The sequence below is a fragment of the Bufo bufo genome, chromosome 6 (assembly GCF_905171765.1).
Source record: "Bufo bufo chromosome 6, aBufBuf1.1, whole genome shotgun sequence".
NCBI classification, from domain to species: Eukaryota; Metazoa; Chordata; class Amphibia; order Anura; family Bufonidae; genus Bufo; species Bufo bufo.
The window spans coordinates 348,920,849-349,065,027 of NC_053394.1; the positions used below are offsets into that span (position 1 = coordinate 348,920,849).

The 144,179-nt window shown below is 46.2% G+C and overlaps 1 protein-coding gene across 2 annotated transcripts; it reads left to right on the forward strand.

Annotated features, from left to right (window-relative positions):
• Positions 1-4,365: 4,365 nt before the first annotated feature.
• Positions 4,366-115,980, forward strand: PCIF1 (phosphorylated CTD interacting factor 1). 2 transcript variants are annotated; one of them, XM_040435057.1, is made up of 16 exons: positions 4,366-4,603; positions 15,199-15,321; positions 15,396-15,520; positions 27,843-27,983; positions 28,063-28,169; positions 31,205-31,380; positions 42,560-42,707; positions 43,242-43,325; positions 65,354-65,453; positions 68,866-69,028; positions 89,352-89,527; positions 89,607-89,693; positions 100,889-101,073; positions 110,585-110,678; positions 110,756-110,931; positions 114,824-115,980. In XM_040435057.1, the coding sequence occupies exons 1-16, from the start codon at positions 4,483-4,485 to the stop codon at positions 115,035-115,037; spliced, it is 2,220 nt and encodes a 739-aa protein (XP_040290991.1). In that variant the 5' UTR covers positions 4,366-4,482; the 3' UTR covers positions 115,038-115,980. The 2 variants fall into 2 exon arrangements, 1 of the variants encoding a protein (XP_040290991.1); XR_005779460.1 differs by lacking the exon at positions 110,585-110,678 and having other exon boundaries at positions 42,560-42,709; positions 43,244-43,325; positions 114,824-114,960.
• The last annotated feature ends 28,199 nt before the right edge of the window (positions 115,981-144,179 follow it).

The following is a 144,179-nucleotide window of genomic DNA, read 5'->3' on the forward strand; positions in this document are numbered from 1 at the left end:
TCCCTGTATAAGAGGACTGATTCAAAGACTTATTGACACAGTTACTAAAACTATGTATCAAGAAATTAAAGTTGAAGATACATACGAGATTCTAAAATATGAAAGGACTGGTGAAAACTCAAGGAGAGAACCTGTCCTCGAGATCTTACAGAAAATTTTAATAAAAAATTTATAAAAGGGGGGAATGTTGGAATTATTTAAATTTTATTATGTGTTTTCTGGAATATATCTACTATAATACTACTTATAACCAAATAACGGAACAGCACCTCCAGAGACAATCGCAGGTGCAAGCTACCCGGCAATAATACAGCAAACAAAATACAGTAGCAGCACACCACTAAATGCACTAAGACTGAGTGAACAGGTGAATGTGTGAACAGGGTCAAATACATGACGCCAATACTAATAAGCAGTGAAGACGCTCTTAGCGCATATTATTGATCAAAAATATGTCGGGCCCATCTACCAGACGACAAGGTAGCTTCTTATCAGATGGGACCTACTCTAACACGGAATGTCCAGCTCCATTGTTACTATTGATTAAAAGCCCCAAGGGATGGGGGGATGGGCGGGGAGTGCTAAGTTCCAAAGAGGATGCCTAGTCCTCTATAATATACATATAACCAAATAACCCCTATCATCAGATATTATTCCTCATTTTATTTCTGATTCAGATGTTTTTTCCACCACTAAGACAGATACTCTCCCTCCCATAGGTATTATGACTGTGTTATCGACTTGGTACCCGAATCCAAATTTCCTAAAGGACGGATTTATAATCTTTCCGGTCTTGAGCGCAGGGCCATAAAAGACTATATCCAGGAGAGTCTCAAGAAGGGACATATTAGGCCCTCCACCTCTCCCCTGGGAGCATGATTCTTTTTCGTTAAAAAGAAAGACGGTGGTCTCAGGCCCTGCATTAACTATAGAAATTTGAATAAAATCACTATTAGTATTCCATCCCGTTGATTCCCGATTTGTTTAACCAGATTTTGGGTGCTTCGCGGTTTTCTAAATTTGATTTGAGAGGAGCGTATAACCTACTTCGTATTAAGGAGGGAGATGAGTGGAAAACTGCTTTTAATACTCCAGAGGGAAACTTTGAGTATCTTGTTATGCCATTCGGTCTTTGCAATGCCCCAGCTGTGTTTCAGAATTTCATGAACAACATTTTTTAGAGAACTCATCGGCAAAGTTATGATTGTTTATCTCAATGATATTCTTGTCTTTTCACCTGACTGGGATTCTCATGTGTCTCACATCAGATTGGTTCTTAAAATCCTCAGGGAGAATCATCTGTCCGTTAAATTAGAGAAATGTTTGTTTGGAGTTCAAGAGATTCCTTATCTCGGCTATATTCTTACTCCTCATTCATTTAAAATGGATCCCAGTAAGGTTCAGGCTATCCAAGACTGGGTAAGACCATCCTCCTTAAAGGCACTCCAACGCTTTTTAGGATTCCCCAATTTTTACTGTAAATTCATTAAAAAAAATTCTGTTATTGCCAAGCCCCTTACTGACTTAACTGAAAAAGGTTCTGATCTGGTTAACTGGTCGTTGGAGGCCTGTCGGGCCTTTGATACCCTTAAAAATTGTTTTCAGATGGCTCCAGTCTTGGTTCAGCCCGATACCGAGGAACCTTTTGTGGTGGAGGTTGATGCCTCAGAGAATGGTGTGGGGGCCATTCCTTTCTCAAAGGGTCTTCTAACCTCACTAATTTAAGGCCATGCGCCTTTTTCTCTCGTAAGTTCTCTCCTTCGGAGAGAAATTACGATATTGGAAACCGCGAATTACTGGCCATAAAATGGGCATTTGAGGAATGGAGGCATTTTTTAGAAGGGGCTAGACACCGTATTACTGTCCTCACCAATCATAAGAACTTAGTGTTTCTTGAGGCGGCCAAACGCCTTAATCCTAGACAAGCCAGATGGGCCCTGTTTTTTTACTCGTTTTAATTTTTCTGTTACATTCAGACCAGGTAGTAAAAATATTAAGGCAGATGCCTTATCTCTGAGTTTTAATGCCATCCAACCTCCTGACACCCCCTCGGAACCCATCTTGCCGGCAAGCATCTTTGTGGCAGCAATTTCTGCGGATCTTTTCTCTGAGATTCAACGGCTCAGCAACTTGCTCCTCCACAAACACCGGCAGATAAGTTATTTGTTCCTGAGTGCTTTCGTTTTTAATTATTGGGTGAATGTCATGACTCCGTGCTCTCTGGTCATCAAGGTATTGCTGCCACTAAGGAATTGCTGCTGAGGTCTTTCTGGTGGCCCACTTTGTCTAAGGATGTACGGTCTTATGTTTTGGCTTGCGATGTTTGTGCCAGGTCTAAGACCCCGAGAACACTTCCCGCTGGTGAACTACAACAACTACCCATTCCCTGCAAGCCATGGTCTCACATTTCCATGGAAATTTCTGATCTGCCCCCTTCTGAGGGGAAATCAGTGGTGTGGGTAGTGGTTGACCGTTTTAGCAAGATGGTGCACTTTGTTCCTTTAAGTAAGGTCCCTGATGCGAAGACCTTAGCATCCTTGTTCATTGAACATGTGGTACGTCTGCATGGTGTCCCTGAGAATATCGTCTCTGATAGAGGCGTTTAGTTTGTTTCTGGAGGGCTTTTTATCGAAGATGTGACATCTCTTTATCCTTTTCGTCTGCTTTCCATCCACAGACCAATGGGCAGACGGAACGGTTAAATCAGGCAGTGGAGCTTTTTCTAAGGTGCTATGTATCACATAACCAACTCTTATGGGTGAGATACCTCCCGTTGGAGGATTCGCTATTAACAATCGAGTTAATTCTTCCACGGGGGTGTGTCCGCAATCTGGAAGGTTGGTACAGAACCACTACAGAGTGCTTCCGTGGAGTTTCTGTCCGTGCCTTTGTGCCGCAAAAAAAAGTAGTGCATTCAAGTTAAAGGGTTTCTACCACCAGAAATAACGTTATGTAGCTGACATTAGCACATCGCTAATGTCAGCACTACATAACAGTGTTTTTGACATTTCTCCCTGCAGCCGTTGGTAAAATAAGCACTTATATAATATGCTAATGAGCCTCTAGGTGCTATGTGGTCGTAAAATCAGCACCTAGAGGCTCAGTCCACTCACCCTTTATCCCGCCCCATGTCCCCTGTTCTGCCCGCCCCGCTCCTCTTGATTGATGTGACGGTTCGCAGCATCGTTGACGAAATCCTGCGCCGTTCACTTCTGTACTCGGCGCAGTGAGTGAATGATGCGCTCCTGGTGCCGGATTCCTCACTGCGCCGACTACATCACAGTGAGGAAGCTGGCACTAGGAGAGCGGCCTTCACTCACTGCGCCTGCGTGAACAGAGCAGGCGCGGGATTTCGTCAACGATGCTGCGAACCGTCACATCAGTCAAGAGGAGCGGGGCGGGCAGAACAGGGGACCTGGGCAGGATAAAGGGTGAGTGGACGGAGCCTCTAGGTGCTGATTTTATGCTCACATAGCACCTAGAGGCTCATTAGCATATTATAAAAGTGCTTATTTTACCAAAACGGCTGCAGGGAGAAATGTCAAAAACATACTGTTATATAGTGCTGACATTAGCGATGTGCTAATGTCAGTCAGCTACCTAACGTTATTTCTGGTGGTAGAAATCCTTTAATGGGTCTGTGACCCACATGCTGCGGCCCCATGGTCGGTGGCTGTGCATTGCAGACCGCAGCACGGGCCCAGCCGGCAAACGGTCGTGGGAATGAGCCCTTAATATAAAAATTCTATATAGCCGAACGAGGTGCCTCAAAAACAGGCGCGATTTCATAAATGTGACAAAAAAAATAAAACGGTCTGAAACAGCATTTTATTAGACTAAAAAGAGTTACAAACACGTTAGTAAATGTGTCCCTCTGTTCACACAGCGGCACATTTACAAAGACAGGCATTTTCACGCTGGTCTGTTTCCACCTCACGCTGCCGGAGGATTCGCCTATGACGAGGAGTGCGCCCCCAGGCTGGTGTAGGTTTTCGAGAACACATACGACTGTTCCCAGACATATATGTTAAGAGATTTGCTGGTGCTGGAGTACCGGCCCAGGCACGGCCACCGACGCTCCCCTACGAATCCACCGTCTCGGCCACTGACAAAAACTTTTCAGCGTCAAAAAGGGACTAAAATAGTCACAAGTTCCTTGATAAAAGACCCCCAGCATGATGAGAAATTTTGTGAGGTAAAATCCTGTGCTTCCTGAAAAAAAAACGTGAACCAATGACGAATGGTTGGGATCCATTGTTTTCCTATAATGAGACAGAAAATCCAATATTAATGAATCTCCTCTATAGTGCTAGTCGTGCATACACTTCACCCATACTCTCAGACATATATATATTCTTTTCACACGATTTTATTCCGTTTTTCCTCACAAAACTTCCACTCCGCGCACACCAGCGCCCGAGCGGCCGTCTGCCACCTCTAACATGGCGTCACAAGCCGACTGTTTAGTCCCGCGGGCAGAGCATGCGCACTCGGCAGGGCCGGGGCTGGAATACAAGATGGCGGCCCCGGCGGGGAGGGAGAGGCGGAGGCGGGATAACAGTGAACGGACAGGAGTCAGTGACGGAGATTGCCTCGGCCCCAGGTGAGGCTCCCGGGGCGTCCCACGCTCTGACACCCGAACCGTCTGGCGTCGTAAAACCCCGAGCTGCCGCTGAGCTCAGACTGCGCTCCCAACGCGCCCCGATAACCGCGCAAAATAACTGCAAAGCCCAGAGCCGCCAGCGCAGCTTCCAGCGCCATCTTGTCACCGCCCGGGGAGCGCGCTGCAGAAGGCGCGAGCACGAGGGGGAGAAAGACTAGGCTTGTAACGAGCGCGCCAAAATGAGAGCGAAGCGACTAATAATAAGAATAGGAAATGTGAATAAATAAAGTGGATGGCGGTGGCAGGGGCGGGGAGTGCCGCTCTGGAGGATGGATGTGTGCCCTGAACAACACGGAGACAGCGAGCTGTAGACATGGCTGCACCCGCCACCATTTACTAGGCGTATTCTCTTGGTGGTCCCCTCACCCGTGTAAGGGGGGCTTCTGTGTAATATGGGGTGCGCTGCGTGTATGTATCAATGTGTCTGACTGGAAAATGGTGGAAAAACCCGGACAAACTGTGTTCACTTCAAGGGTTTGTCCACTTGTGGGCATCAAAGACGGGGACCAGTGGTGACCGCTGCGAACTCTGAGATGAACCAGTATCACGCACTGGTCCATTCTGGTTGCCGTGTAGCGAGACGTAGTTTTCGCAGAATTTTGAAACCCCACAAGCTTCCCCCGACTCCCGTGTTCAGCGATCCACCTCCTGTAACGTCACAAAGTCAACAAATTCACATAACCATCAATAGCAAAAAACCGCACAAGAGATGCGACACGTGAACACGTGTGTGCGATTTTCTAGAATATTTTCATGGTAAAAAGTTGGAATTTTTTGTTCAAATTGGGGCTTGATTGATTTATTTTTCCCTTTTTTAAGGCAGCCCGCCATGCTTACTATAAGTTACTGACGTCTCCGACAGCCTAGCGCATGACGGCCCGAGATGTGCCACGGTTCTGATGGTGGTGGTACATCTGACCGACGTGGAACACTGTCTCCCCGTAGTCCTTTTGACAGTTTTTGTGTATTCTGAAATTCTCTACAAAGTGGGGCACGTTTACTTTTCTGCCCCCCTCCCCATCCCGTGCACACATTTAGGGTTTGATTTATTTGGCGCACGGCTGTTCTTACTTGATCCGTGTTTTTCCTGTTTTACGCTGGATAATACTTAGTGATTGTGATGCCTGGCTATTGCTCCTAATGTATTATTGTGGCGAGTGTCTATGTGGTCTGGGTGATTTTTGGCGCATCCGTTACCCGTATAACGGACTCCTCTGTGTGGGACAAATATCGTGTCCCGTCTTTTCTGTAACGTATATCATTTTGGTTTAGCATCTTTGGTCACGGCTTCAGTTGCTCCTCCATCTTTACAGGGACATTTCACCCCCTAGTTTTCCCTAAATAAAGAATATTAGAAAAATGTTCCCTGTCCCTGCACATTAGAAAAAAACAATATGACAGTAAAGTTTATTAGAACACATCTGAAAAAGTGCGCCCAAAAAATCATACACATGTAGACAAAAAATACGCCACCCCCAGAGTGTCGTTTTAAAGGGGTTAGCCAACCCCTGTAATGCCCCCCAAAATGCCCGGGACCCGTGTACTGGTCATACTTACTCCGGCACCGGTGTCACTTCAAAACATTAGGAGGGGGGGGGGGGGGCTGGGCTGCAACGGGAATGAGCCTCCCTAGCATCGCAAGTGACGCTAGGAAGGCTCGTTCCCATCACATCCTGCTATTGGCTGCCCCTCTCTCTCTCTCTCTCTCTCTCTCTCTCTCTCTCTCTCTCGTCGCCAGATATTTTGAACCATGCAACGGTGGTCATCAGAAGCGACACGGGTGCTGGGGAGCTGGGTAAGTATGAGGAGGGCATTATAAGGGTTGAATAACCCATGTAAAACTATGACACTCTGGGGGTGCCATATTTTTTTGTCCACGTGTATGATTTTGTGGCGCACTTTCTTTAGATGTGTTCTACAATGTAATATTTGACCTTTTGCAAACAGCTTTTTGTCTAATAAACCTAAAGGGGTTGTCTCATCACAGACAATGGGGGCATATTGCTATAATATGCCCCCATTGTCTTACAGTTGAGCGTCCCAGCGCCTATATCGGAAACGAAGCCTGCAAGGTGGTGGCTGGAGGACTTCAGTCCGGCCACCACTAAGGGCGCTTCCCATAGAAGTGGATGGGAGCGTACCGCACATGACCGGCCACCGCTCCTATTCACTTCTATGGGCCCGATGGAAATAGCCAAGCCAGCGCTCAGCTATTTTCAGCGGCCCCTTAGAAAATAAATGGAGGACGGCTGTGCATGCGCAGTGCGCCCTCCCAACGCTTTTGGCGCTCCATTCTCAATATAGGTGTGGGTCCCAGCAGTGGGTCCTGCACCTATAAGACAATGGGGGCATATCCTAAAGATATTCCCCATTGTCTTTGATGAGACAACCCCTTTAAAGTTTTATTTATAATTACATGTTAAACACGAACGTGTGAAGCCCGTGCTGGGGACCGCAAATTGGGGCTTGCGCATGGGGATCGTGGACCCATTCACTAATTATTCTATAGATATGTAAATCAGCCTGGTGAGGAGCCTAAGGGGCTGTACTAACCGTTGTGGAGCCCAGCCACGCCCCCTGTGAAGGAGCCCAGCACCGCCTATGTCGTTAGATTGCCGTAATCAGCGCTATGGGACAAGTATATTGCGGACATGCTAGCGGCGATCTAGCCGTGCATATCCGGAGCTCTATAGGGTAAAAAGAGATGACAGAATCCCTTTAATAAATTGTGCAAAAAAAACAAGGGTATTAAGGAGAGAATATGACAAAAAAGTGGCGCAGACACTTTAGTAAATATGCTCCAGTGTCTTTTTTTGGTTTTTCACTGTTTGCTTTTTTGTCAGTATGCAGCATACTGTAGACATGGCGGGTTCCCCCAATACGGATGACGTCCGTGTTCCTTCATTTTTTTCCATGGACCCATTGTAGCAATGCCTATCCTTCTGGTCATGTTGTACGTTTTTTCTGGACTGCAGAACAGACATACGCATGTGGACATCACACAGTGTGCTGTTCGCATTTTTTGCAGCCCAATTTATAAGAATTGGCCCGTAACCAATGTATACAAAATACCTAGCGGAGCAAATATACAGTTATAGGGCCTTAGGGGACCTTCCCACGCTGCAGCTCCATTCACCTGACTAGGGCTTGCGGAAATCCACGTGCTTGTTGCCTTATTCAAACGAATGGAGCAGCAAAATCTGCAGCGTGTGAAGACGCCTTAATACATTACCAGCAAAGACAAATCTCAAGTAGAGTTTTCTTCTTTTTTTTTTTTCAGTGTTGAAATTGACCTGCCATCCATATCAGTTGTTTGTGTGATATATATTTTTTATTGCAATACAAAAGGTGAGATCTTCGGCAAATCCGCACCAAAAACTGCAAGTAACAAATGCGGCTTTTGGTGCAGAAACTCCATGCGGAATTTCTGTTTGTCTAACCGCACCCGTGTGCAGGTACCCTAAGACTAAATGCACACGATCAGGATTGCGTGCGGAAAACCTGCACTGTAGGTCGTGTACATTTTATTCTATGAGAATTTAAAATTCTCAGTGCACACGATGCAGATTTTTTTTCCGTGCGGATTTTGACCTGCGGTACGGATTTTAATATCCGCAGCATGTCAATTTATTTTATTTTTCCTGACCGGATTTTCTTCATTCACTTAGTAAAATCCGCACCAAATCCGCATGCAAATCTGCACCAATTGATGCGGATTGACCGCACAGATTTGCCTGCGAACACCTGCGGATTTCAGTGTGGATGCTCCGCACATGAATCCTGAACGTGTGCATCTACCCTTAGGCCTCTTTCACACGGGCGTTGCGGGAACACCCGCGATTTTTCCGCGCGAGTGCAAAACATTGTAATGCGTTTTGCACTCGCGTGAGAAAAATCACGCATGTTTGGTACCCAAACCCGAACTTCTTCACAGAAGTTCGGGCTTGGGTTAGGTGTTGTGTAGATTTTATTATTTTCCCTTATAACATGGTTATAAGGGAAAATAATAGCATTCTGAATACAGAATGCCTAGTAGGTGATCAATTGAGGGTTAATTTTTTTTTTTTTTAATTAACTCACCTTCTCCTCTTGTTCGCGTAGTTCCCGGTCTCTTCTTTACTTCTCAAAAGATGAACTATCGGCTAGGACCTGTGGTGACGTCAGATCACAAAAAGCATGTGATCTGACGTCACCAAAGGTCCTTTAGCCGATAGTTCATCTTTTGAGAAGTAAAGAAGAGACCGGGAACTACGCGAACAAGAGGAGAAGGTGAGTTAATTTTGTTATTTTTTTTTTTAACCCTCAATTGATCACCTACTAGGCATTCTGTATTCAGAATGCTATTATTTTCCCTTTATAACCATGTTATAATAGAAAATAATACAGTTTATAGACTGTCTTCTAGCAACCATGCGTGAAAATCGCACCGCATCCGCACTTTCTTGCGGATGCTTGCGATTTTCACGCAACCCTATTCACTTCTATGGGGCCTGCGTTGTGTGAAAAACGCACAAAGAGGAGCATGCTGCGATTTTCACACAACGCACAAGTGATGCGTGAAAATCACTGCTCGTGTGCACAGCCCCATAGAAATGAATGGGTCAGTATTCAGTGCGGGTGCAATGCGTTCACCTCCCGCATCGCATCTGTGCGGAATACTCGCTCGTGTGAAAGGGGCCTAAGTCTCGAATCTCATTGGTGGGATCCTTCCTAGGAACAATCTGATGGACAAATGGTCACCGCCTTCTGGCCCATCATAATCCTATGTGTAGGGCTAGGTCTGGGCTTCCTACACGTCAGTGTAAGGCCTCTTTCACACGATCTTTTTTTTTTTTCCCCATTTACGGGATTTTTTTTGCGTTCCGTATACGGTACCATTCATTTCAGTGGTTCCGAAACAAAAACAGAATGTTCTCCATATGCATTCCGTTTCCGTATTTCTGTTTTTCTGTTCCGTTGAAAGATAGAACATGTCCTATTATTGCCCCCAAATCACGGTACGTGGCTCCATTCAAGTCAATTGGTCAAGGGGCCTAAGGGCTCATGCAGATGGCTGTTGTTCCGTGCATCGGGAACCGCAATTTGCACGGGCATAATCAGTGCAGCTGTTGCAGACGGATGCAGGACAATTCAACTTGAATGGGTCTGTGATCTGTCCGCATCTGTGATATGGTGTACAAATGGCCTGCGGGCCTCAATACAGGCCACGGCTGTCTCTATGAGCCCTAATACGATGGGTTCTGTAAAAAGAACAGCTCCAGATCAAGCTCTATGGGAAATAGGAATTGCAGGACACACTTCTTTTTTTCAGCTACTTTTTGTTGATTAGGTGGCGTTTGGCGACTAGTACCTCGAAACCAAAGTTTACAAAATCAGCTATCAAAGTTATTCAACGAAGTCTCGCGCGACTTTGTAAATAACTTACTTTGGCTTATCGGAGCCCATACATTCTAATACTGTACGGAGACAGATCTCAGTACAGTATTATTCCAAAGTTTTGACCGAAGCGACTTCGGATGAAGCATCCGCAGCTCGCGCCGCTCAACACTTATAATGACATATGATGCAGTGAGTTTCTACCTCACTCGTGGTCTATCGTACTGTACTCAATGCATTATCTGAACATGGTCCTGGAAATGCAGCCCCTCGCACAGAGTGGGTCAGACCCATTGACTTGAACAAACGAGCCTAGCGGGAAAAACGGACTAGAACAGAGCATGCTGCGGTCTTGATCGTATGAATTGGAGCTCAGACAGCACATCACTCATCGGAATAAAGACGTTATTGTGCCCACCCATGTGCAGGAGGCCAGGTTGTAATGAATTTAGCTTACAAGTGCTTGCATCGTATGACAGTGCTCACTAATTAGAAAAAGAGACGTCCCTCCCTGGAAAGAGGCTTGGGGCAGTAGTAAATGAGCCTGTCTTGATTGCATTTCAACAAGTACAAGTCATAACGTGGCCAATTAATGTTTAATGGGGAGGCCTGTCTGTAGATTGTAAGCTCATATGGGCAGGGCTGTCACCTAGTGTATCTGGTTACCCTGTGTGTGGACTGAACATGTGTAGCTTACATAAATGTCACATCTCCGTCAAGGAGATCCGGCAGGCTGTTCCGGCACAAAGCAGCCGAATCTCACAGGATTCGGCGTTACCAGATTTTCTACTTCACCCCGGATCCCCATTGACCGTAATGAGACAAAAGCTGTTGCATGCAACGTTTTTATGTCTGGCCGACTGCCGGATCTTCTTGACGGAGGTGTGAACAAGGCCTTACTGTGTCGAGTGCCACAAAAGCTGATGGTGCTGTGTGAGCAGATAGTGCGAGTTTCATATACCATTACTGTCAACTGTATTGATTGGAGCATTGAGTAAAACTGACTGGAAATGGTTACAGAATGCAGCGTAGGGTCATGGAGTGATTGTGCTGAGTGCGTGCACCCCTTTCTTCTTTAGGGTAGAGTTTGGTTTTTTAAGTGCCACTGTAGTTTTAATGTTTTGTTTTTTTGTTTTTTAAATCCAAAGTGGATTCAACAGGTAGAAAGGAAGGGTTTCAAAGGGGGTTTCCCAGATTTTTTTAACTGATGACCTATCCTCAGGATAGGTCGTCAGTATCTGAACGGTGCAGGTCCTACACCTGGGACCCAAGCCAGTCAGCTGTTTGAGAAGGCATTGATGCTTGCAGTAGCACCATGGACTTTTCACAGCTTTGCCTAGGCCATGTGAAGTCACATTCATCTGTCACATGGTCTAAGCGGAGCTGTGACCCATTGAAGTGAAAGGGGCTGAGCTGCGATACCAAGCATATCTGCTTTCCAATGTACAGCGCTGTGCTTGGTAAGCTGGGAGAAGGCTGCGGCGATACTGCAATCGTCAGAGGTCCCAGGTCTTGGACCCCCACCAATCAGATATTGATGACCGATCCAAAGGATCCAATGCGCAGCTGCCATGGCTAGAAACACAAAGAAAAAAAAAACACACAATGCAACAGCACTCTGCAAACCAAATAAAGTACAATAATGCCATAGTAATAGAAAATATTCTGGTGCTAATGCTATGCTTATTTTGTAAAATTGAGATTCTTGGCAAATATATTTTGTACAAAATTATTTGGGCCGGTCTGCCACACTCGAGGACTAAATGCTAACTGCTACTGCAGTTTGTACTGGAGGTGTGGCTGACTCCATTTAGTCTTGCACCCCTGACCAGCCTAGCCTGTCTGTCCCATAGGCTGATTTTAATTAGTTTAAGTATAAAGATGTAGCCTGCATTCACTAGAAGCCATTTGGCACCATGTTGGTACCTGCATCTCCTGAATTTAATAGAGGCCATTTTGGCACCAAAAATAATAAAAAGCAGAGTGAACCCAGCATGCATGTGGAACCTGCACTCCCTGAATTTTATGGTGGTCGTTATGGCACATAACAGGTAGAAATGTATTTGCCAAGAATCTCAATTATAAAAAGAGTAGCATTAGCACCAGAATATTTTCTATTACTATGGCATTATTGTACTTTATTTGGTTTGCAAAGTGCTGTTGCATTGTGTTTTATTTTATTTTTTTCTTTGCGATCCAAAGGATCATTAGTAAAAAAAAAAAAAAAGTCTCAGAAAAAAACCTTTAAAAGGGACTCTGGGGGCAATTTTTATTATTGCATTTTTCATTATTCATGCATTGTACTTTAGTTTTGAGCTAAAAATCTTTTTTCAATTTGTCTTTATTAAAAATGTCGAGCCTCTCTCTGTGCAGCCTTGAGATTCTCTAGTAGCAGGCTCTGACTTTTCACTCTGTTCATTATCTCTGACCTCCTAAACACTCATTATAGGTCAGTTTTTTCTCTTACTGATAAGAATGCGTCTTAAATAAGTGTTTATGACCAACACAAAGTGAAAAATTATTTTTAGTTCAAAATTAGTAAAATGCAATCGTAAAACAATTGCCCCCAAAGGTGTACATAGCCTTTAAACCTTTGCTGAAACCATGACGGTGCATCAATGCTCCTGAATGATCGGCACATTCAGGTTTTCATCGGCATCGCTCACCAGAGCTTCAGTGAGCATAGTGACCAGCGGGAATGCCGGGACTTGGATCCCCGCTGATGATCCTATCCTGAGGAAAAGTAATCATTATCTTTTCCAGGATAACCCCTTTAATTAGCAGATGCTATATATATATATATTTACACATACATACACTCACCTAAAGAACTATTAGGAACACCTGTTCTATTTCTCATTAATGCAATTATCTAGTCAACCAATCACATGGCAGTTGCTTCAATGCATTTAGGGGGGGTGGTCCTGGTCAAGACAATCTCCTGAACTCCAAACTGAATGTCAGAATGGGAAAGAAAGGTAATTTAAGCAATTTTGAGCGTGGCATGGTTGTTGGTGCCAGACGGGCCGGTCTGATATTTCACAATCTGCTCAGTTACTGGGATTTTCACGCACAACCATTTCTAGGGTTTACAAAGAATGGTGTGAAAAGGGAAAAACATCCAGTATGCGGCAGTCCTGTGGGCAAAAATGCCTTGTGGATGCTAGAGGTCAGAGGAGAATGGGCCGACTGATTCAAGCTGATAGAAGAGCGACGTTGACTGAAATAACCACTCGTTACAACCGAGGTATGCAGCAAAGCATTTGTGAAGCCACAACATGCGCAACCTTGAGGCGGATGGGCTACAACAGCAGAAGACCCCACCGGGTACCACTCATCGCCACTACAAATAGGAAAAAGAGGCTACAATTTGAACGAGCTCACCAAAATTGGACTGTTGAAGACTGGAAAAATGGTTTCTTGAAGATGACAATGAGTTCACTGTACTAAAATGGTCCCCACAGTCACCAGATCTCAACCCAATAGAGCATCTTTGGGATGTGGTGGAACGGGAGCTTCGTGCCCTGGATGTGCATCCCTCAAATCTCCATCAACTGCAAGATGCTATCCTATTAATATGGGGCAACATTTCTAAAGAATGCTATCAGCACCTTGTTGAATCAATGCCACGTAGAATTAAGGCAGTTCTATTCCGACAGTGTTTGAACGACTTTGTAAACTTTCCACTACCACTAGGGGTCTTATATCAGATATTTATGTTCTTCTTTCAACCCCGGAACCTCCACAAGTCATGCGTCATACATATATGTCTAAATGGGAAAGATATCTAGAGAAGGAAATATCGCCGAGCAATTGGCAACTTATATGGCGTAGAGCAGCAATGTCATCTACTTGTGTGACCTACAGAGAAAATGCTTATAAGCTTTTAATGTTTTGGTATCATACGCCCCAGATGCTTAAACACTTGAATCCTACTATCTCTGATGCCTGCTGGCGGTGTGACTCAGGCCGAGGGTCTTTATTACATATCTTTTGGGATTGCCATGTTATCTTTCCTTTTATGGAGGGAGACCCAACAACTTCTTTTACAACTTACCAATATAAAATTCTCACTGGATCCGTTCATGTTCCTACTAAACATGCCCCCAGTAACACTAAAGAAACACATGCTTTGCTTGGTTCTACATGTATTGTCGGCTACTAGGCGCCTTATAGCTAAATATTGGAAGAGGCGTGACATACCGACTAAGTCTGATCTGTTCTCTAGTGTTATGGAGGTTCGGCGTATGGAATATTTATCTGCGCTTATCAATAACTCTATGGATAAATTTCATAAGGTATGGCAGTCTTGGGACATCCTCACAGAGACTGATGACTAGTTTCCTCTATATCGCTCTTACCCAACCTTTTGTCTACCCTTTTGTGTCTTGTCTTGTCCTGTGTTTATGATATCTTGAATTTGTTCTTTTTATATTGTGACTGCTCAGTAAAAGGGAGTCTTTGCTTAGATATACCACTATTTGAATTATAATAGGTGATACTTGAAATGCTTGTTCTACATTTATATGGCCTATTCAAATTGTCTAAATATGTTATCTACTGTTTGCCTGATGACAGGCAGATTTTGTATGAAGCTATGTATGTTTCTTATACTTTTATAAACACTTTAATAAAAATACAATTATTAAAAAAAAGAATTGAGGCAGTTCTGAAGGCAAAAGGGGGTCCAACACTGTATTAGTATGGTGTTCCTAATAATAATAATTCTTTAGGGGTGTGTTTGTGTGTGTGTGTATATATATATATATGTATGTATGTGTGTGTGTGTGTATATGTGTATGTATGTGTATATATATATATATATATATATATATATATATTATTTAAATTATTTTTCTGATATCCATTGATTTTTTTTTTTAACCCCTCAAATAAGTGAAACCATAAGGCAATGAACCAGAGTATTCTCGTTTTTACAGTATATCAGTAAATCCCACTACTGGGCCCACATAGCATTGTTTTCTCAGATATGATGATGATGATTATCACTATTGTGTCTCTGCAGAAGTAACACCTATGTCGTCCTGCGCTCACTTGTACAGTAATTTGCCAGCATGATATATCTAGCCATCATACATGTGTCAACACCAGTGATTACTTATTTTTTTCATATACGTGTGTCTTTTTTTCATTGCTAGTTTGGTCACACAAAATGGCCCGGGATAACCATGGAAGTCCTCAGGAGGATGCCGCCTTGATCAGCCTGTCCCCTAGTACATCAAGCTCACCTCAGCCTCAGTCCGTCTTCTCTGACTTGCCAGGTAACTTACAGCCTTCATGGTGATTTTGCTTTGAGGTATAATATGTGATACTCATATCTGCCATATTTCTGCAGATGAGCTGCTGCAGGCTGGATGGGAGAAGTGCTGGAGTAAGAGGGAGAATCGACCGTATTATTTTAACCGTTTCACCAATCAGTCCCTGTGGGAGATGCCTGTGCTGGGCCAGCATGACGTCATTGTGAGTACCAGTAATCTTTTCATTGCACAGAATATCACAACTGTAGATCATCGCCGTGACATCCGCTTAAAGGGAACCTGTCATCGGGATTTTGTGTACAGCGCTGAGGACATGGGTTGCTAGATGGCCACTAGCACATCCACAATACCCAGTCCCTATAGCTCTGTGTGCTTTTATTGTGTAAAAACTTGTCTTGTCCCTGACTCATCTCATGTACAGGACTCATCTCAGGTTAATTTGCATATGCATCAAATCGGTTTTTATACACAATAAAAGCACACAGAGCTATGGGGACTGGGTATTGTGGATGTGCTAGTTGCCATCTAGCAACCCATGTCCTCAGCTTTATACCCCAAATTCCGGTGACAGGTTCCCTTTAACTTATTGATCGCCGAGATATTATGTTGGATTATAGGCATGGTGGATTTGATTTAATCCAATTCAAGTTTTAGGGCATAGAGTTCCGTCGTCGGGGCTCTATGCCGGAAGAATCCTGATCAGGATTATCCCAATGCATTCTGAATGGAGAGAAATCCGTTCAGGATGCATCAGGAGGTCTTCAGTTCAGGACCGGAACGTTTTTTGGCCGGAGAAAATACTGCAGCATGCTGCGCTTTTTGCTCCAGTCAAAAATCCTGAACACTTGCCGCAAGGCCGGATCCGGAATTAATGCCCATTGAAAGGCATTAATCCGGATCCGGCCTTAAGCTATACGTCGTTTCGGCGCATTACCGGATCTGACGTTTAGCTTTTTCTGAATGGTTACCATGGCTGCCAGGACACTAAAGTCCTGTTTGCCATGGTAAAGTGTAGTGGGGAGTGGGGGAGCAGTATACTTACCGTCCGTGCGGCTCCCGGGGCGCTTCAGAGTGACGTCAGGGCGCCCCACGCGCATGGATGACGTGATCGCATGGATCACGTCATCCATGCGCATGGGGCGCCCTGACGTCATTCTGGAGCGCCCCAGGAGCCGCACGGATGGTAAGTATACTGCTCCCCCGCTCCCCACTACTACTATGGCAGCCAGGACTTTAATAGCGTCCTGGCTGCCATAGTAACACTGAACGCATTTTGAAGACGGATCCGTCTTCAAATGCTTTCAGTTCACTTGCGGTGTTAAGGATTCGGCGGGCACCTCCAGCAAATGGAGTGCACGACGGATCCGGACAACGCAAGTGTGAAAGAGGCCTAAAATCCCTAGTCAGTAAGGCTTGATTTAAATCATAGTTTTTTACATAAAGACTAATTCTTGCTGGTATAACTTATAATATGCAAGTAGATGAAGATTTTTAGAATAACAACTTTTCATATTAGTTTGATTAGGTTGATTCTGCATTCATAGGTTTGTAGAAGCTAAACTGCCCAATAATCTTACAAAAACCTCTGGAAGAGCATGACATTGTGAATGGATTAATGGAATTTATTTACCAAAAAAATTAAACATATACAGCCTTATTCTACATAATTAAAAAACAAATCTTTATTTTATTAAGGAATAACCTTTGGATGGTAATATATTTTCCTTTTAAAAAGCATTTTAAATAAAAAAAAATTCGATTTTAATCCCCCCAAAAAAATGTTTATTTAAAAAAAAAAAAAATCATTGATTTTTATCCACCCTGATTATAGGTTTGTCTGTCTGTACATTGTCATATCATTTCTTTTCACACTGTTAAAAATGGTTTTCAGTCAGTTTAGTTTTTTTAAGGACTCTTCATGGTGTAAAATAATAAAATATGTCAAGACTAACCTTACCGGTCCCCCACAGACTGCATACATTAATAAATGTGTGTTTCTATATCAGTCATTCATGGCTAACGCTGAAATGCCAGTCATATACGTCAACCAAAGGTGGCTTAGGGTATGAAATCTGTCGAGTGGGCTGTGCTGTTTTCTTAACTCCCCATAGAAGTGAATGAGAGCTATGAAAACAATGTAGCACAGCCTTCCCAGCTGTTTCTGTAACCCCAGTCACCTCTGACATTTGACGAGTATGCCAATCATCCAGATCGGCGGGGGTCCGACACCCCTGCCGTTCAGCTGTATGAAGAGAAGACACACTGCCGATCTTATATTGATGACCTATCCTGAGGCCTGGAAAACCCCTTTAACCACTTTTGGACCGCCTGTCGACTATATACCTTGGGGAGGTTCATAGTTCTGGACGTTTCTGAACATCCTTGCAGAGTTAGAAGCAGCACAGTGATCAGACAGCTGCAGGAGAGGTAGATCGACTGTCAGTGACAGCTGGGCTTCTCATAGAGAAGGCAGCGATGGTTATTACCGTCCCTGTCTTCTCCATTGCTGTATACACAGTGCTCAATGACTGCCATATATACAGATCAGAAATTGACAATGCCGCTTCCTGTTTCAGCACTAGTAATCATGTGATTGCTGGCGGACAGGTATCTGGATGAGATGTTGGATGTTATCACTCAGATCAGCTCTGCAGGAGGGCTCAACCTCCCTTGTAAATGGAACTGTATCACCCTGTAACTGGGGCTAATATGTCAGAGAAATCATAATAATGTAATGTTAAATGCCCCAAAAACTCTTTTATGGACGATGGGGGCACAAAGTGTCAAATAAATAAAAAATAAAAAAATACCACCACAAGCATTTATTTTATGCACTTATATAGCTCTACTATATTCCGCAGCGCTTTACAGACATTAGCAACCAACTGTCCCCAATGGGGCTCACAATCTAAGGTCCCTATCAGTATGTCTTTGCGTGTGGGAGGAAACCCACGCAAACACGGGGAGAACATGCAGATGATGTCCTTGGTCGGATTCGAACCTAGGACCCCAGCGCTGCAAGGCACCAATGCTAAACACTGAGCCACCGTGCTGCCCATATCAAGCTATGTCAGAATGATTGTTATGGAAAGGGGCCATAACTTAAAAAAATATATTTCCACCTCATCACCTCGACGGCTACAAGGAGATTGACCCCTGACCTCTGTAGGGGCAGGAACAGAGAGAGGGTTTAAATCCCCCCCCCCCCCCTCCCACCACCAACACCAGTGTTTCCTGTCCCTACAGAGGACAGGGGCAGAGAGAGTCTCTTGTGGGGAGATGAAGATGGTAACTTCCTGACACCTTACCTGGTGTTCCCCCTGCCCTCCTGCGATCCTTGTACTAACGCTGGGCAGGGGTGAAGGAGGGAGGCCTCGCTCCATTACGATATGTGAGCCTGCTCCCGGGTCGTGATCTCCCACCGGGCCTCCTTGGCTATCGCTGGGTGCGCGCCCAAGCGCTTCAAAAAAGCGGCAGACGTCACTTCCGGTGGACAGGGGAAGTGACGTCATCCAGGAAGCGTCTCCTGTTCAAATTTCAGGGCCAGCAAGTGCCGAATGTCTCTCCGTACCGGCGTACATCGGAGTCAGCATGCAGTCATGTCGACTGAACCCCGCTCCCCTGGAGACCCTTCTGTGCCGCCTGCCGTAAGTTCCCCTATGGGGAAGCGCTTTTTGCCCTGTTACTTGTTCCTAGACACTGTACCAGGTTGCTTGTTCCTCCTCCTCCACATCTCTGGCTTGGGGCTTCTGGCTGTTTTAGCTCCATGTATACTTAACATGGCTGATGGGGGTTATTCTTCCCAGGTCCCTAAGGAGGCTCAGAAAAAAATCAGAAAACAGGCTAAGTGTGTGTCCTGCCTCAAACGGCTTCCGGACGACTACCGCAAAAGACTTTGCAAGGACTGCATCTCTAGCGTTATCGCTGAAGAACAGCCTTCCTTTGATGAATTGAGGTCCATGATTCATGAGGAAGTAAAAACCTCCTTATCCCAAATTTCCCCCTTACCCAGGGACCCACCTCCACCTAAAAAGCGAAGGGGACCATCTCCTTCTTTATCAGACCCGGAGATGATAGAGGAAGATGCTTCATCATCTAGAGCCTAGGAGGACGAGGAGGCTTCCTCCGATATTGATACTACAGAATTAGGTAGGAAATTTTGCTTTTCGTTGGGTGAGATGCCAGACCTTCTAAGGGCTGTCCGGGCCACTATGGGGGTAGAGGAAACCCCAAGAGCCCACTCAGTCCAGGACGAAATGTTTGGGAGACTCCGGGTTAAAAAGACCCGGGTGTTTCCAATCAATGAGAACATACGAGATATGGTGTTTGACGAGTGGTCCAACCCAGAGAAGCGGTTGGGGGTGTCCAGGTCCTTTTAAGAACCGGCTGTTGTTTGACACTAGTGAAGTGAAAATTTTAAGCGAAACACCAAAGGTTTACATTCAATTCGTAAAGTCAATAAAAAAAGACTGCCTTGCCCTTTGAAGACACCTCTCAGTTGCGTGACCCCATGGATAGGAAGGCAGATAGCCTTTTTAAAAAATTGTGGGAAGCGGCCATGTTTAATTTTAAAAGCAAATATCGCAGCCACCTCGGTAGCAAGGTCCATGAGGTTGTGGCTAGATGAGCTGGAATCTCGCATCAGAGATAATACTCCCAGGGAGGAGATCCTAAGGTCCCTCCCCTTATTGAAGTCCGCCACAGCATTTATGGCAGATGCCTCGGCAGAATCTGTCAGATTTGCTGCGAAGGACGCCGGGCTTTCCAATGCGGCCCACTGCGCCTTGTGGATAAAGAGCTGGTCAGGCGACAACATATCAAAGATGAAATTATGCTCCATCCTGTTCTCAGGGGAATACGTCTTTGGTCCTGTCTTAGACCGTATCTTGGAAAAAGCTGCGGACAAGAAAAAGGGCTTCCCAGAGGAGAGACCCTATAAAAGGAAATATCCCTTCCGGGCCCCCACTAGCCAGAATAGATCCTTTAGGGATAAAGGAAAGTCAGGACGCTGGAGCTATCCGAAAGGGGGCAGAGGTAGAAATATCCCCTCTTCCTCCCAAAATAAGTCCTCGGATAAACAATGACGCCAGAGTCGGGGGGAGATTGAAGAATTTTCTGACTCCTTGGCAGTCCATTACCCCGAATCCTTGGGTCCGGGACATCATAAAATTCGGATACCGAATCGAACTTTCTTCATCTCCCCCAAACCGCTTCATTGTTACCAACCCAAACTCCTCCAACGTACGCAAAAAGATTCTGCAAGGAATTCAAAGCCTTCTTGCAATGGACGTGATAGTACAAGTCCCATCAACACAGCAAGGACAAGGGTTCTATTCGAACCTTTTTCTGGTAGAGAAAAAAGAAGGCTCATTCCGTACGATTAAAAACTTGAAAGCCCTGAACAAATTTATAATTTATCGGAAATTCAGGATGGAATCCCTAAAGTCCCTGATTCCGTTAATAGGGAGGAATGCCCTGATGTGTTCAGTAGATCTTCAGGAGGCTTACTACCACGTCCCAATTCATCCAGAGTCCCAAAGGTTCTTGAGATTTGCCATTCAGGACCACAGGGGGTAACCCGTCACTTCCAGTTTACGGCCCTTCCCTTTGGGATATCATCTGCTCCCAGAGTCTTCACGAAACTGGTAGTCGAGATGGTGGCCTTCCTGAGACACAAGGGATTGGTGATTATACCATACCTGGACGATTTCCTCCTGATTGGGAATTCAGAGAACAAACTCAGAACAGACTTACTAACCTTCCTGTCTCTCACCCAAGATCTAGGGTGGTTGGTGAACCAGAAAAAAATCAAATCTTGTACCCTCCAGCACTATCCAGTTTTTGGGTGTCATCCTGGATTCCCGGGCTCAACATACCTTTCTTCCACCAGACAAGGTCAAAAACCTCCAATTGAAGGTTCGACGGTTCCAGAACAGGAGGTCTTGTCCCATAAGGGAAGCTATGAGTCTCCTGGGTCTTCTCTCGTCCTGCATTCCGTCCGTCCCATGGAGCCAGTCCCACTTCCGATCCCTCCAGTCATGGATTCTCAGAACTTGGAACAAACAACAGTCCTCCTTGGATCACAAAGTTCTGATCCCTCTAGTGGTGAAGACCTCCCTAGACTGGTGGAAAAGCACAGGCAATCTGTCCTTGGGAGTTGCCTGGGAGAAGACTCCCTACATTCAAGTGCTTACAGATGCAAGCGTAAAAAAAAAAGAATGGGGAGCGAAAGTGGGAGATCACTTGTTTCAGGGTTCCTGGATTCCAACAACCCGCTCTCAATCTTCCAACTTCAGAGAGCTGGAAGCAGTCTGGAAAGCTCTGAAAGCTGCAGAGATCCTTCTCGTGGGTCAACACGTAAAAATTATTTCGGACAATACGACAACGGTGGCTTACCTCTCTCACCAGGGAGGCACGAGATCGGAGAAACTGATGTCCATTGCAAGAAAAATCTTCAATTGGGCAGAGTCCCACGTGAGATCCATCTCTGCACTTCATTTAAAAGGGATACTGAATGTGGAAGCAGACTATCTCAGTCGCCAGTTAATAGACCATACCGAATGGTCTCTAAATCAGGATGTGTTTCAGGTTCTGGCAGAAAGATGGGGCACTCCACAAGTGGACTTGTTCGCCTCCAAGAAGAACGCAAAGGTACCAACGTTCTGTTCATTGAACCCACTGGACAATCCCCGGGCGCTGGATGCGCTCACGATTCATTGGGACTGGGATCTCTGTTATGCGTTTCCACCCTTGCCTCTACTTCCCAGGATAATTCAAAAACTCTACCTAGAAGACACGACGCTAATTCTAATTGCTCCCTATTGCCTGAAAAGGAGCTGGTTCCCTTCCTTAAAAAAACTATCAATAGAGGACCCATGGCCTCTTCCTTCCAGGAGGGACCTGCTTCATCAAGGGCCAATTCTACACCCAAACCCGAGCTTTCTCGAGTTGTCAGCTTGGATCCTGAGGTCCAGAGGTTGAAGTCACAAGGGCTTTATGACCAAGTGATATCTACCCTAAAAGCGAGTAGGAAGAAGGTTACCTTCTCGATCTATCTAAAGATTTGGAAGAGATTCTGTTCCTGGATTGGTAACCCTGCCTCAAACTTAAAGCCGCCCAATTTTCAGAAAATCTTGGACTTCCTCCAGCAGGGACTTGAATTAGGTCTTAGACCCTCCACCTTGAAGGTACAGGTCTCGGCCCTAGCTTGCTTTTTTGATCAAGATCTAGCCAGTCATCGCTGGATCAAAAGATTTATGAAAGCTGCTTCTCGACTACGCCCCTCTCTAAAATCCAGGATCCCCAACTGGGACCTCAATACGGTGCTCACAGGCTTAACACTTGCCCCGTTTGAGCCCCTATCTAGTTGTTCCACCAAACATCTATCGTTTAAGACCGCATTCTTGGTGGCCATCACGTCCGCAAGAAGGCTAGGCGAGATTCAAGCACTATCGATACAAGAACCCTATCTCCGTATCACCGATGATAGAATTATTCTTAAATTAGATCCAGGTTTTTTGCCTAAAGTAGTATCGGATTTCCACCGTAACCAGGAGATAGTCTTACCTTCCTTTTGCAGTAATCCCTCTAATGATAGGGAATCTAACTTCCACTCACTAGATGTAAGACGCTCAGTCTTACGGTATCTCGAAGTATCAAAAGGTTTCCGTAGATCCAACAACCTATTTGTCTTATTCTCAGGTAAGAATAAGGGTCTAAAAGCCTCCAGGTCCTCCTTAGCACGGTGGATTAAGGATTCCATTTCCATTTCCTATGAGTCCCAAGGCCTTCCTTGCCCCTCAAATTTGAGAGCTCACTCTACCCGAGCTATGTCCTCCTCCCAGGACGAGCGGGCCGGAGCTTCTCTTGAGGATATCTGTAAAGCTGCTACTTGGTCTAACATTCACACCTTTACAAAACACTATAGGTTAGACCTATCTAGTTCAGACTTGTCTTTTGGACGTAAGGTCCTTCAGGCGGTCGTCGTCCCATTAAGCTATAATTTTTTAGATCTCCTTGTAGCCGTCGTGGTGATGAGGTGGAAAGCCGGAATTAGACTTACCGGTAATTCAGTTTCCATGAGATCACCACGACGGCACATATATTCCCTACCCTTTCTTTAGTCTTACCTGGGAGGTTATGAAGTAATATCCTCTCGACTTATTATTTTGTGTTCTCACCACTTATTTCTGTCTCTGTAATTTTGGACACACTGGTGTTGGTGGTGGGAGGGGGGGATTTAAACCCTCTCTCTGTTCCTGCCCCTACAGAGGTCAGGGGTCAATCTCCTTGTAGCCGTCGTGGTGATCTCGTGGAAACTGAATTCCCGGTAAGTCTAATTCCGGCTTTTAGTTGTACTTTTTTGCTGTTAAAAAAAAGATAACAGATTTGAAAAACTATAAAAATCCCCATATATCATCAAAAAAGGTGCAAAAATTATTTACATATTTTCTGAAAGGAAAAAAGTTATGGCTCTCAATGACTTGTGTGCGAAAAAGAAAATACAGAAACGTGCCTGGTCAGTTAGGGGGTAAATGGATCTCTTGGAACTAATGAAGCTTACTATGAAAATTCATGTTGGAATGGCTGTGCACTATTTTTTTCATATTAAAGTGCTTGTTTTGTAAAATTTTGTATTATTTGAATGTAGCAATTAACCCCTTAAGGACACAGCCATATTTTGGAAATCTGACACTTGTCACTTTGTGGTAATAACTTAGGAATGTTTTTACTTATGCCTCATGCACACGAACATGTGTGCCGGCCGTGCCGGTATTGTGGCCCACAATATACAGGCATCGGCCGTGTGCGCACAGTATCATGGATGTAGACCAATTCACTTGATGCGGACCCATTCACTTGAGTGGATCCGCAATCCGGAAGATACGGTTTGAAGGCAAGGGGCGGTAGGTCACTGAAGCATTAGAGTGCTGCAATGGCATTTCAGTCCGTGCCTCCGCACCATAGCACATGCTCTATTTGTTTTTCGGTGTGGACGAATCGCTGTCCTATTGAAGTTGAATGGGTCTGCATCCATCAGCGCAGGCCACACGGACGGTGCCCGTGCATTGGGGACCACAATTTGCAGTCTCCAATGCACGACATAGGCAGCATCCATTTGTGTGCATGAGCCCTTATCCAAGTGATTCTGAGATTGTTTTATCGGGACAGATTGTACTTCATGTTAGTGGTAAATTTGAGTCAGTGTTTCACCTTTTATTTATATAAAAAAGTTTGAGAATTTGGAAAAATCTGCTATTTTCTAAATTTTTATTTCTCTGCTTTTAAGACAGATAGTGGTACCTCATAAAATAGTATCTAATTAACATTCCTCATATGTCTATTTATGTTGCCATTATTTTGTAAATTTCTTTTGAATTTAAAAGAAGGCTTATAATTTTAGAAGCACTTCTTAAAATTTTCAAGAAAATTTCCAAAACCCACTTTTTTAATGCCAGTTCTGAAGTCACTCTGTGTAGAAACACTTGAATAGCATTCGACCCACTAACACGTGTTGAGACCTGACAAACTAATTATTTACAATTGGTCACTGGCTAAAATGTATATCACTCTCTGCCCCCCGACATGTTTCGCCAAACACTTGGCGTCTTCAGGGGTTTGGGCAGTGAACTGTGAAAGGGGCGGGACCAGGCTTTTAAAACCTCCCTGCACGCGTCACGATTCCATCGACTAATCTGTATCTCTTTTGTTACTGAGTCTGACATACGGCCTATCTGTGTCCACTGCTTAGAAGACACTTAACTCGTGGTACCTACCACTCGTCTGTTAACCAATGTACATCAGCTGCGCCATTGCTATTGCGCTCCGTCTTGGTACAAGTCGGGACTATTACTTATTAGTTCGGGACCGTCGCCGCCCGCAGTGGACACAGATAGGCCGTATGTCTGACTCTGTAACAAAAGAGATACACATTAGTCGATGGAATCGTGACGCGTGCAGAGAGGTTTTAAAAGCCTGGTCCCGCCCCTTTCACAGTTCCCTGCCCAAACCCCTGAAGATGCCAAGTGTTTGGCGAAACATGTCGGGGGGCAGAGAGTGATATACATTTTAGCCAGTTAGTGTTCTGCCAAGCTATAGCTCTGATACACCCTTGAATGAACAGTAAGAGCTAGGAAGGCATTCACAATCCGTGGGTAGCGTACTGTGATACAAACAGTGTGCACCAAACAGAGCACGGTAGTTTCAGTGTGAAAATAGAGGAGTGAGCCAGGCAGCCTACAGTGAAGTTCTGTCCTCCAGTAGCCTCACAGCTATACTCAGACTATTACTAGCGGGAGTGCAGACAGGACTGATTAGTTTTAATTGTGTTAGTTCTGGTAAACAATAAATGTTGATTTTTAGATACTTCAATAGCACGTGTCAACCCAGAGACAATCACTGGTCCTAGTGACCAATTGTAAATATTTAGTTTGTATAATAGAAACCACTTATAAATGACCCCATTTTAGAAATTACTGTACATCCCTCAAATCGTTCAAAACTGATTTTACAAACATTTACATGTTTCACAAGTTAAATGAAAATGGAGGTGAAATTACAAAAATGTCACTTTTTTGCAGATTTTCCATTGTTTCTGAAAGTCAGCAAGGGTTAACAGCAAAACAAAACTTAATATTTATTACCCTGATTCTGCGGTTTACAGAAACACCCCATATGTGATCGTAAACTGATGTGTGGGCACACTGCAGGGCTCAGAAGGGAAGGAGCGCCAGGAGGGCAGATTTAGCTGGAATGGTTTTTGGGCACCGTGTCACATTTGAAGAGACCCTAAGTTACCCATAGAGTGGAAACCCCCAAAAAGTGAAACCGAAACCCCTAAAGGAATGTGCTATATCCTGTGAACAGGAGATAACGTAAAAACTTGACAACTTTTTTAATAAGTTGTGTCCATACTTGGAGTGTATGTGTGTATAGAAATTAAGATGTTTATTTGATAGTCTGAACGCAGCCCCTTATGCAGCGATATTGGATGCTTTTCTGGAAACGCGTTACTGTTAGCAGTAGATCATTTTATGCACAGTGGTTATTATGGCCTTTTACACATGCCGATTGGGAATGAATGTTGGTATGCAAGATGACTGTAAACATGTCACTGTCAAACACTTGGGTGATGACCTCTTTTATGCTCCATTAAAAATGCTAATTTGTCAGCAGCACACCTCCCCATGTAAAGAGGGAATGTCCTCAATATCTCTCCTTCTCCCCGGCTGTGATACGCTCACCTGTGATTGGACAGCTCACAGCAAGGGAGAAGGAGACGCCCGTGAGAAACACAGCTATCTCCTCCTCCCTGTACCAATGGTATGTATTTACATACCAAGTTCATTTCTGGGGACAGTGAAAGGTCCTGTTTAAAGAGGTCTCATCACAGACAACGGGGTGTATTGCTAGGATATGCCCCCCATGTCTTATAGGTGTGGGCCCCCCATGTCTGGGACCCGCACCTATATCGAGAACGGAGCCTGCAAGGTGGTGGCTGGAGGACTCCGATCTGGCCACCACCAAGTGCGCTCCCCATAGACGTTAATGGGAGCACACTGCGCATGACCGGCCACCGCTCCCATTCACTTCTAGGGGCCCGACCAAAATAGCCAAGCCAGTGCTCGGCTATTTTCAGCGGCCCCATAGAAAATTAATAGAGGGAGGCTGCGTATGCACAGTGCGCCCTCCAACACTTTGGGGGCTCTGTTCTCGATATAGGTGCGGATCCCGGCGGCGGGACCCACACCTATAAGACAGTGGGGGCATATCCTAAAGATATTCCTCCATTGTCTGTCATGAGACAACCCCTTTAAGGATTGAACTGCTTGAGGGCCATGTGAACGATAGTTGTGACGTCACAGGCTGAAAAAAAGGCCGCAGCGCTCACTCGAACGCTGTGGTCTGTTAAAACAGTTGATTGCTGGGAGTCAAACCCCCACCCATCAGATATTGATGACCTAGTTAGTCAGTATTTAACCCTTTTACGACTGCCATACAGCTGTATACATGCTGTTTATGCCCTGTGCAGGTATGATTCTTATCAATGCTAGCCACATGACTAAATTTTTGCAGTTTTCTCCCAAATTAAACCTAAAAAATGGAAAAATAAAATTTATATAAAAGCTTTAGGTGTCACATAAAAAAATGTTGCAAAAGATTTTAGCCCAACAAGTAAAACAAGTTAGGGTTGTCAATCCACTAAGTGTGCAAAATCACAAAAAACTGTCTGGTCATTAAAGAGGTTGTCCAGCTTCCTACATTGATGACCTATTCTCCGCATAGGTCATCAGTATCCGATCGGCAGGGTGACAACTCCCGACTGTTTGACCTTTACTGTTAACTTGATGAAATGCTGTCCAGTGATGCATTTAAAAAAAACTCCATTCAATTAAACTAAGATTCATCTGGAGTACAGTCTATGAAAAGGCAGCCTTGCAACAGTGAGATGTATGTCATGAATGTTATACTAGATATTACTGAAGAGATTTCAGAAAAAAACAATGTTGTGTCTTTTCTGTTAGTCGGATCCTCTTGGCCTTAATGCAGCACCGGTGCCTGCAGAAGGAGGAATGCCCTTGCCCACAACACCCAAGGAGACAAAACCAGCAAAGAGAAGATTGTCTGAGGAGTTGGCAACTACTGATGTCCCAAAAAAGCCGAAAGTTAGTAATTTTCTGTTTGTCAGTTCTGAGAAGTTTCCCTTTTAGGTTGATTGATCTTAACCTCATCTTTAACTTCTAGATTGAGTCTACTCCTACAACCACACCAGCTGCTGTGCCATGTTCGCCAGCTGTCCCTGGGGTATCTTTGGAAGAAAAGCAATTTGCAAACCTGATAAAAGCTACGGAGTGAGTTATGAGACTTATGAGGAAAGAATGTACAGGGAGAATTAGTGATTATAAAGTATAAACCATAGTGGTTTTTAGTACACTATTGTATGCAGAGGACAACTCTGCCTGAACAATCAGCTCATTGCCCAGGAATGTGTTTCCAAAACCCTGGCTATAAACTGATATCACCAGTTGTGGCCAGCAATAGAAAATGTAGTTTTACATGGTGCACTTTAAAATAAATGGCAACCAAGTCTACGAGCCTTTCTTGGTAAATAGAAGGGCCAATACATGACTTGTATTTGGCTTTCTTTACCACCAGTTTTCCCCTCTGCAGACTCTATCTGTAATTCTTACTGACTGATTCACACGCATAACAAAACACAAGGTGCATATCAAAATATATAACACTATAGAACGACTATATAAACTGATTATGGTCTCTGCTGCACTGTACCATATTTTTCGCCCTATAAGATGCACCTAGGTTTTAGAGGAGAACAATAAGAAAAAAATATTTTTCATTACACCTCAGGTCAGACCAGCAATCAGACCCCCAATGTTAATCAGACCTCAGATCAGACCCCCAATGGCTCAGATCAACCCCCAAACCTTTAGCCATCTATCAGCCCCCCCATGTCAGCCGTAAGCCCCCCCATGTCAGCCAGAAGCCCCCCCCCATGTCAGCCAGAAGCCCCCCCCATGTCAGCCAGAAGCCCCCCCCATGTCAGCCAGAAGCCCCCCCCATGTCAGCCAGAAGCCCCCCCATGTCAGCCAGAAGCCCCCCCATGTCAGCCAGAAGCCCCCCCATGTCAGCCAGAAGCCCCCTTCCCATGTCAGCCAGAAGCCCCCTTCCCATGTCAGCCAGAAGCCCCCTTCCCATGTCAGCCAGAAGCCCCCTTCCCATGTCAGCCAGAAGCCCCCTTCCCATGTCAGCCAGAAGCCCCCTTCCCATGTCAGCCAGAAGCCCCCTTCCCATGTCAGCCAGAAGCCCCCTTCCCATGTCAGCCAGAAGCCCCCTTCCCATGTCAGCCAGAAGCCCCCTTCCCATGTCAGCCAGAAGCCCCCAGTGCAAATAAAATAAAACACTTACCTCTCCTGGTCACCATCGCGATCCTCTTCATTCTGCTGTCGGCTGGCTGTGTATAGCGGCGCACAGTGTGAGGTCACAGAGCGACCTCACGCTGTGCACAGCCCTGCACAGCCGATAGCCGAGCCGTGGACCAGGAAGTGGTGAGTACAGATCATTCACCGCTTCCTGGTCCTTCTGTACTAATGAAGCGCTTCCATAATGGAAGCGCTTCCTTAGTACAGAGTTAAAGACTGCCCTGATCGCTGCGGCCCGGCAAACCATCTTCCAGGGCCCGGGCCTGGGCCGTGGACCGGCGGTTGGGGACCGCTGTCATAGATCATGTCCTATTCTTGTTCATTTTGTTTACCGGAATAGGTATTTTGACAATGATGCCTGCCAAAAGTGCAAAATGCACATTGCAGGTGTCAGCATGTTGCAGACTGCAAAACTGATAAAGTGTGAATGTAGCCTTAGCTGCATCAGCATGTCTGTGTGAGATTATCAGACTGTTAAGGGCACCTTTAGAATACCGCAGATAATAGCTAATGAGCATTAAAAAAAAAAAAGTAAATCTACCACCGATTACCTGATGAACGAGTGAAATGGGTAATAAATAGATCGTTTGCACAGTCACAAAAATGATCGTTTGCCCACAGTAGATCATGCTAAACAGCATCTGCTACCTGCAAGCAATTAGTCCGTATGGGGACATGCGATGGCATTAGCGATCGACCCTCCACATACTGTGGAGGAGATAGCTGCATGTAAATGCAGCGGTCTTCTCCACCAGCGAGCAGGCCATTCCTTCCCGACAATCTTCTGCTGTATCGTCCTTGTAAAGGGACCTTTACTTACGTGGCGATACCAATTATGTTACTTTTTTATTGTTGTTTAACTTTTTTACATAGTAAATGTAAAAGTTTTTTTTTTTTTTTTTTTACTCTCGGCCTTCCAAGAGCCATCACCTTTTTACTTTCCCATTTACATAAGGGAAAAAATAGTTTCCCTGCCCATGCCAACTTTTTTATATTAAAGAATGGAGTACCGCGCACTGTTTCGCTCTTCCTGGTGCCAGAAAAGACCCGACGGTCATCCAACCATAGTATAAATATGCGGCACACAGAATATTCTTTGCAATTCAAAGGTAATTTTATTTACTGACTTTCGCAATAAGAGGTTCATGATCCAGTTTATAGGAAATTAAATGCTGCGTTACCACTCTCCATATATGAGCCGGACGTTTCGGTCCATAGGGACCTTTTTCAGCGGATTGGGGTTTCTGTGGTCAGGGATGAAGGCATAGCATTTAATTGAACCTCTTGCTGTGAAAGTCACTAAAATTACCTTTAAATTGCAAAGAATATTCTGTGTGCCGCATATTCATACTAATGCCCACTTTTTTAGACCTGGCGTGAACGGGGAAAAAAGGTGTATTTCTGGATAATAATCTATAGAGAATCCACTCCAGCGCCACTGCTTCGATCTTCCTGGCCAATGCAGCCATGACGTCCTGTAGATCGTTTGTGAGCGCTTCAGGCAATCGCTGGTCTCAGCAGTATATGTCCACTGAGGCCAATGATTGACTGCAGTCATATGCGGTATAGATGGCATGTCACCACTGAAGTTATATATACTAAGCCATGGTCACTATTGACGGGCGGATGTCAGCTGTATAACACAGCTTCACCTGCTGTGGATGAAACCCGCTCCATACTTCCCATGTACGCAATATTTCAAGGAAAAATTAGAAGAATAGTAAACCTAGAACAGAGTGACAAGTAATCGGATAGAGTTCACCCCCTTGGTTTGTCAGTCTGCAGATTTGTAGAAATCCTGCAGAACACACAGTTAATCTGCTGATCTCTTCAACTTTTTACTGCTAAATGGTTGAGTAGTTGGGGTTAACACTGCAGACAGGGGAGAGTGGGAGGCTTCTGCTGCAGAAATAATGATCTTTTTCAAACTTTTTTTGTGTCATTAGTGTATTTTGGGATTTGGACATACAGAGTAATGTAGTGGTCAAGCCACCTTCAGCTTCACACCTTCTGCCACCTCCATCAGAGTCGCTACCACCACATCCTGAAGTGGAACTTCTCCGTTCACAACTTATCCTTAAACTACGGCAACATTATCGGGAGCTTTGTCAGCAGAGAGAGGGTATGTACCCTAGAGTAATCTACATGCTTTCTGTGTTTGTTTACAGTCCCTAGCTTCTTGTGTCGGACATAGCATATTTTAAAAACATTAGGTGCACTTTTTTTGCAAAAAAATAGATAATAAAAAAAGTCACAAGTTGGTTCATTTAATCATCCAGATATAGACCGCTGCAGGGGAAGGCCTCGCTGAGGAGCACTAATCTGTCTGTGTATTACAGCTCCATCCGGAAGCCTGTGTATCTTCCAGCACAAGTAATTTACTGTCAGCATTAGGGGAGTAATCTTGTTATCTTGAACAGGCATGTCATGTCTCCCCTCTCCATTTTTGGTCTGTTTTTAAAAGATTTGGGCAAGGCCTTATGTCTAGCTACACCATGCATTTTTTAGACAATTGTCACTTTTAACTTTGTGGCAACAAAGGCCCTTTCTGGTGCGGTATAGCTTTGCCCCTTTGCTCAAAATGAGGCCCATAAAGACAACGATTGATTAACGAGTTTATTTGTGAAGAGACTCAAGTGGCTCCACAGAGCCCTGACCTCCACCATATCGTGCACTTTTGAGATAAATTAGAACACTGATTGTGAGCTCGATCTTCTCATCCAACATCGGTGTCTGACCTCACATATACGTTTTGAATGGGGACAAATTCCCACACTCGCTCTGAAATCTTGTGGAAAGCCTCCCCAGGTGAAAAGAAGATTGCTATAGCTGGTTTTTGATGTTGAAGAAGCTTATATAGGTGTGTGGGTCAGGTGTCCACACATATAATGTATGTACATTCATTAATTCATGTATAAACCTACAGGTATAGTGCATCTCAAAGACATTGCATTTGTCTATTTCTGTCATTCCCAAGGCATTTCCCGAATACACAGATTCTGTGAGGTCTTTGTGGTTAGTCACAGTCCATGGCCTACAGTGGTCACATACAGATCCCAGTGACACTTGTAGAACTGCTGACTTTTTTATGTCACTTGCTTTCTCTTCCCTTTATTTCTCCATATGATATGTATTCTGCAATGTAAACATGTAACATATTTGGGCAAAGAAAGTGACAGATTTTAAGGAGTCCTTTCTCCTTCCTGATAAGTTGTATTGTAGGATAAACCTGTTCATAGATTGCACTGGAAGGAGAGTAACTCATAGGAGCAAGTCTTATACTGTCCATCACATCAGCGTCACGCAGAGCAGCTATGTCAGATTTAAAGGGGTTATTTAAAAATGAAAATCAGACATCATATAGTACATGACATCAATTTTTTAGTATTGCATTATACTAATTTTGTGCTAAAAAACAACAACATTTTTTTAATTGGTCTTTATTAAAAAAATGTGGAGCCCTTTTTCTGTACAGGGCTGAGATGCTCTAATAGCACCCTCTGTCAGTTGGGGAGCTGATGGACTCCTTATCTCTGCGCTCTGACATTATAAACACTCATTAAAACTCAGCTTTTATCTTACTGATAAGAATGTGGCTTAAATAAGTGTTTAGGACCTCATAGTACTTTAGAGTTGAGGTTTATTAGATGATCGGTACAAAGTGAAAGTAGCGTTTTTTTGCGTATCCGTCATGGATCTGCAAAAACGCTTCCGTTACAATAATACAACCGCATGGATCCGTCATGAACGGATCTGGTTGTATTATGTTTTCTATAGCCCTGACGGATCCGTCATGAACACCATTGAAAGTCAATGGGGGACGGATCCATTTTCTATTGTGTCAGAGCAAACGGATCCGTCCCCATTGACTTACATTGTGTGTCAGGATGGATCAGTTTGCCTCCGCTTCGTCTGACAGACAGCAAAACGCTGCAAGCAGCCTCCACAGCGGAATGGGGACTGAACGGAGGTAAACTGATGCATTCTGAGCGGAAGTTGTATTGTAGTGCATTCAGAATGCATTAGGGCAAAACTGATCCGTTTTGGACCGCTTGTGAGAGCCCTGAACGGATCTCACAAAGGGAAAGCGAAAACTCGAGTGTGAAAGTAGCCTAAAAGTACCAGTCACACAGTTAGAAAAACTGTTAACCCTTTGTGATAGAATGGCTCTATTTTTAATAAAGGCCAATTGAAAATATGACTTTTAGCCAAAAATTTGTAAGATGCAATCGTAAATAAAAATTGCCTCCGAAGGTGTACATAGCCTTTAAGTCCAACATTCTTTGTGATCTTATATTTTATAGCAGTCAGAGCTCCACTATCTGATATAGAGCTCCAAATCCCCCACATAAACATAGATTATAACATTTTTTTTGTCTGCCTCTGACACATGAGAAAAGTGTCAGAGGCAGCCTTGGCAGCAACTTATCTCCCCGAGAACAGAAGGAGTTGGGCATTGAAATGCAACATGCTCGATCCTAATTCCCCCCTACGTCAGCTATCGGGGAAGCTCCATACTTATTAGATGGTTGGTTGAACCTGCCAGGTTCAGACGACATAGATCTAATGTATATAACAAACTTTAGGAGCTTACTGCATAGTGCTTTTATCATTTCGTTCTTTTTTTGGGGGTACTATCTCTCCTTGGGGAGAGAGCGCTTTAATCAGCGTGAGGAGACTTGTTGGCCATACATGGTCCTCTGGAATTCTGGAAAGAAAGGGATGCAAATGAGCTCTGCCTCTAATGCCACTGATGAGGGGCAATCACCCTGAAACAGCTGTCTGCAGATGAGATGCTGGTTTATTTAATATCCAAGTCATGTCTTAAGGCCTATTTAAAGGGTTGAACATTGACTTACAGGATAGCTGCCTTACATCTGGTGGCATCAGAGGCAGAGCTTGATAGAGCTCATTTGCATCCCTTTCTTACCATTTAATTCAACACATAAAGGCTACATGCACACAACTGTATGTGTTTTGCGGTCCGCAAAAAAAAACGGATGACGTTCCGTATGGCATCCGTTTTTTTTGCGGATCCATTGTAATAATGCCTATCCCTGTCCGCAAACTAGAAAAAAATAGGACATGCACAATTTTTTTTGCGGAGCAACGGAACGGACATACTGATGCGGACAGCACACGGTGTGCTGTCCGCGTTTTTTGCGGACCCATTCATTTCAACACGGAAACTAAATACGGTCGTGTGCATGAGGCCAAACAGTAAGCACCTAAGCTGCTTTTAATGGTAGCTGAAATCAGCTAGATTTGTATAATTTTGTAGAGGAAAGTTGGACCCATCTGTGCCAGCAAAACAAATCTTAAAAAATAAATCCGTACATAATTTTGGATGAGTGAAGTCCACCAAAAACCACTGTTAGACATTGTGGATTTTGGTATGGATACGCTGCAGAAACGTACAGAAATTTGTGCGGATCTTATGTGCGTTCACCCGCACCCATGTGCTGGTGGCCTAAAGGGGGTTGGCCAGTTTATATTACTAGCTGCATGCTTGCACTGCGCTGGGTACTTATAGCTGCTGATGGAGAGTTCAGTCCATCAGTGGCCACAATTCACTTATACTGGGGACTGCGTATCCTCTAGTTCCTCTGACCGTATCCATTATAAGTGAATGGAGGCCGCCGATTGAACTGTTCATCAGCAGCCATGTTCCCAGCACTGGCACTCAGGTCTGGGGACCTACATGTAAACCTGAATTATTTATAATCAGTGCCAATACTTTTGTAATGCTTATTACTAGCTGCATGCATGTGCTGTTACCAGGATATGTGCAGCATAAGATAACCCATTAAAGGGGTTATCCAACCCCCTATAATGCCCAGGCCCATCACGCTGGTTTTACTTAGCCCTCTCCCCGTCACCCGTGCCGCTTCTAATGCCCGCACGCCCGCCGTTGCACCTCCCTTTGCGCGGATCAAAACATTCGTCGACAGAGGGGCAGCCAATAGCTAGCCACACTGGGAACAAGCTGCCCTAGCGACACCTGTGTGCAACAGGGAAATGTGGCGGCCATGCAGGGATCAGGAGCGACATAGGTGCTGGGGAGCGGGGTAAGTATAACCAGTGTGAGGGTCCTGGGCATTTTGGGGGCTTTATAGGGGTTGAATAACAGTCACATATGTGTACTGTAAGTCATTATGCTTAAGGTACAGTGTGGAGCGAGCTCACACGTTTGGCTTGTTACATAAAGTTCATAGCAGGTGCTGGCTGTATAATACAGCAAGCATCTGGCCGCAATGAATGGAATCAGCAATGATGCCATGGACAATAGCGATTGCGGCATCTTTGGGGATCGAAAGAGGGAATGAAATCATGTTGCATTGCATTAAAGGGAGTCTTTCACCTAAAATCACCATTATAGAACACTAACATCAGGATCTCCATTACATTCCCCATATTAGAATGCTACCTTCCATATTGTTGTCCATCGCCGATTTTCTCAGAAAAACACTTTTTCTCGCCCATATTCCTTGGGGGACACAGGAAACCATGGGTATAGCTCTGCTCCCTAGGAGGCGTGACACTAAGTGAAAGCTGTAAGCCCCTCCTCCATCAGCTATACCCTTCAGCCTGGAGAAGAGACTGCCAGTTTTTGCTTAGTGTCCAAGGAGGCAAGACACCCCCTGCTTATGCAGGGTTGTTTTCCTATGATTTTTTATTTTTGCGTTATTTGTTGTTTTTAATTCGGTTTTTTTCTACTTACAGGGACAACAGAGGCGCATTAGACCCCTCTGTTTCTCCCGGGGTTGAGTTGCGCCAGTGCCGGTAATTCCGCACTGCCGCCTCCCCCACAGAAGACAAGGTGGACCAGGGCAGCCTCGCTCCCCTGCGTCCCGCCAGCTCAGGGTCGCCCGCACGCCAAGTCCCTCCCCCGGCTTCCTGCCACTGCGGTGCCAGGAGCTGAAGGGGCGACCCCGCTGGATGGATTGAGGGTGAAGACAGCGTATGGTGAGACAGGCTGCTCCAGCCTCCCCTTCCTCCCTCCCACCGCTGCTACAGGCCTCCTGGGCTCCCATGGCCACTGTTACTACATGGCCACTGCTACATCGTGCGCCCACCCCTCCCCCCCCCCCCCGGGCATATATCGGACCGTTACCGGGCAGGGGAGTTTATCTGGGCAAGTCCTTGGCAGGGACGCTGCCTTCTGCCACATCCAGGCGCGGAGGGGGCCGCTTTCTTGGCGTGAACGGCGCCATTTCAGGCCGGCACTTCATCATCCTTGGGGGTTAAGATCATTTTGCCGCGCGCGCGCGGCTCTGCTTCAGAGCGGCAGGGAGGGGGCGGAGCTTCCTACATGCGCTCCGCTACTTCCGGGTTCATCGCACAGTGCTGCGTGGAATCCTCTCTGCAGTGCGATCCGAAGCCGGTGCTGCTGCCTCTCCTCCACAGCCTCCTCAGTCTGTTCCCCTTACCGCTGCCGCTTGCATCATCCGGGTCTGGTAGGACTTTTAACCCCCTCCGTGCCACAGTACTGTCGCTTGGGTGTTATCCCCGTTTCTTTCCTTGGGGTCTCCCACTTTAAGTGCAACATCTTTGTTCCACCATGTCAGACCCTTCTGCAGCCGCCAAGCCTTGGTACCATGCCTGTACTGCTTGTAGGGAACCCTTTCCCCGGGGGCAGTCTGATCCGCACTGTACTGCATGTCGGGCTCCACCGCAGCCTCAGTCGCCCGCTGTGTCGCTCCCTGCTGCCTCTGACCCGCCTGACTGGGCTAGATCCCTGTCCCAGGCCGTGGAAAGCCTCACTCATGTCATGGGCCGCCTAATAGACAGGCCGCCTACCCCGCAGGACGCCACTCTTACTGTCGCGCCCTCCGGGTCCACCGCTTCTGCCGCTGCAGCGGGTTCACTCTCCTTTAGTGACCCCTCCCGAGCTAGGCACTCTCAGAAGCGTATTAGAATAGAGCGAGCCTCCTCCTCGGATGCCTCCCTCTCCCCGCCACGCGTGCGCACCCAGACGAGCCTCTCCTCTCCAAAGGATTCGCTCTCTGAAGGTGAATTGGCGGTTTCAGATTTGGAAATGGACTCGGCCCTGCCGTCCAAGCTAGCCTCAGCGATGGGTCAACTCATCTCTGATATTCGTGACACCTTTAAGGTGCAGGATGATCCCCCTAGCTCGGACGCAGCTAGCGTCTCATTTATCAGACCCAGGCAGGTCTCAAAAGTCTTTCCAATCCACTCTGATTTCTCCTCTGTGGTGTCTAAGGCTTGGGCTCGACCGGACGCCCGTTTTGTCAACCCCAAGAAGCTGGACATTTGCTATCCTTTTCCAGCAGATGTCGTGGCCACATGGTCTTCCCCACCCAAGGTGGACCCCCCTGTGGCCCGGCTGTCGAAGAACACGGCCATCCCTGTTCCCGACGGGTCCTCTCTTCAGTCAGCGGAGGACCGTCGCATGGAGACCCTTTCTAAGGGCATTTTTGCTGCCTCCGGTTCTGCTCTCAGACCGGTTTTTGCCTCTGCTTGGGCAGGGAAAGCAATCTCTGCTTGGGGTGCGCAGCTGGAACAGGAGTTGGACTCGGACGTCCCTATCCAGGACCTGCGTTCCTTGGCCCAGCTTATTGTTCGGGCCGGGAATTTTGTTTGTGAGGCCTCCCTTGATGCGGGAGCCCTTATTGCACGCTCCTCCGCCCTGGCAGTTTCCGTCAGGAGGGAGCTCTGGCTGAAGGTTTGGAAAGCGGACGCTGCCTCCAAACGTTCCTTGGCGGGGCTACCGTTTGCGGGTTCCCGCCTTTTCGGGGTCCGCCTAGACGAACTTATTTCGGAGGCCACGGGTGGTAAAAGCACCCATCTTCCTCAACCCCAAGCCAGGGGCGCCCCCCGCGGACGCCCTGGTGCGTCTCGTTTTCGGTCCTCCCGCAGGGCCTCTGGGGCTCCCACCACAGCTGCCGCTTCGGCTCCTCCCCAGGATAAGCATAGGAAGCCGTTTTTTCGGGCGCAGCCCTCCTGGCGCAAGCCGCAGGCTGCCCGCACACCCGCAGCAAAGCAATCCTCTGCCTGAAGGCGCGCCCCCACCCACCCGGGTGGGGGGCCGGCTCCTCCTTTTCAGGGACGTCTGGTTGGCTCACGTCTCCGACGCCTGGGCCCTCGAAATTGTGTGCTCCGGATACAAAATCGAATTTGCATCCTTCCCTCCAGATCGGTTCTTTCGCTCCCGCCTGCCACGGGACCCGAAACGCGCGGTTGCGTTCTCCGCGGCCGTTCAAGCCTTACTGGACAGGGGGGTGATTACCCCCGTTCCTCTAGAGGAAAGGTTCCAAGGGTTCTACTCGAACCTCTTTGTAGTTCCCAAGAAGGGAGGTTCCATGCGGCCCATTTTGGACCTCAAAAAGCTCAACCGTTTTCTCCTCCTTCGACGGTTTCGGATGGAGTCCCTCCGTTCCGCGGTGGCTTCCCTGGAGCAGGGAGATTTCATGTCTTCCATCGATATACAGGATGCCTACCTCCATGTTCCGGTAGCCCGGTGTCACCATCGCTTCCTCCGGTTCGCCGTGGGGGACCTCCACTTCCAGTTTGTCGCCCTTCCCTTTGGGCTGGCAACAGCCCCCCGGGTGTTCACCAAGGTCCTGGCCCCGGTTTTGGCCTTACTCCGTTCCAGGGGTGTTTTTCTGCTACCGTACTTGGACGATATCCTCATCAAGGCTCCGTCCCTTTCTCAAGCGGTTGCCAGCGTGGATCTCACTCTAGAGACTCTGACGAGGTTCGGTTGGGTCATCAACTTCCCCAAGTCCTCCCTTCCCCCCTCCAGACAACTGGTCTTCCTGGGAATGCTTTTAGACACGGGAGCGGCGGAAGTACGTCTTCCCTCGGAAAAACGTCTGATCCTCCGTGGGGCGGTTCGGGGTCTCCTTCTCCACCGTCGACCGTCCTTCCGCTTCTGCATGCGGGTCTTGGGGCAGATGGTTGCCTGCTTCGAGGCGATCCCGTTTGCGCAGTTTCACTCCCGCCCTCTCCAACGGGCGATCCTCTCCTCCTGGGACAAATCGCCGCAGTCTCTGGATCATCCCTTCCATCTATCGCCTCCGGTGAGGTCATCTCTCCGCTGGTGGTTACAGTCCCCTCTTCTGGGCAGGTCTTTTCTGCCACTCAACTGGTTGGTGGTTACAACCGATGCCAGTCTCTTGGGCTGGGGAGGCGTGTTTCCTCCCCGATCCGTCCAGGGCATTTGGTCTCCATTGGAGTCCAAACTCTCGATCAATGTCCTGGAGCTGAGAGCGGCCCTTTTGTCTCTACGACACTGGACTCATCTGTTGAAGGGTCATCCAGTTCGTGTACAATCGGACAACGCCACGGCTGTGGCGTACATAAACCACCAGGGGGGCACTCGCAGCGCTGCTGCAATGAGGGAGGTCTCCAGCATTCTCCGTTGGGCGGAAGCCCACGTCCCGGCCCTATCGGCAATTTTTATTCCAGGGGTGGACAATTGGGCGGCGGACTTCCTCAGTCGCACCACTGTCGACCCCGGCGAGTGGTCTCTTCACCCGGAGGTATTCGAGGCCATTTGCCTTCGTTGGGGCATACCGGACGTGGACCTCATGGCCTCCAAGTTCAATCACAAGGTCCCCGCCTATCTGTCCAGGGCCAGGGATCCGGGAGCTTGCGGAGCCGACGCCCTCGTTCTTCCTTGGCGAGGCTTCGCGCGTCCATACATATTCCCTCCCATCCCACTCCTGCCCAAGGTCCTTCGGAAGATCGCGGCGGAAGGCGTCTCGGTGATTCTGGTCGCTCCGGACTGGCCCCGCCGGTCTTGGTATGCCGACCTCATGCTGCTCCTGGCAGACGCGCCCTGGCCGCTGCCCGCCAGGGAAGATCTTCTCTCTCAGGGACCGATCTTCCACCCGCGTTTAAGGTCCCTACGTTTGACGGCGTGGTTGTTGAGACCACCGTCCTGACACGTAGGGGTTTTTCTGCGGACGTCGTCCGCACCATGATCCGCGCCCGTAAGCCGTCCTCTTCTAGGATCTATTATAGGACCTGGAGGACCTATTTGGGGTTCTGTGCCGATCTAGGGATTCCTCCGCTCCGCTTTTCTCTCCCCACCGTTTTGTCCTTCCTGCAGAGCGGACTTGCCCAAGGTCTGGGTCTTAGTTCTTTGAAGGGTCAGGTGTCTGCGCTGTCCATTTTGTTTCAGCGCCCACTGGCCCCCCTTGGTCCTGTCAAGACCTTCCTTCAGGGCGTGGCTCACGCGGTTCCCCCGTACCGGCCTCCGGTACCGCCCTGGGACCTGAACCTGGTTCTCTCAGCGCTCCAGGCTTCTCCTTTCGAGCCTCTGCGGACGGTTTCCTTGCGACTTCTGTCCTGCAAGGTTATTTTCCTTGTAGCCGTCACCTCTCTTCGGAGGGTGTCCGAATTGGCTGCACTCTCCTGTCTGGAACCTTTCCTAGTGTTCCACCAGGACAAGGTAGTTCTTCGTCCGGTCCCTTCCTTCCTTCCTAAGGTGGTCTCCGCCTTTCATCTGAACGAGGACATCGTTCTCCCCTCTTTGTGTCCTTCCCCTTCCCACCCTAGGGAGAGGGAACTTCATCGCCTGGACGTTGTCAGGGCGCTCAAGGTTTACCTGGAGGTAACCAGCTCTTTCAGGCGTACTGACTCGCTCTTTGTGGTTCCGGAGGGGTCGCGCAGAGGGTTGGCGGCATCCAAAGTTGCTATCGCCCGTTTTGTCAAGATGGCTGTTACTGAGGCTTATCTCGCCAAGGGCAAGGTTCCGCCCCTCGGTGTTACCGCTCATTCCACTAGAGCGGTCGGGGCTTCCTGGGCTCAGAGAAATCGGGCTTCTACGGAGCAGATTTGCAAGGCGGCCACTTGGTCCTCCTTGCACACCTTCACCAAGTTCTACAGGGTGCATACTCATGCGTCGGCTGACGCTGCTTTAGGCCGTCTGGTGTTGCAGGCGGCAGTTGATTGATGCCTCCGGTGTTGGTCTAGTTTGTTCTGGTCCCTCCCTTCTGGGACTGCTCTGGAACGTCCCATGGTTTCCTGTGTCCCCCAAGGAATATGGGCGAGAAAAGGAGACTTTTGTATTACTTACCAGTAAAGTCTCTTTCTCGCTCTTCCTTGGGGGACACAGCACCCGCCCTTCATTTGGGTTTACAGTTGTGGTTCCGGCTTGGTTGCCCCCGTTGGGGCTTGACGGTTCTTTTTCCGGTTGGTGGTTATCTTTCACTACTTGGACACGCAACTGGCAGTCTTTTCTCCAGGCTGAAGGGTATAGCTGATGGAGGAGGGGCTTACAGCTTTCACTTAGTGTCACGCCTCCTAGGGAGCAGAGCTATACCCATGGTTTCCTGTGTCCCCCAAGGAAGAGCGAGAAAGAGACTTTACTGGTAAGTAATACAAAAGTCTCCTTTTTTCAATATGTTAATTAGCTTCTGAAGGTGCCCAGGGGCGGCGTTCATGCAGCTGTTGCCCAGGCCCCTCCTCGCTTTTCATACGATTGATCCTGACATCAGGTAATAATCCTTCGAAGCTTGATTGGATTACCATCTGTAATGGGGATGGCCTGAACCGAATACTGGAATCAGTCAAGTAGGTTGTGCATTGGAGGTGTTATACCAGTACTCTGCAACCAGTGGCTCTCCAGCTATTGACACTACAACCCTCAGTATGTTCTGATCACCATCAGAGCCGCAGCTTGGAAATCCTAGCAGGTTTACAGTATATTATTCCTTAAGTGTGTAAACTGGAGGAAATCAATTAAAATCCAAGAGAATGACGGCATTGCAGTAAACTAATCAGGATCGTTGTTTTAATTGAAATCAAGTTTACTGAGAACCGGACAGCCATTAATAACCTAATTGAGTAAGTGCGTGTGTTTCTGCAAGTGGTGCTCATACTCACTAGTGAATAAAATCAAAATGTTTTGAATACTGTTTCCATTTATTTAACATTTGCATATCATTACCATGTCCATCCATCCTGTGATTTCCATAATTCCATAGATTTTCTCTCTTGGTGTTGTGATTTCAGTGTTGGAGTGTAGTTTTATGTATGACTGATCAGAGTAGGGCCGCCCACTGGACTCCTAAGTATAGAAAAGCAGGTATTTAAATTAATAAATGGCAAGTTATACTGAATAAGACTATAGTCTGCTCAGCTCCTCCTCTGTAACATGCTGCCTACAGTTTGGACTGCAGCTACAATGTGACAGGTTCCCTGTAAAAGAGTATTTTTCTGTATAAGAAACACAAATTGATTATGCTGTGGTGTTCTCTTGCAAACCAATCTAAACATGAATGTGTTTTAATGTAAAATAATGCTAAAAGCATTTCATTTTTCTCTTTAAGGCATTGAACCACCGCGGGAGTCATTTAACCGTTGGCTGTTGGAGAGGAAGGTCCTAGATCGTGGACCAGACCCCCTTCTCCCAAGTGACTGTGATCCAGCAGTGTCTCCATCCATGTTCAGAGAGATTATGAATGATGTTCCAATAAGGTGATAATCAGCCTCGCGGTCATGTACAGACAGAACACATAGGGCCAGATTTATCATTACTCTGACCGCTCACTCCACTTTCACATATGGCTAAAGTCCGTTTTAGCCAAGTCAGATTTATGATCGGCCCTTTAAGACTGTAATAAATGTGGTTTGACGGTAGCAGTTTATCCGTCAGTAAGCAGCTTTACAAAAGTCGCACGTCTTTATGAAAAAGTCGCATGTTCTATTAAAAAGTCTCATAAGATAAGCATGGTCCTCACTGCAGTGAAATTGCGAATTTTTTTGCGACTTTTTAAATAGTCGCAATAGTAAATCTGTCTAGAGATTCATTTACATAAGAAAACACGCCCACTTTCAGAAAACTGCCGAGCATAGTGCAGAGCAGAAAAAAGTCGCAAATTTTTGCGCCGTTTTAGCGATTGCTCCAAAATTTGCGTCTTTTTCACTCCATTATTCTGACTTGAGCTAATGATAAATCTGGCCCATAGACTTTTTTTCTATTTCGCAAATTCGACTTCTTAATTCTTCCAGACTATCACGTATCAAACATCGAGAGGAAGCAAAACGATTGCTATTTAAATATGCAGAGGCCGCCAAGAGACTTATTGAATCCAGGTGAGACCCTCAACCATTTAAGTACCAAGTCTATTTTGGCATTGAGGCCCACTGGGTATTTAGTTTTTGTGCTGCTGCATTCAGCCTTAACTTTTTTTAAATTTTCCTTTGACATAACCATTTGCGGACTTGCTTTTTCGCAGCATGAGTTGTATTTTTCATTGGCACCATCTTGGTGTATGTATAACTTTTGCACTTATGGTGCAGCATAACTACCATTTTGATTTTATTGGATGGGTATGATTGCCGCAGTACCAAATATGCATGGGCCGCATGAATGAGTATTTTTGTATTTTTTTAATTGCGCCGTTTTAGCGTACATGTAACTTACAGATTTAATTTTTTTAACCCCTTAGTGACCACTAATACACCTTTTTACTGACGTAAACAAAGTTTTTTTTTTTTTTTTTAGCTAAACAGCTGGCTTTAATCAATCATTACATGTACTTAAAATGGTTCATTAAAAACTATAACTTGTCCTGCAGAAAGTAAGACCTCATACAAGTACATTGATGAAAAACAAAAGTTATAGCTCTTGGAATGCGATAGTTTGCGCTGTCACTATTTAGGGTAGAACTGGAAAAAAAAGCAATGTTATTATTGGTTTTGCATTTTAAATTTACTGTGTGGCATAAACTAACATTTCAATTTGTACTATTACTTAACAGTAGCACATATTATGCAAAAAAAAAAAGGATTTTTTTTGTCGTCATCGTGGGCTACATAGGTACTATTTTGGAGTACATGAGTGATTATTCAGCTTTTTTTTTGGAGGGGAGAGGAATGGGAAACAATTCCAATGTATTTATTTTTGTTGCTCACCGGGTTTAATTAGCAATTAACCTTATTATATAGGTCGTGGTGATTGAGGGGAAACCGTGTGTATGTTTTTACCTGTTGTACAAAATAAAACCACTTTTTATGGAAATGTATTATTATTTAAACTTAACATATATGTAATATTTTTTAAGTTCCACTAGGGGACTTCACAATGCAATCAGGCGATCGCTTATATAATGCTTTGGTATGCTCTGTGTACTGGTACATTATAACCTGTCAGTGTAAAATTGACAGGATCTCTATTAGGCTGTTCCACATGCACAGCATAAAACACAAAGTCATGGGGGGTCTTTGCTAGGCCCCCAGATGCCATGACACCCCATCGACACCCCAAAATTGCATAGAGGGGCATAAGTATAAAAAGACAGATTTTAAAGTGTCAAAACTGTAAGCCTACACCATAAAGGGTAAGCACCAGTGGTGAAGACCCAGATTAGCTGTCCATGACAGTCATACAAAAACGCCAATGAGAGGGAAAAATAAATATAAGCTTCATTGTAGTTCAAGGTGACAGTATATAAATCCACGTACACAAAATAGTTAAATACACATAATACTGAGAACGGAACAAGGGGGACACCTGGTGGACAAAAAAAACAGCATCCACAAAGGGACTTGTATGTGAAATCCAGTCACAAGGCCGTGTATCAACAACAATCCACAAAGAGTAAATGGCTCATAGCGAGGGCATGAGAATAAATAGACAATTGAACCTGAAAATGTGCAAATTTGCTGGAAGCCTTGCTTGCTGGAGTGGGGGGGCATCCTGTGAAACGCATTGGGAGTGGTGGGTCACTGTCGGTGGCCTGCATCCATTGTCCCTTAATTTTCCGTTTTTTTTATTTTTTTTTATTTTTCAGGTTCAGTTGTCTGTATTTATTCTCATGCACTCGCTGTGAGCCCCTTACTCTTTGAATTGCTGTGTATACTCAGTCTTGTGACTATATTTCACATACTAGTCGCTTTGTGGATGCTGCTCCACCAGGTGTCCTCCCTTGTTTTGTTCCCTGTTCTGTGTGGATTGTTTATGGATTTATATATACTTTTACCTCGGACTACAATGAAGTTTATATATTTTTTTAGTGTTCTGTGTATCTGTTTATAGTGCAGCGACGCGTCCTGGAGGTGGTTGATTCCTCCTGGACGCACCGGCGCGTCCTCTCGCGAGACGCGAGATTGCCTGTGAACGCGCGCGCGTTCACAGGAACGGAAGGTAAGCGAGTGGATCTCCAGCCCGCCAGCGGCGATCGTTCGCTGGCAGGCTGGAGATGTGATTTTTTTAACCCCTAACAGGTATATTAGACGCTGTTTTGATAACAGCGTCTAATATACCTGCTACCTGGTCCTCTGGTGGTCCCCTTTGTTTGGATCGACCACCAGAGGACACAGGTAGCTCAGTAATATGTAGCACCAAGCACCACACTACACTACCCCCCCCCCCCGTCACTTATTAACCCCTTATTCACCCCTGATCACCCCAGATCACCCCATATAGACTCCCTGATCACCCCCCTGTCATTGATCACCCCCCTGTCATTGATCACCCCCCTGTCATTGATCACCCCCCTGTCATTGATCACCCCCTGTAAGGCTCCATTCAGACATCCGTATGATTTTTACGGATCCACTGATAGATGGATCGGATCCGCAAAACACATACGGACGTCTGAATGGAGCCTTACAGGGGAGTGATCAATGACGGAGGTGATCACCCCATATAGACTCCCTGATCACCCCCCTGTCATTGATCACTCCCCTGTAAGGCTCCATTCAGACGTCCGTATGATTTTTACGGATCCACTGATACATGGATCGGATCCGCAAAACACATACAGACGTCTGAATGGAGCCTTACAGGTGGGTGATCACCCCATATAGACTCCCTGATCACCCCCCTGTCATTGATCACCCCCCTGTAAGGCTGCATTCAGATGTCCGTATGTTTTTTACGGATCCACTGATACATGGATCGAATCCGCAAAACACATACGGACATCTGAATGGAGCCTTATAGGGGGGTGATCAATGACAGCGGGTGATCACCCCATATAGACTCCCTGGTCACCCCCCTGTCATTGATCACCCCCCTGTCATTGATCACCCCCCTGTAAGGCTGCATTCAGATGTCCGTATGTTTTTTACGGATCCACGGATACATGGATCGGATCCGCAAAACACATACGGACATCTGAATGGAGCCTTATAGGGGGGTGATCAATGACAAAGGGGTGATCACCCCATATAGACTCCCTGGTCACCCCCCTGTCATTGATCACCCCCCTGTAAGGCTGCATTCAGATGGCCGTATGTTTTTTACGGATCCACGGATACATGGATCGGATCCGCAAAACACATACGGACATCTGAATGGAGCCTTATAGGGGGGTGATCAATGACAGGGGGGTGATCACCCCATATAGACTCCATGGTCACCCCCCTGTCATTGATCACCCCCCTGTCATTGATCACCCCCCTGTAAGGCTCCATTCAGACATTTTTTTGGCCCAAGTTAGCGGAATTTATTTTTTTTTTCTTACAAAGTCTCATATTCCACTAACTTGTGTCAAAAAATAAATTCACATGAAGTCACTATACCCCTCATGGAATCCAAATGCGTAAATTTTTTTTAGACATTTATATTCCAGACTTCTTCTCACGCTGTAGGGCCCCTAGAATGCCAGGGCAGTATAAATACCCCACATGTGACCCCATTTCGGAAAGAAGACACCCCAAGGTATTCCGAGAGGAGCATATTGAGTCCATGAAAGATTGAAATTTTTGTCCCAAGTTAGCGGAAAGGGAGACTTTGTGACAAAAAAAAAAATAAAAATCAATTTCCGCTAACTTGCCAAAAAAAAAAAAAAATTCTATGAACTCGCCATGCCCCTCATTGAATACCTTGGGGTGTCTTCTTTCCAAAATGTGGTCACATGTGGGGTATTTATACTGCCCTGGCATTTTAGGGGCCCTAAAGCGTGAGAAGAAGTCTGGGATCCAAATGTCTAAAAATGCCCTCATAAAAGGAATGTGGGCCCCTTTGCGCATCTAGGCTGCAAAAAAGTGTCACACATCTGGTATTGTCGTACTCAGGAGAAGTTGGGCAATGTGTTTTGGGGTGTCATTTTACATATACCCATGCTGGGTGAGATAAATATCTTGGTCAAATGCAAACTTTGTATAAAAAATGGGAAAAGTTGTCTTTTGCCGAGATATTTCTCTCACCCAGCATGAGTATATGTAAAAAGACAGCTGTAAAACACGTTGCCCAACTTCTCCTGAATACGGCGATACCACATGTGTGACACTTTTTTGCAGCCTAGGTGGGCAAAGGGGCCCACATTCCAAAGAGCACCTTTAGGATTTCACAGGTCATTTACCTACTTACCACACATTAGGGCCCCTAGGTATTCCGTGAGGGGCATGGCGAGTTCCTAGAATTTTTTTTTTTTTGTCACAAGTTAGTGGAAAATTATGATTTTTTTCTTTTTTTTTTTTCTTACAAAGTCTCATATTCCACTAAGGCTACTTTCACACTAGCGTTCTGCTGTCCGCTCGTGAGCTCCGTTTGAAGGGGCTCACGAGCGGAGCAGAACGCTTCCGTCCAGCCCTGATGCAGTCTGAATGGATGCGGATCCGCTCAGACTGCATCAGTCTGGCGGCGTTCAGCCTCCGCTCCGCTCGCCTCCGCACGGCCAGGCGGACAGCTGAACGCTGCTTGCAGCGTTCGGGTGTCCGCCTGGCCGTGCGGAGGCGAGCGGATCCGTCCACACTTACAATGTAAGTCAATGGGGACGGATCCGCTTGAAGATGACACAATGTGGCTCAATCTTCAAGCGGATCCGTTCCCCATTGACTTTCAATGTAAAGTCTGAACGGATCCGCTCAGGCTACTTTCACACTTAGAAAATTTTCTAAGTTTTAATGCAGACGGATCCGTTCTGAACGGATGCGAACGTCTGCATTATCGGAGCGGATCCGTCTGATGAAACATCAGACGGATCCGCTCCGAACGCTAGTGTGAAAGTAGCCTAACTTGTGACAAAAAATAAAAACTTCCATGAACTCACTATGTCCATCACGAAATACCGAAATACCTTGGGGTGTCTTCTTTCCAAAATGGGGTCACTTGTGGGGTAGTTATACTGCCCTGGCATTTTAGGGGCCTGAATGCGTGCGAAGTAGTTTGAAATCAAAATCTGTAAAAAATGGCCGGTGAAATCCGAAAGGTGCTCTTTGGAATGTGGTCCCTTTTGCCCACCTAGGCTGCAAAAAAGTGTCACACATCTGGTATCACCGTACTCAGGAGAAGTTGGGCAATGTGTTTTGGGGTGTCATTTTACATATACCCATGCTGGGTGAGAGAAATATCTTGGTAAAATGCCAACTTTGTATAAAAAAATGGGAAAAGTTGTCTTTTGCCAAGATATTTCTCTCACCCAGACTGAGTGCCCAAACTGCAACCCAAAACCCACTTATTTATTGTAAAGTGCCAAAAAAGCTATTTAACCTGAATACTATAGTCCAATATAGTATATCCTCTATGTACTTTATTATTTAGCTATAATATCCTGCCTACATTCAGTGCACTGCCTTTGCCGTTCATAGTGCGCCTGCTCTGATGAATGGCAGGAAAAGTCTAAGGCATATTGTACACCATAGACTTTTTCCAGAGTGCGGGTGCCCACAGAGAGGGCTCTGAGTGCCGTCTCTGGCACCCGTGCCATAGGTTCGCCATCACTGCCTTAGGGTGTCTACTTTCCGAAATGGGGTCATTTGTGGGGTGTTTGTACTGTCTGTCCATTGTAGAACCTCAGGAAACATGACAGGTGCTCAGAAAGTCAGAGCTGCTTCAAAAAGCGGAAATTCACATTTTTGTACCATAGTTTGTAAACGCTATATTTTTTACCCAAACATTTTTTTTTTTATCAAAGACATGTAGAACAATAAATTTTGAGAAAAATGTATATATGGATGTCTTTTTTTTTGCAAAATTTTACAACTGAAAGTGAAAAATGTCTTTTTTTTGCAAAAAAATCGTTAAATTTCGATTAATAACAAAAAAAGTAAAAATGTCAGCAGCAATGAAATACCACCAAATGAAAGCTCTATTAGTGAGAAGAAAAGGAGGTAAAATTCATTTGGGTGGTAAGTTGCATGACCGAGCAATAAATGGTGAAAGTAGTGTAGGTCAGAAGTGTAAAAAGTGGCCTGGTCATTAAGGGTGTTAAAGCTAAGGGGGCTGAGGTGGTTAAAGAGGACCTTTCACCACTCCTGACATTCCTGTTTTAATAGCTCCATGCATTCCCCATGTAATAACAATTCTGGAACATCTATTTTTATGTCTGTATGATGTGCCATTCCTTTATTTCTACTAGAAGTTATGAATGAATTGCTATTAGCCTTTAGTAAGGGTACAGAGGGGAGGTAACCAGTTGGGGGCGTGTACCTGCACAGTCTGAAAATGGCAGCACTGATTGGATAGAGTGAGTCTGTGTAGGTACACACCCCCAACTGGTTACCTCCCCCCTTGTACCCTTACTGAAGGCTAATAGCAATTCATTCATAACTTAAAGGGCTTCTGTCACCCCACTAAAGTGATTTTTTTTTTTGGGGCTAGTTAAATTAGTTATATAGCGATATATGAAAATATAATTGTGTTCCTTACTTTGATCCAGCAGTTTATTCAAAAAACGAAGTTTTATCATATGCAAATTCGGTCTCTACCAGCAAGTAGGGCGGCTACTTGCTGGTAGCTGCTGCAGAAATCCGCCCCCTCCTCTTGTTGATTGACAGGGCCAGCCGGGATCTCCTCCTCCGGTCAGCCCTGTCTGCGTTTCAAAAATCGTCTCCTCAGAACTCCCTCAGTGCGCCTGCGCCGATGACATCACCGAAATAGAAGACGTCATCGGCGCAGGCGCACTGAGGGAGTTCTGAGGAGACGAGCCTCCTCATCTCAGAGCGCCTGCACCGATTCAACACAGGCGCGCGATTTTTGAAACTCCGACAGGGCTGGCCGGAGGAGGAGATCCCGGCTGGCCCTGTCGATCAACAAGAGGAGGGGGCGGATTTCTGCAGCAGCTACCTTCGTTTTTTGAATAAACTGCTGGATCAAAGTAAGGAACACAATTATATTTTCATATATCGCTATATAACTAATTTAACTAGCCCCAAAAAAATAAAAATCACTTTAGTGGGGTGACAGAAGCCCTTTAACCTCTTAAGGACATAGGGCGTACAGGTACGTCCTATGTATTTCCGATCACTGCCGTGCGGCTGGCAGTGATCGGAACCCGGTGCCTGCTCAAATCATTGAGCAGGCACCTAGGCTAAATGCGTGGGGGGGGGGGGGGGTCAGAAACTTTATATGCCTAAAATAACGTTTTATTAACCCCCCCTGCACCCCCGAATGATTTTATGGTGGCGGGAGGTGCAGGGGGAGGGTTGCGGGCTGTGTGGGCGGTGCGGGAGGCGGGCCGTGCGGCAGGCGGGATCGCGATCCCCCGCCCGCCTCCCCTTGTATAATCGTTGGTTTCTAGTGGGTATACCAGGGTGCCAGCACATTGCTGGCACCCTGGTATAAACGGCTGACATCTGCGATGCGATGTCAGCCGTTTAACCCTTTCCATACAGCGGTCAGTACGGACCGCTGTATGGAAAAGGTTAACAGCGCAGGGAGCTCCCTCCCTCTCCCATCGGGGGGCTGCTGTGCCTTTGCAGCCCCCCGATGGGAGAGGGAGAGAGCTCCCAGACAGCCCCCCGACAGATCCCCTCCTTACCCTTCCCCGTCTGCGCAGTTCTGACCAGTACTGAGCAGACGGGGAAGGTTCCCATGGCAACAGGACGCCTCTCAGGCATCCTGCTGTCCATGGTGCTGAACAGATCTGTGCTAAAAGGCATAGATCTGTTCAGACAAGTGTAAAATACAGTGCAGTACAATATATATTGTACTGTATTATACAGACATCAGACCCACTGGATCTTCAAGAACCAAGTGGGTCTGGGTCAAAATAAAAGTGAATAAAAGTGAAAAAAAAGTAAAAATCAAAAAACACATTTATCACTGATTAAAAATGAAAAAAATAAAATTCCCTACACATGTTTGGTATCGCCGCGTCCGTAACGACCTGATCTATAAAACGGTTATGTTACTTTACCCGAACGGTGAACGCCATAAAAATAAAAAATAAAAAACTTTGATGAAATTGAAATTTTGCCCACCTTACTTCCCAAAAAAGGTAATAAAAGTGATCAAAAAAGTCGCATGTACGCCAAAATTGTAACAATCAAACCGTCATCTCATCCCTCAAAAATCATACCCTACCCAAGATAATTGCCCAAAAACTGAAAAAACTATGGCTCTTTGACTATGGAAACACTAAAACATGATTTTTTTGTTTCAAAAACGAAATCATTGTGTAAAACTTACATAAAAAAAAAAAAAAGTATACATATTAGGTATCGCCGCGTCCGTATCGACCGGCTCTATAAAAATATCACATGATCTAACCCCTTAGATGACCACCGTAAAAAAATAAAAATAAAAACGGTGTAAAAAAAGCCATGTTTTGTCATCTTACGTCACAAAAAGTGTAATAGCAAGCAATCAAAAAGTCATATGCACCCCAAAATAGATGCCAATCAAACCGTCATCTCATCCCGCAAAAAATGAGACCCTACTTAAGATAATCGCCCAAAAACTGAAAAAACTATGGCTCTTAGACTATGGAGACACTAAAACATTTTTTTTGTTTTAAAAATGAAATCATTGTGTAAAACTTACATAAATAAAAAAAATTGTATACATATTAGGTATCGCCGCGTCCGTGACAACCTGCTCTATAAAATTACCACATGATCTAACCTGTCAGATGAATGTTGTAAATAACAAAAAAAAAAAACGGTGCCAAAAAAGCTATTTCTTGTTACCTTGCCGCAAAAAAAGTGTAATATAGAGCAACCAAAAATCATATGTACCCTAAACTAGTACCAACAAAACTGCCACCCTATCCCGTAGTTTCTAAAATGGGGTCACTTTTTTGGAGTTTCTACTCTAGGGGTGCATCAGGGGGGCTTCAAATGGGACATGGTGTAAAAAAAAACTGTCCAGCAAAACCTGCCTTCCAAAAACCGTATGGCATTCCTTTCCTTCTGCGCCCTGCCGTGTGCCCGTACAGCTGTTTACGACCACATATGGGGTGTTTCTGTAAACTACAGAATTAGGGCCATAAATAATTAGTTTTGTTTGGCTGTTAACCCTTGCTTTGTAACTGGAAAAAAAATATTAAAATGGAAAATCTGCCAAAAAAGTGAAATTTTGAAATTGTATCTCTATTTTCCATTAAATCTTGTGCAACACCTAAAGGGTTAACAACGTATGCAAAATCAGTTTTGAATACCTTGAGGGGTGTAGTTTCTTAGATGGGGTCACTTTTAGGGAGTTTCTCCTCTAGGGGTGCATCAGGGGGGCTTCAAATGGGACATGGTGTAAATAAACCAGTCCATAAAAATCAGCCTTCCAAAAACCAAACGGCGCACCTTTCACTCTACGCCCCGCTGTGTGGCCGTACAGTAGTTTACGGCCACATATTGGGTGTTTCTGTAAACAGCAGAGTCAGGGCAATAAAGATACAGTCTTGTTTGGCTGTTAACCCTTGCTTTGTTAGTGGAAAAAATGGGTTAAAATGAAAAATTAGTCAAAAAAATAAAATTCTCAAATTTCATCCCCATTTGCCAATAACTCTTGTGCAACACCTAAAGGGTTAACAACGTATGCAAAATCAGTTTTGAATACCTTGAGGGGGTGTAGTTTCTTAGATGGGGTCATTTTTGGGTGGTTTCTATTATGTAAGCCTCGCAAAGTGACTTGAGACCTGAACTGGTCCCTAAAAATTGAGTTTTTGTAAATTTCTGAAAAATTTCAAGATTTGCTTCTAAACTTCTAAGCCTTATAACATCCCCAAAAAATAAAATATCATTCCCAAAACAATTCAAACATGAAGTAGACATATGGGGAATATAAAGTCATCACAATTTTTGGGGGTATTACTATGTATTACAGAAGTAGAGAAACTGAAACTTTGAAATTTGCTAATTTTTCCAAATTTTTGTTAAATTAGGTATTTTTTGGTGCAAAAAAAATAATTTTTTTGACTTCATTTTACCAGTGTCATGAAGTACAATATGTGACGAAAAAACAATCTCAGAACGGCCTGGATAAGTCAAAGCGTTTTAAAGTTATCAGCACTTAAAGGGACTCTGGTCAGATTTGCAAAAAATGGCCTGGTCCTAAGGTGTAAAAAGGCTGTGTCCTTAAGGGGTTAAAGTGCAAATAATAAAGGAATAGCACAGCATACAGACATAATAATAGAGGCTCCAGAATTGTTATTACATTGGGAATGCATGGAGCATAGGAATGTGAGTGGCGGTGACAGGTCCTCTTTAACCGCCTCCGGACCGCCTAACTCAGATTCGCGTTCCGGAGGCGGCAGCGCTGCGCAGAGTCACGCATATACGCGTCATCTCGCGAGACGCGAGATTTCGCTCAAAGCCGGCCTGCGCATGCGCATCGCGGGCCGGCAAAAGTTAAAGAACAATTTCGTCACCAGCCTGTCAGCAATGATCATTGGCTGGCAGGCTGGCGATTTTCAAAAAAACGAATCACAAGCCATATAACAGATCATATTAGTAAATATGATCTGTTATATGGCTTGTCTGCTCCTCTGCTGGTCCTTTTCGTCGGTTGGATCCAGCAGAGGAGCAGACTTTCACAGTGAGTAGCACCAACACTACACCTTAGCCCAAGATCACCCCCTGCACCCCAATTAACCCTTTGATCGCCCCTGTCAATCACTTAGTGAAAGACAAAAAGTGATCAGTGTAAACTGACACTTTTTTTTTTCACTAGTATTGGCTGTAAGGTTTTAGGATAGTTTAGGCCCCTTGGTTAGGTAGTTAGCGATCGGTTAGCGCCCAGCCCACCGCACCGCAGTCACTGATTCGCTGATTAGCGTATCGCTAATCAGCATTTGTACTTTTATAGTATCTGTAAGTGATCAAAACTGATCACGGTCAGATCTATAATAGTATTAGTGTCACTTTAGTTCGCCCTCCACCCAAAACGCAGTGTTTGCCCGATCAGGCCTGATCGGTTGCCCACACGTGCGTTCACCCACGCCCGCCCCACCGCAGTGACAAAAAATATATATTTTTTTGATCACTGCACAATCACTTTACACGCTCTGCGGCGATAAAAAAAAACCTGTTTTGATATTTTTTATCAACCGCAGCGGCCTCCGGTACTTCGCTAGCCTCCCCTTTGTAAGACAGGCTTGCTTTTTTTCTTGGGTAGTCTCAGGGAATACCCCTAAATTTAGTAGTCCAAATGGCAAACAGGGGGTATTCTTCTGAAGAGGCCTACAGGATTCTGACCCAGTCGGATGAGGAATGGGAACCCTCATCTGACGAATCTAGCGGGTCAGAATATGAACCTGTAGAAAGCAGTGGCTCTCTGACCCAAAGTTCGGACGAGGAGGTGGAGGTCCCTGATAGAACCAGGTGTACCCGGCCCCGTGTCGCTAGACCACAGGTTGCGCAGGATCCGCTTCAAGAGCAGCAGAGTGGGGCTGGCGCTGCCGGATCACGCGGTGAGGCATACACCAGCAGCGCAGCCCTCCCTGGACCTAGTACCAGCACTGCCGTACAACATGGTGACGTGGCGAGCACCAGAAGGGCAGTTGAAGCTGGTACGGTGGCACGTGCAGACAGGCCCGTAGAGCCCCTAGAATCCCTGAGGTGCTGGCAAACCCTGATTGGCAGTCACCAACTTCAGCCGCACCATTAGTTCCCCCTTTCACCGCCCAGTCTGAAGTTCGGGTTGAGACGGCTCAGATCGGTTCGGCCCTGGGATTTTTTTAGCTGTTCTTGACTGCGAAGCTCTTGGACTTAGTCGTGGCAGAGACAAACCGGTATGCCACACAATTTATATCCGCCAACCCGGGAAGCTATTATGCCCAGCCTTTCCGGTGGAAACCAGTCCAAGTTTCCGAAATTTAAAATTTTTCTGGGCCTTCTCCTCAACATGGGTCTAATTAAAAAGCATGAATTGCGGTCATATTGGTCCACGAACCCGATTCATCACATGCCCATGTTCTCTGCTGCTATGTCCAGGGCACGATTTGAGGCCATCCTCCGTTTCCTGCATTTTAGCGACAACACCACCTCCCGTCCCAGAGGCCACCCAGCTTTTGACCGGCTCCACAAAATTCGGCCCCTTATAGACCACTTCAACCAGAAATTTGCAGATTTGTATACCCCCGAGCAAAACATCTGCGTAGACGAGTCCCTTATACATTTTTCCGGGCGCCTTGGCTTCAAACAATACATCCCAAGCAAGCGTGCCCGGTATGGGGTCAAATTGTATAAGCTCTGTGAAAGGGCCACAGGCTATACCCACAAATTTCGGATCTATGAGGGAAAAGATCAGACCCTGGAGCCGGTCGGTTGCCCTGACTACCTGGGGAGCAGTGGGAAGACAGTCTGGGACTTGGTGTCACCCTTATTCGGCAAGGGGTACCATCTTTATGTGGACAATTTCTACAGAAGTGTGGCCCTCTTTAGGCATTTGTTTCTAGAACGGATTTGCGCCTGTGGCACCGCGCGAACTAGTCGCATGGGCTTCCCCCAACGGCTCGTTACCACCCGTCTTGCAAGGGGGGAGAGGGCTGCCTTGTGTAACGAAGAACTGCTCGCGGTGAAATGGAGAGACAAGCGTGACGTTTACATGCTCTCCTCCATTCACGCAGACACGACAATACAAATTGAGCGAGCAACCCGTGTCATTGAAAAGCCCCTCTCAGTCCACGACTATAATTTGCTCATGGGAGGGGTGCACTTTAATGACCAGATGTTGTCTCCGTATTTAGTTTCCCGCAGAACCAGACGCTGGTATAGGAAGGTGTCTGTATATTTAATTCAATTGGCTCTGTACAATAGTTTTGTTCTCTACAGTAAGGCTGGGAGAACAGGATCCTTCCTCAAATTCCAGGAAGAGATCATTGAGAACCTCCTGTATCCAGAAGGTTCCGTGGCCCCATCCACCAGTGTAGTTAGCCGTCTACACGAGCGACATTTCCCCAATGTCGTTCCTGGTACCTCAACCCAACCGTCACCCTGAAAAAGATGTGTCTGTAGCAGGAGTGGAATAAGGCGTGACACCCGCTATTTCTGTCCTGACTGTCCTGACCACCCTGCCCTATGCTTTGGAGAGTGTTTCCGGAAGTACCACACCCAGGTACACTTAGCATAGGGATTGCATCTCACAGGACAGGCACACAGGGCTATTAGGGCCCTTTTACTCACAGCTGCTGCACATCTTTGGGCGATTTGCGCTTTGCACATTGTCCCATGGGGAAGGAGAGGTTTGTTCTATAAAGGTAAAAAAAAACTAAACCAAAAAAAAAAATACCCGTAAGTATAAAAGTTAACGTTCAGTTAAAAAAGTTAAAAAAAAGTTTATATGTTCTGTTCAAAAGTTAATAAATTTATTGCGTTGCGGCCTGGTTTTTTCTTTTTTTTTCTTTTTTTTTTTTACCTTCCAGGTGGACCAACCGATCGACTAGCTGCAGCACTGATGTGCATTCTGACAGAAGCATTGCGCTGCTGTCAGATTACACGCAAGTCGGTGTATGCGGCGCTGCAAGACGAGATTTCTCCTCTGCAGTAAAAGATACGTTTGCCGAGGCATATGAGCTGAGGAGGTGGCGGTGTTCATATACTTTGGCAAACACTTTGTATATATAAAAAAAAAAATCCCGGCAAGGATTTATTCATCCACATCGATTGATGTGAATGGAGAAATCTGGTTTTCCAGGGCATACGAGCTAAGTGGGTATGGGTGTTGGGCGGAGCTCCTATGTCCTGGCAGACGCCTTTCCCCTCCTTTTTCTTTTTTTGGCAGATTTTTTCATCCACATTGATCGATGCGAATGAAGAAATCTGTGCCGTTCATTTTTTTCTTTCAGAGGCTGAACGGAAAAAAATAAAATCTCATTAGAGAATAGCAGAAACTCCTAATGCTGGCCATACATGTAATGATTGCGGAGACCCTCAAATGCCAGGGCAGTACAAACACCCCACAAATAACACCATTTTGGAAAGAAGACACCCCAAGGTATTCGCTGAGGGGCATATTGAGTCCATGAATGATTGAAATTTTTGTCCCAAGTTAGCGGAAAGGGAGACTTTGTGAGAAAAAAAATCAAAAAAATCAATTTCCGCTAACTTGTGGCAAAAATTTTTTTTTTCTATGAACTCGCCATGCCCCTCATTGAATACCTTGGGGTGTCTTCTTTCCAAAATGGGGTCACATGTGGGGTATTTATACTGCCCTGGCATTCTAGGGGCCCCAAAGCGTGAGAAGAAGTCTGGTATCCAAATGTCTAAAAATGCCCTCCTAAAAGGAATGTGGGCCCCTTTGCGCATCTAGGCTGCAAAAAAGTGTCACACATGTGGTATCGCCGTACTCAGGAGAAGTTGGGGAATGTGTTTTGGGGTGTCATTTTACATATACCCATGCTGGGTGAGAGAAATATCTTGGTCAAATGCCAACTTTGTATAAAAAAATGGGAAAAGTTGTCTTTTGCCAAGATATTTCTCTCACAAGATATTTCTCTCACCCAGCATGGGTATATGTAAAATGACACCTCAAAACACATTCCCCAACTTCTCCTGAATACGGAGATACCACGTGTGACACTTTTTTGCAGCCTAGATGCGCAAAGGGGCCCACATTTCAAAGAGCACCTTTCGGATTTCACAGGCCATTTTTTACAGAATTTGATTTCAAACTCCTTATCACACATTTGGGCCCCTAGAATGCCAGGGCAGTATAACTACCCCACAAGTGACCCCATTTTGGAAAGAAGACACCCCAAGGTATTCGCTGATGGGCATAGTGAGTTCATGGAAGTTTTTATTTTTTGTCACAAGTTAGTGGAATATGAGACTTTGTAAGAAAAAAAAAAAAAAAAAATCATAATTTTCCGCTAACTTGTGACAAAAAATAAAAAGTTCTATGAACTCACTATGCCCATCAGTGAATACCTTAGGGTGTCTACTTTCCGAAATGGGGTCATTTGTGGGGTGTTTGTACTGTCTGGGCATGCTTCAAAAAGCGGAAATTCACATTTTTGTACCATAGTTTGTAAACGCTCTAACTTTTACCCAAACCATTTTTTTTTTTACCCAAACATTTTTTTTTTTATCAAAGACATGTAGAACAATAAATTTAGAGCAAAATTTATATATGGATGTCGTTTTTTTTGCAAAATTTTACAACTGAAAGTGAAAAATGTCATTTTTTTTGCAAAAAAATCGTTAAATTTTGATTAATAACAAAAAAAGTAAAAATGTCAGCAGCAATGAAATACCACCAAATGAAAGCTCTATTAGTGAGAAGAAAAGGAGGTAAAATTCATTTGGGTGGTAAGTTGCATGACCGAGCAATAAACGGTGAAAGTAGGGTAGGTCAGAAGTGTAAAAAGTGGCCTGGTCTTTAAGGGTGTTTAAGCCATAGGGGCTGAGGTGGTTAATGACCAGGCCATTTTGCACCTTCATGACCAGTCTTATTTTTGAAAATCTGACATGTATCACTTTATGTGGTAATAACTTTGGAACACTTTTACTTATCCAAGCCATTCTGAGATTTTCTCGTGACACGTTTTACTTCATGACAGTCATAAATTTGAGTCAATATATTTCACATTTTATTTATGGAAAAATCCCAAATTTACCAAAGATTTAGAAAAATTTGCAATTTTCAAAATTTCTATTTCTCTGCTTTTAAAACAAAGTGATAACTCATAAAATATTTATTACTTAACATTCCCCATATGTCTACTTCATGTTGGCATCATTTTGTAAATGTCATTTTATTTTTTTGGAACGTTAGAAGGCATAGAATTGTAATTTAAGAACATTTCCAAAACCCACTTTTTAAGGACCAGTTCAGGTCTAAAGTCACTTTGTGGGGCTTACATAGTGGAAACCCCGAATAAATGACCCCATTGTAAAAACTACACCCCTCAAGTTACTTAAAACAGATTTTACAAACTTTGTTAACCTTTTAGGTGTTCTACAAGAATTAAGGGAAAATGGAGATGGAATTTCTAAATTGCACTTTTTTGGTAGATTTTCCATTTTAATCCATTTTTTTCTTTAACACATTGAGGGTTAACAGCCAAACAAAACTCAATATTTATTACCCTGATTCTGCGGTTTACATAAACAACCCACATGTGGTCGCAAACTGATGTAAGGGCAGGGTTTTTAGAAGGCAGATTTTGCTGGACTTGTTTTTAGACACCATGTCCCATTTGAAGCCCCCCAGATGCACCTTACAGTAGAAACAATCAAAAAGTGGCCCCATTTTGGAAACTATGGGATAAGGTGACAGTTTTTTTGGTACTATTTTGGGGTACTTATGATTTTTAATCGCTCTGTATTATGTTTTTTGTGAGGCAAGGTAACCAAAGAATGGATGTTTTGGCATCGTTTTTCATTTTTTGTTTGTTACAACATTCATCTGACAGGGTAGATCATGTGCTGTTTTTATAGAGCAGGTTTTTACGGATGCAATGATATCAAATATGTCTACTTTCTTTGTTTCAGTTTTACATAATAAAGCATTTTTGAAAAAAATGTTTATCTCTTTTCTGAACGCCATATTTTTATTTTTCTGCCGATCATCTTGTGCAGGGGCTCGTTTTTTGCAAGAAGAGTTGAGGTTTTTATTGATACAATTTTTGGGTACATATGATTTTTTTGATCATTCATTATTACGCTTTTTGGGGCAAGGTGACTACAAAATTAGTTTTGGCACAGTTTTTATTTATTTTTACGCTGTTTACCTTCTGATATTACAGGAACAACAATCCAAAGGAACCAAATATTTTTTAACCACTTCCCGCAACTGTAACGCCGAAAGGCGTCATTGCGGCGGCTCCCCCAGGCTACGCTAACGCCAATAGGCGTCATCTCGCGTGAGCCGAGATTTCCTGTGAACGCGCGCACACAGGCGCGCGCGCTCACAGGAACGGAAGGTAAGAGAGTTGATCTCCAGCCTGCCAGCGGCGATCGTTCGCTGGCAGGCTGGAGATGTGTTTTTTTTAACCCCTAACAGGTATATTAGACGCTGTTTTGATAACAGCGTCTAATATACCTGCTACCTGGTCCTCTGGTGGTCCCCTTTGTTTGGATCGACCACCAGAGGACACAGGTAGCTCAGTAAAGTAGCACCAAGCACCACTACAGTACACTACACCCCCCCCCGTCACTTATTAACCCCTTATTAGCCCCTGATCATCCCTGATCACCCCATATAGACTCCCTGATCACCCCCCTGTCATTGATCACCCCCCTGTCATTGATCACCCCCCTGTAAAGCTCCATTCAGACGTCCGCATGATTTTTACGGATCCACTGATAGATGGATCGGATCCGCAAAACGCATCCGGACGTCTGAATGAAGCCTTACAGGGGCATGATCAATGATTGTGGTGATCACCCCATATAGACTCCCTGATCACCCCCCTGTCATTGATTACACCCCTGTCATTGATCACACCCCTGTCATTGATCACCCCCCTGTAAAGCTCCATTCAGATGTCCGCATGATTTTTACGGATGCACTGATAGATGGATCGGATCCGCAAAACGCATACGGACGTCTGAATGAAGCCTTACAGGGGCATGATCAATGACTGTGGTGATCACCCCCCTGTCATTGATTACCCCCCTGTAAAGCTCCATTCAGATGTCCGCATGATTTTTACGGATGCACTGATAGATGGATCGGATCCGCAAAACGCATCCGGACGTCTGAATGAAGCCTTACAGGGGCATGATCAATGACTGTGGTGATCACCCCCCTGTCATTGATTACCCCCCTGTAAAGCTCCATTCAGATGTCCGCATGATTTTTACGGATGCACTGATAGATGGATCGGATCCGCAAAACGCATCCGGACGTCTGAATGAAGCCTTACAGGGGCGTGATCAATGACTGTGGTGATCACCCCATATAGACTCCCTGATCACCCCCCTGTCATTGATTACCCTCCTGTCATTGATTACCCCCCTGTAAAGCTCCATTCAGACGTCCGCATGATTTTTACGGATCCACTGATAGATGGATCGGATCCGCAAAACGCATCCGGACGTCTGAATGAAGCCTTACAGGGGCATGATCAATGACTGTGGTGATCACCCCATATAGACTCCCTGATCACCCCCCTGTCAAGCTCCATTCAGATGTCCGCATGATTTTTACGGATGCACTGATAGATGGATCGGATCCGCAAAACGCATACGGACGTCTGAATGAAGCCTTACACGGGCGTGATCAATGACTGTGGTTATCACCCCATATAGACTCCCTGATCACCCCCCTGTCATTGATTACCCCCCTGTAAAGCTCCATTCAGACGTCCGCATGATTTTTACGGATCCACTGATAGATGGATCGGATCCGCAAAACGCATCCGGACGTCTGAATGAAGCCTTACAGGGGCATGATCAATGACTGTGGTGATCACCCCATATAGACTCCCTGATCACCCCCCTGTCATTGATTACCCCCCTGTAAAGCTCCATTCAGATGTCCGCATGATTTTTACGGATGCACTGATAGATGGATCGGATCCGCAAAACGCATACGGACGTCTGAATGAAGCCTTACAGGGGCGTGATCAATGACTGTGGTTATCACCCCATATAGACTCCCTGATCACCCCCCTGTCATTGATCACCCCCCCCTGTCATTGATCACCCCCCCTGTCATTGATCACCCCTCTGTAAGGCTCCATTCAGACATTTTTTTGGCCCAAGTTAGCGGAATTATTATTTTTTTTTCTTACAAAGTCTCATATTCCACTAACTTGTGTCAAAAAATAAAATCTCACATGAACTCACCATACCCCTCACGGAAACCAAATGCGTAAAAATTTTTAGACATTTATATTCCAGACTTCTTCTCACGCTTTAGGGCCCCTAGAATGCCAGGGCAGTATAAATACCCCACATGTGACCCCATTTCGGAAAGAAGACACCCCCAGGTATTCCGTGAGGGGCATATTGAGTCCATGAAAGATTGAAATTTTTGTCCCAAGTTAGCGGAACGGGAGACTTTGTGAGAAAAAAATTAAAAATATCAATTTCCGCTAACTTGTGCCAAAAAAAAAAAATTTCTATGAACTCGCCATGCCCCTCATTGAATACCTTGGGGTGTCTTCTTTCCAAAATGGGGTCACATGTGGGGTATTTATACTGCCCTGGCATTCTAGGGGCCCCAAAGCGTGAGAAGAAGTCTGGTATCCAAATGTCTAAAAATGCCCTCCTAAAAGGAATTTGGGCACCTTTGCGCATCTAGGCTGCAATAAAGTGTCACACATCTGGTATCGCCGTACTCAGGAGAAGTTGGGGAATGTGTTTTGGGGTGTCGTTTTACATATACCCATGCTGGGTGAGAGAAATATCTTGGTCAAATGCCAACTTTGTATAAAAAAATGGGAAAAGTTGTCTTTTGCCAAGATATTTCTCTCACCCAGCAAGGGTATATGTAAAATGACACCCCAAAACACATTCCCCAACTTCTCCTGAATACGGCGATACCACATGTGTGACACTTTTTTGCAGCCTAGGTGGACAAAGGGGCCCATATTCCAAAGAGCACCTTTAGGATTTCACAGGTCATTTACCTACTTACCACACATTAGGGCCCCTGGAAAATGCCAGGGCAGTATAACTACCCCACAAGTGACCCCATTTTGGAAAGAAGACACCCCAAGGTATTCCGTGAGGGGCATGGCAAGTTCCTAGAATCTTTTATTTTTTGTCACAAGTTAGTGGAAAATGCAGATTTTATTTTTTTTTTTTTTTTCATACAAAGTCTCATATTCCACTAACTTGTGACAAAAAATAAAAACTTCCATGAACTCACTATGCCCATCAGCGAATACCTTGGGGTCTCTTCTTTCCAAAATGGGGTCACTTGTGGGGTAGTTATACTGCCCTGGCATTCTAGGGGCCCAAATGTGTGGTAAGGAGTTTGAAATCAAATTCTGTAAAAAATGACGAGTGAAATCCGAAAGGTGCTCTTTGGAATATGGGCCCCTTTGCCCACCTAGGCTGCAAAAAAGTGTCACACATCTGGTATCCCCGTACTCAGGAGAAGGTGGGGAATGTGTTTTGGGGTGTCATTTTACATATACCCATGCTGGGTGAGAGAAATATCTTGGCAAAAGACAACTTTTCCCATTTTTTTATACAAAGTTGGCATTTGACCAAGATATTTATCTCACCCAGCATGGGTATATGTAAAAAGACACCCCAAAACACATTCCTCAACTTCTCCTGAATACAGAGATACCAGATGTGTGACACTTTTTTGCAGCCTAGGTGGGCAAAGGGGCCCATATTCCAAAGAGCACCTTTCGGATTTCACAGGTCATTTTTTACAGAATTTGATTTCAAACTCCTTACCACACATTTGGGCCCCTAGAATGCCAGGGCAGTATAACTACCCCACAAGTGACCCCATTTTGGAAAGAAGAGACCCCAAGGTATTTCGTGATGGGCATAGTGAGTTCATAGAAGTTTTTATTTTTTGTCACAAGTTAGTGGAATATGAGACTTTGTAGGAAAAAAATAAAAATAAAAAAAAATCATCATTTTCCGCTAACTTGTGACAAAAAATAAAAAGTTCTATGAACTCACTATGCCCATCAGCGAATACCTTAGGGTGTGTACTTTCCGAAATGGGGTCATTTGTGGGGTGTTTGTACTGTCTGGGCATTGTAGAACCTCAGGAAACATGACAGGTGCTCAGAAAGTCAGAGCTGCTTCAAAAAGCGGAAATTCACATTTTTGTACCATAGTTTGTAAACGCTATAACTTTTACCCAAACCATTTTTTTTTTACCCAAACATTTTTTTTTTATCAAAGACATGTAGAACTATAAATTTAGAGCAAAATTTCTATATGGATCTCGTTTTTTTTTGCAAAATTTTACAACTGAAAGTGAAAAATGTCATTTTTTTGCAAAAAAATCGTTAAATTTCGATTAATAACAAAAAAAGTAAAAATGTCAGCAGCAATGAAATACCACCAAATGAAAGCTCTATTAGTGAGAAGAAAAGGAGGTAAAATTCATTTGGGTGGTAAGTTGCATGACCGAGCAATAAACGGTGAAAGTAGTGTAGTGCCGATTTGTAAAAAAGGGCCTGGTCTTTAGGGGGGTATAAACCTGTGGTCCTTAAGTGGTTAAATATATTAAATAGATAAAAATACTTTAATAAAAAAAATACCGGTCTAGTGCATATATTCTAAAACAAAACAAAAAAATAAATCAGTCTAAAAACATGGATAACTAAATCCACCCTTTTTCAAAAAATGCCCAAATTGCGATAGTATACCGCTCAATCAGTATCACTCAATAGATAGAAATAAATCTGTACATAACAGACAACCATGAAGTAGTAGTTATGAGTATTACTGATTAGGTATACTGCAATTAGTAGGTAGTACACACTATGCGGACAATTGCTCAAAGTAGTTGGTTTCTAATGCCGAGTTTGGATATTGCCCCATACAAATCCTCTGTCATTGAGTCCACAATATCAATGTGGCCAAATATATTCCCTCCAGATATAAATAACAAGTAAAAAGTGTCCAGAGTAATCCGTGCTTGACAATGCGAGGTGGATGCACAGTCCACAAATAAGTGACAAAAAGCAAATGTCCAGAATAATCCGTACTCATCAATGAAGGATCGATACGTAGTAGTCTAAACTAGTAGTAGGCATTGGTAGATGTTGCACATTTATATCTCCAACTTGTTAGAACAGTTAGCGAAACCCACGCAACTACACACAGATGTTGTCTCTGGTCAGATTGGAACTTAGGACCCCAGTGCTGCAAGGCACCGGTGCTAACCACTGAGCCACCAAGTTGCCGATGCATTGAGGAAGAGTTGTCAATCACTGTGTGAGCGGAGGAAGCTACTCATCAACTCGGAGTCCTGCCAGCGTTAAGTCAGCTTCTGCAGCGTTTCCTCCTCTATCGTATGCTTTCCTCCTCTATTCATATGTAATGACTATAGCCACATGTTGCTCAGATTCTTGATTTCCCTCTAGGAGAGCCTCCCCAGATATCAGGAAAGTAGTAAAATGGAACGTGGAGGACACATTTAGCTGGCTGAGAAGAGACCACTTGGCGACTAAGGAGGATTACATGGTTAGTGGTGCCTGATGGTTGCTCATAACTTTGCTGCAATGTATTATAGGAAATGAGAAGTGATTGGTCAAGAGTTTTGTTTTTTTTGTAACCGACTGACCCAGCTAACACTGACTGGTTCATTTCCACATAACTTCCCCCTTAAATGCTTGTTAACGTCACACAATTCCTACAATACAAGGGATAAGTGATTGAAGGGGGTTTTTGAGTGTTTAATAGTGATGGGCTATCTTCAGAATAGGTCAACAGTATCTCATCATACCCCTGCCAATTTGAAGAGGCTATTACGCTGCCTCCTTGCATCTTGCCAAGCACAGCGCTGTCCATTGTATAACGACTGTGCTTGATATTGCAAGCTCTGCCCCATTCACTTAAATAGAATGAACATGACTTAAGTCACTGGAGTGCCACAGCCTCTTCAAACAGCTAATCAATGGGGGTGCTGGGAGTCGGACCCCCATGATCAGATAACTGATGTATAAAAATACCACAGCACATAAACAATGCCTACATATGTCTTTGTTTTATTAAAGGCACTCCATAACAGACAAAATTATAGGCAGACAGTGTTTTGGTCTAACCATGGCGTCTGAACTGACCAGAATGGGGCTGGTTCTGACGCCATGATTACTCCTCTACGTACCGCATGGCCATGAGCAAAACACTGTCAGCCTATACTTTTGTCTGTTATGGAGTGCCTTTAATAAAACATAGACCTATTTAGGCATCATTTATGGGTGCTTATACATTTACGTTGGAGGATTCCTTTACCACTGAGCACCACATTATATCCCGGGTTGCTGACCAATCGCTATTAATTTTGATCATATAACTGATGACCTATCCTGAAAATTGGTCTACCAGTATTAACATTCGGACAACACCTTTAGGCTTATTGCACACGACAGTATATTTTCACGGTCCGCAAAACGGGGTCCCGTTTTTCCGTGATCCGTGACCGTTTTTTCGTCCGTGGGTCTTCCTTGATTTTTGGAGGATCCACGGACATGAAAAAAAAGTCGTTTTGGTGTCCGCCTGGCCGTGCGAAGCCAAACGGATCCGTCCTGAATTACAATGCAAGTCAATGGGGACGGATCCGTTTGATGTTGACACAATATGGTGCCATTTCAAACGGATCCGTCCCCATTGACTTTCAATGTAAAGTCTGGAGTCCCTTTTATACCATCCGATCGGAGTTTTCTCCAATCCGATGGTATATTTTAACTTGAAGCGTCCCCATCACCATGGGAACGCCTCTATGTTAGAATATACTGTCGGATATGAGTTAGATCGTGAAACCTCATTTCCGACAGTATATTCTAACACAGAGGCGTTCCCATGGTGATGGGGACGCTTCTAGTTAGAATATACTACAAACTGTTTACATGACTGCCCCCTGCTGCCTAGCAGTATCCGATCTCTTACAGGGGGCCGTGATCAGCACAATTAACCCCTCAGGTGCCGCACCTGAAGGGGTTAATTGTACTATCATATACCCCTGTAAGAGATCAGGGCTGCCAGGCAGCAGGGGGCAGACCCCCCCCCTCCCCAGTTTGAATATCATTGGTGGCCAGTGCGGCCCCCTCCCTTCCTCCCTCTATTGTAATAATTCGTTGGTGGCACAGTGTGCGCCCCCCATCGGCCCCCCCTCCCTCTATAGCATTAACAACATTGGTGGCCAGTGTGCGGCCCCCATCGGCCCCCCCTCCCTCTATAGCATTAACAACATTGGTGGCACAGTGTGCGCCCCCCATCGGCCCCCCCTCCCTCTATAGCATTAACAACATTGGTGGCCAGTGTGCGGCCTCCCATCTTCCCCCCCCCCCCATCATTGGTGGCAGCGGAGTTCTAGCAATAGTACAATAGTAAAAGATTAATACTTACCTGGGAGCTGCGATGTGCGTGTCCGGCCGGGAGCTCCTCCTACTGGTAAGTGACAGTTCATTTAGCAATGCGCCGCACAGACCCTGTCACTTACCAGTAGGTGGAGCTCCCGGCCGGACACGAACATCGCAGCAGCAGCCAGCAGCAGGTAAGTATGAATCTTCTACTATTGTACTATTGCTAAGTAACCATGGCAACAGTCCTGGTTGCCATGGTTACCGATCGGAGCCCCAGCGATTAAACTGGGACTCCGATCGGAACTCCGCTGCCACCAATGATGGGGGGGGGGGGGGGGGGGGAGATGGGAGGCCGCACACTGGCCACCAATGTTGTTAATGCTATAGAGGGAGGGGGGGCCGATGGGGGGCGCACACTGTGCCACCAACGAATTATTACAATAGAGGGAGGGGAGGGGGGGGCGCACACTGTGCCACCAACGAATAATTACAATAGAGGGGGGGGGGGCCTCACTGGCCACCAATGATATTCAAACTGGGGAGGGGGGGAGGGTCTGCCCCCTGCTGCCTGGCAGCCCTGATCTCTTACAGGGGATATGAGAGTACAATTAACCCATTCAGGTGCCGCACCTGAAGGGGTTAATTGTGCTGATCACGGCCCCCTGTAAGAGATAGGGTGCTGCCAGGCAGCAGGGGGCAGTCTTGTACACAGTTTGTAGTGTATTCTAACTAGAAGCGTCCCCATCACCATGGGAACGCTTCTGTGTTAGAATATACTGTCGGTTCTGAGTTTTCACGAAGTGAAAACTCAGCTATGAAAAAGCTTTTATGCAGACGGATCTTCGGATCCGTCTGTATAAAAACTAACCTACGGCCACGGATCACGGACACGGATGCCAATCTTGTGTGCATCCGTGTTCTTTCACGGACCCATTGACTTGAATGGGTCCGTGAACCGTTGGCCGTGAAAAAAATAGGACAGGTCATATTTTTTTCACGGCCAGGAAACACGGATCTTGGATGCGGCTGCAAAACGGTGCATTTTCCGTTTTTTCCACGGACCCATTGAAAGTCATGGGGTCCGCGAAAAAAAACGGAAAACGGCACAACGGCCACGGGTGCACACAACGGTCGTGTGAAAGAGGCCTTAATGTATGAATGCTGGGGGGGGGGGGGTAGTCGTCCCCTGTGTGAGCGGATCTGTGGTGCACATGTGTGACCACAGCTCTATTCACTTTTATGGGACTGCCGAGTACAGTGGTTAGCTATTGTCGTCAGTCCCATAGAAGTGAATGGAGCATGTTCACGAATGCATGGTACTGCTCTGTTTATACAGGGAACAAGGGGATTGTGATTGTGGGGTCAAGTTGTCGGACCCCAGCATTTAAACTTTCATCACCTACAGTATCCTATGGATAGCTATTAAATGTTTATGGGAAAAGACTTTTACATTTCAGTCTAAAATTCCTTCCTTTCAATTCAGCTTTATAACCTTTTCTTCTCATGTTGTGTTTGCTTAATAGCAGTAAAGTCTTTTTACGGTAGGATTGTAAATGTTCTCTCTGTCCTAGGATCGTTTGGAGCATCTACGTAGACAGTGTGGTCCTCATATGACGGCGGTGGCACGTGATTCAGTAGAAGGCATATGTAGCAAGATCTACCACTTCTCTCAAGATTATGTAAAGAGGATACGGGAGAAGCATTTGGCCCTACTACGTGATGCTAATATACCAGGTGACTAGCTTGACACATTACAATTAGCACTGCACTTATCATATAGCCATCTCTATCTGAGCGGCGGAAGTCCAAGTGCCAGGACCCCCAACCAGACGCTGTTCAAATAAATGGAGCTAATTTGCAATTCCTACAAAGCGCTATGTTAAAAGTGGTGCCCTACAGACAGACATCCTAGAATCCACTGGGACCTGTAGTTGGAAAACCCTTTCAGCATTATAAATATTTGTCTGCCTTTAACCCCTTCAGGACACAGATTATTTAAGTTTTTTTCTTTTCCACATAACATATTTGACTTGCTTTTTGCAGGATACATTTTATTTCTCGCCCATTCCATTGGGGGACACAGACCATGGGTATAGCTTAGGTTATTACTAGGAGGAGACACTGCAAATAGTAAAAAAACAGCTCCTCCTCCACTGGCTATACCCCCATGCTCCAACAGGAGGACCTCAGTTTTAGCTTAGTGTCGGATAAAGAGGTGACACTCCTGCTCCTGCAGGGTTGTCCCTGTAATTTTTCTCTTCTCCTGTTTGTTTTTTTTCTCAATAGAGGACGCAGGGTCGCATGGTGCGTCCCTGGTCTCTCAGTGGAGCGAGCGCCGGGGTCGAATGGCCGTCCCCGGCTACCTCCCTTTCCACCCAGAAGACAAGTGGAACCGGGCTCGACCTGCAGCGCCGGTGACCTACCACCTACTCCTGCCCTCTATCCAGTGCAGTGCCACTCCTTGTGCCAGACGTCTGAAGAGGTGACCCCATGCTGGTCCGGAACGGAGGGTGAAGACTGCAGGATTCAGATAAGTAACATCTGTTCTCCTGCAAACTCCCCCTCCCCCCGTGCTCACACTGTGACACGGTTCTTTAAGGGCTTACCTGTGGATGTGGGGGGGGGGGGGGGGCTGGTTGAGAGAGTGGAGGGTGTCCTTTTCCCCTGCATCCTGGCTGTGGGCGCAATCCTTTCGGAGCTGGGGTCTCCCGCGTGCAAATTTTCGGGTGTGATTATTTAATGCGATTTTTATTTTATTTTTTTCGCACAATTTTTTTACGCAATTTTTTCGCACGATTTTTCTCGTCTTCTGTGACGCGACCGAGGGGGGCGGAGGTTATCGCGTCATCTCCGGCGCTTTCTGCTTTGCCTTCAGCGCTTCTCCACGCTTGGCTCTGCTCCAGCTCCTCTCTGGTTACGGTAGGACAGATAGTGTTCGCAAATTGTAGGAGACCCTGACTCCGGGATTGCTGCCATCATGCCACGACCTGGGGCCCCACAAAAATCAAAAGCGGCACCTCTGGTCCCACTGGGATCCTGTAGGGTCTGCTGCTTGCCACTGTCGGTTACAGGCTCCTGTGACTCTTGCCTTGCCTCTGGACAGGATCTTCCTCCTCCACCTCCTTCACCAAACCAGCCCAGTCCCTCCTCCGCCCCTTCGGAGCCCTCCTGGGCCTCTGCCATAGCTAGGGCGGCCGCGGACTTGGCTCAAGTCTCGCACGCGGCCATGGCCTTTATGGAACGCATGGCGGCCACTGATCTGTGGTGCCTCCCGGTGTCCCCCACAGAGGACGCTCGACCGCTAAGAGGCAGCGTACGCAGCAGCATCCTTCCTCGGATGTCTCTGTTTCCCCCCCTCGTCTGGAGGCGTGTTCAGCCTCTCCCTCTCGCAGGGATTGCAGGTCTGAAGGGGAAAGATCCGGCTCGGATGAGGACACTGAGCCGAAACCCTCACCTAAGCTCTCCACCATGGTGGCAGACTTGGTCACGGCGGTACGTGACACCTTTGACATACAGGGGGAACCTCCTTCTACTAGTAGCCAGGAATTCCCCCTCTTCCACTCCAGAAAACCGGAGGCAGTCACATTCCCCATTCATGGCGAGTTCGCCAAGGTCCTTTCTAAGGCTTGGGAACGCCCTAATCACCGTTTTTCTGCTACAAGGTGCATGGATACTCTGTATCCTTTCCCGGCAGATAACGTGCAGCAGTGGTCTTCTCCGCCTGAAGTCGACCCGCCGGTGGCCAGATTAGCTAAGAATACGGCAATACCAGTCTTGGACGGGTCCTCCCTACAGGACTCAGTTGACAGGCGTTTGGACTCTTTCCAAAGCCATCTTTACTCTGGCGGGCACAGGTCTGCGTCCCGCGTTCGCCTCAGCCTGGGTAGCCAGGGCGCTTTCGTTGTGGTTGCAGCGCCATCATCTGGACCCCGCGGAGCAGGATGCCTCTGCGGACACCCTAAGCTTCATCTTCCAGATGTCCCAGGCGACAACATTCCTCTGTGAGGCCTCATTGGACGTCGGCACACTCTTTGCGCGGATTTCGGGCCTCTCGGTCGCGCAGCGCAGGGAGGTCTGGTTGAAGATCTGGGACGATGAAGCTTCATCCAAGCGCTCCCTCACCAACCTACCCTTTACGGGCTCCAGGCTCTTCGGGGCTAAGCTGGATGAGATTATCTCTGACGCTACAGGGGGCAAGAGTACACACCTGCCCCAATCTAGATCCAAGCGCACCTTCAGAGCTCGCCCCGCTGGCTCTAGAAACGAGTCCTTTCGGCGCTTCTCTTCCTCCAGGTCTGCGACAGCCCCCTCCTCCGGCGGCTCTCAGGACTCCCGCAAGAAGCCTTCCTTTAAGCCGCAACCTTCCTGGCGCCCGCCAGCACAGTTCCAGGGGAGTTCTGCCCGCTCCGCGGTTCCCAAGCAGTCCTCCGCCTGAAGGGAGTCTGCTCTCCTTTCAGCATGTCTGGAGAGCTCATGTTCAAGATGCATGGGCCCTGGCAATTGTGAGTTCTGGTTACAAGATAGAATTCGTTTCCAGACCTCCGGAACGTTTCTTTCCATCTCGTGTTCCGGGGGATCCAGCCCGAGCCTCGGCCCTTTTACAAGCGGTGTCTTCCCTTCTGGTCAGGGGAGTAGTTGTCCCAGTTCCTCTGGAGGACCAGGGGGCAGGTTTCTACTCGAATCTCTTTGTGGTGCCAAAGGAGGGATCAGTACGTCTGGTCCTAGACCTGAAGCTGTTAAAAAAGTCCCTGCGGGTGCAGAGGTTCCGGATGGAATCCCTCCGCTCCGTTATTGCTTCTCTCCTTCCAGGGGAGTTCCTCGCATCAGTGGACATCCGGGACGCCTATCTGCATGTCCCTATCGCAGAATCTCACCACAGGTTCCTGCGCTTCGCCATTGGCGACCGCCATTATCAGTTCGTCGCCCTTCCCTTTGGTCTAGCGACGGCCCCGCGGGTATTCACGAAGATCTTGGCGCCAATCATGGCGCTTCTCCATACCAGGGGCTTATCTTTGCTGCCTTACCTGGACGACATTCTGATAAAGGCTCCCCCTTGTTCCCAGGCCGAAGTCAGGATCACTGTTCAGACTCTGCAAAGGTTCGGCTGGCTGATCAACTTCCCGAAGTCCCCTCTCCTACCTTCCCTCCGGATGACCTTCCTGGGGATGATTATGGACACGACTGCAGCCCGGATATTCCTCCCAGATTGCAAGTTCTCTCGGATACAGGAGTCGGTGTCTCGCCTTCTGCATTCCCAGTGTCTCTCCATTCGGGAGTACATGCAGGTTCTGGGGCTTATGGTACCCTCTTTCGAGGCAGTCCCCTTTGCCCAGTTTCACACTCTACCTCTGCAGCAGGCGATCTTGTCCTTCTGGGACAGGACATCGAGGGGTTTGGACTCTCGGATCCGCCTTCCTCCTCGGGTTCGCATGGACCTTCAGTGGTGGCTGTCCCCTCAGAATCTGACTTCGGGGAAATCCTTCCTCCCAATCTCATGGACAGTCGTCACCACCGATGCCAGTCTTCTGGGTTGGGGCGGCGTTCTGCGGGCTCGGAAGGTTCAGAGGGTGTGGTCAGAAGTGGAAGCCCGCCTTCCGATCAACATATTGGAGCTCAGAGCAATTTTCCTCTCTGTCTCCCGATAAGGATCCAGTCGGACAATGCCACAGCCGTGGCCTACATCAATCATCAGGGCGGAACCCGCAGCCGGCCGGTGATTCAGGAGGTGAAGAGGATCCTCCAGTGGGCGGAGACTCACGTTCCGATATTGTCTGCAGTGTACATCCCAGGGGTCGAAAACTGGACTTTCTCAGCCTCAACAGGGTGGATCCGGGAGAGTGGTCTCTGCATCCGGACGTATTCGAGGATGTCTGTCGCCGTTTGGGCCGCCCGGACGTGGACTTGATGGCGTCCAGGCTCAACAACAAGGTTCCCACGTTCCTGGCCCGAGCTCGGGATCCGGAAGCGTACGGAGTGGACGCTCTGGTGTCTCCGTGGCAAGACTTCGCACTCTGGTGGACGTTCAGTGGCCTCTTCCTCTCAGGGAGGACCTGCTGTCTCAAGGACCTCTCTTCCACCAGAATTTACAACCACTTTGTTTAACAGCGTGGTTGTTGAGACCTCCATCTTGAAGAAGAGGGGCTTCTCGGACTCTGTCGTGAAGACCATGATCAAAGCCAGGAAGCCAGCTTCCTCCCGGATATACTATCGTACCTGAAAGGCCTTTCTTGCCTTTTGTGAGAAGATAGACGTTTTTCCTCTTCATTTCTCCGTTCCGGGGTCCTCTCCTTTCTCCAGTCGGGTCTGGAGATGGGAATGTCGCTGAGCTCTCTGAAGGGTCAGGTCTCCGCTCTGGCCATTTTCTTTCAGCGCTCTCTGGCTCTGCTAGGTCCGGTGAGGACCTTCCTGCAGGGGGTGGCGCATTCGGTCCCCAGGCGGTGGTTTCCGCCTTCCACCTTAATGAGGACATTGTCCTGCCATCCTTTTGCCCCGCTCCGGCGAACTCCAAGGAGCGCGCTCTCCATTCTCTGGATGTTGTCCGTGCTCTACGGGTGTACCTGTCGGTGACTTGCCCCATCTCGCCGCTCGGACTCCCTTTTTGTGGTTCCCGAGGGGCCTCGTAAGGGTCTGGCGGCCTCAAAGGTCACTGTGGCTCGGTGGATTCGGTCGACTATTGCCATGGCCTATCGGTCTAGGGGTAGGATTCTCCCAGCGGGGGTTACCGCGCACTCGGTGGGTGCCTCCTGGGCGAGGCGCAATCAAGCCTCTACGTCACAACTTTGTAAGGCGGCCACCTGGTCGTCCTTGCATACCTTTACAAGGTTCTACCAGATGCACTCTTTGGCGTCTACTGATGCTGCCCTAGGGCGCAAGGTATTGCAGGCTGTGGTTCCTGTTTAACCGTTGGACGTTTTCCCTCTGGAGGTGCTGGTCTTCCCACCCCATGGACTGCTCTAGGACGTCCCATGGTCTGTGTCCCCCAATGGAATGGGCGAGAAAAGGAGATTTTTTGTGAAACTTACCTGTAAAATCTTTTTCTCGTCTTTTCCATTGGGGGACACAGCTCCCACCCATTCTTGTCTGTTGCAGGAGGGGTTGGTTCTCTTCTAGTGGACCTTATGGTTAGCGGCCCGATGGCGGTGTCCCTTGGGTCTTTTTTTCTTGGTTAATATTTGGTTTCTGATCTCCTTCTCCTACTGCTTTTGCACGCACTGAGGTCCTCCTGTTGGAGCATGGGGGTATAGCCAGTGGAGGAGGAGCTGTTTTTTAATATTTGCATAGTGTCTCCTCCTAGTAATAACCTAAGCTATACCCATGGTCTGTGTCCCCCAATGGAAAAGACGAGAAAAATTGCATAACGCCCATATGAATCAGCAAAAATTACAAATGTTGTATGGCCCATAGAAAGCAATGGATCAGTGTGCTATCCTTAAAAATTCAGACAGCACACAGATGAAAAATACTGTCGTGTGAGGCCTTATTCTGTGGATTGCTGATAAACTGTGATTTCATGAAAACTACATTATGCAGTGACACATCATTGAAGTTGTTCTCTGTGTCACTATATTACACCATCCTCAGATAGGTCAGCATAACTCTGGCGGCAGATTCACTTCAAAGTTACTGACTTAAGGCTCATACACATGACCATTGCCTGTTTCTCGCCCATATTCGTTGGGGGACACAGGAACCGTGGGTATAGCTATGTCCTCTAGGAGGCGTTAAAACTAGTAAAAGCTGTTAGCTCCTCCCCTGCAGCTATACCCCCTCCAGCCTGGAGAGAGAGCTTCAGTTTTTTCTAGTGTCAATAGGAGGCAAGACCTCCCTGCTCTGCTTCCTGTTGCATTACCCCCTTCCACTAGTGATCCACTAGCGGGGGAATAATAAGCATCTTGGGATGCCTCAATTCAACTGAACCATGGCTTCTACGGGATAGTCTGAGGCCTCCCTCTCAGTTTTGCGCTGGCGGGGCAAGCGCTGGCTACTACTGTGGGAGTGGTAATTGCTTTACAACAACTACATACTGGGGTGCTTACTGCACAGCTCCTTCTCAAGTGGCGGATTCTTCTAGTACTGAATTCGGTGGCCTCTGCGGGTGGCCCCCTCCTTTGCTGGAGTAGGGGGCTAGCAATACAGTATGACTCCCCTTGCCTGGCTTCCTGGATGCCTTATTTTATTTCGCAAGTGGGGCGTGGCACCAGTCAGTACCCGCGGGTGCCCGGTACTCTTCATCTAGTGGCATATGGGTACCGCAAGTGGATATGGTGGCTATTCCACATTGTATCCTCTTGTTTTTGATGCTGGTTTTGGGCATGATTATAACTTCCTCTGCCTTCAGGGGGTTACCTAGCAACACTTGTGTCCCAGAGACCCCCCCCCCCCATCTCCATGAGCCTCCACTGTTCCAGTCGGTCATGAATTTGTCCGCATCAATACGTAGTGCATACACCATTGCACTAATATGGTGCGTGCGTTCCACCGAGTCTGGTGTTTTCACTGACTCTGTATTCTCTATCCACCACTCCTCCTTATTGGGAAAGTGCTTATGCTGGCACTCTGGTTTAGCTACTACAACCAGTTCTCCACAGGGGCAGATTTTACGCTAAGGCTCGAGTTCGTGGTCGCTGCAGTGAGGCATCACCCTCAGGTGGGGGTCCTACCCTGGCGTTAGCTTGGCAGTTGCTCCTGTTCAGCGCCCCTTCCAGGTAGAGTTTTTAAAGAGGACCTTTCACCTGTATAAACTATGTGAACTGAGTATGCTGCCATATAGAGCGGCGCCCGGGGATCTCACTGCACTTACTATTATCCCCGGGCGCCGCTCCGTTCTCCCGTTATAGGCTCCGGTACCTTTGCTTTTTAATTTATAGTAGACGGGTCTTCCCTTGTCCTGTGGGCGTCTCCTTCTCCTAGGCTGCAGCGCTGGCCAATCGCAGCGCACAGCTCACAGCCTGGGAGAAAAAAACCTCCCAGGCTGTGAGCTGTGCGCTGCGATTGGCCAGCGCTGCAGCCTAGGAGAAGGAGACGCCCACAGGACAAGGGAAGACACCGCCTACTATAACTTAAAAAGCAAAGGTACCGGAGGGCATAACTGGAGAACGGAGCGGCGCCCGGGGATAATAGTAAGTGCAGTGAGATCCCCGGGCGCCGCTCTATATGGCAGCATACTCAGTTCACATAGTTTATACAGGTGAAAGGTCCTCTTTAAGGCTCATAGCCACCCCGCAAGCCTTAGTGGCTCCTATGTTACTGCCTTCCCTCATCTGCATTGCACGGGGTATTCCTTGTGGTCTTCCATTCCCCTTTTCCAGGGAATCCTTCCTAGGGATCGACCGATATTGATTTTTTTTAGGGCCGATACCGATTATTTGTGAACTTTCAGGCAGATAGCCGATAATTTATACCGATATTCTGGGAATTTTCATTTTTGAAAAAAAAAATTCCTACACAAATCTGATGAAAATTTATGTTTATTGTTATTGTGTATTTTTTTTTTTTTTTTTCCCCGGTATAGGCTCCGGTATCTTCATATGTTCGGCTCCACCCAGTTGAGCCTGCCGGCGTCTCCTTCTCCCATGCTGTAGCGCTGGCCAATCGCATCGCTCAGCTCATAGCCTGAGAGTTGTTTTTTTTCTCTCTGGCTATGAGCTGAGCGCTGCGATTGGCCAGCGCTACAGCATGGGAGAAAGACGCCGGCAAGCTCCACTGGGTGGAGCCGAACATGTAAAGATACCGGAGCCTATAACGGGAGAACGGAGCAGCGCCCAGGTATAACAGTAAGTGCAGGGAGATCCCTGAGCGCCGCTCTCCATGTCTGTATACTTAGTTTAGATTTTCTATTCTAGTGAAAGGTCCTCTTTTTAAGGTCTCTTCGTTTGACGGCGTGGCTATTGCAACCGCCATTCTGACGCAAAGAGGTTTTTAACGGATGTCATCCGCACTATGATTCAGGCCAGGAAGCCTGCATCACCCAGGATCTATTACAGGACCTGGAGGTCTTCCTGGGTTACTGGGGAACCGGAACATTCCCCCACTTCGTTGTTTCTCTCCCCAGAGTCCTGTCCTTCCTTCAATCAGGGTTGGACCTTGGTCTGGCCCTTAGTTCTTGGCAGGGTCAGGTGTTGGTGTTTTCTATCTTTTTCCAGCGTCCTCTGGCCCCCTAGGGCCTGTAAGAACCTTCTTTCTGGGAGTGGCACATACGGTCCTCCGTCCTGGCCTCTTTTAACGCCTTCAGATCTGAATTAGTCCTCTCAGTGTTCCAGGCTTCCCCCTGAGCCCTTACGGGAGTTTTCACTCAGACTCCTGTCCTGGAAGGTAGTTTTTTCTGGTTGCTATCACATCCATTAGATGGGTGTCCGAGTTGGCGGCGTTCTCTTCCAGAGAACCCTTCCTGGTTATTCATAGGGACAAGTGGTTTTCCGGCCTGTCCCTTCTTTTCTTCCGAAGGTGGTCTCTGACTTCCATATTAATGAGGAAATTCCTTCCCTCACTGTGTCAATCTCCTTCACACCCTAAGGAACAGGATTTACACCATTTGGACGTTGAGAGCTCTGAAGATCTATTTAGCAGCCTCCGGTCCCTTCCGCTGTAGGGGCCCATTTTTTTGTCTTACGGAGGGTTCTCGCAAGGGATCGGCTGCCTCCAAGGTGGAAATAGCACGTTGGATTCAGTCTGCAATTACTGACGCATACTGCGCCCTGGGAAGGGTTCCGCCCTTAGGTGTCACGGCTCACTCCACCAGAGCGGTGGGCGTATCTTGGGCTCGGAGGAATCACGCTTCGGCTGCACAATCGTGTAAGACGGCTACTTGTCGTCCTCACACACATTCACAAGATTTAACAGGTGCATACTTTGCATCGGTGGACGCTGCCTCGGGCCACGTGGTCTTGCAGGCGGCAGTTTCTTAGATGCCTGCAGGGACGCTTGCTTCCATGGGTCTGTGGTTTTCCCTCCCTGTGGACTGCTTTCGGACGTCCCACGATTCCTGTGTCACGCAATAATTATGGGCGAGAAAACTAGATTTTTGTATAACTTACCAGTAAAATCTCTCTCGCCCATTCCATTGGGGGACACAGACCATGGTATAGCTTAGGCCACCACTAGGAGGAGACACTATGCAAATAATAAAAAACAGCTCCTCCTCCACTGGCTATACCCCCATGCTCCAACAGGACGACCTCAGTTTTAGCTTAGTGTCGGATAAGGAGGTGACACTCCTGCTCCTGCAGGGTTGTCCCTGTAGTTTTTTCTTCTCCTGTTTGTTTTTTTCTAAACAGAGGACGCAGGGTCGCATGGTGCGTCCCTGGTCTCTCAGTGGAGCGAGCGCCGGGGTCGAATGGCCGTCCCCGGCTACCTCCTTTCCCCCCCCAGAAGATAAGTGGAACCGGGCTCGACCTGCAGCGCCGGTGGCCTACCAGATCCGGGGTCACCTAGTCCTGCCCTCTATCCAGTGCACTGCCACTCCTTGTGCCAGATGACTGAAGAGGTGACCCCATGCTGGTCCGGGACAGAGGGTGAAGACTGCAGTACATCGGCTCTCCTGCAGCGCCCCCTCCCCCGTGCTCATACTGTGACACGATTGTTTAGGGCTTACATGTGAGAGGGCCGGCTGGTTGAGAGGGAGGAGGGATTCCTTCTTGTCCCCTGTATCCTGGCGGTGGGCGCCATTTTCCGAGCCGGGGTCTGCCTTTTTTTTCATATTCCCACGCGCGCACAATTTTTGCCCCGCGATTTCTGTGACGCGCCTGGGGGGCGGAGCTTCCGCTTTGCATCAGCGCCTCTCCACGCTTGACTGCTACTCCAGCTCCTCACAGGTCACGGTAGGACTGATAGTGTTCTGCAAAACTTAGGCGACCCTGACTCTGGTGTTGCCGCCATCATGCCCAAGACCTGGGGCCTCCCAAAAATCGAAAGCGACACTTCAGGTCCCACTGGGATCCTGTAAGGTCTGCTGCTTGCCACTATTGGTTACAGGCTCCTGTGACTCTTGCCTTGCCTCGAGACAGGATCATCCACCGCCTCCTCCCCCTCCACCAAACCAGCCCAGTCCCTCCTCCGCCCCTTCGGAGCCTGCGATGCCCTTCTGGGCCTCTGCCATAGCTAGGGCGGCTGCGGACTTAGCCCAAGTCTCGCGCGCGGCCATGGCCTTTATGGAACGCATGGCGGCCACTGATCCTCTGCCTGCGGTGCCTGTGGTTAGCACCACTCCACCTCCCAGTGCCCCCCACAGAGGACGCTCGACCGCTAAGAGGCAGCGTACGCAGCAGCATACCTCCTCGGATGACTCTGCTCTCCCCCCTCGCCTGGAGGCGTGTTCAGCATCTCCCTCTCGCAGGGATTGCAGGTCTGAAGGGGAAAGGTCCGGCTCGGACGAGGACACTGAGCCGGAACCCTCACCTAAGCTCTCCACCATGGTGGCAGACTTGGTCACGGCGGTACGTGACACCTTTGACATCCAGGGGGAACCTCCTTCTACTAGTAGCCAGGAATTCCCCCTCTTCCACTCTAGAAAACCGGAGGCTGTCACATTCCCCATTCATGGCGAGTTTGCCAAGGTCATTTATAAGGCTTGGGAACGCCCTAATCACCGTTTTTCTGCTACAAGGGCGCATGGATACTCTTTATCCTTTCCCGGCAGATAACGTGCAGCAGTGGTCTTCTCCACCTAAGGTTGACCCGCTGGTGGCCAGATTGGCTAAGAATACGGCAATACCAGTCCTGGACGGGTCCTCCCTACAGGACTCCGTTGACAGGCGTTTGGACTCTTTCCAAAGCCATCTTCTCTCTGGCGGGCACAGGTCTGCGGCCCGCGTTCGCCTCGGCCTGGGTAACCAGGGCGCTTTCGGTGTGGTTGCAGCGCTATCATCAGGACCTCGCGGAGCAGGATGCCTCTGCGGACACCCTAAACTTCATCCTCCAGATGTCCCAGGCGACAACATTCCTCTGTGAGGCCTCATTGGACGTCAGCACTCTCTTTGCGCAGATTTCGGCCCTCTCGGTCACGCAGCGCAGGGAGGCCTGGTTGAAGGTCTGGGACGCCGACGCTTCCTCCAAGCGCTCCCTCACTAACCTACCCTTTGCGGGCTCCAGGCTCTTCGGTGCTAAGCTGGATGAGATTATCTCTGATAATCACCTGCCCCAATCTAGATCCAAGCGCGCCTTCAGTGCTCACCCCTCTGGCTCTAGAAACCAGTCCTTTCGGTTCTTCTCCTCCAAGTCTGCGGCAGCCCCCTCCTCCGGCGGCTCTCAAGACTCCCGTAAGAAGCCCTCCTTTAAGCCTCAACCTTCCTGGCGCCCGTGGGCACAGTTCCAGGGGAGTTCTGCCCGCCCCACGGTTCCCAAGCAGTTCTCCCCCTGAAGGGGCGCCCCCACCGCTTGTGGTGTGGTGCCGTCTGCTCTCCTTTCAGCATGGCCCTGGAAATTGTAACTTCCGGTTACAAGATAGAATTCGTTTCCAGACCTCCGGAACGTTTCTTCTTTCAGTCTCGTGTTCCGGGGGATCCGGCCCGAGCCTCAGCCCTTTTACAAGCGGTTTCTTCCCTTCTGTTCAGGGGAGTAGTTGTCCCAGTTCCGCTGGAGGAACAGGGGGCAGGTTTCTACTCAAATCTCTTTGTAGTGCCAAAGAAGGAGGGATCAGTGCGTCCGGTTGTAGGCCTGAAGCTGTTAAACAAGTCCCTGCGGGTGCGGAGGTTCCGGATGGAATCCCTCCACTCCGTTATTGCTTCTCTTCTTCCAGGGGAGTTCCTCGCGTCGGTGGACATCCGGGACGCCTATCTGCATGTCCCTATCGCAGAATCTCACCACAGTTTCCTGCGCTTCACCATTGGCGACCGTCATTATCAGTTTGTTGCCCTTCCCTTTGGGCTGGCGACAGCCCCACGGGTATTCACAAAGATCTTGGCGCCAATCATGGCGCTTCTCCGTAGCAGGGGCATATCTCTGCTGCCCTACCTGGCCGACATTCTGATAAAGGCTCCCTCTTGTCCCTAGGCCGAAGACGGCGTCAGGATCACTGTTCAGATTCTGCAACAGTTCGGCTGGCTGATCAACTTCCCGAAGTCCTCTCTCCAACCTTCCCAGAGGGTGACCTTCCTGGGGATGATTATGGACACTACTGCAGCCCGGGTATTCCTCCCGGATTGCAAGTTCTCAAGGATACGGGAGTCGTTGTCTCGCCTTCTACATTCCCCATGTGTCTCCATCCGGGAGTGCATGCAGGTTCTGGGACTTATGGTGGCCTCATTCGAGGCAGTCCCCTTTGCCCAGTTTCACACTCTGCCTCTGCAGCAGGCGATCCTGTCCTTCTGGGACAGGACATCGAGGGGTCTGGACTTCCGCCTTCCTCCTCGGGTTCGCATGGAACTCCCGTGGATGCTGTCCCCTCAGAATCTGACTTCGGGAAAATCCATCCTCCCAATCTCGTGGACAGTAGTCACCACCGATGCCAGTCTCCTGGGTTGGGGCGGCGTTCTCCAGGCTCAGACAATTCAGGGGGTGGGGTCAGAAGTGGAAGCCCGTCTTCCGATCAACATATTGGAGCTCAGATCAATTTTCCTCTCTGGCTCATTAGACCCCACTCCTAACGGGTCTCCCGGTAAGGATCCAGTCGGACAATGCCACAGCCGAGGCCTACATCAATCATCAGGGCGGAACCCGCAGCCGGCCGGTGGTGCAGGAGGTGAAGAGGATCCTCCAGTGGGCGGAGGCTCACGTTCCAATATTGTCTGCAGTATTCATCCCAGGGGTCGAAAACTGGACGGTGGATTTTCTCAGCCACAGCAGGGTGGATCCGGGAGAGTGGTCTCTGCATCCGGACGTATTCGAGGACCTCTGTCGCCGTTGGGGCCGCCCGGACGTGGACTTGATGGCATCCAGGATCAACAACAAGGTTCCCATGTTCCTGGCCCGAGCTCGGGATCCGGAGGCGTACGGGGTGGACGCTCTGGTGTCTCCGTGGCAAGATTTCGCACTCTGTCTTTCCACCATTGCCTCTACTCCCAAAGGTTCTTCGCAGGGTCGCGGCAGAAGGAATCCCGACCATCCTCATCGCCCCCGATTGGCCTCGCCGCGCCTGGTTCTCGGAGGTCACTCGGATGCTGGCGGACGTTCCGTGGCCTCTTCCTCTCAGGGAGGACCTACTGTCTCAAGGTCCTCTCTTCCACCAGAATTTACAACCACTTCGTTTAACGGCGTGGCTGTTGAGACCACCATCTTGAAGAAGGACTTCTCGGGCTCTGTCGTGAAGACCATGATCAAAGCTAGGAAACCAGCTTCCTCCCGAATATACTATCGTACCTGGAAGGCCTTTCTTGCCTTTTGTGAGAAGATGGTTTTTTTTCCCCTTCATTTCTCCGTTCCGGTGGTCCTCTCCTTTCTCCAGTCTGGTCTGGAGATGGGAATGTCCCTGAGCTCTCTGAAGGGTCAGGTCTCCGCTCTGGCCATTTTCTTTCAGCGCTCTCTGGCTCTGCTACGTCCGGTGAGGACCTTCCTGCAGGGGGTGGCGCATTCTGTCCCTCTGTATGTCCCTCCTCTGCCCCCCTGGGATTTGAACCTGGTTCTGTCTTCTCTTCAGGCGGCTCCTTTTGAGCCCTTGAGGGACATTTCCCTGAGTTTTCTCACCTGGAAGGTGGTCTTTTTGGTGGCCATCACCTCTTAGGAGGGTATCGGAGCTGGCCGCCCTTTCCTCTAAGGAGCCCTTTTTGGTCTTCCACAAGGACAATGTGGTACTGCGCCCTGTACCTTCCTTTTTGCCCAAGGTGGTCTCCACCTTCTACCTTAATGAGGACATAGTCCTGCCATCCTTTTGCCCCGCTCCGGCGAACCCCAAGAAGCGCGCTCTCCATTCTCTGGATGTTGTCCGTGCTTTACCGGTGTACCTGTCGGTTACTGCCCCTTTTCGCCGCTCGGACTCCCTTTTTGTGGTTCCCAAGGGGCCTCGTAAGGGTCTGGCGGCCTCCAAGGTCACTGTGGCTCGGTGGATTCGGTCGACTATTGCCATGGCCTATCGATCCCGGGGTAGGGTTCCCCCAGCGGGGGTTACCGCGCACTCCACCAGGGCCTCCTGGGCCAGGCGCAATCGAGCTTCTACATCACAACTTTGTAAGGCGGCCACCTGGTCGTCCTTGCATACCTTTACAAAGTTCTACCAGCTGCACTCTTTGGCGTTGGCTGATGCTGCCCTAGGGCGCAAGGTATTGTAGGCTTGTGTTCCTGTTTAACCGTTGGACGTTTTTCCTCTGGTGGTGCTGGTCTTCCCACCCCAGATTTTACAGGTGAGTTTCACAAAAAATCTCCTTTTCTTGCTCTTCATTGGGGGACACAGCACCCACCCAGTATTGTTATTCAACCACAGTTGTCGCTGTTGCTGGTTTGCACCCCGTTGGGTACTTGGTTGGCTTGCTTCTCCTACTACTTGTGCACAAACTGAAGCTCTCTCTCCAGGCTGGAGGGAGTATAGCTGCAGGGGAAGAGCTAACGGCTTTTACTAGTGTCAACGCCTCCTAGAGGACATGGCTATACCCACGGTTCCTGTGTCCCCCAATGAAGAGCGAGAAAGAGATTTTACTGGTTAAGTTATACAAAAATCTATTTTTTGCTGTACGCAAAATATGGATACCTGGCCATAATAGAACAGTCCTATCCTTGTCCGTAATGCGAACCAAAATAGGACATGTTCTATGTTCTTGCGGATACCACGGATCAGACATACAGATGCGGACAGCACACGGTGTGCTGTCCGCATTTTTTGTGGCCCCATTGAAAGGAATGTGTCCGCATCAGACCCGCAAAAAAAAAACAGATTGGATGCAGGCAAGAAAATATGTTTGTGTGCATGAGCCCTTAAAGGGTTTCTATCACTTCGTTTCACCTATTTAGCTTTCAGACACTAGCGATCCGCTAGTGTCTGCTTTATCTAACCATCCTAATATAAGAGCTTATTGTCCTGCCGTTTAGCTAAAAAAATAACTTATATAGATATGCAAATGAGCCTCTAGGTGCTATGGGGGCGTGATTAGCACCTAGAGGCTCCGTCTACCTTAACAAACTGCCGCCGCCCAGCGCGTCCCTCCAGCCCGCCCATCTCCTCCGGAATGCGATGCTCCTCGTATTCGGCGCATGCGCAGTGAATGTCTGATCGCTTCCCTGCTCAGACATCTCCACTGCGCCTGCGCCGATGACGTCATAGTGCTCCGAGGAACAGACGCAGTGGAGATGTCTGAGCAGGGAAGCGATCAGACATTCACTGCGCATGCGCCGAATACGAGGAGCATCGCATTCCGGAGGAGATGGGCGGGCTGGAGGGACGCGCTGGGCGGCGGCAGTTTGTTAAGGTAGACGGAGCCTCTAGGTGCTAATCACGCCCCCATAGCACCTAGAGGCTCATTTGCATATCTATATAAGTTATTTTTTTAGCTAAACGGCTGCCCAATAAACAGTTATATTAGGATGGTTAGATAAAGCAGACACTAGCGGATCGCTAGTGTCTGAAAGCTAAATAGGTGAAACGAAGTGATAGAAACCCTTTAAAGCCTGAAACTACACGCTTTGCACATCCTGTTTTGACGGACGTTCTGACCTGACAACTATCAGGTACTGACGGTGTTACAGAGATCTTGTGGTGATCCAAATTACCAAATAAAACTATATCTTCTTTATGTTTATCTAGTCTTCACATTCTCACCTAGTTCATTCTGAAGTTAAATGTGTTTTGGCTGACACTTCACTGATGTGATGGGCTTCAGTTTTCTATGACTATCTTTGTCTACCCAGCATTCTTCTGTATGCCGGCCATGGTTTGTTTTTTCTCTCTAGTTAAAAAAAATAAAATTAAATTGGATAATAGCTGTACTACTTTGTACAATCAGGAAGTCTCATTCAGCCATATTAATCCCTACTTCAGCTGCACAGCTAGAAGCATTTCTCTCAGAAGCAGGGGATATCTCTCTTCTGCTAGCACTGTATGCAGTGACCTCACTTCCCTTCCCACTGTGTTTTTTTTCTTCTAGGGAGCTCAGAAAGCTGATAAGGAGGGATAAATCACAGACAGGGTGCTCATGTGACGTACAGAAGCAGTGTAGAGGCAGTTGTTTTATCAGGCTCCGGATCTCGGCCAACTTTGACACGCCCTCACTCCCTCTCAGTAAGACTTCTGAGTCTCTGTTACCAGGAACAGATCTTGCCTAACAACAAACAGTGGGCTGCAAATTACCGTAGGTAGAAGTAAGACCCCTAGTGGCCATTAATTTACAGCTTTTTTTTTTCAGGTGGATGCAGGCAGATTTTTTAAATGACGTGATTAGAGATAAGCGAATTTCCGCTTATGAAATTCGTTCACACTTCTTTGTTGGTAAAAGGTGAATTGCGTTTGGATTCCGTTACCACAGACCATAACACAATTCTATGACGGAATGCTTTTAGAGGCATTCCATTATTCATTCCGTCATAATAGAAGTCTAGGGGCTGCATAACAGATCCGTCCCGTTTCCTTTATGCAGGAGAGGACTCCCCTGCATAACGGAAATGGGACGGATCAGTTTTGCAGGCATTCCGTTATGCATTCCGTCATAGAACTGCATTATGGTCTGTGGTAACGGAATCCATAACTCATTTCACCTTTTACCAACAAACGAAGTGTGAACTAATTTCAAAATATGAAATTCGCTCATCTGTAGACGCGATTTAGAAATTTGGTATTTACACCATTCTCTATTAAATTAAATGAAATTGTGTGAAAGTACAGCAACTCTTTAAAGAGAATGTTTCATAAGAAAATTACCTATTGTTTAAATCACATTATGTTAAACATTTTTTTTTAAATTTTTGATGAGGTTTAAAAAAAAAAGTTCACTGTCTTTATATAAAAAAATGTATATAACCATGCAATTTTTGCACTAGCCGCTAGGCCTAATAGGTGATCATCTCCTGTTCTCTACAGTTAGCTTTTCAGTAGCTATCTTCTTATCACAGGCAGAATAGCAATGTCAAGTGAGAAATCTGTATGGATAAGACATGATCTACCATTCACAACAGGTGATATCACAGCTTATTTGCTCCCTCCTGACCTCTGCACAGGTCACAGAGCACACCTTGAAAACTCTCCCATAAAGTACATGGGGTCCCCTCCTGTCCATTGTGGGGAAGTCTTAACATATTTTAGACTTGTTGGCCAATTCCAAAACTCAGGATTTTTATTTAAATGTAGATAGGGACATAAAATAAACACAAAAAATTAAAAACATGTTTAACATAAAAGCGTGAGAATATCCCACAGAATTAATACCTGTGATAAGTTTTGATGCGTTGACACAAGCTATATCCCCGGCTGAATACTAAGGAAATCCTAAAAACATGACCAGAAGGTGGGCCCTGAGGACTGGAGTTTAGGAACACTGATTTAACTCCTTTCCAACTTCTGCCGTGCATGTACAGCAGGTGTCGGGTCTTTTAAGCACCGAATCGGGAGGCATAGCTTACCATGTGCCTGCTGTTTTACACCGATCGCACACGTTTGACCCCTCAGATGCCATAGTCAATTGTGATCGCGGCATCTGTGGCAGCTTCGCTGAATTCAGGGAAGGTGTTCCTTAGTGGTGATAGGCCTGCGTCTATACAAGGCTATATACCATCAATAATACGTGCAGCTATTGAGCCATATGATAGATCATGTAGATGAGTAGAGATAATACAACTCACTTGTCATTTGGAATAGCCATACAGTCTTCTTTATTCTTAACAGGGGATACTCACAGAGGAGCCGACGTTCAAGTTACCCTCATCTTGCACAATATTTTGGGGGACAATACCCCCTTACTCATGTTTCAGGCTTTCCTACCATGCTCATCACAGGTATATTCCAATGTAGGCCTGCAGGTGGCGGCACTTCATTGAAATATACAACATTTCACACGTATAAAATCACATTAGTGTATGAGAAAGGCAATCTGACTGTATATTTAGGTCCCCTAGGGGTGTCTGAAAAAAGGTAAAACGTTTTTACAACTATTAAAAAAAGTTAAAAAAATAAATAAAATTCCCCCTTTTCCCCATAATGAAACAAATGTGAATGGTGAAAAATCAAAATGGGCAGTTTGCTGTTTTTTCATCCCTTTACATCCCAAAGAAACAGAAAAAAATGTGAAATGAGCATTAATAAAATACAGATCGCCTCGCATAAAATGAGCCCTCACACAGCTCTGTAGACATAAAATTAAAAACGTTACAGGGGTCAAAATATGGTGATGAAAAGCAAAAAATTATTCCAAATGGTTTAATATTTTTTTAAATTTTTTTTTAAAAAGTATTAAAGCACAAGAAAAAGTATGTTTGGTATCAGTGTAATCGTACTGACCCATAGAAGGTAACGGGTCCCTTTTTATCACATGGGGAAAAACATAAAACTGTGATGGAATTGCATTTTTTTCCAATTCCACCCCATTTGGAATTTTTTCCAGCTTCCCACTACATTGTATGCGATATTATATGGTGACATTCAAAAATGACACTTGTCCCACAAAAAAACAAGCTCTCAAACAGTTGTGAACGGAAAAATAAAAAAAGTTATGTCTCCAGGAAGGGAAAAATTGAAAAGCGAACACGCAAAATCTGTCAGGAAGGGGTTAAGCAATAGGTCATTTTCTGATTACGCATTCCCTTTAAGCCAACCTTGGTCACATAATTGGAGATTTAGTCTTCTAGAGCTTTCTGATTGTCTTAGAGGCCCCTCTGAATGCCTAGACGTATATATAGGAATCCCCACAAAATGTATACAGGAGAACAGACAAATCGATGTCAGCAAGATCAGACACGTGAAAAAAAATGTAGAAAAGCGCTTAACGGCCAGGCTGGACGTATAGCGACAAACAGCAGATAAGATGCTATCAGATCCTGTAATCCTGTTACTTAATACTGGCTGCATCTGCCACATATACTCCGGCTAAGACGGAGTTGCTTAGCAGATTCAGGAACTGGAATTTTAACTCCTTAATAATCATTGGAGTGTAAATACTCCCTCTGGTGACGGATGCACCTGTTCCCACCCAATACATCTCCATTACGCTGCATTAGGTGCCGTCAGTAAAGTGCTCTGCCAGTGCGCCTCTGCATCCGACATCCATATATTCCACTTAGTTTCTCTGCTCTACACCAGAGGAATCTTTGGCCTACATACAACTGTCAGCATGGACAGATTAAGGCGTACTATGTAAAAAATGATCATTATTGGGTAAAGCAAACCTTCTTACAAACTTCCTTGGGGAATGGTGATTAAGTGTGTTACACCAGGGCTACGATCACTGGCTTCATACAACATTCCATCAGTTTGTGCATTTATAGTTTCCCTGTAAGAACAGAGCACAAAGTGTTGTTTTAAAGAGGTATTCTGCTTATTTCAAGTCAATCCCTATTCACAGAATAAGGGCTCATTCAGACGTCTGGATGTTGTCCGCAAAGATGCGGATTAGATTAGATGCTGTCCCATTCACTTCTATGGGGCCCTTTTCTTCCATTGCACGGCTCACCAAAAAAATGAAACATGTCCTATACTTGTCAGTGAAATTCAGGACATGGCCCTATTGAAGTCTATGGATCAGCAAAAAAATGGAATGCAATTTGTTTTTTTGCGGACATGCTGTACTGTCCACAAAAAAAGGATCCGCATTTTTGCGGACAGCTTACGGCCGTCTGAATGAGCCCTAACTATTAGATGGGTGGGGGTCTGACCTGAGGCCTCTATTTCCCGCGATCATGGAGTGTATGGTTAATCTATCTCCCATAGATATGAATTGAGTGCATGCTTGACCTACCACTCTGTTCTTTTCGGTGATCTTGTGGGTTATGCCACCACCATTTTTGTGATTGGTGATGGTCCCACACAAGCTAATAGTTATTGCCTATTCTGTGGGTAGGTGATAACCTGAAATAATGGGATACCCCTTTTATGCTCAGTGGTGGGGGTTTCGGACCCTGTTTTGTGGATAAGTCATCAATATAAGGTCCCGGAAAACCTCTTTTAACTTATCAAGAATTTTAGTAGCTCTAAAATATTATTAACTTTGTTTTACAGAGTCCGCTCCAGTTGCACCTTCTCCAGATAAGAGAGTGTTCTGCCACCCGGTACGGCTGACAACGCCAGCACTGTCTGTCCAGGGAGGAGTGGATGCCCAACAAGAGGGCAGCTTGGTGTGTGTACGTTACAAAGGGGAGTCTGTAAGAATCAACCAGAGCTACTTCAGCAAATTGGTGAGCATACGCTTCCTCCTGGGCTTTGTGGATCATTTCCTCATGATAACATCAAATGTAAAACGCGCTGTTTTTGCAGTTTCAGCTTTATCGTCTCAGTTGCACGGAAGATCAAGGATCGGAAAAGTTCTTGCCTCGTGTGTGGTGTCTTTTGCGGAGATATCAGGTAGGTAGAATATGCAGATATTAATGATGCAAATGTGTGTCCGCCCCAGGTGGGAGGTCAGTCTCCCCTGTTTGGAGGTCTTCCTGTGTGTGAACTACACAATTACATCACCATCTATCAAATTCAACCTGGATGGCCACCAAGCTCCACCCTCCTGGTTCCTCTGTAGGTCCCTCCAATTTTAGAGTGCTGCCTTATATAAGAGACCAGGAGTGCATTGTCATTGCTATAAAACTCCCATGACTGTCTGTGTGTGTTGTATGCAGAATCTCCCATGTATTCTATGAAATGCAGTTTCACACTGCTTTCCCCTGCTTCCTGCTGGTAAGAGCTAACAGGAAGAAACTTATTACAAGCAGGAGGAAGAAGAGATAGGCTGAAGCTCCATCGCCTAGTCCTGTAAATCAAAAATTGAATCTGGAGCATTCCAGTTGGAATAGGGGGTAACTATTATGTCGGGAGGGATCCTACCGCAGAGACAACCACAATCATGAGAACGGACACCCTGTACTCCTCGGGACCCGCTGACATGAACGGAGCAGCAGGTTGGGCCTCGCCATCTATTTTGGGGTCTCCAAGAGGTGCAGGGTCCTAGTGCTAGGGGCCCCCACTGATCTAATAGTTAACCCCTATTCTGTGTATAGGGGATAATGTGTAACAACTGAAATACCCCTTTTCTCAACCATTTTCCTTGGGGAACACAGGAGACCTTGGCTATAGCTCAGCTCCCTAGGAGGCGTGAGACTAAGTGAAAACTGTTAAGCCCCTCCTTCAGCAGCTATACCCTCAGCCTGGAGAGAGAGACTGACAGTTTTTGCTTAGTGTCCAAGGAGGCAAGACACTCCCTGCTCTGCAGGGCTGTTTTTTTCCTCTCCTTATAATTTTTTATTTTATTTTTTCTCTGGATTTCTTCTTCTCTTCAGGGACAACAGAGACGCACTAGACCTCTCGGTTTCTCCCGGCGTCGAGCTGCGCCAGTGCCGGTCATCCGCACTGCTGCCTCCCCCACAGAAGGCAAGGTGGACCAGGGCAGCCTAGCTCCCCTGCATCCCGCCAGCGTAAGGGTCGCCCGCACGCCAAATCCCTCTTCCAGCATCCTGCCACTACGGTGCCAGTAGCTGAAGGGGCGACCCTGCTGGAACGGGCTGATGGTGAGAGTGGCTTCTCCAGCCCAACTCCTGCGTGACTGACCCCCATACTCGGGCAGGCTGGCTCCTGGGGTGTCTCCTGTCCTACAATCACCCTCTCCTGAAATGGCTGATAACAGGGGTCATATTCGGGCAGGCTGGCTCCTGGGGTGTCGCAAGGGCTGCAATCCATGCTCACAGCTTCCCCCCCCTTCCCTCCTGCCCCCTACCTCCATGGGACATTGGCGGTCACCTCACTGCTCCTTCGCGGCAGCCATGGTATAGGCGATTTCCAGCGCATGCGGCAGGGCCGGGAGGCCCGCGCCAAGCTGCCCCAGACCCTCCTCTGCCCGCCCCTGCTATGGGGATTCACGGGCTCCCGGTCGCCTGACTCTTCCGGCCGCGGGGTGAGCTCCCGCGGCCGGCATGTAAAGTCGTGGCCAAAAGTTTTGAGAATGACACAAATATTAGTTTTCACAAAGTTTGCTGCTAAACTTATTTTAGATCTTTGTTTCAGTTGTTTCTGTGATGTAGTGAAATATAATTACACGCACTTCATTACATGACATTTATGCAAAGAGTCAGTATTTGCAGTGTTGGCCCTTCTTTTTCAGGACCTCTGCAATTCGACTGGGCATGCTCTCAATCAACTTCTGGCCCAATTCCTGACTGATAGCAACCCATTCTTTCATAATCACTTCTTGGAGTTTGTCAGAATTAGTGGGTTTTTGTTTGTCCACCCGCCTCTTGAGGATTGACCACAAGTTCTCAATGGGATTAAGATCTGGGGAGTTTCCAGGCCATGGACCCAAAATGTCAACGTTTTGGTCCCCGAGCCACTTAGTTATGACTTTTGCGTTATGGCACGGTGCTCCATCGTGCTGGAAAATGCATTGTTCTTCACCAAACTGTTGTTGGATTGTTGGAAGAAGTTGCTGTTGGAGGGTGTTTTGGTACCATTCTTTATTCATGGCTGTGTTTTTGGGCAAAATTGTGAGTGAGCCCACTCCCTTGGATGAGAAGCAACCCCACACATGAATGGTCTCAGGATGCTTTACTGTTGGCATGACACAGGACTGATGGTAGCGTTCACCTTTTCTTCTCTGGACTTTTTCCAGATGCCCCAAACAATCGGAAAGAGGCTTCATTGGAGAATATGACTTTGCCCCAGTCCTCAGCAGTCCATTCACCATACTTTCTGCAGAAGATCAATCTGTCCATGATGTTTTTTTTGGAGAGAAGTGGCTTCTTTGCTGCCCTTCTTGACACCAGGCCATCTTCCAAAAGTCTTCGCCTCACTGTGCGTGCAGATGCGCTCACACCTGCCTGCTGCCATTCCTGAGCAAGCTCTGCACTGGTGGCATTCCGATCCCGCAGCTGAATCCTCTTTAGGAGACGATCCTGGCGCTTGCTGGACTTTCTTGGACGCCCTGAAGCCTTCTTAACAGGAATTGAACCTCTTTCCTTGAAGTTCTTGATGATCCTATAATTGTTGATTGAGGTGCAATCTTAGTAGCCACAATATCCTTGCAGGTCACCATGGTTAACAATGGAAGAACAATGATTTCAAGCATCACCCTCCTTTTAACATGTCAAGCCTGACATAATGATCTCCAGCCTTGTGCTCGTCAACATTCTCACCTGAGTTAACAAGACGATTACTGAAATGATCTCAGCAGGTCCTTTAATGACAGCAATGAAATGCAGTGGAAAGGTTTTTTTGGGATTAAGTTAATTTTCATGGCAAAGAAGGACTATGCAATTCATCTGATCACTCTTCATAACATTCTGGAGTATATGCAAATTGCTATTATAAAAACTTAAGCAGCAACTTTTCCAATATTTATGTAATTCTCAAAACTTTTGGCCACGACTGTACATGCGGGCGCCTTCACGCCGCTCCGGGTCCCTCCTGGCCCCAGCCGACTGTCGGTACATCCCAGTCGGCCTGGCGCCGCAAATTTAGGCCCCGACTTCACGGCCTACTAGGCGCCGATTCCGGCCTTAATTGCAGGGGGAGAGAACTTCTTCCAGGCGCAAATTCTTCCCGCCTGGAGGTTCCTCCTCCCCCAGAGGATCGCTGCGCCGCCCCCAGGCCAGATCCCAGTTAACCCCTTAGGTAACGGCCATCTCCATGGGTCGGCTCCCGTATAGAGTAGGCCCTCTGAGATTCGGGCCTTCCTCATGGGCCTGTATGGTGGCCCCTTCCTACCTCTCAGAGAGGCTGTCATAAAAAAAATAAAAAATAAATCCGTATCAAGTTTGTACGCTATGGAATTCTTGTTGGCTGCGCTGGACGCTGCAGCCTGATCTCGGTAGAGATGGCCATGTGCATGCCCCCCTTCCATAGGCAGCATGTTACGCTCCCCGGACACTGCGCTGGCCAGAGTACATGCCCCCTTCCCTGGGTACTCTCACGGGATACGGTGTTAGGTGGATTATTGCACTATCACTTAATGCGATGGTATCCATGTGTATGTCCCCCTTCCCTAGGCGTACTTCCTGCGTTCCACTGGATTCAGTGCGGCCATGTGCATGACCCCCTTCTGGGCGGAATATGGTATGCCCTACTTCTCTGAAGTCGGTACTAGTCTTGGGCATCACCCCCTTCTTAGGCGGGCCTTTACACTCTTGCCGAATGCAGTCTTTGCCAGGTGCATATCCTCCTTTTCTAGGTGGACTGCTTGCGTTCCATCGCATACTGTACTAGTCTTGTGCATGACTCCCTTCCAGGCGGCATATTGCACTTCTGTAGATACTGATGGGCTCTGTCGTTGGCCCCCTTCCCAGAGTGAATATTTACAGTGGGTGAACATTAATGCGCGCTCTGTGCATTGTATGGGCCGTATATGCCTTCTCCTCCCGTAGGTGGGTTGGCATTCTCACTGCTTACGGGACTGACCGTACTTATGTCCCCCTTCCTCCCGCGACATACGTGTTTCTCTTGGGATACGATGCTAACCGCACCCCTTACACTCTTCTCAGAAGAGATCATTCTGCTTCCACCTGTTCCGGACGTGGTCTACTTGCTCTCTGCCTGCACCGAGCTAGGCGGTGCTCATTCTCGGGTTTGGACAGTATTTTGCGGTTCCGCTTGTGGCAGTATCCACCATGTTCGTTGGCCCTTCCACCTGTGGAGTGTTCATGGCTCCTGGATGCGTACCCATTTCGTCCTCCTGCTGCTTTGCTTACCTGCGCAAGCGGTCTCATGGACGAGAGGGCTGTCTGCAGCGACCTTCGAATTCTACGTTGGCTCTGGCGGGACTACGGTTCCCTCACCTACTACCATTCCCTCCTCTTCGGATGTGGTATGTTATAAGTCCTTCCTATGGGCGCCCTCTGCACTTTAGTGCCGCTCTGCTGCCAGGTTCGGGCCGCTCTCCTTTGGTGGGTAACCCAACTTCTCTTGGGTGCTTCGGTTATGCCAGGTCCGGGGGACCTCCACCTTGGGTTCTTCAGAGTGTTCGCCTTCTGCGATGCGGTGAGCCGGGCGACACACAGAGTATCGGGTGTTCTGCCTTTTAGCTGTCCTACTCCAACTACCCTGTTACCCACTCCTCCTTTCGGTTGGAGGGTTTATGTCTGCGTCTGCCTCGACTGCTTCTTCTCGCCGCCTCTGTTTTGGCTCCAGCTCAGGGCATATCATTCCGATGTGGCTTCTGCCCTGGTCAGGCTTTAGAGGCTGTTCCTTCACAGCCCTCTCCTCGGGAGAGTATGGTTGTTGACTTGGATGGTTCCGGAGTTCCTGTTGTGACCTCGGACCGTCTCCCTCGTTCACACTAGCTGTACTGGCCGTGTGCCCACTTACCGTGCCTACCGCGTTCTGTCCTGACGCTTAGGTGTCAGATTGCGTTTTTCCGTTTTAGGCGGGGGTCCTGCTGTAAACTTACCTTCTCGGTAAGTTGACCCCCAGGCTTGAATCTGGGTCTCTACAGTGGTAACGGTAGCGCTTCCGGCACTTACCTTCTATTCCTTGCCATATTGGCCCTTAACTGGTAGGACGTAGCCTCTCACTCCCTGTACTGGTAATTTGTTCGCTCGGGTCTGAGGTAGTGATGGTGCCCTCAATTATACCTCATCCGTCTCGAGGTTAGTTGTCTCTGCCTTACCTGACGTTTTCTGTTCCGCGACTACTATCTTCCTGTTGTACTGGGGGTAGCTGCATTGCGTTCTACAGCAAGGCCATCTTCATCCCTTCCTGCTGTTGTCCCTGCTTGAGGACTACTCTTCGGTCAATGATTGTCCTTAAATCTCCCTCACAGGAATGGTAGAACCCCTTCCTCCGGTGGCACCATCGACATGGAATTTATCCTGACTTGTCCTGGCATCTGTCGGCTAGTGGACGGACCCCTTCGGTTCCTTCCGTCCGCTCTTCCGCTCCCCTACTCCGGGTGGCTACGGGACGAAGTTGCTCGTGGGCCGATGGACCAGCTTTGCCGGACTCTTCTGCCCATGCTACTGGTCTGCGCCTGATCACGTCGGTTTTTTTCTCGCTTGCCTAGGCGATTTCCAGCGGGCACGCTGGTTTTCGCTCTCGGCCGTGCTCCGTCCAGGATCTATTATCGGACTTGGAGATCTTACCTGCGGTTCTGTGGGAAGCTGGGCGTTCCCCCACTCCGCCTTTCTCTCCCCACGGTTCGGTCCTTTCTCCAGTCCGCCCTGGACCTGGGACTGGGACTCTGTTCCTTGAAGGGTCAAGTGTCGGGGCTATCAATCATCCTCCGTCGTATCCTGGCCCCTCTCGGGCCTGTCAAAACCTTTATCCGCGGGGTGGCTCATTGGTTTCTCTGTACCGTCCCCCGGTACCGCCCTGGGGACTAAATACTGTGCTCTCGGCGCTCCAAGCTTCCCCCTTCAAGCCGTTACAGATGATCTCTCTACGCCTTCTGTCCTGTAGGTCCTGTTCCTTGTGGCCATTATGTCTCTCAGACGGATGTCTGAATTAGCTGCCTTTTTTCTTGTTCCAAGCCTTTCTGTCCTTCCCCACGACAAGGCTGTTCTCCATCCTGTACCTTCCTTCCTTCTGACTGTGGTATCTGCCTTTCTTCTCGACAAGGCCATCGTCCTTCCCACCCCTGGGAACGAACACTGCGCTGCTTCGACGTTGTTCGGGCCTTGAAGATTTACTTTGAGATCACCGGCTCCTTTCGGCGCTCGGACTCTTTTTGTGGTAACTGAAAGTCCGCGCATAGGGTTGCTGGCCTCCAAGGTGGCTTTCACCCGCTTCATCAATTGGCTATTGCTGAGGCTACCGCACCAGGGGCAAGGTTCCGCCTTTCGGTGCCTCTTGGGCCCAGAGACTTCAGGCTTCGGCCGAACATTTGAATGCCTTTGCCAAGTTCTACAGGGTGCATACTTGGGACGCCTGGTTTTTGCAGGCGGCGGTTCCTTAATGCCTACGGGTGCTTCGCCTTGGTGCTGTGGTCCCTCCCCTCTTGGACTGCTCTCGGACGTCCCAAGGTCTCCTGTGTCCCCCAAGGAAAATGGGCGAAAAAACGAGATTTTTGTACAACTTACCAGTAAAATCTCTTTCTCGCTCTTCCTTGGGGGGACACAGCACCCACCCATTGATTTTGTTTTTTATACACTGTTACAGACTTGGTTTACCCCGTTGGGTAGTTGGCTGGTTGGTTCCACATTGTTGGTCATTGCCTTTTCTCACTACTTGGACACACAACTGGCAGTCTCTCTCTCCAGGCTGAGGGTATAGCTGCTGGAGGAGGGGCTTAACAGTTTTCACTTAGTGTCACACCTCCTAGGGAGCTGAGCTATACCCAAGGTCTCCTGTGTCCCCCAAGGAAGAGCAAGAAATAAACTTTAATGGTAAGTTATACATAAATCTCCTTTTAACCCCTTTAGGACACAGCCTTATTTCACCTTAAGGATCAGGCCATTTTTTGCTAATCTGACCAGTGTCACTTTAAGTGGTGATAACTTTAAAACGCTTAGACTTATCCAGGCCATTCTGAGATTGTTTTTTCATCACATATTGTACTTCATGACACTGGTAAAATGAAGTTAAAAAAAATTATTTATTATTATTTATAAAAAAAATACCAAATTTACCAAAAATTTGTAAAACAAAGTTTCAATTTTTCTACTTCTATAATACATAGTAATACCTCCAAAAAAAATTATTACTTTACATTCCCCATATGTCTACTTCATGTTTGGATCATTTTGGGAATTATATTTAATTTTTTGGGGATGTTACAAGGTTTAGAAGCAAAACTCCATTCTATAAACTACACCCCTCAAGGTATTCAAAACAGATTTTACAAACTTGGTTAACCCTTTAGGTGTTCCACAAGAATTAATGGAAAATAGAGATCATTTCAAAATTTCACTTTTTTGGCAGATTTTCCATTTTATTATTTTTTTTTCCAGTTACAAAGCAAGGGTTAACAGCCAAACAAAACTCAATATTTATGGCCCTGATTCTGTAGTTTACAGAAACACCCCATATGTGGTCGTAAACGGCAGGGCACACGGCAGGGCGCCGAAGGAAAGGAATGCCATACGGTTTTTGGAAGGCAGATTTTGCTGGACTGGTTTTTTTGACACCATGTCCCATTTGAAGCCCCCCTGATGCCCCCCTAGAGTAGAAACTCCATCAAAAGTGACCCCATTTTAGAAACTACGGGATAGGGTGGAAGCTTTGTTAGTACTAGTTTAGGGTACATATGATGTTTTGGCACAGTTTTTTATTTTTTATTTACAACATTCATCTGACAGGTTAGATCATGTGGTATTTTTATAGACCAGGTTATGACGGACGCGGCGATACCTAATATGTATACTTTTTTTTTTACTTATGTAAAAAAAAAAAAAAATCATGTTTTAGTGTCTCCATATTCTGAGAGCCATAGTTTTTTTCAGTTTTTCGGCGGTTATCTTAGATAGGGTCTCATTTTTTGCGGGATGAGATGACGGTTTGATTAGCACTATATTGGGGTGCATATGACTTTTTGATCGCTTGCTATTACACTATTTGTGATGTAAGGTGAAAAAAAGCTTTATTTAGCACAGTTTTTATTTTTTACGGTGTTCATCTGAGGGGTTAGGTCATGTTATACGTTTATAGAGCCGGTCGATACGGACGCAGCGATACCTAAAATGTATACTTTTTCCCCCCTATTTTTTACCAATTTTTTTTAACTTTATTTGGGGAAAAAAATAAGGGGTTGGGTCAGCACAACCTGCCTGTAGGTGCACATCACTATGGCGAAATACATATACAAACGGAAAATGCAAATGTGATCGCACACTACATCCAGCACTCTGCCCTCCATGCTGGACGAGACATTGGTTTATATTTTGGCCAAAGCATAGTAAGCCACTCACCGCGTCAAGGTTGTCTCATGAGTGGTCCCTAACTCTTGTTCCTACCCAACCCCTTATTTTTTTTCTTTGTAGTATATATTGGAGGCGTGGCGATCTCCTTGGAGTCATTGCACACCTGACCGTTAATCTGTCCTTGAGGCTGGTTTTAAAGTCAGTATAAAACTGAGTCTGCTTGTATAGAACCTACCATTAGCCATCTGGCTCCAGGAGAAGTATATGGTGGGTTCAGCATGCATGTTGGTACTTGCATCCCTGGATCCGATGAAAGCTGTAATGGCACCAGACGGGGTTACAAGCAAAGTGTACTTGGCTTGCATGCTGACCTGCATTCCCTGGATTTTATGTGGCTGTCATGGCCCATGAACAGGTAGGAACAAGAGTTAGGGACCACTCATGAGACAACCTTGACGCGGTGAGTGGCTTACTATGCTTTGGCCAAAATATAAACCAATGTCTCGTGCAGCATGGAGGGCAGAGTGCTGGATGTAGTGTGCGATCACATTTGCATTTTCCGTTTGTATATGTATTTCGCCATAGTGATGTGCACCTACAGGCAGGTTGTGCTGACCCAACCCCTTATTTTTTTCTTTGTAGTATATATTGGAGGCGTGGCGATCTCCTTGGAGTCATTGCACACCTGACCAGTTAATCTGTCCTTGAGGCTGGTTTTAAAGTCAGTATAAAACTGAGTCTGCTTGTATAGAACCTACCATTAGCCATCTGGCTGCAGGAGAAGTATATGGTGGGTTCAGCATGCATGTTGGTACTTGCATCCCTGGATCCGATGAAAGCTGTAATGGCACCGGACGGGGTTACAAGCAAAGTGTACTTGGCTTGCATGCTGACCTGCATTCCCTGGATTTTATTTATTTGGGGAAAATTAAATTTTTGTTTATTTTTTACTTGAAACTTTTAATTTTTTGGTGGGAAAACTTTATTTTTTCACAAAATTTTTTTGTCCCACTTTGGGACTTTAACTTTTGGGGGTCTAATCCCTTTGCAATGCATTCCAATACTTCTGTATTGGAATGCATTGGCTGTATGAGTAATTTTGTGTGTATTACTCATACAGCTTCCGGCCTGTGAGATCCAGGGGGCTGGATCTCACAGGCTCGTCACCGGAAGGCAGCGCGATGCCTAAGGAAGGCATCGCGCTGCCTTCCATGCCATCGGGTCCCCCCTACAGCCTCATTGGGACCCGATTGCACCACCGATCGCCACCGCAACCACCAGTAAAAATCGCAAACTGCAGGTCTGAATTGACCTGCGGTTTGTGGCGATCGCGATAAAAGTATTGTGGTAGTCACACACTCCAGATTTTCTGTAACTGTTCCATTCTTCTGAATGAGACTTGCAGAACTCCATGCAGATGCTGATGTACCCCATTCTGATGTATTGGACTGATTTTCAGCTTCAGGAACTTTTGTTTTTCCATCACATTATACACTTCTTATCTCAATGGTTACCACCACCTTCAGTGGTGGTCATTCTTGCACACTATAGGAAAAAGTGCTGGCCTCTCTGGTGACTGGGACCGTGTGAGCGCACATAGGCTAGTGCTTTTTCCCTGTAGTGTGCAAGCACGACCACTGCTTCCGGATTGCATGGTGGTCGTAATGACGGAAACGAGCAGTGTATAATGTGATGGAAAAATTAATCCAGCCAGCAAAGGAAGCAATATGGGTAATCACAGTACATTAGTAAATGGCTTTTATTAACTTTCTCTACATGATAAATGATATTTGCTTAAGTGAGCCAACCCCTTTAAAAGGGTTTTCTGAGAATTCATCAGTATCGGATAGGTGGGGGTCCGGCAGCCCCGCCAATCATCTGTTTACAGACAGCTCACCAAGCACAGCCCCGTACATTGTATAGCTGCTGTGCTTGGTATGACAATGCTCCTAGGTCATGTAAATGAGGAACGTCCTCATACGTTCATACAGATTCATTGTTTCTGGGCAGCAGATTACTGTTCACACAGCACGATCTGCTGCTCAGAAAGAATGATATAATGTGCTGCATGAAAGATCATTTCGCCCAATGAGCGATTCATTGCTTGACCGGCAGCACATTTACACGGGCCGATTATCCCGAACGAGTGTTCACAGTAATGTTCATTCCCGATAATCGGCCCAACAATTGTGCTGTGGGAATCTGCCTTTAGGCCTCAATTTGTTGCAGATTTCCTGTGGCAATGTTGTGACTTTTAGCCATTGTGTCTGAATCCATACCTTTTCCTGCCCCCCAAATTTAATGTGCCTGAACGAGACAGCTCTGCCGATCCCCCGATGTCCTTTACTAGTCTGCAGATATAAGCATCTTGGAAATGGTCAAAGGCAATCCAACTGTATTACATAATATGTTCTAGAATAACTCCGATGCACTGGTGACCTCAGATACTGTAGCAGATTTATCAAAACTAATACAAAGGAAAAGCTGAGCAGTTGCTAATAACCAATCAGATTCCAGCTCTCATTTCTCAGAAGTCTTTAGAAAATGAAAGTAATGACCTGATTTGTTTCTATGGACAGCTGTTCCACTTTACCTGTGAACCACTTTTGATAAGTCTGTACCGATGAGCCTATTTTGTGTATAGACAGCATTGATGAAAGGCATCTGTGGGGCAGTGCACAGCAGTGGGGTTCTTTACTGTTATTAGATTACAGAACAGTGTTAGAAGTGAATTGAGAGCAAAACTTAACAGTTCTGTCTTATATTACGTAGGTGATGTTCGGAACAGCACAGTATGAAGGCTCAGGACTGCAGGGGGCGCTCCCAGTCCATGTGTTTCAAGCTTTGCACAGGATTTTTGGTGTTACTTCTGAGTGCTTTGCTTCTCCCTTGAACTGTTATTTCAAGCAATACTGCTCTGCATTCCCAGACACAGATGGATATTTTGGCTCCAGGGGGTGAGTGTTCAATTCTACATATCCTCTACAGGACGTATCAATTTTAGTCACTCTATCAATTATGCATTATCTCAGTATGACGAAATTATTTGCTAAGGCAAATCCCTCACAGACACCGTTTTATCTGTGTAGGGGTGGGAGTTCAAAGCTCAGCTTGAGAATAACATTACCGACGATTCACTGACAAGTAGAATATGGGTCATGAGGCAAAAAGCTATGTGACTGATAACTTCTGCCACAGAGAAGCCAGTTTTTATTTCTCATCCGTGTCATTTGGGGACACAGCAAAGATCTTGGTATTTGTCAGTTAGGCCCGTTTCACACGGGCGAGTATTCCGCCCGGATGCTATGCTTCTCCAGAATAAGCCGCCACAGTCCAGATCTTACCGAGGACCTAGATCTGGCATTCGCTCCTTTAGTCGCAGTTCCAGTCCAGTCTCTTCCTGTAGATGACAAACCCATTTTAAGCTGCGACAGGCTTTGCGCTCAAGAGCCCAGACTGCAAAGCCCAATTCCAGTAAGCCCACTTCGGCATAATGGGCTTCCCTCCCTCCCTGGGGGGGGGGGGGTCTACGGTTCTTTAAGGACGCTTGATTCACGCACGTTTCCGATTCTTTTTCAGGTTGGTTCCCCCAAACAACCCACCTTGAGCTACCGAAGTTTTGTCTGCAATCAGAGACCTCCTGATTCAGGGTGTAATCAGCCTAGTTCCACCAGAGGAACATTATCAAGGTTTCTGTTCCAATCTTTTCGTTGTCCCAAAGAAGGACGGGTCTGCGAGGCCGGTACTAGATATCAAGGGCCTCAACCGGTTTGTCAAAGCTAGCTGCTTCAGGATGGAATCCTTGAAATCAGTTATAACCTCCATGGAGAAAAGGAAATCTCTTTCCTCAGTAGACATCTGGAGAATGGTCCCTTCATCTGGATGTCTTCATGGCCTGTGACTAGGGCTGAAAAGATTACTCGATTGAATCAAGTAATTCGACACAAAAAAATCCTCGATGCTAATCGAGGATTCGTTTGTGTCATGTGACCACGGAGCGGGAGTGAAGCGCTTGCTATTACTCACCGGTCCGTAGTCACCCGCCGGCCCGCATCGCGCTCGCGCTGCACGTCAGGACCTGACGCTGTCTGACATCAGGACAACAGTGCAGCGTGGGGAGAAGAAGATGGAGCTGTGGAGCGGCGCCCCTACAGGAGAGGTAAGTATTTTATTTCACTGGTGCTGGGGAGATGGTGGCGCTGGAGGGGCAAGCTGGTGGCACTGGGGGGGGGGGGGGGGGCAGCTGATGGCACTGGTGGGGGCTGATGAGTTTTTATAAAGAAAAACGTTCTTTTAATTAGTTTTTTGTTATTAGAGTACTCTATTAATCGCTGGATTAATCAATAGAATACTCGAAAATGTTGATTGCTGCAGCCCTACCTGCGACCCCTGAGAGGTAGCGACTGATTCCCTGGCACAGGTTCAAGAGCCTGTACATATTCTTCCCCCTGCCTCTGCTCCCCAGGGTCTCAACAAGCTCAAGACAGAAGTCTTCCCGGCAATTGTCATTGTTCCAGATTGGCCCAGGCAGTCGTGGTTATGCCGATCTAGTAGCCCTGCTAGCGCAGTGTTTCCCAACCAGTGTGCCTCCAGCTGTTGCAAAACTACAAAAGGCTGTCCGGGAATGCTGGGAGGTGTAGTTTTGCAACAGCTGGAGGACCTTCTCTCTCAGGGTCTGATCTACCACCCGCATTCAGACATGCTTTGTTTGACGGCATTGTGGTTGAAAGTACCATCTTAAGGGATCGTGGGTTTTCAGATCCAGTGATCCAAACGATCTAGGAGCCAGGAAAAGAGCTAGGAAGCCGTCCTTCTCCAAGATACACTGCTCAAAAAAATAAAGGGAACACAAAATTAACACATCCTAGATCTGAATTAATTAAATATTCTTCTGAAATACTTTGTTCTTTACATAGTTGAATGTGCTGACAACAAAATCACACAAAAATAAAAAAATGGAAATCAAATTTTTCAACCCATGGAGGTCTGGATTTGGAGTCACACTCAAAATTAAAGTGGAAAAACACACTACAGGCTGATCCAACTTTGATGTAATGTCCTTAAAACAAGTCAAAATGAGGCTCAGTAGTGTGTGTGGCCTCCACGTGCCTGTATGACCTCCCTACAACGCCTGTGCATGCTCCTGATGAGGTGGCGGACGGTCTCCTGAGGGATCTCCTCCCAGATCTGGACTAAAGCATCTGCCAACTCCTGGACAGTCTGTGGTGCAACGTTGCGTTGGTGGATAGAGCGAGACATGATGTCCCAGATGTGCCCATTTGCACAACAGCATGTGAAATTGATTCACTCAGTGTTGCTTCCTAAGTGGACAGTTTGATTTCACAGAAGTGTGATTGACTTGGAGTTACATTGTGTTGTTTAAGTGTTCCCTTTATTTTTTTGAGCAGTGTATATTATTGCACTTGGAGGTCTTTTTTTTTTTTTTTTTTTTTTTGCTGGTGTGAGGGCCACCAGTTTCATCCTTTTTGTTTTTACATCCCTCAGCTCACTCAAAGGCCAGCTATCAGCCCTTTCCATCTTAGTTCAATGCCCCTTTGCTTCCATCTCAGTAGTCTGTACCTTTATCCAGGGAGTTACACGACTGGTACCCCCATACCATCAGCCTACCCCTTCACGGGACCTTAATTTAGTTCTGGACGCTGTGCAGCTGTTCCCCTTTGGGAGATCCCCCTCCGCCTTCTATCTTGCCTTGTAGCCATCACGTCCATACACTGAGTTTCCAAGCTCACAGCGCTCTCTGACCCTGTTTTTTGTTCTGCATCAGGACAGTCGTCAACCAGTTCCTTCCTTTCTGCCAAAGGTGGTCTCCTCGTTCCATCTGAATGCACTTCACACCTTTGACGTGGTTTGGAACTCAAAGACTATCTGGACAGAACAGCGGCCTTTTGCAAGTCTGACTTCCGCTTTGTAATCCCTGAGGGGCCACAGCAAGGGCTGTCAGTCGCTGGATCAGGTCGTCTATCGGCGAGGCTTATAGTTCCAAGGTCAGAGCGCTGTCCTGTCAGGTAACAGCCCATTCCATTTAGGCGGTTCGAGCCTCTTGGGCAGTCCAGCACAGGGCCTCCCCTTTGAAAGTGTGCAGAGCAGCTACGTGGTCCCCTCTGCCCGCTTTCACAAAGTTCTATAGGGTGCATACCTTTGCTTCCTCCGATGCGGCTCTTGTTCGCAGGCTGCTGCAAATGGTGGTGCATTGACTGCACTCGCGCTACTACAGTTGATTGTCTTTCTACCCATAAGGACTGCTCTAGAACAATACTTTCTGTTCTCTGTAGGGCGCACTGTGCAGGTTACCATTGTTGGGTTGTTTTCTCGTGCATGGCATTGGGGGACACAGCACCATGGGGGACACAGCACCATGGGTATATGTCCAACTACCACTAGGAGGCGACACTAGACATAAAAAGTGTTGGCTCCTCCCCGTTGGGCTATACCCTCTCCACAGACACTAGGAAGCTCAGTCTTGTTCTAGTGTCCATAGGAGGCAGACCTGACCTGCTTTTTTGTGCAGGTCATCCTGCTACTTTTTTATTTTATTTTTTCTTCAATCATTTTTTCTTTCTCTGCAGGTTTCGGCCTGCGGCAGGGGTGGCTCCATCGTGTTCCACTTTAGTTGCCCCCCTGCGGGCGCGTACTCAGGTACCTGGCAGCCACCCAGTCCCCACTTGTAACTGCTTCCGCAGTGGAATTCCGGTAGACCCACGGCTCCCGTGTTGAGTCCGCCGAGGGGGTGGTCATTGCTGCGCCTGAAGACATCGGAAGGTAAGTAGAGATCCGGATCCATTGTGGGGGCCCTGTAGTCCCCTTCTCCCTCCCTCCTTCCCCAACTCCCTCCCATGGCCTCTTAGGGTCTGGGGCACTTTGCTGGGTGGTCCACCCACTTTATCTCCTCTATCCCCATGAAGGGGGGGTTATTTGGGGGCCAAAATACCTGCAGAGAGGCCCCTGTCTCTTCAGGGTCCGGCACTTTCATAGAAGCCGCAGCATTAATGGGGGTCATTTTCGGGTGTTTTTCCTGAGGGCTTCCTCAATTCCCCTCGGCCCTGTGTTCCTCCCGGCTTCAGGACGCCCCCGCGATCGCAAGCGTCCGTTTCCGGCTGCACTTCCCTAATCTAGGCCCCGGCTTTTCGGCCGACTAGGCCGCAGGTCACGTGGGGCGGAGCCTTCTCTCCGCCCACTCCTGGTTTCCCGGGCTCTCTCATTCTCCCTCCCTCCGTGGGAGGAGCCTGGGAGGGGCCTCTGCTCCTTGCCCAATCCAGCGTCTCGTGGGGCGGAGCCTTCTCTCCGCCCACTCCTGGCTTCCCGGGCTCTCTCATTCTCCCTCCCTCCGTGGGAGGGGCCTCTGCTCCTTACCCAATCCGGCTCCAGCTGCCCTGCTCTGTCAGAGGGGCGGTTCTTTCTCCGGCTGCCGGCTTCTTTCTCTTCACCGGGTCCATCTTCTCCTGCATGGGGCGCGCTGACACAGCTCCTGGGGTCGGGTAGGCAGCCTCTGGCTAATTTGCTCTGCAGGCTCCCCCCCCCCCTCTCCTTCCTCTCAATTGCTGCATTCTCCTGCAGCCCTGCCACCTGATCTATTGCTGCTGCTGCACCTCTTGGAACAGTGGCTCCGGGGACAGTTAGGTCAGCCCTGCTGCTCTATGAGGGCTTCCTCTCCCAGCCTCCTCATCGGATCGCCACGTATTTCACGTGCGTCCGTTGTCTTTCGGAGGTTTCCATGTGGTCGCCTTGTCGTCGTCCCCCCCTTTTCCACCCCTTTGTGTAGGTCCCCCCTGAATGGGCTCCCTCCTTGTCGAACCATGGGAACCTGGCCTGACTCGCCCAATCCCCGGCGGAGTCGCTGGAGCGCTACCCACGAATTGCGGTCTCCTCTCCCCCCTAGGCTCACGTCGATACAGGGTCACGCAAGGAGTAGCCCACGGACCAACCTCTGGTGGTCTTAACTAGCTTCCACCCCTCCTCGGCATCCTTGGGTCTCCCCAGGACAGGCCTGAGGCTGGTGACGAAGCCTTCTCTGTCAGTTGCCTCTGGGGACACCTCTGCACCGATTCTCTCGGAACAGAGCATCAGGCGGTCTTCCACCATACAGAAGCCCTCTGTGAGGTCAAGACAAACGTGCACGGAGGAACCTACCCTACCCAGGTTTCGGTGTCCCTCTAGTGGACTTTCGGATGGCGCTCTCCTACCTGCACAGGTAATTACCGCACTGGTAAGCCAGCCGTCTCCGTGCTTAGCAACTGGGACACCTACGTGGTGTCTCTGGTACGTGCGCCCTCGTAGGCTGTACACGACAGACCTTCCTGGTTCCCCTCACCAGGGGCTATGTTCCAGGCAAGCTGATAAATCAGGCAAACGCCTCTTGTAGGGTTGGTAACCCTCCCCGGCCTCTAAAGGTTCTTTTGTAGTAGCCTGTATCAGAGAATACAGGCAGGCTTTTATTGCCGTGGCGATTAGTTCCTACACTTACTCCAGATGCTGTAGCCATTACCCCTGGTTGGCTCTATGGTGTTCCACGTGGCACTATTTCCCCCTGCCGGGTGAGATATACAGGCCGCCTTCAATTGCCGTAGCAATTGCCCCTGTCTGTTTCCAGCCACCTTGCTCCCTTCATAGGTAGAGTACCTGCACCATCTCCAGATGCTGTAGCCAATACCCCTGGCGGGTTCTATTGTGTTCCATGCGGCAACATTTCTCCCTACGGGCGAGATATAGAGGCCACTTTCAATTGCCATAGAATTGCCCCTCTCTGGGTCTAGTGGGCACCAAGTTGCCACCTCGATCCCTTCATAGGTAGAGTACCTGCACCATCTCCGGATGCTGTAGCCGTTACTCCTGTCTGGCTTTATGGTTTACCATGTGGCATTTTCTCTCCCTTACCGGACGAGATATTGAGGCCTCCTCCAATTGCCGTGGCAATTGCACCTACCTCATCATAGTGTGCACCAAACAGCCATCTTACTCTCTTCTTAGGTAGATTCCTGCAACCGTTACACCTGTCTTGCTCTAGGGAGTACTATGCGGCCCTGTTTCCCTCTGGGGAAATAGAGGGCCTCCTTCAGTTGCCATTGCACTTACTTAATTGTGGTGTACACCTGTCGTTCTTTGTGGTACCGTGTGCCCTATTTTCCCCCTCCCGAGCGGAATATAGGTAGCATTGCTAACGCGGTAGCCGCTGGACTTCTCTGGTCCTAGGGGGCACCAAGCGGCCACATTGCTCTAATTTTAAATCTAGTACCTCTACCATCTCCAGATGCTGTACCCATTGCACCTGTCTGGTTGTATCTCTGCACTACACAGCCATATGCTACTTTACCAGGTTGTAGACCTGTACCCTCCAAATGCGGTTGCATTTCCGGATGCTGTGGCTTTGTTTCCACTCTTAGTGTGCAACATGCTGCCACTTTAGCTCGGTTTTTAGGCGTGTATTTTTAGCCCACGTGCTGGGCCCTAGGGTGCAATCTGTGGCCCATACAGTTTCTGTATTACGGGGTGCTTTCTTCCCTGGACTCTATTCTATACTCCAGACATCTACTGTCGTGCTCTATGGTCTTCTTGTGTTTTCTCAAGGCACTGTCTACAATAGGCCATCCTGGTTCAGCATGTACACGGTAACCATATCTGGCAGGAGTGGGCCAGCCCAACCCCCACCTCCACCTTGTCGGTCTACTGCTACTTCTGGTGTACCCAGTATATGGCTGATCTGTTCTGATCTGGTGGGTGGTCCACATACAACCATGCTCCCTACACCATGGCCAGGTGGTTGTTGGTTTTCGTGCTAGGGTTGCTCTTGCCATCCCTATAAAGTACTTCTGTCTGCGGCACTCCGCGTTACCCCATATCATAAGGAGTACCCGCGTTGTTTTCTGTTACAGGGCGGACCACTCCTGGTGGAGTACAGTCATCTCCACTGGATCTTTTTCCTTGTTGGGGTACGAGCTTGGTGAGCTCCGGCCGCTGCAGCGGTTTTCGGCCATCACTGGATGTCCTCCGCCACACGGAATCCTTCTGGGGTCACCGTTTTTTCCTCGTTGGACGTCCTTCCTAATGGTCAGGGACGGAAACACTGAGCGCCACACACCTGCCTGGTAGGTGAATTTTTCTGCTGATTGCTCTGGCATTGGACAGGGTTCCGTAGTTCCTTCTGGGTCCCGGGTGTTCCCTTATATTCTCTGCTTAGTTGTACTATATGACAGAGGGCAGTTCCCTTGGACCTTGCTATTGTCTGCGCCTGTCTGGTACTTTCTCCCCCTGGGAGTCTTCTGTGTGTCGGTCGCAGCTGGTTTCTACATTTCGTGTAGTCGCTCCCAGTTTCTTTATAACGACTTCGCCATTCCTTATGCGTATGGGTGTTTGTCGATTTTGTGGTACAACCCAAGCCGCTGTACTTGTCCTCTCCGGGACAATGTATATAGATTGCTAGCCGCTATTCTCAGAATGGTTAGTTGTCCATGACCAATCCCTTCCCATGTAGCGGTTCTTTTAATTTTTTTCTTGGTTATTCTGCCTTTCGTTGTCCTCTAGTGGTTCAGTTCCTGGTTCCTTGTGAGCCCATACCGGGTACTCCTTTCTGGAGTCCCTGTCCCCGTTCATGGACCACGCAGATTCTGTATGATCGTTGTTTGTAGAATCTTCCTCCTTAGATTGTTGGGAGTACTCTCCTTCTCCTCCCACGCCTCTCAGTCCAGTGTGTCCCTGCTGAGATTTCCTGGGCCTGCATCTCCATGATACTTCATTTGGCCGGAGTTCTCTGGTCTTGCGCTTTTCAGCGATATTTTGTTTTCAGAGGCTCGTTCCTCGTCTCCTGGTTGTGGGATGCAGGTCTTATCTTATCTTTTTTCCTGGCCTTTACTTGCAACCCCCTCCCTTTCCAAGGGTTGGCGGTTTCCCTTGGCGCCTTTGGGGTTTCAATCTTTCAATAGGGCGCTTATCTTCATCACCTGCCTTGCGGTGGGGGGAGTCCTGCTCACTTCATTGTGAGCCTTGCTATGGCTTCTCTCACTCCAGGGGTGTCCCTGCTGAGATTTCCGGGGCCTGCATCTGGTCCCCTTTTTTCCCTGATACTTCTTTTGGCCAGAGTTTCTTTGGTCTTGCGCTTCTCAGCGATATTTTGTTTTCAGGGGCTCGTTCCTCGTCTCCTGATTTTGTGATGCCGGCCTCATCTTTTCTCTTTTCCTGGCATTTACTTACAACAACCCCTTCCCTTTACAAGGGTTGTCAGTTTCCGTTATCGTCTTTGGGTTTTTTTCCTTTCAATAGGGTGCTTATCTTCATCACCTGTTTTGCGCTGAGGGGAGACCTGCTCCCTTCACATGTGAGCCTTGCTATGGCTTCCCTCACTCGTTTGGCCTTCAATGAGTCCATGTTCCCTTGTTCCCCTGGCCTGTCAGGGGTTGACCTCAGGGTGTTTGTGCTTTTGCCTGAGTCAATTAGAATGTTGGGTAGCTCCACTACGTGGTGCTGTCCTACTTTCTCTCTCCAGCCTTGGCTGAGCTCGGTGTTTCCCTTTTGCCGCCTTCTTGCATTTGGGTCCTTCTCCCAGGCATTTGTCCTGGGGTGCGGGCAGTCTTCGCTGTTGCTTCATTGGGGTTTCTACCTTATTATGAGGCTTCTTGCCTATTCTGTGCTTTCCCCCTGTTGGGTCACATGGTTCTCCCGCACCTGTATGCCCAACCGGTGGCATGGCTGTCCTTTTCCCACCCTCGGGGACTGCTTTGGGACGTCCCATGGTGCTGTGTCCCCCAATGCCATGCACGAGAAAATTGGATTTTTTGTACTCACCGTAAAATCCTTTTCTCGTAGTAGGCATTGGGGGACACAGATCCCACCCTATGTTGTTTTACTTCCGCTTCTCTGGGCTGGTCTCTTGATCTTTCCCGGTACGGGAGTTGTTGGTTCCTTGCCTTTCTTCTCTCTCCTACTGCTTTTGGTACAAACTGAGCTTCCTAGTGTCTGTGGAGAGGGTATAGCCCAACGGGGAGGAGCCAACACTTTTTATGTCTAGTGTCGCCTCCTAGTGGTAGTTGGACATATACCCATGGTGCTGTGTCCCCCATGGTGCTGTGTCCCCCAATGCCTACTACGAGAAAAGGATTTTACGGTGAGTACAAAAAATCCAATTTTCCCTTTGGATCGGACATGTTATTGGTTACATAGGTTAATTTTCCTTTTTTCTCATGTTTTTTTTTTCCTACTACTTCCGTACAGTTAGTGTCCGCAGGAGGGGTATAGCTGGTGGGAAGAGTTAACACTTTTTGCTTAGTGTCTACCTCCTAGTGGCAGCAGCTATATCCAAGGTCTTTGCTGTGTCCCCCAATGAACGAGACGAGAAAGGGATTTTACAGTGCGTAACAAAAAAATATAAAAAAATTGTCACTGGAGGAGCAGTGTATGGAAAGGCTTGTGAAGAATAAGGAAACTGTTACCAGTATAATTCTATTTTTTTTGCCCTCCTAGGCCATGTCTCAGCTTTTTTCCAGCCAGTGGCTCATTTGAGGCTAACCCGCCATTCAGTGAGGAACTGATGGATGCCATGGTCACACATTTTGAGGTACAAGAAGAAGAATAACTTTGCCTGTTGTTTTGTGTCATGGTTGTTCTTTGGGTGATCAACCTGTGTTTTTACAGAATCTTCTGGAGAGTTCAGATCAGCCTCTGTCCTTCATTGTGTTCATCCCAGAGTGGAGAGATCCACCAACACCAGCCCTCACACGTATGGAGGAAAGTCGCTTCAAGCGCCACCAGTTGATTCTCTCAGCCTATCAGCATGAATATAGAAGTGGCTCTCAACATATGTGTAAGAGGTATGTACTGTCGACAGGTTTATGCCTTGACGCTTTGTGAGTAGCAGCGGCTTTTGTCCAGCCAAATCCCAGCATGTATTTGCTGTTTAACGGCTGGGAGTGTTGGACTGGGGTACCTGGGACCCACCAGTAAAATTTGTTCTGAGGGCCCACTGTAAAACTCCATGCAAATATTACCTGCTCACACAATGGCAGCAGCAAGATGCTACAAGATTATTATTATTATTATTATTATTATTGGGACTTAGAGGGCAGGTCCCTGAGGGAAGAAAATACTGGGTAGCCTGCCATTGTGCCTAGAAGTCATCTCAGACCAGATGCATCTATAAGAATAAACTAGGTACTTTCTTAAATAATCTGTTTTTAATATGAATATAGGCTTAGTGAGATACTGTATACTGCTTATCTATATGTAGTGCAGTCAGTGGCACTTGTACAGAGGGTGGGAACCGTATTCAGGCGTATTCACTTGTTCCCCTGTGGACCAGTCCAAGCCTGCTATTTTAGCCAATGGGGGCCGACAGGCATTTTGGTAACATCTGGCAATGCTGGATCTAGAGAGCTGCGAATGGATGTGTGAAACTAACCCTAGTTGTGAAGTTGTTCAGAGTTGTATGAGACTTCAAACTCTACAGAAATAAAAATCTATGCAACTGTCAAGGCATGTTGGGAGTTTCTAGAGAACACGGCCTTGCACTTAAAGGGGCTGTGAGGAATTTTAAGAAAGTGCTGTAAGTTCTGGAAATGGTACAACATGTAAAATATTCATTTTTTACCCATTAAATCCCCCTTTGTTCCAGTGGTCTCAGGACTATCCCGTGCATGTGTGGCTTTCTCAGTTCACTTCTATGCAACTTCCAAAAATAGCTGAGTAATTACACTGAGCTATTTTCCGAAGTCTCATAAAACTGAACACTGATAGAGAGAGGCGCATGCCCATTCCCAGCAGCATGAGATGGGATCCCATTCTGAGAAAGTAGTGGGTTCCAACAGTGCCATAAATGTCCAGATGGGAATACCCCTTAAAGCAAGTTTCTTAAAATCCCACCCAACCCATCTAAGGGTACTTTCACACTTGCGGCAGAGTGATCCGGCAAGCAGTTCCGTCGCCGAAACTGCCTGCCGGATCCGTCAAAACTTATGCCAACTGATGGCGTTTGTAAGACTGATCAGGATCCTGATCCGTTTTACAAATGCATTGAAATGCCGGATCCGTCTTTCCGGTGTCATCCGGAAAAAAAGGATCCGGCATTTATTGTTTTCACTTTTTGAATGCAGGATCTGGCACTAATACATTCCTATGGAAGAAAATGCTGGTTCCGGCATTCAGGCAAGTGTTCAGTTTTTTTGGCCGGAGATAAAACCGTAGCATGCTGCGGTATTATCTCTGTCCTGACCAGTCAAAAAGACTGAACTGAAGACATCCTGATGCATCCTGAACGGATTACTCTCCATTCAGAATGCATTATGATAAAACTGATCAGTTCTTTTCCAGTATAGAGCCCCTGTGACGGAACTCTATGCCGGAAAAGAAAAATGCAAGTGTGAAAGTACCCTTAGTAAATGACTTCTTTATTGTGTATATTTGCTTAGGGTACTTTCACACTAGCGTTTTTCTTTTCCGGCATAGAGTTCCGTCCCAGGGGCTCTATACCAGAAAAGAACTGATCAGTTTTATCCTAATGCATTCTGAATGTAGAGCAATCCATTCAGGATGCATCCAATTGTCTTCAGTTCAGTCTTTTTGCATGCTGCGGTTTTATCTCCGTCCTAAATTCCGGAACGCTTGCCGAATCCGTCCTTCTGGTCTGTGCATGTATTTGTGGAAAAAAAAATAGAAACACATCTTTTTGTCCGTATGACAAACGGACAGACGGATCCGTTTTTGCAATGCATTTGTGAGACGGATCCGTCTACAAATGCTGTCCGTTTTCATGCAGATGGTGACAGAACTGCTTGCCCTTATACTGCTTCCTTATAAGGCCCCTTGCAGACGAGCGTGTCTGGATGCGTTGCGCCTGTGATCAGGGAAAATTGTGCGAGTAGGTACCCAATTGCAGTCAGTTTTGACTGCGATTGCGTTCCGATGTTTAGTTTTTATCGCGCGGGTGCAATGCGTTTTGCACGCTCGTGATAAAAAACCGACTGTGGTGCCCAGACCCGAACCCGGACTTCTTCACTGAAGTTCGAGTTTGGGTTCGGTGTTCTGTTCATTTTTTTATTTTTCTTTATAACATGGTTATAAAAGAAAATAATAGCATTCTTAATACAGAATGCTTACTAAAATGTGGCATGAGGGGTTAAAAAAATAATAATAAATTACTTGCCTCATCCTATTGTTCGCGTAGCCGGCATCATCATCTTCCAGGACCCGCCAAAGAACCTTTGATGACGTGACATTAGCGCAGGTGCTGCTGAATGAAGATAGAAGATTTAGGGCTCTTTCACACTTGCGTTGTCCGATTCCGTCGTGCACTCCAAAACGCAAGTGAACTGAAAGCATTTGAAGACTGATCCGTCTTCAAAATGCGTTCAGTGTTACTATGGCAGCCAGGACGCTATTAAAGTCCTGGTTGCCATAGTAGGAGCGGGGATCGGGGGAGCAGTATACTTACAATCCGTCCGGCTCCCGGGGCGCTCCAGAATGACGCCAGAGCGCCCCATGCGCATGGATGACGTGATCCATGTGATCACGTCACCCATGCGCGTGGGGCGCCCTGACGTCACTCCGGAGCGCTCGGGGAGCCGCACGGACGGTAAGTATACTGCTCCCCCGCTCCCCACTACATTTTACCATGGCAAACAGGACTTTAGCGTCCTTGCAGCCATGGTAACCACTCTGAAAAAGCTAAACGTCGGATCCGGCAATGCGCCGAAACGACTTTTAGCTTAAGGCCGGATCCGGATCAATGCCTTTCAATGGGCATTAATTCCGGATCCGGCCTTGCGGCAAGTGTTCAGGATTTTTGGCCGGAGCAAAAAGCGCAGCATGCTGCAGTATTTTCTCCGGCCAAAAAACGTTCCGGTCCGGAACTGAAGACATCCTGATGCATCCTGAACGGATTTCTCTCCATTCAGAATGCATGGGGATAATCCTGATCAGGATTCTTCCGGCATAGAGCCCCGACGACAGAACTCTATGCCGGAAGAAAAGAACGCAAGTGTGAAAGAGCACTTACATAGTCAAAGGTCCTTTGGCAGGTCCTGAAAGAAGAAAAAACAAGATGATGCCGGCTGCGCAAACAGGATGAGGTGAGTTAATTTTTTTAAATTAACCCCTAAAGCCACATTTTACTAAGCATTCTGTATTAAGAATGCTATAATTTTCCCTTATAACCATGTTATAAGGCAAAAATAATACAGTAAATTGACTTTTAGCAATTTACTTACATCATCTCCTAGCAACCATGCGTGAAAATCGCACCGCATCCGCACTTGCTTGCGGATGCTTGCGATTTTCACGCAGACCCATTCATTTCTATGGGGCCTGCGTTGCGCGAAAAACGCAGAATGTAGAACATGCAGCGATTTTCACGCAACACACAAGTGATGCGTGAAAATCACCGCTCATGTGAACAGCCCCATTAAAGTGAATGGGTCAGGATTCAGTGCGGGTGCAATACATTCACCTCGCGCATTGCACCCGCGCGGAATTCTCGCCTGTGTGAAAGGGGCCTAAGTTGTCTGTTACATATCTATACAGTAGTATGTTTATTCAGTGTAGCATTTTTAAATGTACTGTAAGCCTTTCATGCTCCCTAGTATATGTGGCTTTCAGCTTATCATTTTACTCGTACTTTCTTTTTCAGTTATCCTATAATAGTTACAGAATATATATTTATTTTTTTCTGCTACTATATATTTACCTACCATTCTTCTCTTCTTATCACAGAGATGAACTGTATTACAAGGCTGTGCACAATACTGCCGTACTGTTTTTGCAAAACGAAGCCGGCTTCCAGAAGTGGAGCCCTACCCCAGAGCGTGTTCAGGAGCTGTGTACAGCATATAAACACTCGGGAAGGTTTTCCAATTCCTCCTCTGGGTCCTCTGAGAAAGAGTCTACAAGGGAGGAGGGCACTAGCAAGGACAGTGTGAATAATTAGAAGCCTAGATGAAAAACAGACATTCCCATTTCTGTGGGCAATATATGCCCTAGTCATTAGGGCAGAGAGTAACTCTCCTTTCACTAGGACGTAATTCTGGTCTCCCCTAGTCTTTGTACTGTAAAGCTGACAATGAGAATCCACCAGTTACAGTGGGCATGGCGTTGGACTTTTTGTACCCCTGATTGATATTAGGTAGAGGATGATACATGCCTATGAATTCTGTATCTGTAAGAGATGTGGTCATTAGTCCTGGGGAGGCCACATAGTTCTGTGTGAAGAGAGGATAGAACTCCGATGTGTGAAGTTGTGTGTGCTGCGCTGCTCGTGAGTATGACTTTGCCTCTTATCTAAGGGCATGTATGCAGCTTTCCCATGTATATAGCTCTATGTATCTGCAAACTGCAGTATCTTTGGTGTTAGGGATTTGCATGTTTTACTCTCCACTTCTGTTTTGTGTGTATGTGCTTTTTTCCCCCCGGTATTGTGATTGGTGCACGTTGGTTATGTGCTAAATATTCCTTGTAATTAATTTAATGTCTAACCATTTTATTACTTTTATCGAACAGTAAAAGGTCTATTTTTGATTACAGTCTCTGAGTATTAACTAAAAAAATAAATAAATATGCAACAAAATAAATGACACCAATCCACAGAGGAGCATCAGCAAAGCCTATTATCTCCCCAGACACTGGTCAAAAAACCCTGCACCGAAGGACATTTAGTCTCCTCTTCAGTGTTCTGTTTGCTGTAACAAGTATTATATATTTGGCTTAAATGTCAGCATATGGGCTGGCTGTGGCATTCCTCTGCATTTGTAACAACCACCTGCTGCTCCCTTTGATTCGTCTGCTTTATGTCTGCAGAGGTCTCCTATTTTCTGCTATGTTTACACATTTCATGATCACAAAATTTGCAACCGCCTCGAATAGTTTAAAAAAAATCCACCACACAGACATCTCCGTTAACAGAGTGTGTCACATATACAGTATATATTTGTACTAATTAAAACCACACATGGTATTCTTTTTTTCTAATGTGTTTTTATTTTCTGATTGCACAATTTTATTCTGTTTTCTGTACATGTATATGGGGCAGCCGTCTTCCCTGAGCTTTTAGCAGCATTCAGAGTTCTGAATTACACCAGCCACATGGACCATATGAACCTGTAATCTGGAAATGATTAACTACTGTGGGAGAGTAGTGTAGTGGGCATGCTCTGTAACCTGTGCAGGGAGGGGGAGGAGGTGAGCTCTGACCATCCCCATTATCTGTATATAGGTGTAACCTGTAACCCTTCCTGTGATGACAATGAGAGCTCCCAAAAAGTGATCTATACAAAACGGCAAGTGTCAGTCTATTTTAAGGCTCAGAGGCCAGAGTGAAAATTATGAAATTTCATGTTTAAAAAAAAAAAAATAATTATTATATGTAATGACAAAGAAAAGTTTTAAAAAACAAAAATCACCAAAAAGTGTTTAAAAATATATTTAACATAAATGGGTTTACATTTACTAAGGACTGCCATTTCTATGCAGTAAAAATCCCCCTGGAGAAAGATCTGACCAATTTATTAAGAGGCGCACACCTCTTAATAAATTGTCGCATCGTCTGCTGTCCATTAGCCATATCTTAAATCTACTCCATCCAGATGCTCAAGTTAAAGGGGTTGTTCAGCGATAGGCCAGCATAGGTCATCAATATCAGATCAGCAGGGGTCTGACACCCAGCACCCCGCCGATCAGCTGTTTGAAGAGAAGGCGGCACTCCATCCATACGAGTGCTGCTTACAGTTCATTACACTGCACTTCGTCTCAGAAGTGCAGTGTAATGACGAATGTTCGTTCACTTCAATGAAACAACTACTTGTAATTCTCATTACGCCGCCGCTCCACAGGAGACGACACATAGGGTAATGATCAGGAAGCAGCACTAGCATGGAGGTCCGCCGCCTCATCAAACAGCGGCAGTGCCGGGTGTCGGACCCCCGCTGATCTGATATTGATGACTTATCCTGAGGAAAGGTTATCAATATAAGGGTCCATTCACATGTCCGTAGTTTATTGCAAATCCGCAATACACCCGGCCGGCACCCGCATATAACTACCTAGTCTTGTCCGCAATTGCGGACAAAAATAGGACATGTTCTATTTTTGTCCGGAGCCGCGGACCGGAAGTTCGGGGGCGTGCTCCGGAAATGCGGATGCGGACATTCCTGCCCTATAGAGAATGAATGGGTCCGCACCCGTTCCGCAGAATTGGACCCTAAATCGCTGCACAACCCCTCTAAGTAAGTCAGCTCGTGAAGCTCTGGCCCTCTTACACCACTTTTTTTTTTTTTTTTCTACTCCAAAAAACTTCTGTAGAGCTGTAGTAAATGACCCCCAAATACTTTATTTAAATAGGTCATTTTTTCTGATGACACATTCCCTTTAAGGGGAAATTCAGTATTTCCCTTAACTCAGATTAAAATCCCCACATAAAATGTTAAAGTTTTCACGTATCATCCAAGGAAATGTCATGTGAGGCTTTGTACGGTTACAGTATTTCCCCTATTATGAACAGGAGAATTAATATTGCAGTAAATATATATATAATTTTTTTTATATACTCCTAAATCTAGGACTAGATCTACCCCTCTCACATCACCAGTCATCTTTCATATAACATTTCTCCTTCGCTTTTACAGTGTGTTCATATCTACATCTTCTCTGCTTTGTTTCCGTCAGCCAGACCACACACCGCACCGTATCTGAGCACAGTATAAGCATTGTCTCGATCGTTTTTTACCCTGCTCTAGTCAAATAACTGTATTTGGCGGCATTATAGGCAATATAGATATATTTTATTATCACTACACAAGTGAAAGGAGTATAGTATCAGGATATTGGAAGTCACCGCTGTGCTCCATGGTTTGTGGGGAGTTGTAATGTCTTCAATAACTTGTGGATGCATCATGCTTTAGGCCAGGTTCACACTAGTGTACTTCATATTAGCACCCGTTGTGTGTTCTGTGGACAAATAGAAAATAAGCACAGGAAAACTAGCAAACACTCAGTGAGAACCAGCCGTATATCATGTAACCTGAAGATATGAATCTCTGTGATATTTTCAGGTCACATACAATGTATAATGAACAAAACTGATGGTGTAACTATTCCGATTTTCCCCGAAGTGCATCGCTCACATTGTCTGAGAGGTTTACAGCCCCTTCACAGTATGAGATGTGATATACAAGTCTGTATAAATAATTTATTATTGTCACAATTTTCTGGAATTATATGGATGCATTTTTATTTTAAGTGACGAGAACAAAGAATATGGCAGCTACGGCTTATTTAAATAAATCTACATATGCCTCCAGCACTTTCTCCCTGCATTGTTCACTTTCTTTCTATCGCCTATTTTTCAGTGCAAAGTATATTTTAAAGGGGTTTTCCGGGCCTTTTATATTGTTGACCTCAGCATTCATGTCTGATCGACGCGGCTCCCACATCCAGCACCCCTGCCGATCAGCTGCTTGAAGAAGCTGCGGCCTCCTCACAGTTAACCAAGTACAGCGCCATAGATTGCATAGTGACTATGCTTAGCATTGCAGCTCATTTGAATAGTGCCACTTGACTGATGAATGTGAAGCCATGGGCCTTGGAAGGAGCAACAGCGCTCACCAGACCACCACAGCTTTTTTAAACCGCTGATCTGTGGGGGCGCCAGGCGTCAGAGCTCCATGGTAAGATATCAGTGTCCTGTCCTGAGGTCTTCACACAGATTTTCATTGAACTGTCTCCTGTGTTGATTTGTTATTTAAGGTGGATCTGCCAGCTCAAGATGCTATCCTGTGTTATGGCAGCATACAGCTACAGGTGCATACTCCTATTAGAAAGAATACAGCTAATCATAATTATGTGTTTGTATGAGGAGGGAAACGTCCCCTCTCCTCACTGCTCTGATAGGTAGGGTGGAGTCAGGGGTAGTGCTTGCCTAAAATACACTGAACCCATGGCTATGAGTCTGCTGTATTCTCTCAACGCTTCTATTAGTCAAACGGCACAACATTATTTTTTGTACCTTTTTTGGCTTATTGGAAAACTGTCCTATGTAGCTGTAATATGCTGCACTTACGCTGACCGATCCGCCGGGAAGAGTAGTAGTGAGAACTACAGGGGCTCACTGCAGGAGAAAGCCTAAGTAAGCAGGCACAGAGCTAACCTATGGAATTCAATGTGGCAGTAACATCCGTGCTTGGTAGCTATAGCCAGTAGCTGCAGGTCACATCTGCGCTAGCACTTACTGTCTTCTGCTCCGTTATAGGAAATGCCGGATCATTTGCCAGATGGACGTCTACAGCATTCAGTGGGGTCCAGGATTTTACTGAACAAAATTTAACTTTTTCTCTGGCGTTAAGGTCCCTTAAAGGGACACTGACAGGGCCAAAAAGCATATTAAGGTATATATATGACCGTACAGGTCTTATAAAGTGTATAAGAATCATGTAAGTATCCCCCCTGTCCACCTTATAACTACAGTAATGTGAAGTTTTATAACCTGCTGATATCGGGTTCAATCTGCCCAAGGGGCGGTGCTTCACCTCAGCTTGCGCCCAGCCAGCCTCGCCGCAACTGCCGTTTGAAGCGCCGCCCAGCTCATCAATATTCACTTCGCTGGGCGGCTACTAGTGTCCCCGGCTATCTTCAGCGCATGCGCCCGGCACCCTCACTGGCCGGGATCGCATCGCGCCTGCGCACAGTCTCATTCTCAGAGGCTGCCTCTGAGAATGAGACTGTGCGCAGGCACGATGCGATCCCGGCCAGTGAGGGTGCTGGGCGCATGCGCTGAAGATAGCCGGGGACACTAGTAGCTGCCCAGCGCCGCCCAGCGAAGTGAATATTGATGAGCTGGGCGGCGCTTCAAACGGCAGTTGCGGCGAGGCTGGCTGGGCGCAAGCTGAGGTGAAGCACCACCCCTTGGGCAGATTGAACCCGATATCAGCAGGTTATAAAACTTCACATTACTGTAGTTATAAGGTGGACAGGGGGGATACTTACATGATTCTTATACACTTATAAGACCTGTACGGTCATATACACTGCTCAAAAAAATAAAGGGAACACAAAAATAACACATCCTAGATCTAAATTCATTAAATATTCTTCTGAAATACTTTTGTTCTTTACATAGTTGAATGTGCTGACAACAAAATCACACAAAAAAAAAAAATGGAAATCAAATTTTTTTAACCCATGGAGGTCTGGATTTGGAGTCACCCTCAAAATTAAAGTGGAAAAACACACTATAGGCTGATCCAACTTTGATGTAATGTCCTTAAAACAAGTCAAAATGAGGCTCAGTATTGTGTGTGGCCTCCACGTGCCTGTATGACCTCCCTACAACGCCTGTGCATGCTCCTGATGAGGTGGCGGACGGTCTCCTGAGGGATCTCCTCCCAGACCTGGACTAAAGCATCTGCCAACTCCTGGACAGTCTGTGGTGCAACGTGACGTTGGTGGATAGAGCGAGACGTAATGTCCCAGATGTGCTCAATTGGATTCAGGTCTGGGGAACGGGCGGGCCAGTCCATAGCATCAATGCCTTCGTCTTGCAGGAACTGCTGACACACTCCAGCCACATGAGGTTTAGCATCGTCTTGCATTAGGAGGAACCCAGGGCCAACCGCACCAGCATATGGTCTCACAAGGGGTCTGAGGATCTCATCTCGGTACCTAATGGCAGTCAGGCTACCTCTGGCAAGCACATGGAAGGCTGTGAGGCCCTCCAAAGAATTGCCACCCCACACCATTACTGACCTAATGCCAAACCAGTCATGCTGGAGGATGTTGCAGGCAGCAGAACGTTCTCCACGGCGTCTCCAGACTCTGTCACGTCTGTCACATGTGCTTAGTGTGAACCTGCTTTCATCTGTGAAGAGCACAGGGCGCCAGTGGCGAATTTGCCAATCTTGGTGTTTTCTGGCAAATGCCAAACGTCCTGCACGGTGTTGGGCTGTAAGCACAACCCCCACCTGTGGACGTCGGGCCCTCATATCACCCTCATGGAGTCTGTTTCTGACCGTTTGAGCAGACACATGCACATTTGTGGCCTGCTGGAGATCATTTTTGCAGGGCTCTGGCAGTGTTCCTCCTTGCACAAAAGCGGAGGTAGTGGTCCTGCTGCTGGGTTGTTGCCATCCTACGGCCTCCTCCACGTCTCCTGGTGTACTGGCCTGTCTCCTGGTAGCGCCTCCATGCTCTGGACACTACGCTGACAGACACAGCAAACCTTCTTGCCACAGCTTGCATTGATGTGCCATCCTGGATAAGCTGCACTACCTGAGCCACTTGTGTGGGTTGTAGATTCTGTCTCATGCTACCACTAGAGTGAAAGCACCGCCAGCATTCAAAAGTGACCAAAACATCAGCCAGGAAGCATAGGAACTGAGAAGTGGTCAGGTCACCACCTGCAGAACCACTCCTTTATTGGGGGTGTCTTGCTAATTGCCTATAATTTCCACCTGTTGTCTATCCCATTTGCACAACAGCATGTGAAATTGTCACTCAGTGTTGCTTCCTAAGTGGACAGTTTGATTTCACAGAAGTGTGATTGACTTGGAGTTACATTGTGTTGTTTAAGTGTTCCCTTTATTTTTTTGAGCAGTGTATATACCTTAATATGCTTTTTGGCCCTGTCAGTGTCCCTTTAACACTCTTTACACTGGCCAATTTTACAGGCGATTGCTGGGAAGGAAACGTTCCTTCCCGACAAGTAAAGGAGACAGCCACATTTACATGAAGATCTCCTCCACAGTATGTGGAGTAGCGGTCGCTAATGCCATCGCTCATCCCCGTACAGACTCTATCTGCTGCCGGAAAATGACAATTAGGTGGCTACACAAACACTGCAATTACCCGACGAACAAGCGTTTTGTTCATTTATCAGGTAATCGGCGGCACCTTTACACCTCCAGATAATTGCTAATGAACACACGTTAGCGATTATCTGGCGGATTCTCAGCCCGTGAAAGGGGGCCTCTAAGGGGTCATGCCCCTGGTTGTATTACAGTTCTGTGTAGAGCCACAGACAGACTTGTCAGATTTCCCAGGATAGGATGAAAGAAGCTGTAATGACTTGTGTGCACAAGCCCTGAGCTTCTGTAAAGTAATAGGGACAGCTGACACACATCACACGGTGGTTAAGTGTAGAATAGGGCAATCGGGGTACTGTAAACCATGAATAAACGGCAGCACAAAAGAAATCACAGGGTTCAGCTGACACCTTGCTGCACCGCAGTCTATTAATTATACAAGCCGCTGCCATACATACTCCATAGCCTACCTTTTAGGAATCCAATTTCCACTAAACCATTTTGTTTTCTATTTTTAGAAGTGATATAAAGTATGGGTCACGGGATGTCAACCAGTCCTATGAACAAGCTGCACTGCTCTCTAGCAATAAAAGCATTAATGCTAAACCCATAATTCTGCAGGATTCACATGGGTGACTGATGCCGCACCATCTGGCCCATGTCCACTTACAATATGTGACTGCTAGCAAATATAGTCGTGTGCAGCACTTTTAATCCAGCTGCAATTGAAATGTTGAAATACATCATTTTAACTATAAATCAGCTCTTTTGGAGGCAGGGGAAACCTGACACTAATGGAGTATAATCTGGGAATTTGGAGCTAAAGAAACCCATATGGTAAGCATTACTCAGAATTCTCCCATTTTCTTTTACCACCACGACAGCCTTATTTGATGTCGTATTTACACTGTATTTAGTTTAAATGATCCCTATCGCTGCCCTAGAGAGAAGAAAGCCAAATTCTGTATCTGCGGTATTGCCTCCATTTCATTCATACAGCCATTTTTATAATTTTTTTTTACATAATTCAAATAGCTGTTGTTGCAGGTCCTGGTGCGGATGGGGTTGGCAATGGCAGATTTCTCTGGATTCTGTAGTTTAAAATTCCAATACCGTTTATTTTTTCTATAAAGGTCATACAGTCACTTGAGTGAAACTAAGGCACATAAATAAAACATATACCATAAAACAAAAGTCCTTGTCTATTTGGGCGCTAACTAAACAGTGGGTTTTCCTCACCTATACTCTCAGCATAAGGGCTCATGCACATGACCGCATCCGTGTTGTGTTCCGCAAATTATGAATCTGCAAAACACTGATCCCTACTGAGTGCATGCTGCCATTTTTTCACACACTTCTAGAAATGTCCTATTCTTGTTCGCAAAATGGACAAGAATAGGACATGTTCTATGTTTTTTGCGGGGCTGTGGAACGGACGTTTGGATGTGGACAGCACATGGTGTGCTGTACACATTTTTTGCGGCCCCATTGAAATGAATGGGTCCACATCCGATCCACAAAAAATGCAGCCAGAAAGACCTACATGAGACCTAACACGGGAGATTAGGCTTTACACAACAGGTCATGCAGCTTCCAGGCATCTTACCCTGAATGAGCATTTCAGCCCTGTCTTTATCCCCACAGTAGTGAGACCAGCAGGTACACCTGGGTTTGCTTCAGGCTAGGGGGAAAGTGTTGTACTGGAGTGGGGAGGGAATCGCACATTCTACTACCAACACCTACATGCCATAGCATAAAAATCGAACCCATAAAACATTTTAAAGAAAAGTGCTTCAGCAAACTACACTTTACTGAAACAACCCAGCTAAGGCTACTTTCACACTAGCGTTCGGGGCTCCGCTTGTGAGCTCCGTTTGAAGGCTCTCGCAAGCGGCCCCGAACGCATCCGTCCAGCCCTAATGCATTCTGAGTGGATGCGGATCCGCTCAGAATGCATCAGTTTGGCACCGTTTGTCCTCCGCTCAGCAGGCGGACCCCTGAACGCAGCTTGCAGCGTTCGGGTGTCCGCCTGGCCGTGCGGAGGCAAACGGATCCGTCCAGACTTACAATGCAAGTCAATGGGGACGGATCCGTTTGAAGTTGACACAATATGGCTCCATTTTCAAACGGATCCGTCCCCCATTGACTTTCAATGTAAAGTCTGGACGGATCCGTTTGCATTATCATGAACAAAAAAAATAAAAATATTTTTTTTTTGTTCATGGTAATGCAAACGGATCCGTTCTGAACGGATCTAAGCGTTTGCATTATGGGTGCGGATCCGTCTGTACAGATACCAGACGGATCCGCACCTAACGCAGGTGTGAAAGTAGCCTTACCTGGATTTTTTTTTTTTACCTCATCCATTTGAGCATTCTGAATGATTTATATACCCCCTCCAGTACTTTTTCACACACCATGTTACACTGTATATGAATATAGATAAACCCACACAAGCACGCTACCAGAATAACACCATAGAATAGCAAATAAATATACAATCAGTGCACAAATTAGAATGCCATGTGTTGCCAACATACCGCCATATTGTGTACTATCCAAATAATACCCCCACACAAAGTGCCCACAAATAATGCCATCATGCACTGCTTCATAATATTGGGTGGTTGTAGGTTTATTTGAATAGTTGGTAAAGATAATGTTGGCTTCCCAGGGTGGTGATGGATTAGATCAGGAAACCTTTGCCTAGGAGAGTGGTGCTATTATTAATTCCTTCGGGGTCTAGGGCAATGAAAGGGTTCATTGTAAAATTTCTGGTGCTTTAGCGTAGTGAAGAAGTTTATGGTTCATTTCCTGGTGGGTCTACAATTCGGATTCCTGGTGCCACTTGGTCTTCTTACCTCTCCAGGCTATAGTGATGTCATGGTGGTCACGTTCAACTCCTTCTGCACTCTATAGTTAAAAGATCATCTGTAGAGAGACGTGCAGGCAGGAGACAGAGGACTTTGCAGCTGTCAGAAAGAGTGTTTAGTGTAAATGAGTACAGGAGCTGACAGTGGAGCGGTATATTTACCTTCCTTGGCGATCATCCCTAAGAAACAGGGGTCCTTGGGAATTGCCCAGTAAGTCCTGCCCTGTCAGGAAGCTGTGATATGTAGAATAGTAAGGTTGGGTCCTCTACAGATGTCGTGGGAGATAAAGATCAGGCAGTTGAACTTAAACATGCCTAATCCTTTTGTTCTTGGGAAGGTAAAGTGCCATCAGAGACACATGCACACTTGGCCAAACTGAGTGTGCTTTTGTATAGGTAAGTCAGGAGAGATAGCTGCCAGGCGATTGAGCGGTTACCAATGGCTATCTAACACATGGCCACCTTCAACAGTATCAGGATTCCCGACAAACAACACTGCACAAAATGAGGATGATCGGATGCGGGCAAAAAAAGTTTGTGTGCATGAGCCCTAACTATGATTTCACATATTTAGCAGGTTATATGACATTTTTTTGAACTCCTTATTACATACGTGTGTTTCCCATATAAAATACAGTTCCCATAGAAAGGGTTGTATGAAACTAAACAAAAGTCTTCTTTTTTTTCCCTTAAATAGCCATGTACTTGCACACAGTTTAATTTAATAGAGAATGGTGTAATTAGCAAATTTTGAAATCACCTCATTTAAAAAAAAAAAAAAAATCTACCTACATGTATGTATAATAATGCCAGAAGCCTGACTAATAAAACTGGGGAGCTGGAATTAGTGATGTGTGAGGAGGACTATGACATAGTGGGAAATACTGAGACATGGCTGGATGATAGCTATGACTGGGCAGTTAATGTACAAGGTTACAGTCTGTTTAGAAAGGATCGTCAAAACCGGAGAGGTCTAAAGCCCACACTCCGGGAAGATACAAGTGAGGGACATGAACATGTGGAGTCACTGTGGGTAGAGATACATGGAGCTAAAAACAACAATAAACTACTAATAGGAGTTTACTATAAACCACCTAATATACCAGAGTCCACAGAAAATCTACTACTAAACGAGATAGACGAGGCGGCAAATCATAATGAGGTGGTTATTATGGGGGACTTCAACTACCCAGATATAGACTGGGAAACTGAAACTTGTATATCTCATAAGGGAAACAGGTTCTTGGCAATAACCAAAGACAATTACTTCTCCCAACTGGTTCAGGACCCGACTAGAGGGACGGCCATACTGGACTTAGTATTAACCAGTAGGCCTGACAGAACAACAGACGTGCAGGTTGCTGGACACCTGGGAAATAGTGACCATAAAGTAATAACCTTCCAATTATCATTCAAAATAGTGTTTCTACAGGGAGGAACAAAAATACCAAACTTCAAAAAAGCTAAATTTAGCCAACTAAGAGAGGCCATAGGCCTAACTAACTGGGACAAAGTCCTAAAAAATAAAAATACAGCCACAAAATATCTTTAAAAACATCCTAAAATCTCATTGTGAGAGGTACATATACCGTATGGGAATAAAAGGTTAAGGAACAAAAAGAAACCAATGTGGATAAATAGAGCTGTAAAGAAAGCAATAAATGACAAAAAGAAAGCATATAAATTACAAAAACAGGAGGGTAGCACGGAAGCACTGAAAAACTATAAGGAAAAAAATAGAACATGTAAAAAACAAATAAAAGCGGCCAAACTAGAGACCGAGAGATTAATTGCCAAAGAGAGTAAAACTAACCCTAAAATGTTCTTCAATTATATAAATGTTAAAAAGTATAAATCTGAAGGAGTCGGCCCTTTAAAGAGTAATGAGGGGGGAGTCGCAGAGAGCGACGAGGAGAAAGCAAAGCTGTTAAATATTTTTTTCTCCAATGTATTCACAGATGACATGCAGAATGTAAAAATAAATTCCCCATTAAAAGTGTCCTGTCTGACCCAGGAAGAAGTACATCAGCGACTTAAAAAGATTAAAATAGACAAATCGCCAGGACCGGATGGCATACACCCCCGTATCCTAAGGGAATTAAGTAATGTCATAGTCAGACCCTTATTTCTGATATTTGCGTACTCTATACTGACAGGGAGTGTCCCACAGGATTGGCGCATGGCAAATGTGGTGGCAATATTCAAAAAGGGTCCAAAAACAGAGCCTGGAAACTATAGGCCGGTAAGTTTAACATCTGTTGTAGGTAAACTGTTTGAAGGTTTTCTGAGAGATGCTATCTTAGAGCATCTCAACGGAAATAAGCAAATAACGCCATATCAGCATGGCTGCATGAGGGATCGGTCATGCCAAACTAATTTAATCAGTTTCTATGAGGAGGTAAGTTCTAGACTTGACAGCGGCGAATCAATGGATGTCGTATATCTGGACTTCTCCAAAGCATTTGACACTGTACCACATAAAAGGTTAGAATATAAAATGAGAATGCTCAGACTGGGAGAAAACATCGGTATGTGGGTAAGTAACTGGCTCAATGATAGAAAACAGAGGGTGGTTATTAACGGTACACACTCAGATTGGGTCACTCTCACCAGTGGGGTACCTCAGGGGTCAGTATTGGGCCCTATTCTCTTCAATATATTTATTAATGATCTTGTAGAAGGCTTGCATAGTAAAGTATCAATTTTCGCAGATGACACTAAACTGTAAAGTAATTTACACTGAAGAGGACAGTATACTACTACAGAGGGATCTGGATAGATTGGAGGCTTGGGCAGATAAGGTTTAACACTGACAAATGTTATAAAGTTATGCACATGGGAAGGAATAATGCAAGTCACCCGTACATACTAAATGATAAAACACTCGGTAACACTGACATGGAAAAGGATCTAGGAATTTTAATAAACAGCAAACTAAGCTGCAAAAAACAGTGTCAGACAGCTGCTGCCAAGGCCAATAAGATAATGGGTTGCATCAGAAGGGGCATAGATGCCCGTGATGAGAACATAGTCCTACCACTTTACAAATCGCTAGTCAGACCACACATGGAGTACTGTGTACAGTTCTGGGCTCCTGTAAACAAGGCAGACATAGCAGAGCTGGAGAAGGTCCAGAGGAGGGCAACTAAAGTAATAACTGGAGTGGGGCAACTACAGTACCCTGAAAGATTATCAAAATTAGGGTTATTCACTTTAGAAAAAAGACGACTCAGGGGAGATCTAATTAATATGTATAAATATATCAGGGGTCAGTACAGAGATCTATCCCATCATTTATTTATGCCCGTGACTGTGACGAGGGGACATCCTCTGCGTCTGGAGGAAAGAAGGTTTGTACATAAACATAGAAAAGGATTCTTTATGGTAAGAGCAGTGAGACTATGGAACTCTCTGCCTGAGGAGGTGGTGATGGTGAGTACAATAAAGGAATTCAAGAGGGGCCTGGATGTATTTCTGGAGCGTAATAATATTACAGGCTATAGCTACTAGAGAGAGGTCGTTGATCCAGGGAGTTATTCTGATTGCATGATTGGAGTCGGGAAGGAATTTTTTATTCCCCTAAAGTGGGGAAAATTGGCTTCTACCTCACAGGTTTTTTGTTTTTTTTTGCCTTCCTCTGGATCAACTTGCAGGATAACAGGCCGAACTGGATGGACAAATGTCTTTTTTCGGCCTTATGTACTATGTTACATCCACCTGAATAAAAGCTGTAAAGTCATGGCTCCTAGGGGGTCTCACTTCCACTTAACTTGCAGTCCACTGCCGGTTGTTAGGCAAGGTTCGTCTCTAGTATCAGAGTCATAGAAGATTGTTCACAGTTAATGGAGGTGTGTCAGAGCTAGCTGAGCTCTTGAGCCTGATACAATCACTGCTTCTGAAGAGCAGAAAAGTCTAATTTCTCCCTCCTTATTTCTGAGCTACCTAGAAGAAAACAAAGTGGGAAGAGAGGTCACTGCATACAGAACTGGCAGATTGCACAGACGGGAGACACACACTGCTTGTGAGAGAAATGTATCTAGCTGTGCAAGTGAAACATTGTATAATATGCTGAGGAAGATATTAGGGAAGCCCAAAAAACAATCTCCGTTATGAAGCAAAAGCATTATGCAAACTCAGGTATGCTTAAAACACCACCACTCTTGTGCATAGGCTGTGCCTGGTACTGCACATTATTTGTATTCAAGTGAATGAAGCTAAACTGTAATACCAGTAACAGCTTGGATAATCTAATCTCAGACCACCCGGTTTTAGCTTTTATATCTGAAATGTTAACTCAATCATGCATATAGAATGATGGCAGATGTACTGTGCGGTTAGTAAATAGAAGGAAGAAATAAAAATGAGGACAGTTGTTTGGCTGCAGCTAGTAACACATTCTTCTTATGTAATTGCTCATTAGCTGCAGCTCGTTTTGTGCTGTTTATAGGCAGGCAGTTTTTCTTTTAATTCACATTTTCTCTTTTATCCTCTAAGTAGTTTTCACTGTACCCGTGTCATAAGCATTTCTTCAGATTAGCATAATTTTTTCCTCTTGCAGACACAAATGATGTGACCCATTTTTCCACAACTTGCGTCACGCCTCATGTTTAAAATTTTGTAGGTCGCCCCCTACCCCCTTAGTACTTGATTTGCTACGCTGTATGGTTTCCGTTTTACCTAAAGATGGCGCTGTAGTTGATTTAATTTAGGTTTTGTTTTTTCACTCCATTTATTCCACAGTTGTTGATAGCTTATATTTTATGTCCTGCTAAGATTGCAGCATATTAGCCTTAGTTTTGTGAATTAGTTGACACGAAATACCAGTTATACAATCTTAGTTACTGCTATTCTACATCAACCATGTTAGTCTAAGTAAAATATTCCCTCACCTCTAGTCTCCATTGTGACTAATTCATATTACGTGCCGAAAGAGAAAAAACGAGGACCATGCCTTATGTAATACATCGCAAGAGAAAAAACTGAATTCACTGTGTACACGGGTGCTCACCTTGAAGCACTATGATAGCGCTGGTCACCACTAGAGGTTATAGATTTCAGAGACTGCTGTGCCGCATCAGTGGATAGGGTTACCAGTCAGGTTACCTATACTGCAAGGAAAAGAAACTGGCATCTTGTGTGTTGCTGTCAGCTCATTGTGGAAACACAGGTCTTCACTGGAGCAAATTTCAATAGTTCCTTTACTTCCTAGTACAGTCCCCAATTAGAGTACGCATTTCAGAGAAAAACATCTTCATTTATGAGACATCTCATAAATCTGATAAAGGAGATGTTTCCCCATAACACGTTATCTAATTGGAGAAGTCTCATGGATCTGATAAAAAGGGTTGTGTTTCTCTGAAATGTGCTATCTAGAGATGTCATGGATCTGTTAAAGGGGATGTTTCCCCCAAACGCGTTATCTAATTGGAGACATCTCAAGGGTCTGATGAAGAGGATGTTTGATCCAAAATGCGTTATCTAACTGAAGACGTCTCATGGATCTGATGAAGGTGATGTTTCCCAAAACGCATTATCTAATTGGAGACGTTTTAGGGATCTGATGAAGGGGATGTTTCCCCAAAAGGCATTATCTAATTGGAGACGTTTTAGGGATCTGATGAAGGGGATGTTTCCCCAAAAGGCATTATCTAATTGGAGACGTTTTAGGGATCTGATGAAGGGGATGTTTCCCCAAAAGGCATTATCTAATTGGAGACGTCTCATGGATCTCATGAAGGGGATGTTTCCTCAAAATTCATTATCTAATTGGAGACATCTTATGGATCTCATGAAAGAGATGTTTCCTCAAAATTCATTATCTAATTGGAGACGTCCTATGGATCTGATAAAGAGGATGTTCCCCCAAAACGTGATATCGAATTTAAGATGTCTCATGGATCTGACGAAGGGGATGTTTCCCCAAAACACATTATCTAATTGGAGACGTCTCCTGGATCTGATAAAGGGGATGTTTCCCCAAAATGCGATATCTAATTAAAGATATTTCATGGATCTGATGAAGGGGATGTGTTTCTCTGAAATATGTTATCTAATTGGAGATGTCTCATGGATCTGTTGAAGGGTTTCCCCAAAACGCGTTATCTGACTGGAGATGAATCATGCATATGATAACGCATCCTCTTTAACAGATCCATATGACATCTCCAATTAGATAATGCATTTTGGGAAACATCACCTTTATCTAATTGGAGACATCTCATGTATCTCATAAAGGAGATGTGTTTTCCCGAAATGCATTATCTAATTGGAGACTGTACTGAATAAAGGAATATTTACTATTAAAGATTGTTCCTGTGAATATTTGTCTTCCCAAGAAGAGGCAGCAGCGCTCTACAAGGCACCAGTTTATTTTCCGTTCATTTATCCTAATTCTTATCACAAATATACCACACTTAAAGGGGCTTGAAGTAATAATCATTTCCTTTTCTCATAGGAGGGTCTTGACTTTATAAAAATTGGAGGATATTGACCAATAATCTTGTACTGCATGTGGATCCCAGTGTTACTGCTACTAAATCACACCAGCTTGTGCCACGTGTAGCGTACAGCCATTTTTTCTGGAAAAGAGTGATAGAACTCTTGTGTGTTGGGCTGATAAATATGAAGCTCAGCCTGAATAGTCTTCTCTTAAATGCTGTTATTACAGAAAACATTGATACGTATGCCCCAGTGTGCCAAAGGCTTTATGGGAATACGCACCTGAAAACCTGATATTCTGGAGATGCCCACAACCCAGATGCACCCAGGGCCAGAGTTATTACCCCTAAGATTGTTCTGTCGGTCACGTTGATATGTGACAGAATAGAGGGTGAGTCCATCAGTTAGTAAGTCTGTGTTGTAATGGACACAATGCTACACTGGTCAATGAATTTCAGTATGTTGGGTACTATCTGACCAAGGCACCTACTCATACCCAAGACTGAAATGACCAAAATCAGTATCTGGTGGAGCTTCCTGGAGGTGCTAATGGCTTTGGGGTGGCATTTAGATGGTTACTGGTGGAAAATATCCTCAAAGAGAAGGCACATCCATGGCTCACTCCCGGAAGAGCCTTATTGTAATCATTGTCTGCAGTGTAGTGTTCACACAGCATCCTTCACATTGAGTTTCCATGCCAGATTAGCAGGAAGCTGCCCAACGGTTGGGTATGTCAGTTTTCCAGTGCGCTGGGACTGGCTAATAGATGCTGCTGCATTTCTTAGTTAAGCCTTTGGTAATTGAAATGTCACATAGAAGATTGCAGGTGTCGGGTATAGCAAACAGAAAGACAGCTTGCAGAACATAACTGCGCATAAGCAGACGTGAAATGCACAATAAGGCACTATGGAGTGACTATATTTAGAGAGCTTCTGGCAGACAGAGCTGTCTGAGAGCAGGCGTGGTGCGGGCTGCCAGAGCTCTGATAGTGACAGCCTTTGAATATAAGGCAGATCCCAGGGGTAATATAGAATATAACTAATCCGTATTAAATGCTTCACACTGCCAGATGCATTATTTAGCTTCAGTCTTGGGACCGAGACATTTCTTCCCAAAGCAGAAGCATTTCTTCACAGCTTAATATATAACTACACAATTGCTGGATAGACTTAGTACATAGCCAGGTAAACACATTAGGAGGAGAACATTATCTGCCTTCCTCATACTTATTGATCTGTCCGTATATCTATCCATCTCACTCAGAATCCTCAATATTGCCTGCCTATCTATGTATATCTCTTTTTATATCCATCTTTCTCTCTATACCCATATCAATGTATGCATCCAACTATCAGTCTCAACCTCTATCCATATTATATCTATCAAATATTTATGTCTGTCTGTGTATCATTACGTACCCATCTTTCAGTTCATTCATCATGCTCATCATCTAGATAAAGTTGTATTTTTGTTTGAAGGCTTTAGGGCATCTGTCAGCAGATTTGCACCTATGACACTGGCTGACCTGTTACATGTGCACTTGGCAGCTGAAGGCATCTGTGTTGGTCCCATGTTCTTATGTGCCCGCATTGCTGAGAAAAAGGAAGTTTTCATATATGCAAATTAACCTCTAGGAGCAACGGGGGCGTTGCCGTTACACCTAGAGGCTCTGCTCTCTTTGGAACCGCCGTGCCCTCTGCACTTTGACAGGGCAAGGCAGTGAAAACGTGATCACACCTGGCCCTATTAATCAAAGTGCAGAGGGCGCGTCAGTTGCAGATAGAGCTGGGCCTCTAGGTGTAACGGCAATGCGATGACATCATACTGCTGCTCCAAATACCGGGCCTACACAGTAAGTACTACTACAGAGAGCACGGGGCCCATACAGTAAGGTGAATGTGTGCCTGCACAAGAATAGAGCTAGTAGCATGATGACATCACCACTGCTAGGAGGAGGAAATGCAATACCACAGATAGGGTATCTACAATTGTTTATTATATATTGTTATGTCATATTATGTGTTATGTATCTGCCCACTTATACCAGTCCACTTTCTCCCCTCTTGGTGGGAGTGGGCTTTTTCTACTTCCTGCCAGGAGGGGGAGTTCTAGAGAGAGAGTTACTGTAGCTGAGCAAGCCTGGAGTGACGGACCATGTCCATCTACCCCAATGGCCTTGGCACTAGGAAAACAGCTCATCTGTGAGGACCACTACTCTAGGGAGACTACAGGGTCCCAGATGACCTGCAAACTACAGTGTACAAAGACAGCAGAGTGATTAGCACTACAGAAATACAGAATCCACTGCAGATGAGGGGATAACAAGTTAAGACACCCATCATCACAGTTCAGGACAGGCACACTCAAAAGCCTGCAAGACACCTATAGCCACAAGTAAAATCGGGAGAGAGAGGAGGACTACTCTTGAGTGCTATCGTCTGTCATCCTGCCTGCCACCATACAACATCATCTGGGTGTAGGGACATTCCACCCAGACAGCGCAATGTAGTATAACTCATCGTTTGCAGTCAGAAAGAAAAATGTTTGTTGCTCTTCTACGTCTGCCTGAACTTTTCACTGAACCGAACCCCAGGGAGCAACGGCCTGAGGTAGTACACCGTGACACATCATCTTGTCAGGGCCACTACAACTTGCATTCTCTGCACCGGCTGAAGGTTATCTGTGGTATCTGGCACCAAGGTATTCACAGCAGATTCTCCTTTAAGAATGCGCCATGCGCCAATGGATAAGGATCTGGCAAATTTGGAAGCCAATTCAACACCTTGAACGTTTTACCAAGTTTTTTTAAACCATTCCTAAACAATTACTTGCAGAGTGTAAGGGCACCTTATCCTGCTGAAGAGGCCACTGATATTAGGGAGCTGCCATGAAGTAGTGTTTAGGTAGGTGGTACATGTCAAATCAACATCCACATGAGTACCATGACCCAAGGCTTTCCAACAGAACATTGTCCACCACAGCATCATGCTGCCTCTTCTGGCCTTCCTGGAGCGATCTCTACCCAAGTAAGCCCCACACATGCACCCAGCAATCAACATGATGAAAAAGAAAATGTGATTTATCAGCCCAGGCCACCACCTTCCATTGCTCATGGTCTAGTTCTGATGCTCACATGCCCATTTTAGACTTTTTGACAGTGGACAGGGGTCATCATAAGTCTGAAACTGAGCAGCCCCATACGCATCAAACTGCTATGCACTGTGTGTTTTGACACCTTTGTATTAGGCTAGGGCCACACAACGACATTTGTCGTGCGACAATTTTTATAATGATAGTCTATGGTGTCGCACTGCGACTGCTGCACAACAGTAGCAAAAAATCCATCAGAGATGGATGTCGCATGTTGCAGTGCGACACCATAGACTATCATTATAAAAATTGTTGCGCGACACATGTTGCAGTGTAGTTGTGCCCTATGTGTCGCGTGACTTATTGTCATGCGAAACGTCGTTGTGTAGCCCTAGCCTTACAGTAAACATTAACATTTTCAGTAGTGTGCGTTACAGTAGCTCTTCGGTGGGATTCACCATCTGTGTACCTCACTTATTAATACTACCAATCGGTGTGCCACTGTTACAGGCACTGGCGTCACGTTTCTTAAAGGGACCTTGCCCCAGGCACATAAAACACCTGCAACATCCAGGGCACCTCATCCACCACCAGGCCTGGTCCCTAAATACAGAGTGTGCCCCAGAGGACTCCTGTGCCAGCCTCTCCTTCACTGCTAAACGCCTGCCCAGGGTTTTCCTACAGAACTGTGAGTAACCCTCGCTTGCCCACTAACCGTGACCTCACAATCGCAATACCCTGCGGGTCTGGCGTGCTGCATGTAGAAGAAGAAATCTGCTGAAACAGAAACATTCCAGATTACATTAAACACCCAATATGTGTTTTTTTAACTGCTGTATAGGCACAGGGCAGGGTGCAGAAAGGTAGGAGCAACATATGGATTTTGGAGGGCAGATCATTTTCAGTTGCCACGTCGCATTTGATGCACCACTACAGTAGAAACTCCCAAAAAGTGACCCCATTTAAAAACTACGGGTGACCGTTTTATTGGCACTGTTTTGGGGTACATATGATTTTTGATTGCTCAATATTATGCTTTTTGTGAGGCAAGGTAACCAAAAAATGGCTGTTTTGGCAAAGTTTTTATTTTTTTTAAATCCTATTTTCTGAAAGCCATATTTTTTTTTTCTGCCAATCGTCTAATGTAGGGGCTCGTTTTTTGCAGGAAGAGTTGACGTTTTTATTGGTACCATTTTTGGGTACATAGGATTTTTGATCATTCAATATTACACTTTTTAGGGCAAGTTGACTAAAAAATGTCTCTTTTGGCACAGTTTTTATTTTATTTTTATTTTTACTGCGTTCACCGCAGGGGATAGATTATGTGATGTTTTTATAGAGCAGGTCATTACAGATAAAGCAATATCTGATATGTCTTTTTTTTTTATTTCGTTTTACAGGTTCCTGTCTGATCATCATGATGTAATAGTACATCAGTTTGCGGGATGTCACTTCTGGCTGTGACATACTAGTACATCAAATGTCAGCAAGGGGTAAAAGGGCATCTGTCAGCAGATTTGTAACTATGAAACTGGCTGACCTGTTCCAAGTGTGCTTGGCAGCTGAAGACACCTGTGTTGGTCCCATGTTCATATGTAATTGCTTTGCTGAGAAAAATGAAGTTGTAAAATATGCAAATGAGCCTCTAAGAGCAATATGGGTGTTGCCATTACACTTAGAAGCTCTGCTCTCTCTGCAGCTGCCACGTCCTCTGCACATTGATTGACAGGACTAGGCAGATAAAACATCATTACACCTGGCCCTGTCAATCAAAGTAGAGAGGGTGCAGCAGTTGCAGAGAAAGCAGAGTCTCTAGGTGTAACAGCAACACCCTCGTGGATCCTAGTGGCTCATTTGCATATATTAAAACATAATTTTCTCAGCAATGCGGGCACATATGAACATGGGAGCAACACAGATGCCCTCAGCTACCAAGTGCACATGTAACAGGTCAGCCAGTTTTATAGGTACAAATCTGCTGACAGATGCCCTAAGAGTAGTAGATTCATACAACCAGCAAAATTACATTGCTTTTTGATAACTTGTGATTATATATATATATATATATATATATATATATATACACAGTATATATACATACAGGTTTCTGTGATGTGAAAAAATGAGACAAAGATAAATCATAAATCATTTCAGAACTTTTTCCACCTTTAATGTGACCTATAAACTGTACAACTCAATTGAAAAACAAACTGAAATATTTTAGGTAGAGGGAAGAAAAAATATAAAAATAAAATAATATGGTTGCATTAGTGTGCACACCCTTAAACTAATACTTTGTTGAAGAACCTTTTGATTTTATTACAGCACTCAGTCTTTTTTGGTATGAGTCTATCAGCATGGCACATTTTGACTTGGCAAGATTTGCCCACTCTTCTTTGCAAAAACACTCCAAATCTGTCAGATTGCAAGGGCATCTCCTGTGCACAGCCCTCTTCAGATCACCCCACAGATTTTCAATCGGATTCAGTTCTGGGCTCTGGCTGGGCCATTCCAGAACTTTAATCTTCTTCTGGTGAAGCCATTCCTTTGTTGATTTGGATGTATGCTTTGGGTCGTTGTCATGCTGAAAGATGAAGTTCCTCTTCATGTTCAGCTTTCTAGCAGAAGCCTGAAGGTTTTGTGCTAATATTGACTGGTATTTGGAACTGTTCATAATTCCCTCTAGCTTAACTAAGGCCCCAGTTCCAGCTGAAGAAAAACAGCCCCAAAGCATGATGCTGCCACCACCATGCTTTACTGTGGGTATGGTGTTCTTTTGGTGATGTGCAGTGTTGTTTTTGCGCCAAACATATCTTTTGAAATTATGGCCAAAAAGTTCAACCTTGGTTTCATCAGACCATAACACCTTTTCCCACATGCTTTTGGGAGACTTCAGATGTGTTTTTGCAAAATGTAGCCTGGCTTGGATGTTTTTCTTTGTAAGAAAAGGCTTTCGTCTTGCCACTCTACCCCATAGCCCAGACATATGAAGAATACGTGAGATTGTTGTCACATGTACCACACAGCCAGTACTTGCCAGATATTCCTGCAGCTCCTTTAATGTTGCTGTAGGCCTATTGGTAGCCTCCCAGACCAGTTTTCTTCTCGTCTTTTCATAAATTTTGGAGGGACGTCTAGTTCTTGGTAATGTCACTGTTGTGCCATATTTTCTCCACTTGATGATGACTGTGTTCCATGGTATATCTAATGCCTTGGAAATTCTTTTCTACCCTTCTCCTGACTGATACCTTTTAACAATGAGATCCCTCTGATGCTTTGGAAGCTCTCTGTGGACCATGGCTTTTGCTGTGGGATGCGACTACGAACATTTCAGGAAAGACCAACTAGAGCAGCTAAAGTTTATTTGGGGTAATCAGAGGCACTTTAAATGATGGCAGGTGTATGCTGACTCCTATTTAACATGATTTTGAATGTGATTGCTTAATTCTGAACACAGCTACATCCCCAGTTATAAGAGGGTGTGCACACTTATGCAACCACATTATTTTAGGTTTTTTTTGTTTTCTTCCCTCCACCTAAAAGATTTCAGTTTGTTTTTCAATTGAGTTGTACAGTTTATAGGTCACATTAAAGGTGGAAAACGTTGTGAAATGATTTATCTTTTCAAAATTTTTTTACAGTACAGAAACCTGACATTTTAACAGGGGTGTGTAGACTTTTTATATCCACTATATATGCACTGCTCAAAAAAATAAAGGGAACACTTAAACAACACAATGTAACTCCAAGTCAATCACACTTCTGTGAAATCAAACTGTCCACTTAGGAAGCAACACTGAGTGACAATCAATTTCACATGCTGTTGTGCAAATGGGATAGACAACAGGTGGAAATTATAGGCAATTAGCAAGACACCCCCAATAAAGGAGTGGTTCTGCAGGTGGTGACCACAGACCACTTCTCAGTTCCTATGCTTCCTGGCTGATGTTTTGGTCACTTTTGAATGCTGGCGGTGCTTTCACTCTAGTGGTAGCATGAGACTGAGTCTACAACCCACACAAGTGGCTCAGGTAGTGCAGCTTATCCAGGATGGCACATCAATGCGAACTGTGGCAAGAAGGTTTGCTGTGTCTGTCAGCGTAGTGTCCAGAGCATGGAGGCGCTACCAGGAGACGTGGAGGAGGCCGTACATCAGGAGACGTGGAGGAGGCCGTAGGAGGGCAACAACCCAGCAGCAGGACCGCTACCTCCGCCTTTGTGCAAGGAGGAACAGGTGGAGCACTGCCAGAGCCCTGCAAAATGACCTCCAGCAGGCCACAAATGTGCATGTGTCTGCTCAAACGGTCAGAAACAGACTCCATGAGGGTGATATGAGGGCCCGACGTCCACAGATGGGGGTTGTGCTTACAGCCCAACACCGTGCACTGGTGCCCTGTGCTCTTCACAGATGAAAGCAGGTTCACACTGAGGACATGTGACAGAGTCTTGAGACGCCGCGGAGAACGTTCTGCTGCCTGCAACATCCTCCAGCATGACCGGTTTGGCATTGGGTCAGTAATGGTGTGGGGTGGCATTTCTTGGGTACCGAGATGAGATCCTCAGACCCCTTATGAGACCATATGCTGGTGCGGTTGGCCCTGGGTTCCTCCTAATTCAAGACAATGCTAGACTTCACGTGGCTGGAGTGTGTCAGCAGTTCCTGCAAGACGAAGGCATTGATGCTATGGACTGGCACGCCCGTTCCCCAGACCTGAATCCAATTGAGCACATCTGGGACATCATGTCTCGCTCTATCCACCAACGTCACGTTGCACCACAGACTGTCCAGGAGTTGACAGATGCTTTAGTCCAGGTCTGGGGGGAGATCCCTCAGGAGACCGTCCGCCACCTCATCAGGAGCATGCACAGGCGTTGTAGGGAGGTCATACAGGCACGTAGAGGCCACACACACTACTGAGCCTCATTTTGACTTGTTTTAAGGACATTACATCAAAGTTGGATCAGCCTGTAGTGTGTTTTTCCACTTTAATTTTGAGTGTGACTCCAAATCCAGACCTCCATGGGTTGAAAAATGTGATTTCCATTTTTTTATTTTTGTGTGATTTTGTTATCAGCACATTCAACTATGTAAAGAACAAAGTATTTCAGAAGAATATTTAATTAATTCAGATCTAGGATGTGTTATTTTTGTGTTCCCTTTAATTTTTTGAGCACTGTGTATATATATATATACAGTTGCAAGAAAAAGTATGTGAACCCTTTGGAATTATATGGATTTCTGCACAAATTGGTCATAAAATGTGATCTGATCGCAACAATAGACAATCACAGTCTGCTTAAACTAATAACACACAAAGAATTAAATGTTACCATGTTTTTATTGAACACACCATGTAAACATTCACAGTGCAGGTGGAAAAAGTATGTGAACCCTTGGATTTAATAACTGGTTGAACCTCCTTTGGCAGCAATAACTTCAACCAAACGTTTCCTGTAGTTGCAGATCAGACGTGCACAACGGTCAGGAGGAACTCCTGACCATTCCTCTTTACAGAATTGTTTCATTTCAGCAATATTCTTGGGATCTCTGGTGTGAATCGCTTTCTTGAGGTCATGCCACAGCATCTCAATCGGGTTGAGGTCAGGACTCTGACTGGGCCACTCCAGAAGGCGTATTTTCTTCTGTTTAAGCCATTCTGTTGTTGATTTACTTCTAAGCTTTTGGTCGTTGTCCTGTTGCAACACCCATCTTCTGTTGAGCTTCAGCTGGTGGACAGATGGCCTTAAGTTCTCCTGCAAAATGTCTTGATAAACTTGGGAATTCTTCTTTCCTTCGATGATAGCAATCCGGCCCTGACGCAGAAAAGCAGCCCCAAACCATGATGCCCCCACCACCATACTTCACAGTTGGGATGAGGTTTTGTGTGTTTCTTCCAAACAACTCAACTTTGGTTTTTATCTGTCCACAGAATATTTTGCCAGTACTGCTGTGGAACATCCATGTGCTCTTGTGCAAACTGTAAACGTGCAGCAACGTTTTTTTTGGACAGCAGTGGCTTCCTCTGTTGTATCCTCCCATGAAATCCATTCTTGTTTTGTGTTTTACGTATCGTAGATTTGCTAACAGGGATGTTAGCATATGCCAGATACTTTTGCAAGTCTTTAGCTGACACTGTAGGATTCTTCTTCACCTCATTAAGCAGTCTGCGCTGTGCTCTTGCAGTCATCTTTACAGGACGGCCACTCCTAGGGAGAGTAGCAGCAGTGCTGAACTTTCTCCATTTATAGAAAATGTATCTTACCGTGGACTGATGAACAGCAAGGCTTTTGGAGATACTTTTATAACCCTTTCCAGCTTTATGCAAGTCAACAATTCTTAATCGTAGGTCTTCTGAGAGCTCTTTTGTGCGAGGCATCATTCACATCAGGCAATGCTTCTTGTGAAAAGCAAACCCAGAACTGGTGTGTGTTTTTTATAGGGCAGGGCAACTATAACCAACACCTCCAATCTCCTCTCATTGATTGGACTCCAGTTGGCTGACACCTCACTCCAATTAGCTCTTGGAGATGTCATTAGTCTAGGGGTTCACATACTTTTTCCACCTGCACTGTGAATGTTTACATGGTGTGTTCAATAAAAACATGGTAACATTTAATTATTTGTGTGTTATTAGTTTAAGCAGACTGTGATTGTCTATTGTTGTGACTTAGATGAAGATCAGATTACATTTTATGACCAATTTGCGCAGAAATCTATATAATTCCAAAGGGTTTACATACTTTTTCCTGCAACTGTATATATATATATATACACTCAGCTAAAGAATTATTAGGAACACCATACTAATACGGTGTTGGAACCCCTTTTGCCTTCAGAACTGCCTTAATTCTACGTGGCATTGATTCAACAAGGTGCTGATAGCATTCTTTAGAAATGTTGGCCCATATTGATAGGATAGCATCTTGCAGTTGATGGAGATTTGAGGGATGCACATCCAGGGCACGAAGCTCCCGTTCCACCACATCCCAAAGATGCTGTATTGTGTTGAGATCTGGTGACTGTGGGGGCCATTTTAGTACAGTGAACTCATTGTCATGTTCAAGAAACCAATTTGCAATGATTCGAGCTTTGTGACATGGTACATTATCCTGCTGGAAGTAGCCATCAGTGGATGGGTACATGGTGGTCATGAAGGGATGGACATGGTCAGAAACAATGCTCAGGTAGCTCGTGGCATTTAAACGATGCCCAATTGGCACTAAGGGGCCTAAAGTGTGCCCAGAAAACATCCCCCACACCATTACACCACCAGCCTGCACAGTGGTAACAAGGCATGATGGATACATGTTCTCATTCTGTTTACGCCAAATTCGGACTCTACCATTTGAATGTCTCAACAGAAATCGAGACTCATCAAACCAGGCAACATTTTTCCAGTCTTCAACAGTCCAATTTTGGTCAGCTCGTGCAAATTGTAGCCTCTTTTTCCTATTTGTAGTGGAGATGAGTGGTACCCGGTGGGGTCTTCTGCTGTTGTAGCCCATCCGCCTCAAGGTTGTGCATGTTGTGGCTTCACAAATGCTTTGCTGCATACCTCGGTTGTAACGAGTGGTTATTTCAGTCAACGTTGCTCTTCTATCAGCTTGAATCAGTCGGCCCATTCTCCTCTGACCTCTAGCATCCACGTGGCATTTTTGCCCACAGGACTGCCGCATACTGGATGTTTTTCCCTTTTCACACCATTCTTTGTAAACCCTAGAAATGGTTGTGCGTGAAAATCCCAGTAACTGAGCAGATTGTGAAATACTCAGACCGGCCCGTCTGGCACCAACAACCATGCCACGCTCAAAATTGCTTAAATCACCTTTCTTTCCCATTCTGACATTCAGTTTGGAGTTCAGGAGATTGTCTTGACCAGGACCACACCCCTAAATGCATTGAAGCAACTGCCATGTGATTGGTTGACTAGATAATTGCATTAATGAGAAATAGAACAGGTGTTCCTAATAATTCTTTAGGTGAGTGTATATATTCTATTAGGTTTCTAATTTTCAGTCAAGATGCAGAGATGCAGCAGAGATGAAGATTACTGGAGAATGCTGAAGCCGAAACATATATATCTTGACATCAGACCTAGTACTGGGTCACAAGTTACAGTCACCAGTAGACAGACATTCCTATTAAGAAAAGTCTGACTGGTGTAATAGATTCCCTTTAAAGGCATAGTGTCAGCATTTTATAATATCATGGCTGGGTTACCTCCAAATCAGAATAAATGAGGCGACAAATTTCATAGCGATAAGCTTAAGAAGAAGGATTAACTGACGGCAATGAAGAGAAGGATATATATTAGAACTTCAGGAGAATTCTTTGTGAAAAAGTAATGCCTGATGTCGGCTGCTCTTGGCTTGCCCATACTGCCTGACACTAATAATTACTGCAGCCAGAATCTATTAGATCAGATTATTAAAATACCCAAACATATTAGTCATGTTGGCAAATCCTGGTGGTGTTTTATTTTTACTGGATTCACTGGAATCTTAAAGGGGTATTCCAATCTTGGACATTTTATGATCTGATGGGTCCAACCTCTGGAGGAGGATTCCATGACTTGTGTTCCCTGATTCAAAGTAGGAAACAACCACTTTTTGCTTTGTAATTAACAAACAGATGGCCACTGTGGCTACATTTAATTATTTGGCAATTTATAGCTTAAAATATGAAATTCTTCTACCTTCCAAACTTTAAAACTACATATAAAACTACATATAACATGTAAGTGGATAACATTAAAGGGAGTCTGTCACCTAATTTTCACCAATATAACTAAGACCACTGCCCCATAGAAGATTGCATACACATTCCAGACATACCTGTGTACACTTTGTGCCTTTATTCCACGTCCAGGAAAAGCACTTTCATTCTGCTGGAAAACAGCTCCTAATGGTCCATTCACACATCCGTATGTGTTTGGCGGATCTGCAAAACACGGACACCAGCAATGTGCGTTCCGCATTTTGCAGACCGCACATCGCCGGCACTCTCATAGAAAATGCCTTTGTGGACAAGAATAGGACATGTTCTATTTTTTTGCGGAACAGGAGTGTGGATCCGGAAGTGCAGATCCACAAATGCCGATGCGGACAGCACATTCCGGCCCCATTGAAAATGAATGGGTCCGCACACCTGTTCTGAAAAATTGCGGAACGGATGCGGACCCATTTTGCGGACGTGTGAATGGACCCTAAGTGCCCAGCTGAAAGTAAAAACAGCTTTCACTCCTGACTCGATTTCTAACAGCCATATCTTCGGATATAGTGGATATAATGCTATGATTCTGGTATCGTTTGAAAGGTTTAAATGCCAGCTTTCAAACAAGGTCAGGCCCATAGCTGCTACCAATCCCAAGATATGAGCAACTAAAGCAGCCCTCCGTTCTTCAGTCTGGTTTACTCTGGACACTTGCAGCAGCAGAGCTGGGCACTTAGGAGCTGTCTTCCAGCAGAATAAAAGTGCTTTTCCTGGACATGGAATAAAGGAACAAAGTGTACACAGGTATGTTTGGGATATCTATGCAATCTTCTATGGGGCAGTGCTCTTAGTTATATTGGTGAAAAACAGGTGACAGACTCCCTTTAATTATCTCATGACAATAGTGGGATATCTCAGGCAGCAAGTGAACAGTCAGTTCCTGAAGTTCATGTGTAAGAAGCATGAAAAATGGCTAAGTATAAGGATCTCAGTGTCTGTGACAAGGACCACATTGTGATGGCTAGAAGACCGGGTCATAACATCTCCACAATGGAAGGTCATATGGGGTGTTTTTCATATACTGTGCTTAGTAACTAAAAAAAAGTGTTCTAAAGACAACTGGTGCATCGTTGACATGGTCTTTGATGCTAAAGGCTTATTGATGCACAT

What these genes read in the sequence shown, in the direction of transcription:
- PCIF1 (XM_040435057.1), top strand. Translation starts at nt 4,483, where the DNA reads ATGCGCACTCGGCAGGGCCGGGGCTGGAATACAAGATGGCGGCCCCGG. An exon ending in AAGAGACTTATTGAATCCAG is followed by an intron (nt 43,326 to 65,353) that starts GTGAGACCCTCA and finishes ATTTCCCTCTAG; the next exon opens with GAGAGCCTCCCCAGATATCA. An exon ending in CGACTAAGGAGGATTACATG is followed by an intron (nt 65,454 to 68,865) that starts GTTAGTGGTGCC and finishes TCTCTGTCCTAG; the next exon opens with GATCGTTTGGAGCATCTACG.